At 39.4% G+C, this 139083-nt stretch overlaps 3 protein-coding genes and 1 non-coding gene across 8 annotated transcripts; 1 reads left to right on the plus strand and 3 right to left on the minus strand.

Annotated features, from left to right (window-relative positions):
* Window positions 1–7070: 7070 nt before the first annotated feature.
* Window positions 7071–60560, minus strand: KAT14 (lysine acetyltransferase 14). Its single transcript, XM_087721833.1, has 10 exons — window positions 60305–60560; window positions 55521–55639; window positions 47688–47809; window positions 43240–43421; window positions 39886–40302; window positions 37127–37668; window positions 30779–30912; window positions 23489–23664; window positions 9723–9913; window positions 7071–7347 (listed from the first exon to the last, which is right to left on the minus strand). The coding sequence occupies exons 1-10, from the start codon at window positions 60558–60560 to the stop codon at window positions 7174–7176; spliced, it is 2313 nt and encodes a 770-aa protein (XP_087577959.1). The 3' UTR covers window positions 7071–7173.
* A 134-nt stretch (window positions 60561–60694) lies between these two features.
* On the minus strand, window positions 60695–64788 carry PET117 (PET117 cytochrome c oxidase chaperone). The gene is made up of 2 exons (XM_087721834.1): window positions 64615–64788; window positions 60695–60838 (listed from the first exon to the last, which is right to left on the minus strand). Exons 1-2 carry the CDS (start codon window positions 64708–64710, stop codon window positions 60695–60697), a joined length of 240 nt encoding a protein of 79 aa, XP_087577960.1. The 5' UTR covers window positions 64711–64788.
* Window positions 64789–88647: 23859 nt separating this feature from the next.
* MGME1 (mitochondrial genome maintenance exonuclease 1) lies at window positions 88648–113489 on the minus strand. Of its 5 annotated transcripts, XR_015697545.1 has the most exons (9): window positions 113357–113489; window positions 103380–103951; window positions 99588–99810; window positions 98073–98205; window positions 97012–97176; window positions 96063–96178; window positions 95020–95228; window positions 89821–89862; window positions 88648–89078 (listed from the first exon to the last, which is right to left on the minus strand). XR_015697545.1 is itself a non-coding variant. In XM_087721836.1 (6 exons), exons 2-6 carry the CDS (start codon window positions 103879–103881, stop codon window positions 89019–89021), a joined length of 960 nt encoding a protein of 319 aa, XP_087577962.1. In that variant the 5' UTR covers window positions 103882–103951; window positions 113357–113489; the 3' UTR covers window positions 88648–89018. The 5 variants fall into 5 exon arrangements, 2 of the variants coding, with proteins under 2 accessions (XP_087577962.1, XP_087577961.1); XR_015697546.1 differs by lacking the exon at window positions 95020–95228; XR_015697544.1 differs by lacking the exons at window positions 95020–95228; window positions 96063–96178.
* Window positions 113490–126601: 13112 nt separating this feature from the next.
* Window positions 126602–126707, plus strand: LOC148044458 (U6 spliceosomal RNA). The gene has a single exon (XR_015697594.1). It is a non-coding gene; the product is annotated as a U6 spliceosomal RNA (small nuclear RNA).
* Window positions 126708–139083: the final 12376 nt, after the last annotated feature.

Raw genomic sequence — 139083 nt, forward strand, 5'->3', positions numbered from 1 at the left:
TGGTCAGAGTGAATAAACTCACTTAAAAATCTTTTTAATCTTTCAGCAATTATGAAGCAAATATTTTATAATCTGCATTCAAAAGCGAATGTCAGGTATGCCTCATTCAACATCCAAGAAAGAAAACCCCCAACTCCATTTGATTAGAAAAAAGATATTTTTACTGAATAAAACAGTGAAAGCGAAGCAAGGCAAAAAGGCACAAACTCGTACATATCAAAAGTTACCCAAAATCCTCCCAATTACCCCAATCCAATGTCCAATTTCCAACCCCCAATGTGTCATGTGGGGTGCATCTTCAGGTCCTCATTCAATTGGTATGAGAGACAGTTGGCCTTAACCAAACCCAAACACGGACCTTCAGCATGTGCAGAAGATGGTGAGAACAAAAGTCCTTTCTTCGAGACATCTCCACCAGCACGATTTACCTCTGAAATACCATGACCCCCCTTCCTCCCTGTTACTATGGCAGCCAATAGCAAGCAAGCGATATAGAGGCTGACAGCAAAATTGGTCTGTAGTTTTTAATTTATGTTGCATCTAAGTCTTCTTTGCGGATCAAAGTAATATAGGCCAGTATTCTGGCTTCATGTAGCCAGTATTTTGGCTTCTAATAAGACTTTGTTGTACACCTCTAGCATTGGCCAGTTTAAGATATCTTGCAATTCTTTATAAATTTCTGCTGATAAACCATCTGGTCCTGGAGTTTTGTTATTTATTTTTTTTGTCTTTTAATCACTTCCATTAGTTTTACAACTAATATTAAGCGTGTTTTTCACCGTTTTTAGAATTTTGGGTAGGTTAACTTTTTCTAGGTATTGTGTTATTTTTTTCCTCTGGTATTTTTCATAGTCATATAACTTCTTATAAAAATCCTTTTTTTAATAAGTCCTTTATACTCTTCTAATGTTTTTTGGTGCTGTTTCTTTTTTATTTTTCCTTGCTATGTAAGTTATTGGTAATCTTCTAATAAATGCTTTGGCTGTATCCCAAATGTTCTGTAACAACGTCTCCTCTTTTCTATTCTCTAAAAGAGAATCCCATTTCTTTTGTCATCATCTGTATTATAGATTGATTTAAAGTCCATCTTACTTTTCTTTTTTGTCCCTTCCAACTAATCCTGATTGGATTGTGGTCTGCCCACAAGTTTGTTTCTATTTCTAACTCCTGCACATTCCCACTCAATACTGGTGTCATCCAGATCGTATCAATTCTGGACCAAGATTGATATACACATTAGAATAGAATGTGTACTGCTTTTTCCCTGGATTAACTTCTCTCCAGGTGTCTTTTATTGATAGTTCTTCTGTCATTTTAATAAAGGTTCTAGATAGACTTCTTCTCATTTTTATTTATTTTGCTACTTTTGTAATTCATTTTTGTATCCATGAGTGAATTGAAATCTCCAATGATGCAGTTGTTCTCATATTCTGTTTGTTGTATCTTTTGGTGGAGTTTTCTGTAAAATCCCTTGTTCTTTATTTGGTGCATACAGCCACCAAAAGTGTCTGTTTTGGGTTCAAAGTCACCTCCAGCATCAAAATTCTCCCTTCTTCATCTTTAAATATTTGTTCAGCGTTTATTGTCTCTTTAACACATAGTACTATACCTCTTTTTTCTGTTGTGATAATGAATAAAATAGTTTCCCCAGCTTGGGGTATTCCAATAATTTGTAGTGATAGTTCTTAATGTGTACTTCTTGAAGTGAAATTATATCCAGTTTTAGTTTTTGTAATTTAGAAAATATATTTTCCTTTTGGTAAGGGAGTTCAGTCCATTTATATTAACTGAAAACATCTTTGCTTCTTCTTGCTACCATTTTATTTATATTTAGGTCTTATATTCCTGGTTGCTCTTATTTCTCCTCCTTATTCTGAGTGTTCCTTCTCGTTTTCCCTTTCATCTCATTGTAAGAGTTTCCGTTCTTTTCTTGTTATTTCTTGACTCTTGTATATTGTTGCTCCTCTTATTTCCTGCACCTCTTCTGTATTGAGATAGTTCACGTAGAAATCCATTGCCTTGTCGAATCTAATCAATATCTTTTTTCCTGTAAATTGACTAATATCCCTTTGGATGCTAACCATCTAAAGTTTACATTATGTTTGATCATCTCTGTAGTCAGAAAATATTGTTTTCTAAGCTCCCTTACTCTCTTAGGGGTCTGTTTCAGAAGTACCAATTGTTTTCCTTTATATTCTAATGGTTCGTCTCTTGCCTTATCTTGTCTCTTATTGACTTTTTCACGAACCCTACATGTGCTTCTCTAAGCAAATTATATCTTCTCGCGTAGTTTGTGTAAATCCGGAATGCTTCATCTATTTCCATTTCCATATCCTGTTTATCTATTCTTAATGTCTTTGCCAATAATTCTTCCATTATCTCTCGTAAGTTTTCTCCCTTCTCTTCTAAATTTTGAAATCTTAAATAATGGGCAGCTTTTTCTGCATCTAATATTATCACAGTATTTTCTAACTCTTTGTTTGCTTGTATCAGTTTATAGTTTATGTCATCCACTTTTTTCCTCTACTTCTTGTTTTTTCTTCCACTCTCTGGATTCTTTGCTCATTTTTTATTATCATTTGTTGAAAATTCTCGAGTTTTTCATCCATATTTTGGATTTTTCCTTTCAACTCTCCCGTATCATTTCTCACTTTCCCTATGACTTATCTCTTCATAACTTTTAGTCATGGATTCCTGTAGTGCTTGTAGCAATGCTAGTACCTCTTTTTGAGATGTGTTGGATTTTTCCAATTGTAGTAGGTTTTCAATCGATCTCTGATTAGTAGGGCTAGAGGATGCTGAGGATGGTGTAGATGCCTTATTCAAGGTTGACATCTGAGCAGCTTGTATTGATTCTTCTTTTCTCTATTTGTAATTATCACTAAATATTTCCCCCACTTCTCTTCTCCATCAAAAAGGTAAACCAACCAAAGGCTAGATACCTATATGCCAACACATACAATATCCCAAACAATATAAATAAATACATATTGCATATGAACATATTATCCACATGCCAAAGGGAGAGGTCATATAACAGCTTCAACTCTCCTTTACTTGGAGGCCAGTCAGTCTTCCCTGTCTCAGTATCTCAAAAGCTCAATTTTCCCAAACCAGACTCAAAACAGCTGAGTTGTAATCCAAAAGACCCACAAAGTCTCCAGATTATTTTCCTCCTGCTAGCCGAGTGTCTACTTTTTATATCTGTTGTGCAGTCTCATTAGTATTTGTAATTTGTCTATAATTTGTAATCCATAGGGCCTGCTGTTACCCTCAGCAGAATCTGCATTTGTCCTTTCTTTTATGTCAATTAACCCATATTATTTATAATCCATCCAGATCTCTAAAACAGTTACACTCTTACTTTGCCCATGATAACTTCCAAAAACAAGGCAAAGTTTTTCACTTGTTCCTCCACATCAGATGTAGTAGTAGATAACAATGTTGTCCCCCTTTTTATTCAATCTGGTCAGTACAGAATATCCCCTCTGGTATATGCCAATTTTGGCCCGTAGGTGTCAGCCTTGATTGTTTTTTTCTTATCCACTATAGTGTGGGAGTCTGGAAAAAGAAAAATATTATAGAGCGGGGAAAAAGAAAATAAAAGAAAGTTTTTTTCAGTAACTAACTCCAAAGGGCTTTGGGAAAATAGTTGAAAGGTATTTTACTGGATCTATATCTTCAAAAAGAAACACTGGCCAGTCCTTTTCTTCAGCTTAGGGATAATTGCCTCCTTGCTTCACTTTCAGTTCCTGTGAGTGCGCAGTCCGCTCCAAACTTTCCCTTGCTGCTTCTGGAGGGGAAGAGTGGTAATTCCCTCCCTCCTTCTCACTGGAGACCCCTTTCATCACTAAAGTATTTTAGTGAGTTTAGTCTTGATTTGGGGTAGAGATTAGACAGTTTTTACCCCGATCCATTCCACTGTTCTCTTCTGCTTTCTTTGTGCTAGTGCATTCTGGCAGTCAGAGTTTTGGCTGGGCCATTAATAGCCATCCTCTTCTCCGCCTGTTGAGAAAATTCTCCCAGATCTAACAAAGTGGACTGTCGTCCACCTGTGATCTGTGAGCGCTCTTCCTTCTTGCCGCACCTTCAAGGCAACATTTGGCCCCAAAGAGCCCGCCGACAAGCAGAAAGTAGCTGATGCGGAGCCCTGCAAGTAACAGCTATCACACTCCAGCGATCAGAACCTATTTATTTTATAATTTTTAACTGGATATTCCTTGAGCATTTTTAACTTGCTCTGGTCTCTTGACTGTAATAAACATTGACTTGAAAAAACTGGGAAGACTAAAAAAATGTATTTTAATGATAAACCTGGACCCCTGGAATAAAATCTCTCCTGGTGTGGCTCCCAGTTTATTTCTGTTCCACAAACACTTGAAGTTTATTCTCTCAGGTCTTTGAGTGAGACAGGCAGGATCCTTGGGTGTGGTTATTATTTTTGCTTTCTGAGCAGTGCCCAGAAGCCATCTTAATAAGTAAATAAAATCCCTCTGGCTATTCCCCCCCCCCCAACATTCAGCATGCCACCACTAAACTTTAGTGACCTAAAATTTAAAAAATGAAGAGACATGAGACTTGTCTTGACTATTATTGCTTCCTATGATATTTATTTGGTTTTAACATGTTCCCTCTGATCCAATGTAACACAAAAGTGATGGGGTTAGTTATAGAAGACCCTGGATGAAACAAATTATTTCAACCCCTTCTGGTCAGGTTTCAGACTGGGATATAACATTGAGACAGCAGTAATCATGCTTTTAGATGATCACTGGTGGGACCAAGGACTCCCAAGTCCACATATCATAGGACTTGATCTCTGTGGCTTTTGATATTGTGTATCCTACTTGAGATCAGCTTCAAAGTTTAGGAATGGGAGGTATGGTGTTGCATCAGTTCTACTCTTTCCTTCATGATCTTTTGTTGTTGTAGATGGAGGGGGAAGGGCAATAACATTAAGATGTATGGTCTTCAACTGCACTGTTACATTCCACAATGTTCTATTGTCTCTCAGCTGTAGATTAAACTATTGGATCAAGTATTCAGTTATAAACCTCCACTATAGGCAAAATAATATCATCAAGATTTAGTGTATTCAGTCTGTGAGTGTTTGGACAGGAATAAACAGTTTTCAGTTCAACCATAGCAAAACCAATGGCTATAGGTTTTCGAGCCCCTTGACTTTGGAGACTCCCTACCTTTGGTTATGGAGGTTACATTCCACTAGACAGAACAAGTGTACAATTGGGGGGCCCTTCTAACTCTCAACTCATGCTATGATAAATAGGTGGCAGCTGAGACCAGGAGCTCATTTGCAGAAATCTACCTTGTTCACCAATCATGCCTGTTTCTATATTGAGAGCTTCTACTTATGATCATTTGTGCCCTGATTGTATCTTGTTAAGACCACTGCTATGCATCTACACAAAACTACCTTGAAAACTAACTAGAAGATGGAGGATGCAGTTGAAGGAGTACTAACAGATGAAATACTATTACTGGTTTCTGAGTTGCGATGCTCACTAGGGTGCAATTCCCAGTGATAGTTATCAGATGTAAACCTCTTCAAGGCATAGGGCTGGCTTACTTGCAAGTTTACTCCAACTGAATGTCCCAAACAGAGCTGCTAGGTTCTGGGTTCAGAACAAAAAAAAGTTCTATTTCGCAAACTCTTTTTCTTACTGAAAGATACACAACTGTGAACTGCAGTAGGTGAGAGGAAAAATAAGTTCCTGCTTACTAAAAGTGGTAGTGTACTTGAGTCAAGTATTTATTAATTTGTATAAAAATATTTGGAAAACAGTTGCTATTACTATTCTGTCATTAGGGGACTTGGTGCTGTCTGAACTTGATAGTTTTCTTGCAGACATTTCATTACCCAAACTAGGTAACATCATCAGTGTTAGTAAGATTCTACAGAGAATCATTAAAACTGCCCAGAATATCATCGGGCTCCAGCTACCAGCCCTGGATGACATCTTCGCATCTTGCTGTTTGAAGAAGTTACATAACATTCTCAGAGACTCTTCCCATCCTGCTTACAATCTTTTTAGACTGTTGCCTTCTGGCAGAAGATTCAGAACAATTAAAACTAGGACCACACATCTTCTGAATAGCTTTTATCCCAGAGCTATAATTGCACTCAACAATGAACTAAAGGGCCACCATCAGCGAGCTATTGGACAGTACTACTTGGTCTGTTGTGTGGATGCTTGGGTGGTTTAGGGGCGGGGATTTTTTTGGTGGGGAGGGGTGTGTTTGGGGATTGTTATATGTGTTGGGTCTGGTCTCTGGGTGTTATGTGAATTTTGTTGTATGTGTATAGTGTGTATATACGTACAATGACAATAAAGTAAAGTAAAATAAGGACTGTGGTTTGCTCTCAGTTTATGGTTATGTCTGTCCATATGTTTGAATGGGAATAGTTTCATACACCATAGTTTCAACTGAAAAACAATGAGCATTCTAGACCAAGCCAAATCCAAAAATGCTAGGGAATTTTTAGAAGACTGGAACACTGACAAATTAGCCATCAAAAGATACATAAACAATAACTATCGATTATACAAAAAAGATGGTCAACAGGGTAAAAGGGGAACAAAAAAAACCCCAAAACATTTCTCCACCAGCAATCAGCACCCAGATGAACAGATTAACTCTAAGATTAACATCGATCAACAATCAAGTAAACAACACCACAATAAAGGAATTGCCAAACAAGCCAACAGTAAACAGAGAAAACAAAGAACTTCTAAGACCACCCACTCCAGCAGTAACATGGGAAGCCACTGGGAAATAAACTAAAAGCAATCCCACTCCTTACTAGCACTGATTGGTGTTACCTAGTTTTTGGATAATGAAACAACCAGACTCAGAGAGTACCAAAGATCCCTTATTTAAACCCCTAGCTATAAATATTCTCCTGTTATTATTTAGCACTTGAACAGATAAGGTTCTTCACAAAAATATTGATCCAATTTCACCTCTACAATAAATTGCATTTTTTTTATTTTGAATGGATTTTTCTTGTCAAGAATTCATCTTCTCAGAAATGTCAAAGAATTCTCAGAAAAGCTGAACAGCAGATATCCAGTTTATTACAAATGAATAAAACAGAGCATTGAGGAGCATTTTCCTTTATTGACAAGTCTTCTACAAACTTATCTACTAAGCTTATCGTCGCAATCTCAGGAAGAAGGCATGTTTGCATTCCTTACTATCTAAAGGGTAGTATTTGTCATAAAAATCTAAAATATATTCCTCAGTTTTAAATCCAAACTTCTGATATAACAGCATTGCAGAATTACTAGCAGAGACATGGAGAGTTGCATCTTTTCCCATGCAAGTCTGTAAAAAAGAAAAGAAAAAAACAATTATATTAAGACGGTTACATGATTCCTTTTCTTATGTTTTTTTTGCACTTCCATCATTTATTTTAATTGTTTCATTGGTTTGCTGCTATTACATTTACATTTTTTTTCTTTTGCCAGAACATTTTTTTATTTATTTTATACACATAAGCACATCAACAGAACACATAAACACATTAACAAAAATAACCACATAACTTAAAAACAACATAGGAACAATAAGTTCCATTGTATATCATACAGCAGTTCCGAATCGGTTTCTTTGCAGTTAGTGTTTTCCCTTCTATACATTTCTATCTTGCGTTCATAATCTCGTTATTCATTATCCATTTTTATCCATTTTTACATTTCTTTATTTATTTATACTTAGCTACTTATGATCAAGTATTATTTACCTATATTATGCTTTATATTTTTACTGTCATTCATTCTCTTACATACAGTTATAGGTATACATTCACATAGTTATTCTTTTTCTTTGCCATTCTATTATTATTATTATTCCATTTAAAAGGTTATAAGGTATAATTTGGAATGTATTGTTTACCATCCTTCACACCTGCTATGACGCCACCTTATTTTCTCTTTATTTTCTTTTCTCCCTCCCTTTCTTCTCTACTTCCTTCCTGCCTATGCCCCTCAAATGCAGCTGCCTTAAGATGCAGAGCACCATGTGCTGAAAGTGAACCTCCTTTCTGGCTGCAGCAGAGTCAGAGTCAGAGTCAAAAGTGGGCCACGTGGGGGAAAACGGCAAGGACTCTGTGAGCGGGGGGAGCAAGAGCGAAGGCAAGGAGCTGTGTGTTAACCCGGTGGGAGGTGGGAAAGGTTTCGCAGGCACTGGCGCATGACTCTGCCCTTCACCTTCCTGGCCGGGTTCCACAGCTGAGGGGCAATGGAGCAAACCGCATGCAGTTGGCAGGATGACTTTTGCTCTTCTCTTTTTGGACACGGGCTTCTGCTTATTGGGCTGCTTCCCTGAAGCCAGCAGCTCTGCAGCCAGCTGCTTTGCTTTTTCCCTCTTTTTCCTGCTTGTGTGGCAGCACTGGCAGCAGACAGAAGCATGGGGGAGGCAGGCGATCCAGACGCCTTGTGCTGGTGCTTGTTAGGCGCAGCTGCAGGCAAGACAAGGGACAGGGGGATGAAGTGTCCAGCGTGTTGGGATTGCCTCTACCTCTCCCATGCCTCTGCCTCCATCTGCTGCTGGTGCCACCATGCAAGCCTCCCATGATAAAAAAGAAGGAAAAAGCAAAGCAGCCCCCCCCACCCGGGCCTCTGCCTTCTATTGCTGCCAGTGGTGTAGTGCAGAGGAAGAGGGCAATCAGATCCAATCTCTGAGAGTTATAAAAGGGCTGGCAGTGATGTGCTCTCTTCCTTTCTCTCTCTAACACATACACACACACACACACACGTCCCTCAACCCTGGGACAGCCACATCCCTTCACTAAACTGCTTCCCAGCTTCGTTCTCTGCTGCATATGCAGGCAAGAAAAGTAGTTTGTGGGACTACGGTTGAAGAAGTAGTTCAGACCTTCCAACTTATCATGAAAAAAATCTCCCAAAGTTGGAAGGTCTGAACTACTGTATTTTTTTTTACTGTAGTCCCATAGATTACTTTAGTTGCCCTGCATGCGGTGGCGGAGAACAGAGCTGGAAAGCAGGTTAGTGAAGAGATGTAGCTGCCCTGGGGTTTGGGTGGGGTGGTGGTGAGAGTTTGGCATGGGTGGCCTCGCTGAAGGGCCTTCAGGTAAGCCGGTGTGGGGTGTGCGGGACAGCTCCGCACCCGCTGCCTTGCTTTGTCCCCCAATCCCTCCACCGCCTCCCTTCGTTCTTCACAACGTGCAGTCTCTCACAGTAATGAGAATTGCAGGCACAATTGCTTCCCACAAGTTACTGTGAGAGGTTGCATGTTGCTTCTGGGCAGAGGAGGCTTGGTCCCCTTACTTGGTTCCCCTCTGCTGTTTTTCTTTCTCTCTGTCTCTCTCTCTCACACACAGAGAGACATTTGATTGCTTGAACTGCTGCACTGGCTTATATGGGGCGGTAGGGCTTATATTGGACACATGTAAAAATCAAGCTAGGGCTGATTTTGTGGATAGGTCTTATTTTCAGGAAAATACGGTAGTTTGGGTAATTAAAAATCTGCAAGAAAAAAATCAAGCTGAGAGCACCAAAGACCCCTCATTTCAACCCTGAGCTACAAATATTCTCCTCTATCGGTATTTTTTCAGGTGCTACATCAAGGCCAAAAAGCAAAATAGAAAAATAGGTAAATAACCTCCTTAATTTTGAAAAAGCTGAACAATGAATAAATCAAGTCATATTTCTCAGGATAACAGAATCATTTCAAAGTACCTGAATAAGATGATATATCATAAAAGTTGCAATCCCTGATCGTCTCCACTCAGGATGAACGAAAAGGAAAGAGATATATGCTTCATTATATTTGACATCTGGCACCATGAAACCAAAAGCAACTATAACTTTTTTGTAAAGAACGACAACACTGAAATCTGGATACTGTAGGCATTCTGACAGATCAATCCCTATAAATAATGAAAAAAAGGAAACCGCAATGACATATTCATATTCATAATGGAAATAATTAAATGTTAGTGTGTCATATAAAAAACTATATAAAAAGATATTTTCCAGGTGGTAACTATATTGCAGCAAAGATATTTTACATATCAAAATCTAACATAAATGTGGATGACAGTCCATTTCATTAGAAGCATAGTATCGGTAGACCTCACTTATCAAAGGCCAAGTGCTAATCTTTCCTATGTCTGACTCTTTTTTCTTTCTCCACTCACAGAACACAATGGAGAGGAAGAAGCTGGGAGCATCTTAGGCAAACAGCTGGCACTAGCACATTCTTTCAACATGTATCCCCCATTGTGTGCTGCTTAATCTCTTTCGCTTAATCTAAAAAAAATGTAAATACAAACACTTAATTGCCTTCTTGCTAATTATCTTAGGGCCACAATGAACATTCCAAAGGGCAGGGGAGTAGGGAGAAAGGAAAGCTGAAATAAAACTGTAAACTCAGTTGTGGTTATGTAGTTTTCCATGATGTAGTTTTTGTGATTGTTAAACAAGGACTACCTGCATCTAATCATATAAATTGTGGTCAATATAACCTATTAAGTGTGCTAATCTTCAAGAAGCAACAAGACAGTTTTTATTTTAAAAATAGTCTGAGAGTTAATAAAAAGCATTGTTGTTGTTGTGGTTGTTAGTTGCGAAGTTGTGTCTGACCTATCGCGACCCCATGGACAATGTTCCTCCAGGACTTCCTGTCCTCTACCATCCTCTGGAATCCATTTAAGCTCACGCCTAACTGCTTCGGTGACTCAATCCAGCTACCTCATTCTCTGTCGTCCCCTTCTTCTTTTGCACTCAGTCTTTCCCAGCATTAGGCTCTTCTCCAGTGAGTCCTTCCTTCTCATTAGGTGACCAAAGTATTTAAGTTTCATCTTCTGGATCTGGCCTTCTAAAGAGCAGTCAGGGTTGATCTCCTCTAGGAGTGACAGGTTTGATCGTCTTGGTGCTCAGCCTTTCTTACAGTCCAACTTTCACAGCCATACATTGCAACTGGGAAAACCATAGCCTATAGTTATGACTATATAGTGGGACCTCAAGTCACAACCACAATTCGTTCCACAACCTTGGTTGCTACCCAATTTGGTCATGGCCTGAATCTAATTTTCCCATTGGATTGTATGTAAATACGATCAATCCGTTCCCCTACAAACTATCTATCTATCTATCTATCTATCTATCTATCTATCTATCTATCTATCTATCTATCTATCTATCTATCTATCTATCTATCTATCTATCTATCTATCTATCTATCTATCTATCTACCTACCTACCTACCTACCTACCTACCTACCTACCTACCTACCTAACCTACCTACCTACCTACCTACCTACCTACCTACCTACCTACCTACCTATATATATATATATATATATATATATATATATACACACACACACACACACACACACACATACACGCACACAATTATGCCATAGAACTCAGTTAATAGTAAAATCCTTTAATAACACTAAGAAAACCTTGAACAACAGAGAAAAGTATTCTGAGAGAGGGGAGAGGTAGGTTACTGTATTGCGGGAGAGTCTGCATCCACAATGGAAGGACGATGGAAGGATGTTCTCCTTCAGATGTTATCTCTCTTGCGAATTATTAGTCTTCTAATGTTTCATCTTCAGGAATTTCTGGATTAGGGGCTTTCTGTTTTTTTAACCGTTTAGTCACCAAAAACTGATAATGACTTGTCTTTTCCTGCGCATCAAAACTATGGAAATGAGAGATGAATGATAATTCATCATGTTCAACATTCTATTCGTGGGAGTTTTGCTGGGGTGGTGCTTTTCAAAGAAATTCTGGTACTCATTCCATTTTCCTATGATGTCTTTCAACACATCACTTTTAATCACCTCCCTTTCATCTTCTTCTTCCCCCAATGACTGCTCCTCAGTGAGCACCTTATGCTGCTAATTCTGGAGTGAAACGAGTTCGTCCGTTGTCAGTTCCTCATCATGATTTTTGACCACTTTCTCAATGTCGTCACTGTCGACTTCAAAACCCATGCTCTTACCCATGGACATGATCTCCTCCACAACAGGGGGCTCAAATCCTTCAAAATTTAATTCAGCAACGCATTCAGGCCAAAATTTGTTCCACACTGAGTTCAAGGTCCGGTATGTGATGTCTTCCCAGGCTTTGTCGATGAGGTTGATGTAATGAACAATATTTAAATGGTTCTTCTAGAACTCTTTTAGGGACAAAAACATCTCTTCAGTCACATTAAAATACTTGGTGAAGAGTCCCTTAGTGTACAGCTTCTTAAAGTTGGAAATAACTTGCTGGTCCATGGGTTACAGAATAGGAGTCGCGTTTGCGGGGAGAAATTTGACCTCAATGAAACTTGACACATTGTCCATAAGATCAACCAAACTTGGAGGGTGTGTCAGTGCATTGTCCATCAGAAGAAAGCACCTTTCAGGCAGATGATTGTCAGAAAGGTATTTCCTAGTAGTGGGAGAGAACATCTCGTGCAGCCATTCCAAAAATAAGTTCCTTGTGACCCAACCCTTCATATTAGCCTTCCACATCATGGGCAGTCTGGCCTTGTTGACACTGTGGTGTTTGAATGCATGAGGGTTCTTGAATTAGTAGATGAGTAGCAATTTAATTTTTAGATCGCCACTTGCATTCGCACACAGCAAAAGGGTCAATCTGTCCTTCATTGGCTTGTCACCGGGCATAGCCTTCTCCTCCTATGTGATGTAGGTCCTCTTCAGCATCTTTTTCCAAAACAATCCCATCTCATCACAGTTAAACAGTTGTTGCAGGACATATCCTTCAGCCTCCATTAATTTAATGAAATCTTTTGTGAACACTTCCGCAGTAACAGCGTCAGAACTAGCATCCTCTCCATGCCTTACAACACTATGAAAACCACTTCTCTTATGAAAGTTTTCAAACCACCCTTTACTGGCTTCAAATTCATCACTTTCTCCACTCGAAGAATGGTATTTCTGGTGCAAATTACCATACATCTTCCTAGACTTTTCACATATGATCGTCTTGCTTATGCTATCACCTGAAAGTTGCTTCTCATTCAACCATACTAACAATAGTTTTTCAGAGGACGGACCAGCGTCTCAACGGTATGCACACAAACTTCAGGACTCCGGAGGAGCGGCAATATCCCACCACTCTGGGAGGCTCATCTACACCTGGAACTGTCTTGTAGGGACAGTGAGGAATGAGAGCACGGGCAGAGGTGAAGGGGATCGCTGCAAACCCCCTGGAATATCTGCAATAGCTTTCAACCCAGATGGGAAGGAAGACAGCCATTGCAGAGTTGAGGCGGCTTCACAAAAGAGAGAAGGAAGAGGCTTGGAACGTCTGGGTGAGATTGTGATAATACACTGGGGCAAACTGTATTCAAAAGTTTGTTTTTTTTCTCCCTGATTGACTGACTGACAACAAAGAGAGAAGACTAAAGTGTGTGTGGGGGGAGTGGATTACCCCTCCAAAAAGTAGCGGCGGAGAAATGAATGCCAATATAAATAAAAGATTCATCAAATAGTTTTGGGAGGGTGGTTTGGAGAAATAGAGAGCAGTCTGGATAGAGTGGATTGCCAGTGAAATTTTTAAATTTTGATATTGATATTTGAAGAAATTGAACTCTGAGATTGCTCTTAGAATTTTCTCCCCCCCACCACTACTCTTTTAACTAACAACAGTGCCATCTAGTGGCAAAAGAGAGAATACAAAATGATCTTGAACAAATGCATAGTGATTTGATAAACAAAGAAGTGATAAAAACTGCTACATAAGACAAAACACCAGCTGTGGATTCATCTTCGGCGCTTTTGTTTTCTAATTTCCTGATTATAACTTTGGAGCTCTGGAATTGTTTTGGAACCATTTGGAACTGTGGAGCTTTTGCTTATATTAAGAATAGAAGTTATTTTCTTTAGGTGAATCTGTACTTGGTTCCTTTTTTTAAATCAATTTCATTCTTGATTTTTCCTTGAAACTTTCCGTTTAGTGGGTACTTACTGGGTTTTTACTTTTTCTTTCTCCTTTTTCTTTCCTCCTTTTCTCTCCTACTGTTAGAGTTGGAGGGAATAAGGGGGATTAAAGATATATATTTTTATTTTACAATTGTGGTCAATTTTTTTTACTACTTTTTCTCTCTCTGTAGGAATTTGGTTTTTTGTTGTTATTGCTTTTGTTTATGTTTTTGTCTTTCTACCTTCCACTGCAATTGGATTAAGGTAACAAGAACCTCAAGCTAAAGAACAAGAAAGAGCATTAAGAGAAGGAGCAAGAGCAAAAGCGATGAAAGAATAAATGGAGATGAGAGTGACTAGATCAACTAAAAAGACAAATAATTAAGACATGGAAGAAGAAATAAAAATAATTTCATTAAACATAAATGGACATTTAATAAATTAGAGAAATTGAAATTAAATATATACCTGCAAGAAGTACATATTAAAAAACAACACAAAAATATTTGGATTATCCAAAATTGAGAAAGCTGTATATGACACTTGCCGATCAAAGCAAAAGAGGTATGGCACTGTATATTAAAAAAAACAATACAATCAAAGCAAATATTTGAAGACGAAGAAGGAAGAATCTCAATAGTGGAAATAATGATGAATAATAAAAAAATATTGATGGTGGTGATATATGCGTCAAATGACAATCAAAAAGAATTTTATGGAAAACTCCACAAAAAGATAATATAATATGAATATGAAGAAATATGCATATTAGGGGACTTTAATGCGATAGTAAATAATGAACTGGATCATAAAACTGCAAAGCTGAATAAGAAATTAAGGAGAATACTGCCTAAAACATTCTTTACAATGATGGAAGAATTAAGTCTACAAGATGTATGGAGAAGAAGACACTTGAGAGAAAAACAATATACATTTTACTCAAATAGACACATGTCATGGTCAAGAATAGATATGATTAGGACAACAATAGATCTAATTGCAAAAAACACAAAAGATTGATATAGAAACAAGAATATGGGCAGACTACAATCCAATAATAATGACATGGAAAGGTCAGAGAAAAAAATGAGATGGACATCAAACTAAATCTATTAAATGAAAAAAGTATCTCAGCAATATATGGAAAAAGAATTGAACTTTTTTTTAAAGAGAATAAGGACACATCCCTACAGAATGTGTGGGATACCAGCAAGGCATATACTAGAGGACTAGTAATGACTTATTTAGGAAAAAGCAACAAACAAAACAGACAAACACGAAAGAAGATAGAGAAGGAACACAGGAGACTGGAAAGAGAACTACAAAGAAACCCACAAAATGTTAAAATTAAATATTTGATAGACCTAAAAAAACATATATTGAATTTAACGGAAAACGAAAAAGTGGCAGATAAAGTAAGAGTCATAAGACAAAATTTCTTTGAAAACGCAGATAAACCAGGAAGATGGTTGGTGTATAAGATGAAAAAAGAGAAAGAAAAAATGCACAAATCAACTATTAAACCAAGAAGGGAAGAAAAGGAAAAATAATAGAACAATATTATAAGGAATCATACCAGCAAGACACAGTGGCAGTGGAAAAGATAAAACAATATCTAGAGAAGGCGGAAATACCTAAGGTTCCAGAAAAATTTAAAAAGGCACTAGAAGAGAGACTAACTATGATGGAAGTAACAGAAGCAATAAAAAGACAAAAAAAGGGGGAAACACCAGGTCCGGATGGATCACCAGCGGAATTCTACAAAACACTACAAGATATACTAAGCAACATCATGCTAGAAGTATTCAATGAGCTGTTACTGAAAGCAAAAATACCGGATTCTTGGTCGGAGGCCTATATAAATCTTATCCCAAAAGAAGAAATAGACTTGCAGCAAATAAAGAACTATAGACCAATCTCTTTATTAAATGTGGTTTATAAAATCTTTGCATTGATAATGGTAGAAAGACTCAGACTGTTAAGTGAATTTATACACTCAGTTCAAAATGGCTTTTTACCCAAGAGACAAATTAGAGATAATATGCGAATTATATTGAATGCATTAGAATATTATGAAGTACACCCTGGGAAACAAATGGCATTGTTATTTTTGGATGCACAGAAAGCTTTTGATAATGTAAATTGGCAAGTTATGATAATGCAACTGCAAATGATGGATTTTGGGGAGGAATTCATAAATATGGTTAAAACTATTTATAAAGAACAACAGGCTAAAGTGATGGTAAATGGGGATTTGACAGAAAAAGTGCCTATTAGAAAAGGGACCAGGCAAGGGTGCCCGCTAGAAGTTTTGAACAGAAAGATAAGGCAAGATAAAGATATAAAAGGAAGAATATAAATTGCAAGCATTTGTAGATGACTTGGTATTATTGGAGATCCAATAGAAACAGGTCCAAAACTACTAGAACAAATAGAAAAGTATGGAGGAGTAGCAGGATTGAAAAACAGAAAAGAGAAATAATGGAGAAATTAGATATTCAAATAGTAAAACAAATCTAATATAATAGTATATTAGATATTCAAATAGAAATATTTGGAAATACAGTTGACTTCAAGATGTGTAACTATTAAGGAATATAATTATTATAAACTAAGAAATCAAATTGAAATGGATATAGAGAAATGGAAAAACGTATAGCTATCACTAACGGGAATAATAGTGGTAATTAAGATGAATATATTACCAAGAATATTATTTTTATTCCAAACAATCCTGATAAAACTGGAAAAAAAGTATTTCAAAAAATTAAATTAAATAATAGAAAAATATATTTGGCAAGGAAAGAAAGCAAGAATTAATATAAGAATACTACAAGATTCTAGGATTAGAGGTAGATTTGGTGTACCGAATTGGGAATTATACTATCAAGCAGCAGCTCTAATGTGGATAAAAGAATGGATATTCCTAAAAAATGCAAGGTTACTATCCTTGGAGGGACACGATATGCAACTGGGTCTGCACTCACTTTTGTTGAATGGGAAAAATAGAATACATGGTTATTTTCAGAGACATTATGTAAGAAAAGGTTTATACGCAGTATGGGAAAAAGTAAAAGGAAAGCACTATATGGAAGTACCAATGTGGCTTTCAATGGTGGAAACTGTGACACATCAGAATATTAGTAGTATGAAAAAGGTTATTAGGTACAAAGATATATTAACAGCGTAGGGAGAACTAAAACAGAAGAAAGAATTAGAAGAACAAGGGATTGATACAGGATGGTTTAAACAAATACAAACAAGATATGAGAAAGATGTTAAAGAGTATGGTTTTAATATGGAAAACTCAGAATTAGATAGGATACTCATGGGAACGGATGAAAAAATGATTAAAAAATTGTAGTTATCTACTTAGAATAAATTTAGAAGAGGTTAAAGAAACAATGATAAGGTGGGCAAAAAACTTTGGATATACAATAGAACTAGAAAAATGGCAACAACTATGGGAAAGGAATTATAATTTGACAATGGCGACAGCATATAAAGAGAATTTATATAAAATGTTTTATAGATGGCACATGACACCTGAAAGATTAGCAAAAATGTTTAAGGATAAATCAGCTAAATGTTGGAAATGTCAACAATTGCCAGGAACATATTATCATATGTGGTGGATGTGTAGGGATGCAAAAAGCTATTGGATTAAAATATAAACATGGTTAGAGAAAATGATATATTAACCCGTATAGTTTAAGCCATAGGTATTCTTATTGGGTATTCTACCAGAGAAATATAGTAAAGAAAATTCATATTTGATTGTACAAATAATAACAGCAGCTAGAATTGTATTTGCACAAAACTGGAAAGCAGACAAAATCCCATCGGAAAGGGAGGTAATAACGAAGATATTAGACTGTGCAGAAATGAATAGGTTGACACTGAGAATAAAGGCCAAAGAGGAATCAGTGTACTACAGGACGTGGGGGCGATTTTATGAGTGGCTTGAAAAAAGATATAAATAGAAAGAAAAAGGAACAAAACATGAAATAAATATCTCAGACAACACATGATTAAAATGGGGGGAAGAGGAGATAAGAAAATATCAAAATGTAAATATACAGACAGAAAAATGATATGAATTGACATATGTTAAACAACAATTATAAGAATGTATATTTAAGAATGAATTTGAAAATAAAATAAAAAACATTTAGCAAAAAACAACAATAATAGTTTTTCCACCTCTTCCAGCACTTGAGGCCTCTCCTTGGTTATCATTGTCACTCCCCTGGCAACACTAGCTGCTTTAATAGCCTCTTTCTGCTTCAAAATAGTTGAGATCATAGACTTTGATTTCTTGTACTATGCAGCAAGTTCAGTAACACGCAGACCACATTCATACTTCTCAATAATTTCCTTCTTCAATTCAATTTCAATTTTCTTTAAAACTTTCTCACCAACATTACCATTCTTCACTTGATTAGAGGCCATGGTTAATTGCAAAATTGATGCAATATGGGTCCCTAACACACAACAGGAAATTTAGCGTTTAAAGAAAAATGTCACGGAAGGGGAAATCAGCTGCAGCCGCGTTTGATCGCCACCCAAGTTTGTGTTCGCAACCAGAGTAAAAATAAATTATGAATTTTTTTATCAGAACCCGATTTGGTCATGGTCTGAGCTGTTCGTGACCCGAGGTCCAAATGTACACACTTTTGTTGGCAGGGTGATGTCTCTGCTTTTTAGTATGCTGTCTAGATTTGCCATAGCTTTCCTCCCCAGGAGCAAACGTCTTTTAATTTCTAGGATGCAGTCCCCTTGGCTGTGGTGATCTTGGAGCCCAGGAAAATAAAATCTGTCATTACCTCCATTTCTTCCCCATCTATTTGCCAGGAATTGAGAGGGCCAGATGCCATGATCTTACTTTTCTTAATGTTGAGTTTCAAGCCAACTTTTGCACTCTCCTTCACCCGCATCAAGAGGCTTTTTAGTTCCTCTTCACTTTCTGCCATTAGAGTGGTATCATCTGCATATCTGAGATTGCTGATATTTCTCCCGGTAATCTTAATTCCAAATTTTGATTCATCTAGCCCCGCCTTTCTCATGATGGGCTCTGTATATAAGTTAAATAGGCAGGGTGATGGTATACAGCCTTGCCTGACTCCTTTCCCAATTTTGAACCACTCAGTGGTTCCATCTCCACTTCTCACTGTTGCTTCTTGACCAGCATATATGTTTCTCAAGAGACAAATAAGATGGTTTTGTACTCCCATCTCTTTAAGAACTTGCCACAATTTGTTGTGATCCACACAATCAAAGGCTTTGACATAGTCAATGAAGCAGAAGTAGATGTTTTTCTGGAACTCCCTAACTTTCTCCATGATCCAGTGTATGTTGGCAATTTGATTTCTAGTTTCTCTGCCTCTTTGAAATCCTGCCTGTATTTCTGGTAGTTCTCGATCCATATACTGCTGGAACCTCACTTGTAGGATTTGGAGCATAACTTTACTAGCATGTGAAATGAGGGCAATGGTAAGATAGTCTGAACATTCTTTGGCATTGCCTTTCTTTGGAATTGGAATGTAAACTGACCTTTTCCAATCCTGTGGCCACTGTTGAGTTTTCCAAATTTGCTGGCAAATTGGGTGCAGCACTTTTACTGCATCATCTTTTAAGATTTTGAAAAGCTTAACTGGAATATTGTCACCTCCACTAGCTTTGTTGTTGCTCAGATTTCCAAAAGCCCATTTGACTTCACATTCTAGGAGGTCTGGCTCTAGGTCAGTGACCACCCCATCGTGGTTATCAGGGACATTAAGCTCGGCCTTCTATAATTCTTCTATGTAATTTTATCACCTCTTCTAATCTCTTCTGCCTCTGTTAGGTCCTTGCCATTTTGGTCCTTTATTATGCCCATCTTTGCATGAAATGTTCCCTTCATATCTCCAATTTTCTTGAAGAGATTTCTGGTCCTTCCATGTCTATTGTTTTCTTCTATTTCTTTGCACTGCTCATTTAAGAAGGCATTCTTATCTCTGGAATTCTGCATTCAATTGGGTGTATCTTTCTCTTTCTCCTCTGCCTTTCGCTTCCCTTCTTTCCTCAGCTATTTGCAAAGCTTCCTCAGACATTTTATTTTCTTGCATTTTTTCCCCCTTTGGGATGGTTATAGTTGTTATCTCTTGTACAATGTTGTGAACCTCCGTCCATAGTTCTTCAGGCACTCTGCCTATCAGATCTAATTCTTATCACCTCTACTGTATATTCATCAGGGATATGATTTACTTCATACCTGAGTGGTCTAGTGCTTCCCCCTACTTTCTTCAATTTAAGCCTAAATTTTGCAACGAGAAACTGAGCCACAGTCAGCTCCTCGTCTTGTTTTTACTGATTGTATAGAGCTTCTCCATCCTTGGTTGCAGAGCACATAGTCAATCTGATTTCTGTGTTGACCATCTGATGATGTCCATGTGTAGAGTTGTCTTTTGGGTTGTTGGAAAAGAGCGTTTGCTATGACCATTGTATTCTCTTGTCAAAATTCTATCAGCCTGTGTCCTGCTTTATTTTGTACTCCAAGGCCAAATGTGTCTGTTATTCCAGTTATCTTTTGGCTTCCTATTATAGCATTCCAATCCCCCATGATGATAAGGACATCATTTTTTGGTGTTAATTCTATAAGGTGCTGCAGGATTCATAGAACCAGTCAATTTCATCCTCTTCAGCACCAGTGGTTGTGGCATAGACCTGGACTACTGTGATGTTGAATAGTTTGCCTTGGATTCGAACTGAGATCATTCTGTCATTTTCGGGATTGTATCCCAATATTGCTTTTCCTACTCTTTTATTGACCATGAAGGCCTTCATAGGGATTTTTGCTCACAGTAGTATACCTGATGGTCATCTGAATTAAATTCACCCATTACTTCCATTTTAGTTCGCCGATTCCTAAGATGTCGATGTTCAGTCTTGTCATCTCTTGTTTGACCATGTCCAGCTTGCCTTTTCATGGATCTTACATTCCAGGTTCCCATGTATATATCTTTACAGCATTGGAGTTTCCTTTCACCAACAGATACATCCACAGCTGACCGTCCTTTCAGCTTTGGCCCAGCCGCTTCACTCTTTCTGGCGCTACTAGTACTAGTCCTCTGCTGTTCCCCAGTAGCATATTGGACACCTTCCAACCTGAGGGGTTCATCCTCCGGCTTCATATCTGTCCATGGGGTTTTCATGGCAAAGATGCTGGCGTAGATTGCCATTTCCTTCTCCAGTGGATCACGTTTTGTCAGCAAAAAAAGCATTACCCATATATATCTTCTATTAAATAAAATAGTTTTAAATAAAAGTACAAAATACTGCTTGAGTTTTGCCACAAGTTCATGATTTTTTTTGTACATTATCATACTCCATCAACTTTCTTTAACAGCACGTAAGCATCATACTGACTTCTGGCCCACATACAATGGATGGACTACAGGAATATTCTCAAAATTGTTTATAATATTCTCTGGCAGACAGACTCTGGAGCCAAAGGCCATACTGTGTGTTCTGAAGTGACTGGCAAGCATGGACGGTCTAATCTATGAAGCCAAGTGTCAATTAGTAAGACTTCTATTCCTAGGATGCCCATGTGTGGCTGCCCCCTGACCAAAGAGGTGGCAATAAATGCCAATGTGATGGACTTCCCTCCCACAGTGATTCACGATGAAATGTGAGACCTGCTTGATTTGGTCTCCTGGTTTGTATGCCACAAATGGGCCATTTCTCTGATTTCTATAGCAAATACATCCTAGGTGCCCCATTGTATATTGAGGTAGTGTCAGACAAAAAAGGTAAGTAGCACAAACTTTTGCAACCTATAGTAACAACCAATTGTGAATTCACTTGGAATTAAGGCATGAAGCTATTCATATGGCAACCACTTCCATATAGAACACCAGTAGATGTTCCTAACTATTCTGCTCTCTTAGTTGACATAACTGCTATTAGGAAATTTGTAGGAGTTGTCTATCAAGCTCAAAAAAAATGCAGCAATTAATGGTCAGAAGATTAGTATTGGATACCGGGTAGGAAATAATGCACAATTAATAGGGATAAAAGTCAGAAAAATATTTTTATGTGGATATAGTTAGATAAGAGAGTAATCATCTAGTAATACGGAAGGTAGCGTGGCTACTTTTTATTCAATTATGCCTATAGGAATGCCAACAACTTTGATACATTGTCAATTATTTGTTGGAATGTGCAGGTGAAGAAGTGGGGTAGGAAACTTCCAGCAACAGCACTGTAGCTTCCCAAAGAAAAAGCAACACATTCCAGGCCCAAATAAGAGACTGTGCAGTCCTAAACTGGATAGGAGAAGAGAGAAAAAGGTTCAGGGTAGTCACACAGGTATCTATCAAGGTAAATCTATTAGGTTAGAAGATTATAACTTTAGTCTGATGAGTTTCTGTCTATTAGACCAGGGGTTCCCAATCCCCAGTCCACTACAGGCAGTCCTCAACTTACAACTGTTCATTCAGTGACCGTTTGAAGTTACAATGACACTGAAAAAATGATTTGACTGTTTTTCATAGTTACGATCTTTGCAACATTTCCATGATGTGACCAAATTTAAGATGTTTGGAAATTGTGTCATACTTAGGACCATAGCAGTGTCCTGGAGTCATGTGATCACCTTTTGCAAAGTTTTGACAAGCAAAGCCAATGGGGAAGCCAGGTTACTACTTAGTAATCTGTGTTACTAAGTTAACAATCGCAGTGATTCATTTAACAACTATGGCAATAAAAGTTGTAAAATGGGGCAAAACTCACTTAACACATTTCTCACATAGCAATATAAATTTTGGGCTCAATTATGGTGGTAAGTTGAGGACTACCTGCACTGGACAATGAGCTGTTTCGCAACTGGACTGCAGAAGCGGTGCCCACCACTCGCGCAAATGGTATTGTGGGTGCATGCACATTTGCCAGCTGCTTGGGTGGAACTAACACCACCACCCCGCCCCCCCACTGCCGGCCACAAAGCTGGAAAGGTTGAAAAACTCTGTATTAGGGAAAACAAAGAACTGAACTCAACTGGATTTCACTGTTTCATCTTTGGACTTAGTGTGACAAATTAGTTCTGCATGTAAACCCTAGCATCTGTAAAAATACCCAAAGATGTTCCAGTGAAATTCAATAGAATCTCTGCCTCCCATCCCCAACATTTTGGAAGTATGATTTTTACAGTGTAAAAATAGATGCTATCAGCCATTAGAAGAGAAAATGTATTTGTTCTCATCTTTTAAATCCCTAATGGGACAAAATAAAATTACCAGTATTCAATGGCATATGGCCTAGATTTAGCAATGAGACTTGCAATTTTTTTAAAAGAGAGAAATAAGGAAGGAATGGAAGCACAAAATTATTCTGAGGCAAAAATTCTAATTTCCATTCTTATTCCATCCCCTACATCTGTCAAAACCTTTTAATTTGCTACTTCTGGTACCACTACTTAGTTAGTGGAAGACCTCAGCCCACCAAGTTATTCAGTCAATCAGATGCAGCATTTAGATCAGGAAAGATTGGCTAGCTATGATCTAGTAAAATCCTACCTGGCCAGAAGAACTCATGGCACAATGAATTAATGGTCGGGATGTGATTAGGACGCACATAGCAATAATCAATGGGGGCTTCTGGTTCAGGAGTCCAGTTTGGATCATTCTTATGATAATGAGCTCGTATTTCCATCAGCAGCTGAAGTTTTGGGGGCCTGTTCTCATAATCGCGTCTAGAGAAAACAATTGAAAAAACTGAGTTAATGTTTCCCCAAAAATAAGACCTACCCAGAAAATAAGACCTAGTCTGATTTTTTTAAAGCGTGCACCTATTAGCTCTACCTCCAAAATAAGCCCTGGTGAATGGGGGATGGACATGGCCAGTACCAGAGGAGGTGGAGGTTGACGGTTTCTGGCAGCAGCCACAGCCTGCGCAGGTGAATCCCAAGCAACAGCTGGAGGAAGAGAGAGCCAGGCGATCCGGACATATGGTGCCGGCCACAGGAAAGCTGAGTCAGTGGGCTGGAGCTGGCAGCCGACTGCAAGAGGCTCGTCTTCGCATAGCGGACAGCGGCAGAGGTGCAGGGGGGAGGAACGCAATCTGGATGTGCAGTGTGGGCCACAGGCAAGTAGAGATGTGAAGATGACTCTCCTGCAACTGCCCACCCACTCTGTCTCTCGGCTTGCCTGTGGCCTAGATATTGCGTGCCTCCTATGCACTTCTGGTTGCTGCCGGCGCCGCCACATGAAGACGAGCCTCCCGTAGCTGCCCACTTGTAAGAAAGGAAAGCCCATTCTCAATTCATTTCAGATTAAGAAGTATATGAATAGGAAAAATCCAAAGATTTTTACAAATACAAATATGCTATCCTAAGAAAGACTACAATAATACTTTCCAACTATCTCCACTGAGAAATACTTAGGGATATCCTTTTATTCCTATAAAAAATAGGAATATTTCGATCTGACTCACTGTCCTGAATTCCCCAAAAGCAGAATTTCAAGACAACACCTTTTGGGACTCCCAAAAGTGGTCTTAGTGGTCACTCTATTTCAACATTATGCACCTTGTTATTTCAATATTAACCTGAGAGCAAAAAATTAATGTTTGTCGATAATAGGTGATTCACTAGTCACAGGAACAGTCATCATATATAGCAGTGTTTTTCAACCTTTTTTGTGCAAAGGCACACTTTTTTCATGAAAAAAATCACGAGGCACACCACCATTAGAAAATGTTGAAAAAAAATAACTCTGTGCCTATATTGACTATATATAAAGTGTTTTTCCCACGGCACACCTTACACTATGTCACGGCACACTAGTGTGCCGCGGCACAGTGGTTGAAAAACACTGATATATAGATCAGCATCCTAGTGCTCCAGGATGTTTGAAAAATATAGTTCAACAGTTCTGAGATAATATCTACCAGCACCTTCAGGTTTCTGGGATGTAATCCATTTGATCCTGGTAATCTGAACTCATCTATGGTGAATTGGTGTTCTCTTACCATTTTCTTGCCTATTTTGATTTGTATTCCTTTACGGTACTGATACAGAACAGATAGTTACGGTTTTGATAGTTTGGACTTAACTTTTTTTGTGTTCTTACATGTTCAAACAAACTTTTAAAATTATTTTTGGCATTTGTTCCAACTTTTACTTCATTCTGAGCCTTAGCTTTCCTGACTTCATCCTTGCAGATTTGAGCTATTTGGTGGTATTCTTGTTTCTCTCCCAGTTTGTCAGAAACTTCTTTATGCAAATTTACTGTTTTCATCTGGGGTCTCTTGTTTTTATTTTATTTCTCTCAGGTATTGTATTAAATTGAGCTTTTATTTTTTTTTCATTTTTCCAATTTCCTCAGCATCTTGAGGCCCCCCACCCCCACACTTTAGGATTCCTATTTGTGAACTGCTTCCTAACTCTTAGGTTCATTGAAGTCAGGTCTTTTAAAGTCTAAGACAGTAGTGTTACTTTGTTGAATTACATTATGTTGCATTCCAGAATGACAGTCACCCTCCCCCAAAGTTCCTGCAACTTCAACCCCATTTCATCTTTGTTAGTAACTGATAAGTCCAGTGTTAACTGACCCTCTAGTTCCCTCCTCTATCTTTTTGGTAACAAAGTTGTCAACTAGCCTTATCAGAAACTTGTTTTCCTTGACTTTTTTTAACATATTGAAATTGTTTTGGACTTTTTTTACAAGTCTTTATTCATTGTGAGCTTAGTTTTCCTGACTTCATTTTTACAGATTCAGGCTGTATGCTAATATTCTGCTTCAGTTATGTGTCCCCTTTTCTATTTTTATATACTTGTCCTTTTGTCTTACAATTTAAGTTTTTTATGCAACCATGCTGATTTTTTCTGGGATCCCTTTAGGGGTGGGTTCTAGCCAACATTACTGCCAGTTTGCTCATGCATGGGCTGGATGTGTGAATGCCCAGTTCAATGGAAATTGTTCTGCGCATGTGCAGAACTCCCCAAAAAATGGGAGCTGCAATGGCAACAACCAGGGAACCGGTTCAGGGGCATGGCCAGCCTGGGTTGCTGCCAGTTCTGCGACTCAGGCCGGCATAACACTACTGGTTTGGCTGAACCGATAGGAACCCACCTCTTGATCTCTTGTATTTCGTTCTCTATGGTATTGTGCTAGACTAGGTTTTTATAATCTCATTTTTCAGAGTTTTCCAAACTTTTTGATTTCTTTTTTCCTTCAAGATTTCCATCCAGGAACACCTTCCAAAGATCTAAGTTACTGAAATCCACTTTCTTAAAGTCTAAGACACTAGTTTAACTTTGATCTGTTGCTTCTTGTCTGCATTATATTGACATTATATATTCCAAATATCATATAGTCATTCTCCTCCTAAATTCCCATAACTTTAACCCCCTCTTTCATCTCTGTTAGTGAGAATTAAGTCCAGTATCGCTGAACTTCTAATTTTTAATAAGACTATATTAATAGGACAATTTCTCTAGAGAGATGCATTGTTTCCCAGATGCAAAGATTAAAGATGTAGCAAGGAGATTTACTAAAATAATGAAGCCCACAGATTATTATCACTTTCTTCTGTTTCATGTTGGGCTGAATAATACAACTAAGAGCCTGAAAACAATTTCAAGGGACTATGAACAACAAGGCAGAAAAACAAAGCATCTGGGAGCACAAGTAGTAGTCTCATCTGTATTTCCAACAAAAGGTCAAGATCCAATGAGGGAATAGAGGGTTCTAGAAGTAAACTACTGGCTCAAGGGATGGTGCCACAAAGAAAATGTTGGATTTCTATACCATGTTTTACGTTACTTAGAAGAAGGACTTCTAGCAAGAGATGGGCTACACATCGCAAGGACCAGAAAGAATGTGTTTGAAAAACAACTAGCCAGGCTCACCCAAAGGGCTTTAAACTAGGGAGATCAATCTTTAAGATCAAATCCCAAGCATAACGGACAAGACAATGAGAAAGGGAGAGAAAAGTAGAAAGGGAGCCTACTACAAAACAGTGTACTACAGAAAAGCAGAAGCAGAAAAAAATAAATGAACTTTTTGCTAATCAGTTAGCAAAATGAATATTTGGAAAAAGCCTAAAAAAGATATTCAAGCAGATTTGTCAGCACCTAAAAATGAATTAAGCAATGTCTGGAAGCCAGCATAAGTTTATTAAAAAGAGATCATGGCAGACAAACCTTATTCCCTTCTTTAATAAACTGACTAAATTAGCATATCAATGAAATGCTATGGATAGTATACTTGGACATCAGTAAGCCATTTGACAAAGTAGACAGCAGCCCATTTCTTGATGTGATAGAACAATGTATGATAATACTACCATTAGATGGATTTGCAGTTGACTGACCAACTGCACTCAGTGTAGCTCTTAATGGAATTACATCTATATGGAGGGAAGCATGCAGTGAGGTACCTCAAGATTTTGTCTTGGGCTAATGCTCTTCAACATTTTCATAAATGACATAGATGATGGGACAGAAGGAGAACTTATCAAATTTGCAAACTACAACAAACTAAGGGGAATAACAGTTTGGAAGATAAATTTATAATTCAGAAGGATTTTGACAAGAGTTGAGCATTGAGTCCTATCCAACAAAATACAGTCCAGTGGTAAGAAAAGTAAGATCCTGCCCTTAGGCAGGAAAACTAAATGCATAGGTATAGAACAGGCAGTACCTGGCTCAATAGAGTAGTAACTGTGAAAGGGATCTTTGTGTCCTAGTAGGCCATTAGTTACATATGAGCTAGCAGTGTGTTCAGCTGCCAAAAAGTCAATGCAATCCTAGGCTACATCAGAGGGAACAGAGGGACAGCATCAAGATAACGAGAAGTGCCACTAAGGCCACTCTATAATGCACTACTGAGGTCACACTTGGAATACACATCCTGGTCACCATGATACAAAAAAGATGCTGAGACCCTAGAAAGGATGTAGAGAAGAACAAATAGATGATAAGCAATCTAGAAACTAAACCATATGATGAATTCTTAAGGGAACTAAACATGTCTAGCCTAACAAGAGAATTACATGATAGGGATGACATGATAACTATCTTCTGGTATTTGAGGGGCTTTCATAGGGAGGAGTTGACATTCTCCAAAAGCAAAACAAGAAGCGATGGATGGAAGTACGTTAAAAAGAGATCCAATCCGGAACAAAGGAGAAATTTCTTGAAGAATAATTAGTAAGAATAATTAATCGAATAGCTTGCCTCTTGGAGTTGTGAGAGCTCCATCACTGGAGGTCTTAAAAAAAAAAGTTGGACAGTCATTTATCTGGGATGCAGAAAGTCTCCTGTTTTGGGAAGGGAGCTGGACTAAAAGACCTCCAAGAAACTTTCCAGCCCTATGATTCTATGACTCTTTTTCTAAAAAAAACTAACAATTTTTATTTATTTTTAAACAAAGACAAAACAAACATTAAAAAAATAAAAATAAAAAACCATCTTCCATTACAAATTGTAGAAAGTATGTCAGTTGGTTACAGTATTTCCATGCATCTCTTCCATAGTTACCACCTGCTTTTAATATCAAATCATATTTTAAATTCACCTATATTCATGTATATCACAATTATTATATCTCAACCGTAATTTGACTATAATTGTTTTTACGTCCTTTTATATATAATATTCAAAATCTAGAATAGGATTATATAACATTCCATTAAATCATCCTAAAATCATCCAATCACAATACATCTTTATAACATATTCTAGATAAAGCTTTTAAACCTCCTCTCATAATCTCCATATATTGTTTATATAAAATTTCATATTATCAAACTGATATATCTATATGTATTACCGTTATTAATCATTATTTACCTATAGCTATTGTCGCTTCATTTTATACATACTACTAGGAAACTAAATTTAGCTTAATTTTTATTATACATTTTCATTGCATCAACCTGTATCCCTCCAGCAATAGTACAATCTTATATCTCTTGCCATTTGCTGTATTAATGTTCTAGTTACTTTCTTAATAAATCTTATGTAAACCTCCCTTGGCAACATGCTGTTCCTTTCGTATCTCACAAAAGCTTGAAATCCAATATCTGCTCTTTCCATCAGCTTATCTTTAGTTATCACTAGTGCTTCTATCAAGATTTCTCTCCTTATCTCCGTCAATTTTTCTTTCTTTTGTTCTTCTGTGCTTTGAAGTCTGGGGTAGAATTCCAATCCATCCATCGTCCCTTTCCATATTCCGCTCTTGCCATTACCAACCATGCTCACTTTGTGTCAGTATCCAGAGTTTTCTTATCTCTTTGCTTATTTTTTTCCTTCCATCTTTTGAACTCTGTCCTCCACTTTCTTCATTTGGTAAACATCCTCAGTTTCTCCATCCGATTTTTCTGTTTTGTATTCCATATTCTCCAAATTCTTTTCAATTCTCTGTCATAACTAATAGATTTTGAATTTCAAACAATCATTTGCTATGTTACAGTTTCTTTTTCTTGCTGGGCCATTCTCTCAATTTTGCAGATCTGCCACTATAGGGTTTAAGGCTAAACTTCAAACAGGTTCATTTATTATCTTTCAAGTCAAAATGTTTTCTTCTCTCCAAAAGCTAGTGATAAAATTTCCAAAAGGCACCTGTATAAACAACTTGTGCACTTTCCACTATCACTGTCAGTAAGCAAGCTGAAAGAACCTTGAATCTCAAATGATCAAAGAGAAAGAAGAAAAAATAATGTATCCAGCCTCCAGCCTCTAAGTGGCAGTGTAACTGCTTTTCCTCCTGTTGTTATAACCCTCTTTAATCCTTATTTTCTTCTTCATATTCCAAGCTTAAGAGAGAGAAAAAACCTTAAATGGAAATAAAAAACAATCCAATCAATCAAATCAAGCATTATAAAAAAGGAGAATTTGAACCCATAGGTATAAGCAAAAGTGAAAAAAGAAGAAAAAATTAATCCATTCAGTTTAAAAAATAGGGAGCCCCTGCAAAAGTTCCATTGTGGAAAAAAAAAAAAATTAGAAATTGGATAACACACTAAGTTCAATGCAGATCAATCTCGCCGCCTACAGTCTTTTGTCTTCAATCTTAATTTTTTTTCTTGGGTAGTCTCTTCCTCTAATAATAAAATTTCCTCACCAATTTGACACACTTTCTCTTTCTGCTTTCTTCCCATTCCGGAGCTCTCCCAACTTCAGCAGCTTCATTAGCTGTGTTGCTGTCGTTGGAAAAAAAGGCTATTCCTGGATCTTTCAGGGACTTGGCGATGTCCCTGAGATCAGCAGGAGGTATCCTTCTCAATCACCGTCTCTGCGGGACAGTTTAAGTCTGAAAGGACCGTCCAGCGGCAGGAATTCAACTGCGATCTCGGAGCATCAAGATCGCACGTCGTACTGTCACGACGTCAGCTCTCTTCCATCATGATTCTATGACATTGATGTCACCGGATGTGTGCATTAAATCTAAGTATTTAATCTCCCATTAAACTCACCAGCTCTTCCTTCAGCAAGTAAGGTATATGTTCCATTTTTTCACATAATGTTAAATTATCAAAATGTTTAGCATATGTTGCCATGTGATAAATTCTGGATTAAAGGTGAGTCCTTTATTAGCATCATAATCTTAGTATAGTCAGGGTTTTACTGTGGTAGGAAGAAGGAAACTCCACTTTCCTTTTCCTTGTCTATATGCAGAAGCCACCCATCCTGAAAGCCACCTTTTACTTGTCTTTTATCTTCTTCAGGACAATGCAATGAGAAAAAGCAATAGGAGTGCTATAGCTGACCAGTGTTATTTTCTTAATTATCAACAGTTATCAAGATCAAAGAATATAAAGGATCCAGAAGAAAAAATGTCTTCCCAATAGCATATCTATACCTGATATAAGGTTTCAAAACACGAGAAGTATAAGGACTGATAATGCTATGATCAGTCGTATCTTCAGAGCCTACAAGTCGGCACCAAAATGTTGTAGTTCTATGTTGAAACTCTTTCGCAGCAGAAACTTTAGTCTGTAAAACAAAATTAAGAAATAATTGAGTTACAGAAATAATCAGAAAATAAAATCAGCTAATCATTGGCTAGTACCAATGATTAATCAGATATGGCAGATGTATATGATGGCATCTAATGTTAAGCAGAACAAAGAAAATTTTAATATATCAAGATGATATAGATATCCAAAATAGCAAGAAGTTGCATGCATCCTAGAGAAAACATCTACTAAATAAGTGGTCATGCATATAAAATCGAATTGCTTATCTTACTTTGAAGCCCATACTGGGCATAATAAAACGATAAGTAAAAATTCTGAATTGGTGACACTGCAGGGATATGTATTTATGACAGTTGCAGTGTCCAGGGAACATGTGATCACCTTTTGCAACTTTCTGACAAGCAAAGTCAATGGCAAAGCCGTTGTTAGTAACAACCATGTTACTAACTTAACAACTGCAGTGATTCAGTAAGTGGTAAGAAACATTGTAAAATGAGCAAAACACATTTTACAATTATCTTGCTGAGCAATGGAAATTTGGGGCTTGTAGGGGTAGCTGGTGAAATATTTTAAGGGAGATTCAGGTTAATGTCAGGGTTCCAAATAATATCCAAAATTAAATCAGAGTCCAAAGCAAAGCATTACTCAAAGTTCTAATTTATTAAGAGAGTCATGTTGGCACATCTGTGAAAACCCGAATCTGAGCACGGGGGCTGGGAGGAGTGCTGACTCCTATCACTGACCTGACCCGGGTCAGCGAAAAATATCAGCAAAGATGAAGATGAGAGCCTTTGAGAATGGAAGCAGAGGACAAGTCGCTTCTCTGCAAATCTTCCGAACTGTAAAGGAATTTGTGGAGGAGTAAATTTGGAGATTTATAGCATCTGGAAATATGCGGTCACAACCGGAGGGGGTTGAAAAGGCTATTTCAACACATGTCTGGAGAGGGCAAGAACAATCACCCAGTAGCCGACCAGATGATTGGAGACTCCCAGACCAACTTGTGCAGCCAAATGTGAGTGAATACTCCCCCTCCTTCCCTAGCAAAGGCTCTGCAATGTACTGGAATGGAGACTTTTACTCCTTCCACACAGCGGCAAGTGAAATGACCCATTACCCTGCAGCTGAGCCACAGACAGATCCCCCATCAACATGGGGAAATCAATCCAGGCAGCTTCATCACTGGAGGCCTTCGCAAAGAGATTGGACTGCCATTTGGAACAATAGGAAACAAACCAGACACTTTGGCATCAGCAGATGCCAAGAGAGCATTGAAGATGACATTAGAAATCTTGAAGCCAATTTTCAACAGATAATGTAGCAAATGCAGATCTTGAGTCAACAAGGCATTCCCCTGCAACTGCAACACCTGCTCCACTAGCCCAAGCACAACTGCCGGTTCCTGCCCTGCTTTTCCCCAAGGCTCCTGTCTATTGCTGAGATTCATAGTTGAGTCTAATAAAATGAGAACATTCTTAGCACAGTATGTCGTGTTCATCAACACCAAACCTAGGAAGTTTCTGATAAGACAGATCAAGAGTCTCTTTTATCCTCATGCTTTTAATTAATTCTGCTGCCAAATGGACCCTTCCATTCATCAAAACCAATGACCCCATCCTGGATAGTTACTTAAACTTCCTCACTAGATTTAGAGAGCATTTTGGACCCTATTCAAATAGAAACTGCCAAACCACACATCTTCCAACTCCACCAAGGCAACAATTCTGTCAGAACTTATGTTGAAGGTGGGCAAGGATAATTGACGCGCAAAATATAGCCTCTCATTATCAAGACAACCCCTGCCTTCGCGAGGTGCCCACCGTTTTTCCAACAGAAGGGGCTCTGTCGACTCTTGGGCCCGGCGAGCTCAAGTAGTACTCAGCCTAGAATCATGGATCCCGTTGATTCGGGATGCATGCGACTCTACAGCGAAGGGATTGGCGATGCCGTACTGACGCTAAAGACTTAAGTCAAGTAAGTCAAAACTTATGTTGAAGATTTCAAGATCACTGCAGCGGATCTGGATTGGAATGAGAAAACCTTACAGGCACAATTCCAAAATGGGACTCAACAAATCCATAATGACACAACTGATAAAACAAGATATTCCCCAGGTTCTACAAGATCTCTACCTAGCTGCTGTTAACAGCAGAGTCTTAAAAGCATTTTTCGGCAGCCCCAGCCAACTACTTCCAAACCTGATTCCATCACTTCCCCTAGCTTCCCTGCCCTTCTGATTTGGATGCTGAAGAGCCAATGCAAATTGGAACCATCAGATAAAATTCCAGGAGCAGAACGGCAAAGGTGCAAACAACTAGCCCTTTGTTTCTATTGAGAGCCTGGCCAATCATCAAAAATAGTCCTAGCAAAACCTCCCAGGAGAGACAACAGACAGCGCAGCAATGTCTCCATTACCCACCACCTGGACAACAAGCCTCTCCTTTCATGAGCTCCTGGGGGAGCTACCCAAAGCACTGAATGGTTAATTATCTCCACTCAGGTACATTAATAAAATTTGATCCAACCCTGATACTTCCCAGTGGTCCCTGTTTCGATAGATTCTGGCTCAACCTCTGACTTCATAAGCCTAGCCACAGTTCATAAACCTATGATACCTACAGTTCCCAAAGTCTCAATTGCCAGTGATAACTATTGATGGCCAAATTTTAAAAGCAGGCTCCATTACTCATCTACAGTGCCTTTGAAGTTTAAATTAGTGTTTAAAAGAGTTAACTCTTTTCATAGCAGATTACACAGATCTTCCAATAGTGCTAGGAACCTACAACAGGACCCCACTATAAAGTGGAAAAACCAGTCTATTGCTTTGAAAATCCCGAATGCCTTTCTCACTATGATCAGCCCTCCAAAGCCTCCTACACGCCCCCCTTAACGAAAAAGATGACCAATCTATAAAGTAAATATGCAGACTTCATTGATATGTTAGGAAAGAAGGAAGCTTCGGCCTTCCCTCCACAAAGACTGTGATTGCGCCATAAACCTGGTCCCCGGTGCCAAAATTCACAAGAGACAATACCAAATGTTTACTATAGAATTAGAGACTTTAAAACAATATTTGGACTCTAATTTGAAAAAGGAATTCATAAGTCCTTCTCAGTCTCCTGCCTTGGCTCTCAATTTCTTTGTACCCAAGAAGCAAGACCCTAGTGTCGTGATGGCAAACCTATGGCACCTGTGCCAGAGGTGGCACCCAGAGCCCTCTCAGTGGGCACACGCGCCATTGCCAGTTGCTCTTCTGGTTTCCAGCATGCACATACGTGCCAGCCAGCTGGTCTTCGCAGGCACCAGAGCACCGGGAAACGGCCTGAAAACAGCCAAAACTGCCCAAAAAACGGAGTGTTTTTCAAGCCAGTTTTGAGGCTGTTTTTTGGGCCGTTTTGAGGCTGTTTTTCAGGCCATTTTTCGCAGCACCCAGCCTGTTTTTCAGCCAGCTGCTGTTCCAATTTCTGGCACATACATACGTGCCAGCCAACTGGTCTTCATTGGAAAACAGCCTGAAAAGTGGCCAAAACCAGCCAAAAAAACAGGCATGTGCACACCGGCCAGCTGGTTTTCGGGTTTCCAGCACTCCAGTGACACATGCACATGCATGCATGCGCGTTCCAGTTTGGGCACTCTGTGCCGAAAGGTTCACCAATCCTACCCTAGTGGGCCTAATAACTGTGAGAAACCTCCAGTGACAGTGGTCCATGATTACAGGGATTTAAATGCAGTCACAGTAAGAGATCATTATCTACTGTCATTAATTCCAGACCTATTAGATAGGCTACAGAAAGCAAGTATTTTTACAAGAAATACTTATCACCTTATTCTAATAAAAGAAGGCCATGAATACTTAACCACCTTTGGCACTAGATAGGGCAACTTCAAACAATCACTACACATCTACAGAAATGCATAAAATCAAGTCTCCTTGAATGTTAACATATGGGTTAATATAAAAGGAAGGGACATTGAATGGTATTGTATGATCAATTCTAATTCACTTTATTACCGTCATACATCAGGGAACAGAACAAATAAAAATACTCAGTAAATATAAAATTAAAAGTTCGAGTATAAAATAATAACTAACTAAAATATATGATAAAAGCCAGTCTGTCAATTATACATGGTCTAACTATACTAAAATTACAATCCATAAACTGTGTGGCCTATTGTCAGTTTAATACTAAAAGGGAAAGGAATAAGCAGTGCATAGGATTTGCCACATTTGTTATATAACGTAACTATGGTGGATATGTGTTTCCGATGAATCCCCAGTGCTGCTGCGCAGAACCTAGCCACCTGCACTGTAGTTAAGCAGCCACTAGAAATAAGCAATGTTGGAATGGCCAGGATACCTAGCAATTATTGTCAGAATATGTTTTTTTTCCGAATCTCTGGGTAAAAGGAACATCAAAGGAGTATGTGACCAACAATCTCCACCTCTCCTGAGCCACAGGAACAGAGTCTTTCAGTTAACACATCTTAGTACGCCAAAAAATTGGGGAAGGGAGCAGGACATAGAACATGGCCCCAGATATCAAGAGATCTGCATGAGAACCAAGGACACTTCAGCAGGTGTTTACAAAAGCCTGACAACACAACAATATCCGGAGAATGTATTGGACAATGTGACATGAGCTAATTGGGGGGTGGAAAAATGTGAACTTTAACTATGGGGCTTAGCACAGGAAAGAGCTAAATCTGATTTTGCCTTCAACCGTGCCGAAGTGATGTATTCAATAAAGTTTTGCATGAAGAGTATTGGATCATCTCGGTGTTGGTTGCTTTGGTCAGTCAGAACCTTGATATTAAACCAGATTAAACCAGCTGAAAGTTGGGACCTAAGTATATGAGGCCCTTTCCTATTGTGAGGTTGATCAACCCTGTTATGGCAGAGTTAAAGCTGCCCAAGATATTGGGGAAAGTGCACCCAGTTTTCCATTGCAGTTTGTTGAAGCCAGTCCAGGGCTGTAACTTAAGGCCTGTAGGAAAAGAAGTCCCTGGATTAACTATCATGGGAGGAGAGAAACATTACAAAGTAAAACTGATCCTGGATTCCAGATATTACAAAGGAAAATTGCAATACCTAGTGTAGTGGAAGAGGTCCATTTGACATTTGGAGACGTAGTAGACAAACATTTAAGTAACAGCCAGCAATGTGCTGCAAAAAAGCCAATGCTTTTTTTGGCTGCATTAAGATCAGAATCAGGATCATGTGAAGTGTACCGCTTTATAATGTCTTGATAAGACCACACTTGGAATATTGTGTTCAGTTTTGGTCTCCACAATATAAAAAAGATGTTGAGACTCTGGAAAGAGTACAGAGAAGAGCAACCAAGATTATAAAGGGGTTCAGAGGCTAAAACATATGAAGAAAGATTGCAGGAATTGGGTATTTCTAGTCTAGTGAAAAAAAGGACCAGGATGACATGATAGCAATAGTTCAATATTTGCCACTAAGAAGTGGGGTGGGGGGGTGTCAATCAATTTTCTAAAACACCAGAATGCAGAACAATTAATCAAGGAGAATTTGATTTAAAATTGATCAAATTGATTAAAACTAATCAAGGAGAAAACCAATCCAGAACTAAGGAGAAATTCCCTGACAATGAAAATTAACTAGTGGAATGGCTTGCCTTCAGAAGTTGTGGATGCTACATCATTGGAGATTTTTAAGAAACAGAGAGCCATTTGTCCAGAATGGTATAGGGACTCTTGCTTGTAAGGGGTGATTGGACTAGAAGACCTTTGTTATTGTTGTTAAGCATTATTGGTCCATCCTATTTATAGGGATGTTACAACAGATGATAATTTATTATTTGTTCCTTCAAGTCAGTCTTGTCTCCTGCCATTGAGTTCACAATGTTTTCTTGGCAATGTTTCCCCCCGAAATGGTAGTCCCTACTAGGACTGAGAGCGTGATTGGCTCAATCTCATTCAAATGGTTCTGTGCCTAAGATGGGACTAAATTCACCAATTCTCAGTTTGTAAGACATTGCCTTTAACCATGGCACCAAATTGTCTCCAAGTGGATTCTCATACATGTTGAATTATAGATAATAACTTAATAAAAGACAGAAATTTTGAGCCTACTGCTCAGCCCTCATAGGTTGTTGTTAAGAAACAGGGGGAGATTTCAAAAGGTAAGTTCCTAAGAGAAAAGTGAGATAAGGTATATTAGTTTATGATAACGATAGTGATAGTAACAACAGAAAAACAGGAACCTGATATCGATCCAAGATTCGGAAAACCTGGCAAGAAGTTTTGTATACTGCAGAATCTGATGGCAGATAGGCGGCAAGTCTTTCCTTAGTTCCATAAAACTGTTCAACCAAGATAAGAGCAGAATTCACAATATCGTCCAAGTTAAAAAGGGGAAGACCTCTCTCTCGTTTCATCTTTCGGACTATCAGCTTGCGCTTCAGCCGCCGAGCCTCAGGAGTCATGTCTGCTGCATTTAGACAGGCCTCCAAGTTCCTCAAAAGGAGTTTTTCTTCATATATACCAATAGAAGTGTATTTAGACTGAGAATCCTTATGAGCCTGCTGGGTCTTCCGCTTGTTTAGACCTTGCTCTTGAAAGAAGGCATGTCTACTATGATTTTCCACATCATTGACTAGCCTCTCTGCTCTTCCTTCTTCACATATCAGCTCTTGTTTAATCTGATCAGACAGCTTCATTTTCTTTTGGATCATTGTCCCTGATGCACCGGATGGAGGGATGTATTCTATTCCTGGGTCTATCATACCATCCATCTCTTCATCATCTATAAACAAAACAAAATGCCCGAGAAACACTGTAATATTGTAACCAAATACGTTTTCTGCAGATAGTAAATGTTTATACCTAGGAAATTCTGAAAATATGTCAACTTTGATTTATTTTCCTTACAAAGTGTGAGACAAAATCAATATCCCAATTTTTACAAAACAGAAAACTAAAATACAAGTCGTCCTCGACTTACTACAGTTCGTTTAGTGATGATTTGAAGTTACAACGGCACTGAAAAAGTTACTTATGACCATTTTTCATACACCATCGCAGCATGCCCATAAAGAGCCGAGTGGCGCAGTGGGTAGAGTGCAGTACTGCAGGCCACTTCAGCTGACTGTTATCTGCAGTTCAGCTGTTCAAATCTCACTGGCTCAGGGTTAACTCAGCCTTCCATCCTTCCGAGGTGGGTAAAATGAGGACCCAGACTGTGGGGGCGATATGCTGACTCTGTAAACCGCTTAGAGAGGGCTGAAAGCCCTATGAAGCGGTATATAAGTCTAACTGCTATTGCTATTGCTATCACATGATCAAAATTTAGACAGTTGGCAGCTGAGTCACCTTTTTGATGGTTGCAGTGTCCCATGATTATGTGACCTTCTGACAAGCAAAGTGAATGGGGAAATGAGATTCACTTAACAACCCTCTGACTAGCTTCACAACTGCAGTAATTCACTTAATAGGACTGGCAAGAAAGGTCACAAAATTTGGGGCTCAATTGTGTCGTTAGTCAATGATTACCTGTACAACTTTCTGTAAATCAGTAGTATTTATATTGGTTGAAAAATTAAACAACCCTACAACTAAGGATAGTTTTATTCATATCGGATTACTACTTTCTAAATATAATGAAATTTCTTCCAATTACCCTCATTTGTATAAATGTTATTCCGAATAGAAATGTGGAAAACACACACAGAGAAAATGTGTCTGTATATATGCATGAGAGAAAATGAGAAACAGAGGTCTGCCATTTCAACCTAGTCTTAATGATAATCTGTAGCATTTCCAAGGGTACTCCAATGTACATCTGTCTATCTTAATTGCTACCCATACTATTTTCCTATCTCTTTGGTATAATAGTTTACTTCTAAGTCCTATCATGCACTCATATTAAATGCTTCAAAAATGTGATTTGCTGTTTTTCATCTCAAGAGAGCAGTCAGTTTAGTGTATTTGGTCCAGGACAGATAAGCTTCTTGCAGTCCTTGGTATTGTTAGTAATTATCTACATTGCCATAATATAGAGGCATATATCTTCTTTCCTTTATTCATTCCTTGTGTTCAGCTTTCAATAGCTGAACATTTTTTCCATATTAATCCTGGAAAAGAAAATATTAGTATGATTTGTAAACCACAGAGACATTCTTCTCCTTCATGACCCTGTCTCAGTTTATTATTTTCCTATTTAAACTTACTTTACTTTACTTCCTGAGCACATGATTCAGCTTTATGTAATTTTGAAACCAAAAAGCAAAGCTATCCATGCCCTATCAACTTTGAGATGATTAAGCAGACTAGCTAACATTTGTCTCTGCTGTTTAAATATTGTTATTATATTTAATTATGCTGTTCCCCTGGATGGATAGATGATAATGTCCATTTCCACATCTCAACACAGGGAAAGTGTGCATAGGCACATCTAATGAATATTATCATAAGGTATCATTTTTCTTTTACTAATCAAATATGTACACCGAATTTTGAAGCTGTCAAACCACTTATTACTAATATTAATGCTGCTCAATCCCTTCAAAATGAGATTGGTGGCAAATAAACTTAATAAATAATAATAATAAATTACACTTCTGTCTATATAAATGTATTTCTGGGCAAAGTGTAATTATCATGTTTAACATCTTTAAATTCTTAAGTCTACCAACCTATTTAGATACATTTCCAAATTGTGGGCTTTTTAAAATTATTCAATGCCTCCTTTTGTATATTAATTGTGATTTTATTTATTTATGTGTCTTAATAAAAAAGGAAAGAAAAAAGATGAATTAATATTTGCTATGTTACACATTAAGTGTTTATTTGGATACTGTTTTATTTTCTCAAGTGCTGCAACCATGAAAATTATATATTCTTTGTCCTATACCCATTCTTAATAAATGTTACATATCTCAGTATATAACCACAGTCAAAATACGTTTGTGCAAATGAATCTAATAAAAATGATCACATAAGGAAACTTAAAAATTGCTTTTACCATGAAAAAGGGCCTGAGGTGGCATTATATCTGGAATAAGATCAGCTTCTGAAAGCAGACTAGGTGTAGCTGAATGTGACGCTGGAGTTCCCGGAGCAGAAAAATCCAGAGAGGGAGAAGGAGATGGGCTGGTCAAAGGTGTTTGATCAGAAGAACTGAGGGAGGAAAAATCAACCACCTCCCCCTTTTCAAGCATAATGTCTGAATGCCTATTTCGACTGGTGAATTTGACTGGTGTAGAGGATGTACTCCTGTCCATGAAGCCAGCTGCTTCTTTCTGAGCTCTCCTTATTTCTTTGGCTTCTTGAGTGCGAGACCGCTTCTCCTTCAGCTCCATAGCAGATTCTACTGGATTGCGGCTCACTCGCTTTCTAAGCCCCTCCACTGTAATGATTGGATCTATAGAGAGTTTTGAACCTGCCGGAAAACAAGCAATGAGTTTCCATAATCGTAATATCAGCATTACAATGCGGATTATAGCTGATTACATTACAAGTATTTTAAAAATTCACAGCAAATTTAGATACTTATACGCTTGCATATTTTAAATCAAAGTGTGCAATATTTTGTTGGTTGTAAGTCTGACATTTAATAATGTGTAGAAGAGTACCAAGAAAAGAATGGTTGCAGTGAAGGTGCAAAGTGAATGAGACCAGGTATATGTGTGAGGTTAGCCATTCCTGGATATATTTTTTATATGGTTAACTGCATTAAATCTATTTTAGGATTGCACTATATTGTTTTCCTATATGAAAATGAAGATAAAATTAATTAACTAATGCAGACAGAAGACAATCTAAAGCCGTGATGGTGAATCTATGGCATCCATGCCAGAGGTGGCACGCAGAGCCCTTTCTTTGGGTAAGCGTGCCATCACCAGCTGTTCTTCTGGTTTCTGGCATGTTGGCCAACACCGCATGTGCATTGGCCAGCTGGTCTTCGAGTTTCGCTCCAGTTTGGGCACTCGGTGCCAAAAAGGTTAACCATCACTGAAAATGTTCACAGTAAGGGGAAAAGTGGTTCTGTGGAAATGTGATTTTAGCATTACAGGTTCATCACTGTTTTACTAGTAACTTATAAGAGAAAAAACATATAGAAGATGCTAGGAAGAATTATGAAAACAGAAGAAAAACAAAGATATAAAGAAAGAAAGACAAGTGGAATCACTGAATAGGTTGTGAGATGAACCTGAAGAAATGAAATGAAGAAAGTCAGGTTCTTCTAAACAAGCAAGCACTAACTCTTCACCTCCAAAGCCTATTTTGTCTCAAGCATAAATCTAACTGATATTAAGAATGGAAAATGTATTTTAAGTATCTGGCTGACCAACCACATAGTGGGATACCACTAGGTTCTGTCTTAGGCCCAGTAATCTTCAATATCTTTATAAATGATTCAGATAAGGGGATTGAAGGGTAACTCATCAAATTTGCAAACAACAACAAACTGTGGAAATAGGCTCGAGATCCAGAAGAATCTTGACATTTGAACACTTGGAATACACCCTTGGAACTTAAAAAGCGACTAGACAGCCACTTGCCTGAAATGTTATAGGATCTCTTGCTCAAGCTCGTATGTTCTATGTTCTACTGCATCCAGCTTTGACTACAACAAAAAAGAATGTTGATTTTCTAGAATAGACTTGGGCATTTTGTAGCCTTCAATGGTTCCTGTCTGGCCTGTGTCATCGTTGGGGTATCAGCATTGGAGTGGGGGGGGGGTGTTGGCAGAGTACAGGGCATCAGCAGAGGGTAGAGTGGCAGCCCTCTGCAACAATACCAGCATCTCACATAGCCCCTTTGAAAAATTAACTGCTAATCCTTGCTCTAGAAAAAGTGCAGAGATGAGCAACAGAGATGAGTAGGAACAGGAGACTAAATCATATGAAGAACACTGGCAGGAATCTAGAATCTAGTAAGAATGAAAAGATAAGGAAACTTAAAAATAGCTTTTACCACGACAAAGGTGGCATTATATCTGGAATTATATCTGCCTACTCCAGGGGTGTCAAACTCAATTTCATTGAGGGCCACATCAGCATTATGGTTGCCCTCAAAGGGCAGTAGCCGGGTCACCGTGACTCGGTGGGTGTGACTGGGAAGGTATGGCCGGTTCAATGTCGCTCACTGGGCACGGCTGACTCAGAATGGCTGGGTCAGAATGAAACAAGACACACCGGCTAACCTGATGGGGCAATTTGGTGCCCCACAAGCTCCTCACCTCCCCAAACTGCTGGCTGCTCTGGTAACAGTGAGGGGCTGCCCCCACCGCCTCAGTTCCACCCCCTGGGCACACGCACAGGAAGTGGAGAGAGCATAGGAGTTAGCATTCCCAGTGACTGTCTTGCCCCACAGGCTGACCACATTCTGAGTGCTTCCCTTTCACCAGGATGCCAGCCCCACATGCTTGCCGCCTTCTATGCGCACACCCCTGGGGTGGGTCAGGGCCAAGGCTCTGATGTCTTGATGTCTCAAGGGCGGCCCTGCGGACCACATCTAACCACATCAGGGCCGGATCTGGTCCATGGGCCTTGTATTTGACATGTCTGTTCTAGTCTAACAAAAAGAAGGAGTGGGGTGACCTGATAGTAGTCTTTCAATATTTGAGGGGCTGTCAGAGAATAGTGGGTTGACCTCCAAAGCACCCGAGGGTAGAACAAAAAGTAATAGATGGAAGTTCATCAGAGATATCCAACTATTAATTAATTATCAGTGGAATGGCTAACCTCCAGAATTTGTGGATACTCCATCACAGGAGGTTTTTAAAAAGAGATTGGACAACAATTTGCCTGAATGATATAGGGTCTCCTGACTGAGCAGAGGGTTGGACTAATCTCCAAGGTCACTTCAAACCGCATTATTCTGTACAGGTAGTCCTCAACTTACGACCACAATTGAGCTCAAAATTTCTGCTGCTAAGGAAGACAATTGTAAAATTGCCCAATTTTACAATCTTTCTTGCCACAGGTGTTAAATGAATAACTGCAGTGTTGAGTTAGCAACACAGTTGTAAAGTGAATCTGGCTTCCCCATTGACTTTGCTTGTCATAAAGTTGCAAAAGATGATCACATGAACTTGGAACACTGCAACCATCATAAATATGAACCAGTTGCCAATTTTGATCACATGGGAAAGCTGCATAAGTGTGAAAAACAGTCATAAGTCACTTTTTTTCAGTGCCATTGTAACTTCGAATTAACTGCTATAAGTTGAGGATTACCTGTGTTTGGTTTCTTTTATTTTGTGATGCATAAAATTTATTCTCAATTAATTTTTCAAAGTTTGCACACATTCCCTTTCCATTCCCTTGAATCTTGAAATACACAGATTTATATGCAGTTCATTTAGCCCTACCTTTTGCTTTTAGAGAAGACACAGAAAGTTTCTCTCCTTCAGGCTTCATTATAGGGGGCCTATTATGAACAAGTTTCCACCATCCTGGTTCTCCGAATTCCTGAGCCCCAGAGCGAAAATACAAAGGGCTTCCCACAGAAAGGCAACCAGCAACAGTGCTCCACCATGTAGATGTCTTCTTTCTAAACAATTAATGGGAATAAGTAATTTAGCATTAGGATTTTTAGATAACACCTTTAACATCTATAACACAAAGCTATAAACTACAGGCATTATTCAATATCCTTGTTTAATGTTCATTGACCATTCAAAGTCATGACGGTACTAAACAAGTGGTATGCACAACAGGGCCTCAATGTTCCAATTGGCCCAGGATCCCCAGTCATGTCACTGCAATCTGGGTGCTTGACAACTATTTGCAGCTAAGGTTGCAAATAGTCTGCTGTCTTCCTACACAGTCAATGTGGAAGCTTGAAAGGAAGTGTGCAAGTTGTTTTTGTGAGTTGTTTGCATCCTTGTAGCTGTTTCTCTTGAGGAGTTTGGCTATAGTATGCACAAGTTCCCAGGGAATCATTCCTATGGATCTTCTACTTCACCGCATGTGTGCCCATAGAATGCTGACAATTTCTTGCTGGCTGCCAATAAGCAAAATCAGTGTGGAAACTGACAGGAAGTTGCAAGTCAAAAGCAACCCACAGGCGTCTAGTGGATAGGTAAGTGACTACTGCATTGCGATGTATGATGGGGCCAGGGGTAGCTGCTATCAGGTGAGGATGTGCAGGTGGCTGCCACTAGACGGGAATTCCCTGCTTAATGACAGCAATAGGGACTGCAGGGTATGCCATCACTAACCAACGCAGTCATGTGAGATCACACTTTATGATTGCAGTGATTAGGAAATTCCAATCCCAATAACAATCATTAATCAATTGTAATAGCTATTTCTGTTGTCTTCTAGTTCATGTGTACCTTCAGATCAAAATTGACATGTGAAGTTAACTTCTATAGCAGTGATAGCTAACCTTTTTCTCCTTGCATGCCGAAATTGTGTGCGCACGCTATCACGCATGCCCACACCCACAATGCAATGTGCTCACCCCCCACCCTTGTGTGTGAACCCCCCGCACAGTTGACTCTGCCTCCTGCACCACCAGCTGGCCGGTGGGAGACGCGCGCATGTGTGATGGAGCTGAGCTGGGTGATGGCTTACGTGCCCGCAGAGAGGGCTCCGTGTGCCACCTGTAGCATGCGTACCATAGGTTCGCCATCAAGGTTCTATAGTATAGTATTTTTAACATGTCAATTAGCTCACTGATTTCTGCTTTAAAAGATACACAAGAATCCAAAGATAGAAAAAATGTTTTTCTGAACTCTCTAATTTTCTATCTATTAAAATTCTACAGTATGTGCTTTTGAATATCTAGAGGTATTTTTCACTTAACACCACAACTGAAAAGTGCAACTCTCATTAATGCAGTTGTTATATTGAACATTACATTACTGCCACAAACCTTTTTTGTAGGTTTGTGTAAATCACCCACAGTTTTTAAACAAGACATCACATGAAATAAAATTTTACTGCTCCACTTTGCTTATTGGAAGTTGACTGAGAAGAGTGCAAATGGCAATCATGTGACCATGGGACACTGTGACCATCATAAGTACAAGGAGTTGTAAAGTTACTTTTTCAATGCTTTTGTAACTTGAATGATGTTAAGTGTACCACCTGTAATTTGTTTTATTTTAATAACTACTCCTAACTTATTATAGGCTTATTAAAATTGTTAAATTATCTAAAAGGAATTCTGGAACATTTCTAGTTGCTGATCCATGCTAGACATCGACATATCATCAATTTACTGCTATTCTACACTTTTGATCAGTGACACTTGCATTACAATTCTTCAAATAATAAAAGTTCATCATTTAATATCCTAAATAAGCAGAAAAGTGATTATCATATTCCACACAGATTCTCCAACCAAAAATTGTTTTTTAAAAAGTGTATTTAATAATGGAATGTGGCCTTGTGGTTTTTAAAATATAGTACAGTATAAACTCAGTTTAATTTAATTGGAAAACGGGTGTCAAATATTAACAAACTGATTAAATTGGAGAGTAATCCTGTGACAATTTGCATAAATACAATTTCCTGTTGCAGACTATTGATCCATTCCATGCTAAGTCCGTGGAATTGAGATCCAATATATTGAGATTTCTTGTACCATATATTTTAAGAAAGTTACAATAATTGAAAGTATAGCCAGCTGTAAGCAAGCGATTTATAACTATGAAAATATGAGAGCATTTTATTTTACCAAAATTGCTGGTGTATTAGAGATTTCCTTGAATCGTATTTGGTTAACGTTTCAACTACTACTAGATATAACACTGTTGTAAAAAAAAAAGATGACTTTATCACTATGTTTTACAAAGTTTTTTTATATGCGTTGCAAATTTCAGGGCTTGTGGCCTTTCTATCAAGAATAAAAAAATAATATTACTGAAACTAGAGGTAGGTTCCTACCAGTTTAGACCAGTTCGGCTGAACCGGTAGTGATATGCCAGCCTGGATCACAGAACCAGTAGTGATCACTGGACCACGCCCCTGAACCGGTCCACCCGCTCGGACACTCGCCCTGCCTTGCCTTTGTCAGGTGCATCCACTGCCTCCTCCTGCCTATATACAGGTAAGCATTGCGACGGGGACGGGAGGGTGCAGCCCGGCAAGCTTCACGTGCTGGGGAGGGCAGCAGGGGAAGAAGAAGGCAGAGAGAGGAGAGGGCAGTGGCGCCGGCAGGATCAGCAGCAGTCGCCGGCAGTGCCCCCATCCCAGCCGCAGCGGCAGGAGCAGCAGAAGGGCGTCCTGGAACTCCCAGGGAGTTTTCCCACACGGCTTTGGCCAAGATATGGCGAGTAGCAGCTCCAAATGCCGGCAGAGTCCCCAGCGCTGCAGAGCAGAGTTGGCACCGCCTTTGCCAAAGGCTGACTGTCCTTCAGATGAAGCGTCTGCACTGGCTGCCTCTAATCTGCAGTTTACTTGTGAGCACCATGCTCATGAGTAAATGTGCTCGAGTAAACTGCAGATTAGAGGCAGCCGGCAGATCCTGGCTTGCTCGCTTGGCTGCTCGCCCTCTGGAGCTTGCAGGCAGCGAACAAAACCATCACCTCCTGCCTCTGCGCATTGAGGAGCACAGATTTCAGGAAGTGGCTGCCAGCGCTGCCCTCAGGTGAAGATATGAACGGGGAGGCTTGATCCCACTTAGGAGCCCAAGTTTATTTGTGAGCACCATTGGCCTTGCCTCTCCCAGCCAATGATGCTCATGAGTAAACTGCAGCTAGGATCTCCCGTGTGTTGCATGGAGGGCAAGGTTAGCATACTCCCAGCCCCACCCTGCAGTGCCACCAGCTCAGGGCAGCGGATTCAACTGCAGCCAGGCTGTGGGGAGCCCCCCCTGTGTTGCATCCCCCTCCCAGCCTTTGCCTGCGCCTATGTGCCCTGAGCCAGCGGAGGCACCACAGGGTGCCTGGGAGCGTGCTAACCTTGCCCTACCCAAGCACCGGACTCCGCCGTTGCCTTCATCCCTGCCCGGCTCTCCCCCTACTGGCTCCCAAGGTAGGAGGCAGTAGCCAATTCCCCCTGCCCTCCGGATCGCCAGCATGAGCGGCGCCACGCCCCCTGGGGGTCACCCGCTTACCTGCGCTGGGAGGTACCTGGTGCCACTGGCGGATTTCCATGGTGACAGGCACACAGATATGGCACTGCCTCCTCCAGGCCGAGTACATGCCTTTGGACCAAGGCCTCGGGGCTCCCGGAGCGGCCCATGTGCAGAGTGCACTCGGCTGGCTCTGGCTGCACCAGATGCCTCAAGGCACAAGTGAGCTGCTCTTGGCCGGGGGGGAGGGGTCACGAGGCTTCGGGCCAGGAGCCGATGAGCCGTGAGCACGGCTGCCCTACCGAGAGAAGCATTTACCTCCTCCATTGGGCCGTTGCCTCTGAAGAGTTCCCGGGTCAACCTCTAGTTGGCAGAGATGCCGGGTGGGACTACCTGAATTGCTGTTTCTTTCCTCCTGGGCTCCGTCTCCTGGGCAGACGGAGTGAGAGCCCAGGGCCATCGTCCACAGTCGCCACTTCAAGAGCAGGCTGCTCAGCTCGCCCCCAGCGCTGTCTGGGAGACAGCGAAGAGCCCCAGCCTGCCCCCCCCCAGCTGTCAAAAATTTTCATCACCGGTTCGGTGGGCGCGACTTGGGGTATGCTCATGTGACAAAGTGTATGTGAGTGATGTCAAGTTGGCCACGCCCACCTAGTCACATGCCCCTCACCTAGCCACACCCACCAAACCAATAGTAAAACATTTTGAAACCCACTCCTGACTGAAAGTGTATTTTCCAAATTAACAGAGTATTTAAATGATAATACTACTGTATACATTACTAGTAATATTTACCGGTTTCCTAGTAGATAACTCCAGTGTTTTTCAATAAAAGCACAAATGTCTTCTTTCCATCGGAAATAACCTTGGCGACCAGTTCCTTCTAGAGATAGATTATACATAGCCAGCATGACAACCTATTTTACAAACAGAAATGCTAATATTAACACCTTAAACAATTCATCTCCTTATATATAATAACCTTCTAAACTTTGTGTCATAAAACTTAAAAATTCCCAAAGATGAATTACTGATGCAATTCTATGTTCAATTTCCCAATTTAATTACATCTCAAGCTACAGAAAACCCAAACATTCATCTTTCTTTATTGATTAGCTCTTGGGCGATATCAAAGTACAGAGTTCCAGAAACAAATTATTACTAAAATTTTATAAAAGCAATTTAAAATGAAATTGGCATAAAATATGATTTAAAATGAAATTGGCATAAAATATGATTTAAAATGAAATTGGCATAAAATATGATTTAAAATGAAATTGGCATAAAATACAGTCTGAAATTAAATTGGAATAAAGTACAATAATTTAAGACATAGATAAAATATGATAAAATTGTATTTCAGTGTCACTCCTGCAATCTATACCAATCAGTTCCACATATGCAGGTGCGGCGCCATTCGCCAACTCCGGCCTTCCTGGGACCTCCTCCTGCATGCTGCATGCTCTCCCTTTGCCACATGTCACCTCGTTTCCCCTCCTTCAGAGACTCTGGCCCTTACTTAATCCTCCTGTGGTTGGTGGCAGAGGGCAAGGCAATCCAGGACTAAGCTGTCTCCACTGGGCTCCCCACCAGCCCGCATCTCACCCCATTGTTGCAATACGCCTGCAGTCTCCTCCTCTTTTTTTCAGTGCCATAAGCCTGCAGCCACCACTGCTGGTTCAGTTCCAGCTGGCAAAGAGGCGGTGGTTAGGAGGCTTCTCACACTGAAAACTACCAACCTCCGCTTCTTGAACGCACCAAAAAAAAAGCTTCAGTCCTGCTGCCGTCACTGCCCTGTTCTTCTGCCACAGCAGGCATGGGGGATGCATGTGCAGCCAGCGTGAAGAACAAGGCGGTGACGGGGGCGATGGGACTAAGCTCTTTTTTGGCACGTTTGAGAAGCGGAGGTCAGTAGTTTTCGGCACAAGAAGCCTGCAGAAGCTCATCAGCTTTTTCAGAAGCTGATGAGGCCCTCCTTGAATCTGGGGCCTGGGACTAGTCTGAAGGCCCCCTTGAAGAAGACCTCTGCTGCCTGGGGGAAGGTTCAGCTGGGCTGCTGCTTGCAGGCAAGGAACGGTCCACCATTTTGAAAACAATCTGACTGTTAGTGCTTCTGAATTTTCTTACTCTAGTAGAAATTCCAATTTGGGGCAAATTCCAAGCCTGGGAACACCACCCTTAAATGTAATGCTGGTTAGTAAATCCGAAATTAAATTTGCCTGCACCTTCACAAAATGAAGGGATTGCAAAAGAACTCATTGTGAATGCCAGCAATAGAGAAAAATGGGGGTAACCGGCAACATGGGTTGCAAACACCACAGGAAAATACAAGCTGGATCAGGAACAGAAGCCTCGGTCTTGCACATTGAAGCCTTGGTCTTGAATGACGATGCACAAAGCATAGTGATGCCTGCTACCAAAGGGGCAGGCTGCAGGTGCTTAAAAACCAGATAGAGTGGAGCTTGGCTTAATAAATTGGTGCTCCTTCGCGGAACGAAAAGCAGCATCAGTGTTTCCTTCAAGCCATTTGGAAGGCTCCAAAGATACTAACACTGCAGCGATCCCTGTAAACGGTGCCACGCCTAATCTCAGTGGGGGAAAGAGCCACCAGACTAAAATAGCTCCTTTGCTGCTGTCTCAAACTTTTAAGATCACTAATTGAAAAATCCAAGCATGGAGAATGAAGAAACGTGTCTCTCTAGCCTGACTGAGAAGAAAAAACTGAGCTCAGCCAAGAGAAAGAGACTAATGGGGCTTGTGAACATGCTAACTCGATTCTAGAACAGTACCTCAGGTGTTACGTAAACTATCAGCAAGGTAACTGCCATTTGCAGAGATTGAACATAATAACTCCATACAGAGTAGCATTGGTTTTACTCCATTCAAAGTGCTTTCTGATCAGGACTTTGTTCCCATCCCGGAATTGTCCCAGGAGAATCCAAGCATGGAGAATGAAGAAACGTATCTCTCTAGCCAGACTGAGAAGTAAAAACTGTGCTCAGCCAAGAGGAAGAGGCATGGCCAAAGCTTTTACTTTTCAGTATCTGCCCAAATAGACAGAAGATAACCCATGCTTGGACTTTCCAAGCAGCGCATAGGAGAATGGCAAGATCCTTTACAGACATTTCAGCCACGTCTACTACAACAATTGTCTATGTTAACAGTTCAAGAAATACAAATAAAACTGAATTATGTGAAGCAAAGACATTTTGAGTTTGCAAATAAACCAGGAAGATGGTTGGCATATAAACTAAGAAAGGAAAGGGAAAAGAGAATGATTGAGAAAATCTGTGAAGGCAACAATGTAATAACAGATGAGCTTATTAAAGTCTTTTCTTAATTTTATTCCAATTTGTATAAAAAGCAGGTGTTAGATATGTCTAAAATAGATGAATATTTGTTAAGACTACGGTTGCCTAAACTTTCACAAACTTGGAAACAACTTATGAATGACCCAATAATTGCTTTTGAATTATCAGAACTATTTTAAAAAAATGAAATAATCTTAACTCATTAAACTTTTTTGCCAAGCTGCTCATACAAGTCTCTTTATAGTCTCTCAGGGGCTGCCACAAAGAAGATGAAGTCAAGCTACTCTCCAAAGCACCTGAGGGCAAAGCTACAAAGGAATTGGCAGCTGCAGTGAGCAAAAGCATTGTGGGTCAGAGAAAATCCCTAAGGAATATTGGGACATCAGGGAACCATTCAGCGAAAGGGCTTCAGATGAGCTCCCACCCCATCCACACCCCGGAAGTTGTCGCCCAAGCAAGTTTGCTGGTCACAACACTTTAATAGGTTCAATTTCTCTCTATGCTACCTTCCTGGGAGGAAAAAACCTTATGGCAGATGCCCTATCAAGACTGCCCCAATATAATAGCGCCCGGCAGGAAGTGATCTGCCAGGTCATCCCCTCCAAGCAATTGGCTGCTCCTGTTGTTTGCAAGAGCCGAGTTGGCGCAGTGGTTAGAGTGCAGTACTGCAGGCCACTTCAGCTGACTTTTATCTGCAGTTCAGCGGTTCTAATCTCACCGGCTCAAGGTTGACTCAGCCTTCCATCCTTCCGAGGTGGGTGAAATGAGGACCTAGACTGTGGGGGCGATATGCTGACTCTGTAAACCGCTTAGAGAGGGCTGAAATCCCTATGAAGCGGTATATAAGTCTAACTGCTATTGCTATTGCTATTGCTATTGTTACCAGAGCCCAGAGAAAGGTTGACCTGGACCTATCCACCAATCTAACCGGGCGGCTGAAGGAAGCGCTAACAACTGATGACTGGTTCATGTCTCACTCAAACTAATGTACGATTCATGATGGCCTCACATAGGTGGGGGCTACGTTGTGCGTTCCTGTGAAGCTAAGGGGAGTTACGTTACAACTGCGCCATTATTTGAAAGCTACTGGACACTTTGGGTTTGTGAAGACATTACACTTAAACGGCAGTTCTGGTGGCCATCTTTGAAAAAGGACATAGAGACCTATGTTACTAGTTGCCCATTTTGTGCTTCTGCAAAGAGGCCACCTGGGAAGCCATCTGGATTACTCCAGAATATTGCTAGACCTCATGCTCCCTGGAAAGAGATATCCATGGACTTCATCATCGAATTACCTGAGAGCAGTGGAAACACAGTCATTTGGGCGGTTACACATTTGTTCTCCAAGCAGGTGCATTTCATACCCTGCTCCAAGATCCCTTCAGCAAAAACATTAGCTAAACTATTTATTCAACATGTGTATAGGTGTTCCTGAACACATTATTTTGGACAAGGGAGTCCAGTTCACCTCCCACTTTTGGAGGGAGATCCTGAAGATGTTAGGCTCCGCCCAAGGTCTAAGCTCCGCCCACCACCTGCAGACTAATGGGGCTTGTGAACGTGCTAACTCAGTTCTAAAACAGTACCTCGGGTGCTATGTAAACTATCAACAAGATAACTGGGCCAACTTACTGCCATTTGCAGAGGTCGCATATAATAATTCCATACAGAGTAGCACGGGTTTTACCCCATTCAAAGTGGTCTCTGGTCAGGACTTTGTGCCCATCCTGGAACTGCCCCAGGAGAAGTTGCAAGACCCTTCCCTGGCAGAGTGGATTGAACAACTTCAGTACATCTGGTCCATTAATCGTAAGGCATTATGTGCTCACCAAGCACATAAGAGATAGGCTGATAAAAAAAGAGTTATGCCAAAAGAATACCAAATTGGGGATAGGGTTTTCCTCTCCACTAAGTACCTACAGACTACTCAGAAGTCTAAGAAACTGGGACTGAAGTTTGTGGGTCCATTCCCCATTGTGAGAATTGTGAACTCTTTTTGAGGGAAAAAGGTGCATACTCCGAAAAATACAGTAAATGCTTTTCTTTTTTTCCATACTTCTCTTTTATTTATTAAACTTATTGCTACCCATCTTGCCTAGAAGTAATTCTAGGTAGCTTATAACCAAAAAAAGCAACAAGAGAAAACATTAAAACAATAAATATCGATACTAAAATTGACTTAAAAATTAATAAAGATTGCAAGGTAGGGAGCAAGATGCACACAGAGAGGAAGTGTGGTCTTATCTCAGTTTGTTAACAGGCCAAATGGCAGAGCCAGGTCTTCAGGATCCTTTGGAAGGTCAAGAGCAGGTGAGGATCTCACCTTGAGAGTGTACAATGTTCCAAAGGGCAGAAGCCCTAGCAGAAAAGGCTCTTCTCTTGGACTCTGCAAGCTGGAATTACTTAACCATCACAGTCTGCATCATGCCCTTTCTGCCACCATAGGTGGGGTGGGTTAATCCCATTGGGTGGGACAGTTTCTCAGATAACTTGGAGCCATGCCATAAAAGGCTTTAAAGGGCTTTTACCAATGCTTTGAATTGGAACCAGAATCAAACTAGCCATCATTGAAGCTCACACAATAGTGGTGTACATGGGCCATCCTAGGGGTCCTAAGAATTGTTTGCACGGACACATTCCATCCAAGTTGTAGCTTCCAATTTTTTTCCCTTTACTTCCCCTTTCCGTTTTCCCATTATCTTTATTTTCATGTGTATTTATATTATAATAATCTTAATTAAAAAAATTAAAATAAAAAGATTTTACAAAAGCAGAACCAGTAGGTGTAGCAAAGACCAGGAGCCAGTGAGTAGACTGTTTCCTTGGAACTTTCTCTATTTAAAGAAAGGACAGAAGGCTGCTCACATGTACTCTGGATGGTTACTTTTTGCAAGGACACCACAGGACAGTAATTTTCTGCAGGTTTGAGGGCTGGGAGGCTATGGATTAGCCATCGTACTCACAATCACAGCAGAGATTTCTAAATAACATTAAGTTCATAAAACCTTACTTTCTAAGTTTCAGAAATTGCTCATTAACTACTTCTAGACTACTGGAGATTTTTGGACTGACAAGTCTGAAAACACTCGATGAGTAACTTCAATTCTGAGTGAAGAAAATTTTACTAATAAGCTTAAAATTTAAAGAATCTGAAATAAACAAAATACTAAACACACCCTTACGAACAATCGCAGAGGTCTGCAACATTTGTCCTAAATGTTGCCAGCTGAAATGGAGCTTCCGAGGGGCAGATCTGCCACTCTGATGCTCCGTTTGGGCTTCCAGAGGCCTAGCCTAGCACGCTGCCGGCTGAAATGGAGTTTCTAGGGGCAGACTGACCAACAGAAATCCCATTCAGGCATCCAGAGGCTTTCCCCAGCCCATTTTTGGTCAAAACGGACCCTCCGTGGACCGGATCCAGCCCTCCCAAGGATCCGTTCAGCCTTCCACGGGCCTCGCCATACTTACTGTACTTACTTTTCGAAGAGCTCCAGAAGAGGCTGACCAAAGAAGCCAAAGGCTTTTATTCAGAAGCCCATGAAGCAGTAAGAATGTCAGATGTAAGGAAAACAACTTCCCCCATCTAAATAAAAGACCGGCTTCTCTGCCATGAGGGCCTGCAAGCTTAGTTTGGGTCCAGTATGGCCAGCATCGAGCAGCCTCCTGCTTGCCGCTGACAGGCTAGTCGTGGCAGCCAATCAACAAGGAGCTTGTAGTTCAAACTAATGAGACAAAGGAAGCAAGTTTCTTGTTGATTGGCTGCCGCCGCTGCCTCAATCCCTGAAGCTGTCCTGAAGCAGGAGGCTGCTGTGGCCCTGTCCAGGTCTTTTCTACTACCAGAGGCCTGCTGGCCACATGGCCCCAAGCCGAAGTTTTTTACTCAGAAACTGGTGAAAATGTTTTCCTTAGATTTCACGTTCTTACAGCTTCACCATCAACTGAATAAAACACTTTGGCTCTGCCAGTGAGTCAGCCTCTTCTGGAGCTCTACAAAAAATAAGTAATCCATGGGAAATAAGGTGGGGAGGAATAAGTGGAATCTGGGATGCTAGTCTGTGGAGACCCAGTGGGGAAAGCAATTGTGATGTCCCCAGGGAAGCATGAGTTGTCTCAGTGGATTGGGGGATGCCTTGGGTGGCCTGCTCCAGCACTAGACCCCCATGCTCTTCCCTACTCTGGGATACCTCATTTAATGACCTGTGCATTCAATTAAGAAATGCATTGGGGAAAGCAGGAGGGATCACGTTCATTTAACAACATGATTCAATCAAGAGAGTTCTTGGGTTACAAATGTAATTGGCAGGCTCTATTACATTCATAACTTGAGGATTACCTGCATTGATAGACTATGCCCAAAACATTTACTGAGGAAATGACAGATATAGAATTTTTTTTAACAGAAATGGTTATTTACAACTCATTGGCTAAGAAAATGATTTAGAAAAGAACGTTTCACTGAATCTACAAAAGAAATTGGCTGAGGATTTAAAATTTGAAAGGAAAGTTTGGCAGTTCAAATCTCCCCGGCTGAAGGTTGACTCAGCCTTTCATCCTTCTGAGGTCAGTAAAATGAGAACCCAGATTGTTGGGGGCAATATGCTGACTCTGAAAACCAATTAGAGAGGGCTCTAAACCACTGTGAAGCGGTATATAATGTACTAAAAGCAAATGACAAGCCAAGAAAAACCTTGATAATTTTTTCCTACTGGATTTACAAAAAAGGCTTGTTAAAAGTATTGAAAAATTCTGTCTAATGGGACAAAAAGGAAATGAAGAGAAATTGAATCCTACAACAATATTTGAGTGATTTAAAAATTAAGGCTGTTAGAAGTGAAAGTAAGATATATATAAAGTTGGTTGATTTGATCAAGATTAAAACAAGATATGACATACCTTGTTTTGTAAAGAGATATGGCAACTCTTTACAGACCTGCTGACATCATGGCTGAATAAATGAAAGTTTTATGGGTTTATTTATAGACAAGAGATGGGATAAAAGTGATAGAAAAAAATGTCTGTAACCTTAGAGGTGAAGAATCACTAAATTTCATTATAGTTGCGATAAAGGCTATCTCCTTATTCTTTTTTCTTGCACTATTTACTTCTTTCTGTTCTTTGTTTAAGTACAGATTTTATTTTTACATTCAAATAATCTTTAAATAAACATATACAGAAGAAAAAGAAATATTTTAAACATTGTTTACTGAAAAGGGTGTTGAAAGAAATAATTTTACAAATTCTTCTGTTAACATTTAAAGAAATCTGAACTATTTTATTATTACATTATTTGAACTTTATTAATTAGCTTGCTACTTACTTGCTGCCATGTTAGTTTCAACCGTTCAAATTGCTCCTTCCCATCTTCTGAGCAATCAGAGCAAGTAAACTTGAAAAAGTTATCACCTTTAAGATAGGTGATCTGTTCTCTTGTGTGACCTGTAAATAAATAAAAATCAGTCCTTTTTTTCTCCAAAAAAAACAGTCACTCATTATGAATTATATTATAAAGTATTTTTTCTTCCGTTCAATCATGTCTGATTCTTGGAGGTTGCCTAGACAAGTACCTGCAATTTTCTTGGCAAAGTTTTTCAAAAGTGGTTTGCTATTGTTTCGTTTGCAGGCTTGAGAGAAAGTGACTAACTAAAAGTCACTCAATGAGCTTTGTGCCGAAGACAGGGCTAGAATTCATGGTCTCCCAGTCTCTACCTGATGCCTTAACCCCTACCTCAGACTGGCTCTTATCATATATATTACTTGATTCCGATTGTAATATTTCTCTATTTTAGCCCTGGGAAGGCAGCAAACTACTTCTGAAAATCCTTGTCAAGAAAACTCCAGGGACTGGAGGCAGTGACACATGATTGAATGGAGAAAAACAATTATTTTTAATATACTTTGTGCCTAAGGTGGGACTAGAATTCAATGTCTCTTGGGTTTAGCCTGATATCTTAACCATTATACTAAACTGGTCCTCACAAAGTAATTACCGTAAAAGATGCACCTTTTTCTCTCAAAAGAGAGACTGAAAATCTAGGTGCATCTTATACACTGAATACAACATTTTTGGCCTCCTGAAACCCCACCCCCTTCACCAAAATGGCTCTGCATAGCTTGTAGGAAGCTTTCAGAGAGCTCCTGGGGAGGGCAGAAATGGGCCATTTGTTGCTCAATTTTGCCCCCCCCAGCCCCCAGGAACACTCCATAAGCTTCCTAATGCCCCCCAGTTTTTTTTACCAAAAATGGGCCTGTTTTGTGAAAAATTGGGTTTTTTTGCTTGTTTTTGCCCCCCTGCCCCGCCCCCAGGAACACTCTACAAGCCTCCTAAAGGCTATTCATGCCCTTTTTTTGAGGTCTGCAGAGTGCAAAAACTTTCTTTTAAAAAAATTGTCTCTTCAAAACCTTGGTGCCTCTTAGACTCCGAAAAATACGGTACCTGAGAGTAAAATATAACAAATAGACATAGAATGGCCCTCAAACAGAAATCTTGGCATCTGTTACTGTCTTCTTAATAGAATACTAGAAAACATACTAGATGCTACTATGGAATATTTATGTAATATTTACATGCTAATTAAAACATTTCAAATAAAAGATTCCATCCTGAAAATAGCTATTTGATGTTACATGTTCAAAACCAAATACTTTTGTTTGGGAGTGCTACACTAAAATCAGAACAAATAATGCTACTTTCTTTCAATTTCAGAAAAAAACATAAGTATTTAAAGTGTCCAAGCATGTGACTGAGCTGTTATTCCTTGGCTTGTACTTTTTTCAAACTTTTGCCCACTTAAGCTAGAATTAATTGATCATGTTCTTGCTGTTCCTGATTTAACTTTTTGAAATCCTGGTATGAAGCATGAAGATAGAAAGAGTTAACCATACGGTCAGACAGAAGGCAATTCTTAATAGTGCTTAACTGTTTCTCTCCCAATTACATGAGTCAGCCTTTCTGCAAAATTATAGATATTCTAAAATAATGTACTAGGCAGAAATGTACACCAGTGGATGCAATTAAATTATAGATGGGTGAGAGGAATGTACGCAATTTGTACTTTGTATTTCCAGCAGCTAATTTAAAGATTAATATGTGCGGTGGTTTTTTGTGCTCACAGTAAGTGTTGTTAATGATGTGGTTCCCATCTTCAAAAAAGGTGGGGGGTGGGGAACAGATTCAGAAAACTACCGGCCAATCAGCCTAACATCAATACCTGGGAAGATAACTGGAAAAAATAATTTCAAAACAGAGCTGCAAACATCTAGAAACAAATAAAGTTATAATTAGAACAGGTTTGTTAAAAGCAGATTATGCCAAACCAATCTTATTTAATTCTTTCACAAAGTGACTAAATTAGTAGACCAGCGAAATGCTGTGGAGGTAGTATACTTAGACTTCAGCAAGGGATTTGATAAAGTAGACCACAATCAACTTCTTGATAAACTAGAAAAATGTGGTAAAGACAGCATCACCACCAGATGGATATATAACTGGCTGACAAACTGTACTCAGAGTTGTCCCTAATGGTACTACAACTACATGGAAGTAAGCAGTGAGGTGCCACAAGGTTCTTAGGCCCAGTACTCTTCAATATCTTCATAAATGATTTAGATGAGGGAATTGAAGGGGAACTAATCAAATTTGCCAATAAAACTAAGCTGGAAGGAATACCGACATCCCAGAAAACAAGCTCAGGATTCAAAGATTTTGACAGACTTGAACAATGGACCCCATCAAACAACATGAAATTAAATGTGGAGAAGAAAATACCTAGGCAGGAAAAACCAAAGATACAAATACAGATTAGGCAAAACCTGGCTCAAAAACAGTAACTGTGAGGACCTTGGAGCCCTAGTGGACGATCACTTAAACATGAGCCAGAAGTGTGCGGCAGCAGCCAAAAAAGCTAATGCAATCCTTTGTAGTATAAACAGAGGCATAGAATCAAAATCATTAATACCACTTTATAAATCCTTCATAAGATCATATCTGGAATACTACATTCAATTTTGGTCACCACATTACAAAAAATGTTGAGACTTTGGGGGGAAAAAATGCAAAGAAGAGCAACTAAGATGATTAAAGGCCTGGAGACTAAAACATATGAAGAACAATTGCAGGAAATGGATATGGATAGCCTAGAGAAAAGGACTAGGGCGACATGATAGCAGTATTCCGGTATTTTGAGGGACTGACACAAAGAGGAGGGAAGGTTAACTTATTTTCCAAAGCACAAGAAGGCAAGACAAAAAACAATGGATGGAAACTAATGAAGGAGAAAAGCAATCTGGAATTAAGGAGACAGTTCCTAACAGTGAGAACAATTAATAAGTGGAACAGCTTGCCTTTATAAGTTGTAGGTGCTTCATCATTGGACATTTTTAAGAAAAGACTGACAGCCACCTGTCTGAAATGGTCCCCTCCTTGAGCAGGGGCTTGGACTAGAAGACCCCCAAAGTCCCTTCCAGCTCTATTCTGATTGAAATTGAAATGCTGTAGTAAATGCCTAGTACAAAGTATGGCTTCCTGAACCATAAGATTATTAATGGCGAAAACGGCCTCCCCCAGCGGCCCTCTGGAAGCCAGAAATGGATCGTTTCTGAACTTCCAGTAGGCCCGTTGGGCCCATTTTTCACCCTCCCCAGGCTCCAGAGGCTTTCCTGGAGCCTGGGGAGGGCAAAAACTGCCTCCCCTGGGGAAATACCAAACTCAGCTTGGAGGTGAGCAGTGTGGTGCGCGTGGGGGGTAGCGTGAGGGGATGTTGTGTGCACATACACATGTGGGGCACGCTTTGCATTATGGGTGCCAGCACACACACGTGCTATCGCGTGTGCTCGCTCACATTTTTGGCACCCAACAACAAAAATGTTAGCCATCAGTGTTCTGTTCTATCAGTATTAAGTTTCAGGGTACATTTAAAAATACAAAGGCTCTATGTTAGTTTGGGTCATTTTTTTTCTAGGTGGGATGTGTGCATTTTGTACATACCGTTTTGCTGTAATGTGAATGCTATTTATACAGTTAAAACTACAGCAGCCTTTTTTCTAGTCAACAATCATCACTTACCGTATTTTTCGGAGTATACGACCAAGATTTTGAAGAAGCAAATTTTTAAAAAAAGGTTTTGCACTCTGCAGACCTAACGAAAACACGCCCGTCCCCCGTCCCCCCCACACACACCAAAAAGACCATAAATAGCCTTTAGGAGGCTTATAGAGTGCTCCTGGGGGCTGGGGGCAATTTTTTTTTTCTCATTTCTGCCCTCACCAGCTCCCAGGAGCACTCTATAAGCCTCCTGAATAGAAAGCATTATGTTTGATTTTGCTTGATAATGCATATAAAAATTATTAAATTGGGAAAAGAAGTTGTCTGTCTGAAAAGTTGTCTGTCTTCCAACTTTGTTTACCTTGAGGCTGGGAGAGATACTAATTATTAATTAAGGTATTGTACCTGATTCAAGTTTTCCTCAACTGTGTAAACTCATTTGGGTAACTTTGGGCATAGGATTGTTGTGATAAGAATTAAGGGAAATGCAAGCCAATTTAAACACCTGAAGGAAACTGCATGTCTACATAAAAATTAACAAATAAATATTAAATGATTATTTTGAAGGCCCTGACTTCATAGAATATTCTTAATACAGGAAAGGAATGGTTTGTGATTGCTGCTTTTCTGAATCTTTCTGAACATCTAAACACTGTAGTCCTTGAATTTTTCAACGGCTTTTCATAGAATGCAGGTATTTTCTCAGCCATGCAACAAAGAATTGTTGATTAAAATAAGTTCAAATAGCTAATATATGTTTAAGGCTTTTTAAAATGAATTTGCTATGCAACAATTTATTTGTGTCTTAAGAGGATCGGGAACTGTGTCATTTATTTTGAAGCAAGCATAAGCGATTTCAATGTTGTTTACTTCAAGAAGTATTATATCTCCAGGTTTCTAGAGTTCATAGAAAGCTAATTGATCATTTCTAAAAAACACCAAGTGGGTAGAACTGAATACTACATGGACAAGTGTGCTTATGTGTAAAACAGAGTAATAACTGCGAGTTTGAGAAACTCAAATTCACAAAGGACACAATATAAATAATTAAGAAGTCTTACTTGCTGGCAACCATTTTTGACATCTTTCACAGTAATAAGATATCTCCTCTGCCCAGGATGTTTCTCCTTCATCACTATTCATAGAGTCCCCGCTTTGATCATGGCTCAAATCCACTGATGCCTGATCTTCAGATTCTACTATAAGAAGAGTCTCTCCTTCTACTTCCCCCTCTTCCAGTCCTTCTGAAGGAGATGTTCTTGTAGCTTCATCATCATGACAAGTCATCATGTCACTCATGTATGCATTTTTATCCATTATGCCTATGGAGAATTATTTTCACTATATAAAAATGTTTTCTTCTTTAAAAAGCATGATCAGAATAACGATTGATTTGGTAAATATGATAATTAAATTATGTTAACAGAAAATTACGGCGAATCTCTTTCTTTTCACGCTTGGGATTTTCTTGCCATTAGCATTTTGCTATTCTCTGCTTCAAGTTGTATGGACAAAGTGGTATGTTTATCTAAAAGATTAAAATGTTCCTTGTATTTCTGTCTCTCAAGGTCTCTGTACACGCCTTCATGTAACCTCTGAAAAAAGATATATTATTATTAAAAGATTGGAAAAGATCCATCATGCTTGCTATAAAATTAAGAATTCTTCAAAACTAATATATATTGCAATGTATGTTTTTATCAGATACATTTATTATTATTATTATTATTATTATTATTATTATCATCATTATCATCATCATTATACAATATTAATTAGATTACAGATCCATAAAGATACTTATAAAAATATATACAATAAGCAAAAAATACAATAACCCTTGACTTGGGACTATAATTGGGACCAAACTTCCATCTCTAAGCAACATGGTCATAAACAAGATGTCATGCAGCTCTAGATGAGGTCCTTTCAGTAAGAAGCACAGGAGTACAGGAGGCCAGGGGGAGGCCCAGCACAAGTTATGTGCAAAATGGGGGTGCTGCAGTATGCCACAAGCACAAATAGGCTGGGAAAGAATATGCTTGGCTCAAGGGCTTCTTGATATGGTACAGTGCAAGATGCCCAAGTTGTAGTGCTGCACAAAGCTGCAGCCATCTCTGGAAGCCTCAGCCATCTCAGCCCAGGTCAGCAGCATGGAGTAACTCTCAGGCACATCAGCTACCTGACTGGCCCAGCAGTGCAGTGTGCTCCAACCCAGCTGCCCTGCCACAACCAGCAGGTCTTTGCTATTTTCCTCTCACTATTAAGATGTACCAGGCCTGACCCTACTGCATGTGAAGCAGTTGCTGGCTACACCAAGCCTTCTTCCTGAGACCTGGCAGAGCTATCAGCTGACTCACATACAGTAGGGTCAACCACCTCATCATATTGGGAAGAAAATTGAGGTCACAGGTTATAAGCTTCTTCATTCAGGCCCATCATAATTTTGAATGGTTATTGAACAAGTGGCCATACATTGAGGACTACCTCTACTAATATACAGTTAGTCCTTGACTTACAGCTTTCTATGTCCATTGCTAAGTAAGGTGGTTTTTAAGTGATTTGCGTGTTATTTTATGATCTGTTTTTGCCCCAGTTGTTAGCTGATTCATTGAAGTTAAGTTAATCCCATGATCATTAAATGAATTCCTCTATTGACTTTGTCAGAAGCCAGCTGTGAAGGTCACAAATGATGATCACATAACTCTGAGACACTGGAATAGATGCTAATTTCCAAGCATTCAAATTTTGATCACATGACTATGGGGATGCTGCAAACAGTTGTAAATACAAGGACTGATCATAACTTACTTTTTTCAGTGGCACTGAAACTTCGAAAGATTGTTAAACAAATGGTTATAAGTCAAGAACTACTGGTAGTCAACTTAAGACCAATCATTTAGTGATTGCTCAAAATTACAGTGGACCCCCCAAAAGCTGACTTAGTTCCAAAATCATGACTCCTGCAGCACCCCAGCAGTCCTTTGCCCTTATGATTGACTGCAAGGACCCGTCTGCGCCTTCCTGTCTATCTCCCCGTCAGGTTCCACAGCCCTTGGGCCTGCAACCGCCCCTCCAGGCCCACACCCTCCTCACTTACCTTTTGAAGCTCTCTGGAGCTCATGTTAGGAAAGCAAAGCAGGCTTCATTGTGTCTAGGCTGCATGGCACAATTCCAGAAGCAGCCACCATTTTCCAAGTGTCCACTATTCAAGGCAGCTTACCTGAAAATGGCAGCCACTTCCAGGATTGCACCATGTAGCCCAGAAACAATGAGACCTGCTTTGCTTCCCTAACACAAATTCTAGAGATGTTCGAAAGGTAACTATGCAATGGGTTATTTGGGTAAGGAGAATATGGGTCTGTGGGTGGGAAACAGATCCAAGGGCAGGAAGCAGAGCACAGGATGCCTCGGGGTGGGGAAGGCCTTGGGAGGCTCGGAGAAGGATCTGCATTATGTCTCCCAAGGCCTCCTTCGAGGCCCCCAGGTCCACTTATTGACCGCACTGGGAAGAGCACAGAAGGAGAATTGTAAGGCTCCATTTCAATTGTTGTTTGAGAAATATCTGTTAGGTGAAACATCACGTGCCCACACTATTTAGCAACAGTAGTTTTGGTAGTCCTAGTTGGAGTTTTTAGCCCAAGACTATGCTATCATTAGGTAAGGACCTCATGCTTATTCTTTCCTGGCATGCTCCCTTTCACTTCAACTTCCCCAACCCATTTCTTCTCATCTCTGCCTTTTGGGTCATTCTGAATTCCACTGCTCCTGCTGTTCCACCACTCTGTACTCCATCCTGCAGCCCTCACAACCCCCAGATTACCTTTGCCATTTTCTTCCTCCCACTGAGATGTGGGTAGGTTTCAGGGCAGTAAGGACAAAAGACAGCAGTGGAGGAAAGCAGAGTTGGAAGGGGAAATTACACAGGTGAGGAGAGTTGAAGGGCACCCTGCGGTCATAAACACAGACAAACTTCCAAATGTCTAAATTTTTATCACATGACCATAGGGGCTATAACTCTGAGGATCAGTCATAAATATCAGATTTCTTGTTGGGAAGCTGTTCCATAGAATTTGGTGCAGCTATTGGTCCTGAACAATATCCCTGATCTTCCCCTCATTTCTTGTCAGTCCAATATCTGCCTAGTGGAGAACAGTTAACAGTTTCTCTAGGTTAAAATATAATATCTATGCAAAAAAAAATTTTTCCCTATTCAATCATGGTGGAAACTGTTTGGACAAGTCCCTGCAGCTTTTTTGGGAAGGCTTTTCAGAATTGTTTTGCCATTGTCTCCTTCCTAGGGCTGAGACAAAATGAAAACCAGACTGTGGGATGCATGTGGGATTTGCCTAACAGGCAAAACTGTGTCATAAATTGGCACATGAAAGTCAGGACCATGAAAAGTAGAGATGGTATTGCTGGTCCCAGCTGCCATCAATTAGTGAGAATTACTGGTATCTGTAATTCTTGGGATATGCACAAAATAGAACATAAAAGCTTCAGCTACACTTTTAATCAGAGATTAAAAGACTTAACAGAAAAATGAAACTTGTACTATTACTGTTAAAAATAAAAAAAAATGAAACTAGTTGTAATGCTATTGTGTATGGTACATTGTTTTAACAAGAAACCAGAAAAAAAGTTAGCAAAAAAAGATGCAGTAAAAATAAGTTGCACATATCCAGTTGTTGAGCAACAGAAACCAACTTTCCAGGAAATTTTTCAATTTCTTATAAACTTTTACTCCATTTAACAATCATTGACTTAAACTTCTCTTTATCTAACACTGTTTAATTTTCAAAATGTTTAAGAGGAATTAACTTTGCTATTTTAATGTTACTTTCTTCTTTCACTCTCTGCATAGAACTGAGGTTAAGCTATTGTAAATTGTAAACTCTACCCAAAAACAAAAAATATAATACAAAGATACACGTTATTGCTTGCTTTCCCCCTCCCCCTTAATTAGGAAAATGATAAAGGCTTATTTAGATTTTTAGGAAGAAAACAAAAACCTTACAACACAGTCTTCAAGATGAGCAAAAGTAAAATTGTCCCTCGCATTTTCTTCCAGTCCAAATTCAGTATAAGTGTTAGAATGTACTAACATACATTTAGAAACTCTCTTACTTTTCTACATAGAAGAGGTAAGAAGAAAAAATCATTAAATGCCGTTTTTTCTTAAAAGAGAAACGACGGAATTGCATATGCTTCTTAAAACTTTTTTGCAACTTCCCTAGTACAGCAATATAAAATCGCAGATTCCTCCATAGCTTTTCTATGGAATAGAAATAGAAACTCGAGGGAAAAAATGGCTCCCAAATTCAACGAGGAAGCAGGAGCTTATAATGTGTGAGAAATCTTTTGACATTACCTCTCTGAGACGTCTCTGTTGGACGTGGACACCAATAATGACTCCGCCCGAAACCAGGACAGAAACCCCCAAGGCTGCCTTAGAAACCGCTGACATGACACGACGTAGCACCACAAGTTCCCACAACTGCAAGCGTGAAAAAGATCCACACCATTGCAGATAAGGTGCTAAGAGCATGCGCGTCTGCGCGGACGTCACAATGTGTTCTATCTTCCACGCATGCTTAACGGGTTTGACTGACGTGCGTGGTTGGGATCGTTTCTTTCTGGAAAGTGCTTTCTTTCAAGAGACAGAACGTTGACCCTAATTCTTCGAGTAGTTTGGGAACTCTATTTTTACTCCAATAGAAGGAAAAGACGTAGCACATTTTTTGGCAAGTTGAATTAGCATTTTTAAAATGGAGGAATATGAGTGTAGCAAAAATATTTAATTTAATTTGTGGGTTTAATTTTCTGCTAAGAAATCTAAAAGCAAAAATAATACATCTGGTGGAATTATAAAATTACTTCAAATATTCTGCATTAAAATCTTCATGCATGAGAACAGAAGACCTAGTGTTTATATGTGCAGTGATGTTGTGATCTTCGTATTGTATAAAGTTACCACCCGCCCCTCCTAGAAGAATGAAATATTTTGAGAAATAAAAAAAGGCAGAATATTATATTTCCCTGGATGAGAAATGGAGAAACATGTTTTAAAGCAGCCCCCACCTTTCTTAGAAGCTCTCAGCAGATGCCAGCACCTAAGAGATAAAGATCTTATTGAAAAAAGCCAAGTATCTAACTCTATTCATAGGCAAAAATTCCCTGCAGCAAGGTCAGAAAAAATGGTAGGATTAGCCCTCAGCCACAATGAACTCTCCTTCATTGCATCAGCAGTCCCAACTTCAAGCAAACCTGGGAGCTCAGACAACCTACAGAGCCAGCTATGTCCCCTACAACAGCCAATAGAATACATTTTCTTGCACAGGAGCAGGAAGTTCAAGTACAAAGCCCAAGAGAAGGTGTAGCACCCCTCGCCTCAACTCCATTTGGTCAGCTGCACCAGAATCATGTGCTTGGTGCTTTTGTTCATCGCTAAACCATCTTTCTAATCAACCTTCATGTTTACAGTGTCTTTGGCTTGGAATTGAATCAGATGGATATTTCTTGCAACAGTATCTCAAATGGACTTCCTATATCTGACCACAGCTGGTAGGATCAAGGACAGTGCATATTATTGTAATTAATCATCTGTTCACTCCAGACAGTTCATCAGTAAAAAGATTTCTAGGCAGCTTTTGCTAAAGGCAGCACACTATGATTTTTTTAAATTAACTATGCTTTATTCAATTGATACCATTGTTGGAAGAAATGTCCTTCTGAGTTCGGTTCCAAGTGGGGAAAAAGACACTGGAGACATGGAGGCTGCTTGGAAATATGGTTTAATGGAGGACAGGACCACCTGGCTTGAGTCCTGAACAGAAAAGGTGATCACATGCTTCAATGTTGGTGGAGAAGAGAAGAGAGGAAGAGAAACTGAGTCCCTTGTTTTATGCCCTCTCTGGCCTTTGATCTTGAGCTTGTATTCTGATTGGTTGTCAGACTCCCATGGGGCCATGCAGGGGCAACTCTCTAGGCTGCGTTTTGAATCCAGGTTTGGTTGAGTTCTCAGATGCCATGTGGTGAGTTGGGTAAAGGGCCAATATTATCATGCCTTAATCCCATCCCCCTGGATCTGAAGTGGAGAACTCTTTATTATGCAAAGGGACTAGCTTGGCCTTCTTAATGACCCATTGACAAAGTGGGGATGGGCAGGAAGCTACAGGCAGCTATTCTGTCTTTTAAAACATGTTTCTTTCTTTTCACATCCAGAGAAATAGTCTGCCTTTTCAATATTTCCTAGGATATTTCATTTTTTTGGGAGAGGGCTGGGTGATAACTTCCTACACCTTTAAGTAACATACTAAACCCCTAAGCAAATTAACCAACCATATTTTAGCTATTTCATATTTACTTTGTTTATCCTTTTAGTTGCACTTTAAAGATGCAATTCTTTAATTGCCCAGCCTGGAAATTATGATTTGTTTTCCCTGTATTTACAACTTCTGGAAGCAAGTTGTTCCACTGATTAATTGTTCTGTCGGGAAATTTCTCCTTAGTTCTAAGTTGCTTCTCTCCTTGATTAGTTTCCACCCATTGCTTCCTCTTCTATCCTCAGGTAGTTTAGTGTTGTGGCCCAGCAGTGTATAAAAAAGTGAGAGAAGAAGAGATAACATACAAAGGAAGGGAAATACAAATTTTGAGACAAATACCAAGGAGAGTGAGAGATCAGAGAAAGCATTACCAATTCCTCAGCACACGATTAATAAGATACAATGTGATGTTCAGATGGCTTATTCCAGAGGGAATCGTGATCACTTGGCAGGAGAAAAAGTTTAAGATAGAAACATTAGATAAGGCACACAAGGACTTCCTGTGGTGACATCATCGTGCTGGAACGGGAGCTCTCCTAACCTCTAACTCTAACTTCTTCATTTGGGCTCATTTCTGAGCTCTGTGGATCCCGAAGGGACCAGCAAATTAAGGGGGAAACTGAAGACGCTGGAGTGATAAGGCAAATCTCCTAGCGGGTAGGAGAAACCCACTAAACGGATGAGGATCTATCCTGCCATTTGATTAGGACCGGAGCGATGGCGACCGCATAAAAAGGAAACAGAGAGAGAAAGCAGTTGAAATTGAGACATCTGTTACTATTATTGACAACCCAAAGAAGAGGAGGACAATGCAAAATTGGCAGAGAGGGTGAGCTGGAAAGAAAGAGGCTCTGGGAAGGAGACTGTTTTTGCAGTTCAGATTTTTTGCCGAAAAGAAGTGAGAGCATAGACACTGAGTTGGAACTGACAACCTGAATAACTTGAAGGAATTGGCCACAGTGAGAACGAAAACCCGCATGGACAACAGGAGTAGAACATAGTAACTACTGAGAAGACTTGGAAGGCACAGAAAGGATTGTTTAACAGTCGGGTTGGTAGTTGACTTTTTTCTTCTTGCTCTTCCTTCTACTGTTTTGTTTTTCCCAAAGAATAGTTGAACTTACAAGTATTTGGTATTTATTCGCCTCGGAACTTGGAACGGTACCAGAGACAGTAGAGAGAGGACTGTTTTGGAACTATTAGAGGGCCCACCCCCCCTTTATTTCCCTTTGCCGCTGGACTTGTATTAACTGATTGACACTAAGTGATACTGAGAAGAGGATGACACCTAGTGGATTATAAATTTGAACCATAAAATCTGATGCAAGAAAACCAACGGTGGCATAGGCTGATATATAGCCATAGAGAGAAATTAATTACTAGAATTGAATACCTGTATAACTGATACAATTGAGAGACATCTGTTTGTATAAGATAACAGTGTGATATATAACTATGATATATAATAATTAATCAAAAACAGAATAGAATAATACATAGGAATGTTTAGATATTGAAACGTGATATTAAAGAAGGTTAATTATTGTTAAATATTGAGATATATAATTATTGATACAATTGATATTGCTGATAAAGTAGAAGTAAAGTAGAATTTATATGCAATTGTGGGCAAGGATATATAGGGGGATAAAAATAGCAACTTCAGTAAAGTTAGTGAAAAAAACTACACCTAATATGATTTCAGCAACACCCCCCTCCTCAAATCAAAGATCAATTGAGAGCGCATGGGGACTGGAGAAAGGTGGAACGATGGCAGGAAGAAAGGGGCCAGCACCAACAATGCAGAGTATGCAATTGATGCTCCAGATGATACAAGAGACATTGACGAAAAGCCAAGAAGTTACGGCTACAAATCATGAAGAGACAAGGAGGAATCATGAAGAAATGAAAAATGAAATGGGAGAATTGAAAGGAAATATCAAAAACGTGGATGACAAAATTGAAAGGATACAGAATGCCTTAGCAATCAATGAACAGAAAATCCAGAACATCAAAACAAAAATAGAACAAACAGATCAGAAGATTGAAAAAATGGAGCTGGAATATAGACAAGTTAATAAAAAATTAGAGTTATCAATAATCCAACTTGAAAATGAAAGAGCTGCATTCTACCTAAGATTCCAAAACATACCGGAAGAGAAGGAGGAAGACCTGAAAGGAAAAATGATTGAAATCTTCACCGAAATTTTACAGAGAAAAGAACAAGAATTGAGAGGGTTCATCAATGACGCTTACCGTGTGCATACTAATTATGCCAGAAGACATAGGCTACCGAGAGAAGTGCACGTAAGATTTGCTAAAAAAACAACTAGAGATGAAGTATACAAAAAAACCAGAGAAGAGACGATTACATTACCAGGAAAAGAGTTGATCACGCTTAAACAGATTCCACGGAGAATTTGTGAACAACGTAGACAATACCAATTTTTAACAAATCAGTTAAATAAAAACAGAATAATGTACAGATGGTTGGTACCAGAAGGGGTACTGGTATCGTGGCAAGGAAAAAGATATAAGATTGAGAATACAGAAGAAGTACAGAAATTCTATGAAGAATACTGCAAAGTGGAAGAAGAACAAGGAAGTAAAGAGGACCTAGAAAGTAGAAGTCAAGAGGAAGAAACATCAGAAGACAAGGAAAGAAACAGGAGAGAAGAACAAAGGCAAGAAAGAGAGAGAGCAGTAAAGAAAGATGCGAGAAGGAAAAGTCAGATACAAACCAGAAGCAACCAAAAAAACCCTCTAAAGATGGACCAGGAAATAACAATTATTTCGATAAATTTGAATGGACTGAATGCACCAAAAAAAAAGAGCGCAGATGTTTAATAAACTTAAGAAACTGAAGGTAGATATAACCTGTATACAGGAAGTGCTTATTAAAAGGGAACATAGGAACTTATTGAAAAACAAAAAACTAGGGAAATTATATACAGCACTGGCAGATAAAAAAGAAAGAGGGATAGCAACCTATATAAAGGAAAAAATAAACTCCAAAGAAGTCTACTTTGATGAAGAAGGCAGGATGCTAATGATTGAATTAGAGACAACAGAAAAACCGATATTATTAATAGTCATATATGCACCTAATCAGAAACAAGAGGAATTCTATAGGAAATTACACAACAAAATAAATGAATTAGAATATGAAAATATTTGTTTAATTGGGGATTATAATGCAATAGTGGATTAAAAAATGAACTATGAAAGAAAAAAGAAAAATAAAACAAAAAAAATACATTACCCAAATCCTTTTTTGAGATGGCAATGGAATATAAACCACATGATATTTGGAGAGAAAGGCACAAAACAAGAAAGCAATATACCTTTTATTTGAACCCCCATCAGTCCCTATCAAGAATTGACATGGCTTTGATCTCATCTGGTCTATGTAATCAGTTAGATGAAATTGAAATAGAAGCAGATGAATGAGCAGATCATAATCCAATAAAATTAAGATGGAAAGGTCAAAGAAGAAGAAAAAGATGGATGATGAATTCAAATATTGTAAATGAAATAGAATACACTCAAATGCTGGAGAAAGAATTAAAACTATTCTTTAGAATAAATAAAAAAGAAGGCACCTCAATTCAAAATCTCTGGGACACCATGAAAGCATACACAAGAGGCCTTACAATTGCCTACATGGAAGAAAACTAGAAAAGAAAAAGAGCAACAAGAATGTATACAAAAAGAACTTAGGGAAGCTGAAGATGAACTACAGAAAGACCCAAAGAATAAAATTAAAAAAGAAAAAAGAGAGATTATAAAACATAAGATCAACTTAATAACTCAAAAGGAATTAAGACAGAAAATTAAAGCAGCCAGACAAAATTACTTTGAACAAGCCAACAAACCTGGACGATGGCTGGCATACAGACTGAAGAATGAAAGAGAAAACAGGATGATATATCAATTAAAAGATGATGAGGGAAGAATTCAATACAAAGTGGAAGAAAAGAAGCATATTATTCATAAATACTTCGCAAAACTATACATGCAAGATAATATGGAGGAAATCAAAATAAAACATTATTTAAACACAGAAAAGATAACACCAATCTCAAAAGAACAAAGGGAGGCAATAAACAGGCCAATAACGTTAGCTGAAGTGGAATTAGTCCTGAAAAACCAGAAAAATAATAAAACCCCAGGACCAGACGGAATACCGGTGGAGCTATATAAATATAATAAAATAATATTGGAAGAGCTAGGAGTGGAAATGTTTAACAAAGTTTTAGGAAAAACCTGAATCATGGACAGAAGCAATAATATCGCTAATTCCAAAAGAAGAAACCAACCTACAAGAAATTCAAAATTACAGGCCAATTTTATTACTAAACTTCATTTATAAAATATTTGCAGCAATTATGGCAGAAAGAATTAAATAGGTTTTAAATGAACGAATACACCTGGACCAAAATGGATTTTTACTTCACAGACACATTAAAAATAATACGAGAGTCATCCTAGACATAATAAGAGCATTACGAGGCGCATCCAGAAAAACAAATGGTACTGGTTTTCCTTGATGCACAAAAAGCATTTGACAAAGCAATCTGGAAATTTATAATAATGCTATTGGACGAGATGAAATTCGGAGAAAAATTTATAAAAATGATAGAAGGATTTTATAAGAGTCAGACAGCCAAAGTTCTGATGAATGGAGATCTAACAGAGAAGATTGAAATAAAAAAGGAGTCAGACAGGGATGCCCCCTCTCTCCTTTGCTGTTTATATTGATTTTGGAAATTTTATTAAATGAAATTCGGAAGGACCAGGGAATAAAAGGTTTAAGACTCAAAAATGAAGAATATAAGCCCCAAGCCTATGCCAATGACTTAGTATTCGCTCTAGAGGATCCATTAGAATCCAGCCTGAAATTAATTCAAAAATTAGAAGAATATGGTGACGTGGCAGGAATAAAAATCAATAAAGACAAAAAAAATGATAACCAAGAACATGACAAAAAAGCAAGAAGAGGAACTGGAAGTAGCAACCAGAATGCAAATAACTAAGAAAGTGAAATACTTGAGGATCTGGGTGTCGGCAAAATGTTCCACAATTAAAGATGATAATTATAATAAATTAGTGATACAAATAAAGAAAGATTTAGAAAATTGGAAAAATATTCAGTTATTACTCATGGGACATATAGTGACAATTAAAATGAATATTTTACCAAGAATCTTATTCCTGTTGCAAGCCGCGCCTATTAATCCGGGTAAAAAATTCTTTCAAGAATTAAGCAAAATAGCCGCTAGGTTCATTTGGCAGGGATGAAAAGCGAGGATTAAACTAAAGTCAATGCAAGACAGCAAGGAGAGGGGAGACTTAGCATTACCAAATTGGGATTTATACGCATCAGCAGTAACAATAACATTGGTGAAGGATTGGATAGAGCTAAAGAATAAAAGAATTTTGACCTTAGACGGCCATTATTTGCAAGCAGGCTGGCATACATTCCTATGGGATAATAAAAATAAAACCCACAAATACATTCAAAATCATTTAATCAGAAGAGCGTTATTGCAAAAATGGCTCAAAATTAAAAAAAAAAAATCCACTATGTGAAAATCCTGAATTGGCTATCACCGACAGAAAGGACGACTCACCCAAATTTTATAGATTTGAACAAAATGCTAAGATACAGAAACTTAATTGATAGATAGGGAAATTTAAAAGCAATTGAAGAATTGGCAGATCAGAACATGAAAGTTGACTGGCTAACTTACCTCCAAATCAAAACTAAATACAATAAAGATACTAAACTGTTCTGACCCCCCTCGTTCCACACCAAAGTGCACTCCGAGCCAAAGATACTTTATGCAATTTATTAACAGACAGACAGGTCCTTGGCAGCAAACCGGCACAGACAAGCTTGGGCAGCAGTCCAGCACAGATAAGCCGTGGCAGCAATCCAGCCTGCCAAGCTCACACTAATGTTCACTAATGTTCCTGCATTGACTTCTGGAAAAGGGGTGTGTGCACAAGCAGTCCTTTTATAGTCTGGAGAGGAGCCTAATGACCACCAGCTGAGTGCAATTACCTCCTGTAACTGTGCAACTGTTCTTGACGCCTATTAGCTCTTCAGTGCCGGGCATCCAGGAACAACTCACTGCTGACGTCTGGATCATACTCCCTTGTCTCCTCCCCACTGGTCCAAGGCTCAGGCACCTCCTGGTGGCCAACCAGCCTCTCTGCGCCCTGCTCGGAGTCGGAACCCTGTCCAGGGTCCTCCACATCCTCCAGAGCCGACTCATAAGGCCCCTCGCTGTCGGAGTCTGGTGGCAGCTCCAACGGCTCCTGCTGGGCCACAACACTAAACTATATGTCATCGAAACAGAACCGCACGAATTAGATAAAATTATTCAAAGCTCAGATAGAAAGATGATAGGGAGAATATATAAATTCCTCCTGAAGTATAAAATGGAAGAGGAAATTGTGAAAGAACAAATGATGAAATGGGTGCAGAACTTTGGCTATAATATTGAATTAGACAAATTGGAAAAATTTTGGGGAACAAACTTAAAAATGACACTATCAGTTGCATACAAGGAAAATCAGTACAAAATGTTTTACAGATGGCACTTGGCACCAACAGGGTTAGTTAAAATCTTAACAAATACCTCCCCAAAATGTTGGAAATGCGAATCAATACACGGAACATATTACCATTTATTGTGGACCTATGAGGAAATTAAAATTTTTTGGAAAGGGATCAAAAATTGGCTGGAGACAATAACGGGGGTTAAAATAGAATGGAAACCTGGAGTTTTTTTATTAGGAATAATGTCTGTGAAATACAAAAAAGAAATCTAGTATTTAATACTATATATAATTACGGCGGCAAAGAATTGCCTTTGCCCAGAAATGGAAAAACAAATTAATTCACCCATTGCTTCTTGTTCTATCCTCAGGTAGAGAAGTACACGTAGGATTAAAAAAAAATCAGTGTATAAAAAAGTGAGCGAAGAACAGATAACATACAAAGGGACGGAAATTTTGAGACAAATACTAAGGAGAGTGAGAGATCAGAGAAAGCATTACCAATTCCTCAGCACACGACTAATAAGATACAATGTGATGTTCAGATGGCTTATTCCAGATGGAATCGTGATCACTTGGCAGGAGAAAAAGTTTGAGGTAGACACATTAGATAAGGCACACAAGTTCTTCAAACACCACTTCACAAATGAGGAAGAACAGGAGAGTAGGAAGAAGGCAGAAAGTAGAAGTCAAGAAAAGCAGCTAATAGAGGATAAGGAGGTAGAATTAGAAGAAGGAAAGAAATAGGAAAGAACAAGCAGAACGAGTGGGTGCAAGAACAAGAATAGAGACAAGGACTATGAGAAAACAGGACTGTAATTAAATATCGAAATGGAAGAAGAAATTAAGATGCTTTCAATAAATATAAATGGACTAAACTCACCCGAGAAAAGACAAACCTTGACAAAACTACAAAAATTGAATATGGATATTGTGTGCCTTCAAGAGGTACACATTAAAAGTTAGTACAGTAAACTACTAGAAAATTCAAAAATAGGAAAACTTTATGCAGCATTAACACAATAAAGAAAAGGGGAATTACAATATATATTAAGGAATGGCTAAAACCCAACCAAATTTATGCAGATGAGGAGGGGAGAATCTTGATGATGGAGATAGAAACAGAGCAAAAAAGAATATTTCTCACGGCAATATATGCACCAAACAAAAACCAAAAAGAATTTTACAGAAATAATGGAAATAGAATATGAAAATATATGTTTAATAGGTGACTTCAATGACAGATATTTAAAAAGATTACTAAAGCAATAAAAGAAACAAGAAAAAAGAACATTACCAACTACATTCTTTGAAATGGTGCAGGAACTGAGTTTACAAGATGCATGGAGAGAAAGAAATACAGAGAACAAATAATATACTTCCTACTCCAACCCATATAAATCATGATCAAGGATAGACATGGTCTGGATGAGACAGGGATTGAGAAGAAATACAGAAGAGATTGAAATAATGATTAATACCTGAGCAGATCATAATCCAAAAAAAGTGATATGGAAAGGATGGGGGAAAAAAGAGATGGACAATGAACCAAAATATATTGAAAGAATACATGACAATGGTAGAAAAAGAAATGAAACTTTTCTATAAAGTAAATAAAAAAGAAGAAACATCACTACAAAATTTGTGGGATACAACAAAGGCATACATTAGAGGACTGACAATAGAATATTTGGCAAGAAAAACAAAAACAAGAACTATTAGAGGAAGAACTTAAAAAATTGGAAGCGGATTTGCAAAAAGATCCACAAAAAACCAAAGCAAAAGAAAAGAGGGAGTTGATAAAGCATAAACTGAATTTGATGACACATCCATAATTGTAGAACAATTTTTAAAAATACTAAACGAAATTATTCACACAGACCAAAATTGATTTCTACCTAAATGACAAATGAAAAATAATGTGAGAATAATTTTGAACACACTAGAATATTGTGAAGCACATCCCAGGAAACAAGTTGCATTGATTTTTTGGACGCCCAAAAGGCCTTTGACAATTTGAATTGGCAATTCATTATTACACAATTAAAAACCATGCAATTCCAAGAGAAATTTGAGAAGATAATAGAAACAATTTATTCAATTCAAATGGCAAAAGTACTAATAAATGAAGACATGACATAGAGGTTTAATATTTTGAAAGGAGTAAGACAAGGATGTCCCCTATCACCTTTATTATTTATTTTAACATTAGAGGTACTACTAATGGAAATTAGAAGGGAACAAGAAATAAAGGCACTAAAAATTAAAAAAAGACTCCCTCTTCTTTCTGGCAACCCTTGAGATATCGAAACACTGCTATCATGTCACCCCCTAGTCCAGTTCCTTTGTATGTTTTATCCTCAAGACCCCTAATAATCTTTGTTGCTCTTTTCTGCACTCTTTCTAGAGTCTCAACATCTTTTTTTACATCATGGCAACAAAAATTGGATGCATTATTCCAAGTGTGGCCTTACCAAGGCATTAAAATGTTGTATTAACACTTCATGTGATCTTGATTCTATCCCTCTGTTTATGTAGGCTAGAACTGTGTTGGCTCTTTTGGCAGCTGCAGCACATTGCTAGCTCATATTTGTCCATTAGGAATCCCTCTCACACTATTGAGCAAGGTACCACACTGTACCTGTGCATTTTGTTTTTCTTGCCTAGATGTAGAACATTTAGAATGAAGCAATTTCACGGGTTATAGCGATCACTCCCCTTCCATAGAGAAAATAGCTTTCAAACCAACTTGCAAGCTTTCCAAATAATGTTGCTGTTCTAACAGTTCAAGGACAGGTTTTTTGCCAGCACTGATGTTTTGCAAAGCACCTCTTTCAGATATTTTGCATAGTCCTAAATATTAGACTACAAAATCTATATTAAAACACTTATTTGTCATATTTAGGAGAAATTAGAAAGGGGGTTTGGGTCAAAGTCAATTCCTTATAGATCCTTAAGGGCGCTTAATGATCTCCCAATCACAATCAAACCAGGAATCACATCAATTTCCACAGAACAAGACATAATCACAAGCCCAACATTCTGGAATTGCCATAAAACATTGACTAAAAACATGAATCCTTCTGGTTCCTCATTATTTTCTCAGACATAGCTGAAAATATTTAAAAAGCACATGTCACAAAATAAGCATAATTCCTCAATCCTACACTTTGTACAGTAATGTAAAACGTCCTTATAAATCTCCTCAATTTGACATTTCCCACAAAACAATAAACCAAAAGAGTATAGATCAGTCAGCATAAAATAAACCTTTGCAGTCATGGATCTCACCATATTTGACGACCGTGTTTCCCCGAAAATAAGACTGAGTGTTGGTGTTATGGCCCAGCAGCACAGCTGGCAGCAGATTCAGAAAGTGAGGAGGTTGGGGAGAAACATAGCTCAATTCTGGAGTCTGGGGAAGGCTCCTTTTTTTTTGTAGAATTTGTTTATTTTTAGACAAACAAACAAACAAGACATAAAATGTAAAACCATTGGAGCAGCAGCTGGAACAAACCTTCCTCCTCAGATTTGAAAGAGGCCCCTAGAGCTGCAAAAAGCAGCAACCAAGCCAGGAGGGGCACTAAGCTGCCAATTGATTCTCCAAGCCTGTCCCAAAATCGACCTCGGCTGGAGGAAAGAGAGCCGAGAAGCAACCAGTAAAAAATTGCAAAATGGCCCTGAAAGGTGTGGAATTCATTGAGTTCACCCCTCCAGGCCTGGAGGAACTGGGAACCCCAGGGGAAAATGAAACTGACTCTGAGGATGACCCCTGGTAAGTCAGCATGTGGACCCCATGACCATTCCAGTAGTTAAGGGTGCTTTCAACTGGCGTCCAAGGGAAGATGCTAGCCCTCTTAGACTCTAGTTGCACCAGGTGCGTCATTATTCCAGAGGTGGTGGAGAAAATGGGACTAAGTCTAAGGACAATGAAAGTGCCCATAGCCTTTTGCCAGCTAGATGGGTCAGTAGCTTGCAGGGAGGCAGTCCATTTTGTAACTGAACCGGTTGAAATGTGGATGGGGGACCACCAAGAGTCTTTAAGCTTTATCGTAGCCCCTCATACTTGGATTATCTTGGCTATGGAAGTGGAAATCTCAAATGAATTGGAGCAAGGGACTACAGCACATCCATTCCACTCAGCCGGGAAGGGGGGCTGGGAAAACCTCCTGCATAGCCAAAGCTACGAAGGAACTGGCAGCTGCCTTACATGAAAGCACTGAGGGGAAGGAGAAAATCCCTAAGGACTATTGGGACATCAGGGAGACATTCAGCAAAAGGGCTTTAGGTGAGCTCCCACCCCATCGCCCTATGGGCTGCAGTATAGAAATCCTCCCAGGAGTAAGCCAAAGATTTACTCGATGACACCATGCGAGCTGGAGGAATTATGAAACTTTATTGCTAAAAACTTAAAGCAAGGGTTCATCCAACCAGCTAGACTACAGGTAGCTTCCCCATGTTGTTTCAGGGGGAAAAGATGACTCTCTCTCTGCTTGGACTACAAAAATCTGAATTCCATTTGCATAGAAAATGTTTGCCCATTTCCCCTCATGAAGAACATGTTAGCTCATCTGGCTAAGGCGAAAATCTTCACTAAGTTGGACTTAAAGGAAGCTTACTACAGATTTGAATTAAGGAAGGAGATGAGTGGAAGACCACCTTCAATTGCCCTTTGGGCTGTTTCCAGTTTAGGGTGCTCCCATTTGGACTGCAGGGGGCACCAGCAGTATTTATGCAGCTGATAAATGAGATGCTGCATGAACATCTGTACAAGGGGTGTTAGTTTATCGTGATGACATCCTCATCTACAGAAACCTTAGAGCGAACCTCTTTTGGCTCACGTACCAAAAGTGGGGAGAGGGCAAGGGGTCATGCGTGGGTGTGTCACACCCATAATGCTATGCACGTGACCCAGCATGCATGCATGTGCAACCAGAACTCCCCCTGTTTTTGGTGCACTTTTTCGCCCTCCCCAGGCTCCAGAGGCTTTCTAGAGGCCCTCCGGAGGCCTCTAGAGGCCTCCCCCAGAGGCCCTCCGGTGCTTCCCTGAAGGCTCCGGAGGAGAAAAAACAGCCCTACGAGCAAACCAGAAGTTGTTCCCGAACTTCCAGTTTGCCCAAAGGGCTGGTTTTTCACATTCTGGAGGCTTCAAGGACAAAGGACCACAAAAGAAGTCTGAAGTCAGCTGGCCAGCGCACGCATGCACGCTGGAGCTGACAGGGCAAAGCCTCATATGCCCTAACAAATGGCTCTGTGTGCCACCTGTGACAAGCATGCCATAGGTTCACCATCACGGTCTTAGAGGAACATGGGAGACTCGTGGGCTCAATCCTGAAAAAACTCAGAGCTGCTGAACTGTATGCCAAATTGTCTAAATGCGAATTTCACCAGGAAAAATTGACTATTTGGGTTACTGTATACAGTATTGAAATGGAACTGGAGAATTCCAAGCAGTCATGGAGTGGGCAGCCCCCCACCCCCACCCATAAGCAGCTACAAAGCTTCCTAGGGTTTGCCAACTTTTACTGACAATTCATCCCCTCATTCGCTAGGATTGCATTGCCCATTATAAATCTCCTAAAGACAAATGGAGAAACAAAGCCAAAACCTAATCAGCCACTGGAGTGGACTATGGAGTGCCAGGCTGCATTTGAGAGACTGAAATGATTGATTGCAGCTGAATCCATCCTAAAACATTCCATCATGGATGTCCCTTTCGTAGTCCAAGCTGATGCCAGTGATATGGCTGCTGGGGGAGGTATTATTTCAAGCTAATGCTGCTGGAACCTTACAACCTTGTGACTACACCTCACAGAAACTGACTGAAACCGAAAGGAGGTGGACAATTTGGGAGAATGAAGCATTTGCAGTCCGGTGGGCCCTGTTAACCTGAAGGCACTTCCTTGAAGGAGTATAGCACCCTTTTGAATGGTGGACGGATCATAAGAACCTCAAGGCCTTGAAAACAACCCAGAAACTGTCATCCAAGCAGGTTCGCTGGGCACAACACTTTAATTAGTTCAATTTCTCTCTGTGGGACTTTCCGGGGGGGGGGGGGGACGACACTTTATGGCAGGTGCCCTATCCAGACTGCCCCAATATAGCAATTGGAGGAAAAGAATACATGGAGTAAGAATTGACCTTTATCTTTAAGGAAAACAGAAAATAGGATACGTCATTACAGAATGTGTGGAACATGAGTAAAGTATATATTAGAGGATAGTAATGACATATCTAGGAAAAAAGAATAGGCAGAATAGACAAGTGCAAAGGAATTGGAGCAGGAATATAAGGTTGGAGATAGAATTACAGAAAAATCCACAAAACAAAAAGGTTAAGAACTTGATGGATCTGTAAAAACACAAACTGAATTTAATGAAAAATGAAGACTTGGCAAACAAAATAAAATTAACAAGACAATTTTTTTTCAAAAAGGTCAATAAACCATGACGATGGTTAGCATATAAAATGAAAAAGGAGAAAGAAAAAATAATAATAAATCAATTGACAGATCAAGAAGGGAACATACAACACCAAAATGCGAAAAAGAAAAAAAATAATTGAGAACTACTGCAAAAAATTATAGCATGAGAGGGTTGCTGAGGAAAAGATAAGACAATACTTAGAAAAAGATAAAATACCTAAGGTTCCAGAAAAATTCAAAAAGGTGTTAGAAGAAAGAATAAAAAAGATGGAGGGAATGGAGGGAATTAAAAGACAAAAGAAGGGGAAAACACCAGGACCAGACGTACTACCAGCAGAGTCATATAAAACATCACAAGATATATTAAATAACGTAAAGCTGGAAGTATTTAATGAGTTGTTATTAGAAGCAAGGATCCCAGACTCATGGATGGAAGTGTATATAACCCTTATACCAAAAGAAGACTTACAGCAAATAAAGAATTATAGACCAATTTCCTTATTAAACGTGGATTATAAAATTTTTGCATCGATAATGGCGGAAAGAATGAAGATACTTTTAAATGAATTCATACATACAGACCAAAATGGGTTTTTACCCAAGAGACAGATTAAAGACAATATGTGGGTTGTATTGAACAGCTTAGAATATTATGAAGTTCACCCAGAGAAGCAAATGGTGTTATTATTTTTGGATGCACAGAAGGCCTTTGATAACGTGACGTGGCAATTTATGATATTGCAGCTACAAATGATGGACTTTGGTGAGGGGTTTACAAATATTGTTAAAACTATCTATAATGGTCGGCAAAGATGATTGTAAATGGTGATATGACAGAAAAAGTGGCTATCAGGAAGGGAACTAGACAAGGGTGCCCATTATCTCCACTACTATTTATATTGACGACAGAGATTTTGAATAGAGAGATAAGACAGAACAAAGAAATAAAAGAAATGAGAATTTTAAAAGTATACAAATTACAATCATTTGCAGATGATAAGGTGTTTATTATGGAGTATCCGATAGAAACACCCCCCCCAAAAAAAAAATTAATTGAACAAATAGAGGAATATGGAGATGCAGCAGGATTGAAAATTAATGATAAAACAAAAATCCTAATGAAAAACGTAACAGATAAACAGAAAAGAAAAATAATGGGGAAACTGGATATTCAAATAGTGAAAAAAGTGAAATATTTGGGCATCCAACTGACTCCAGATGTGTAACTATTAAGGAAGATAATTACTATAAGCTGAGAAAACAAATTGAAATAGATGTGGAAAAATGAAGAAATTTATAATTATCATTAATGGGAAGAATAGTGGTAATAAAGATGAATATATTACCAATTGTTTCTATTTCAAACAATACCAATAAAACTTGAGAAAAAATATTTTGAAAATTTGAATAAAATAATATGGAAATATATATGGCAAGGGGAAAAAAGCAAGAATTAACATTAAAAATGTTACAAGATTCAAGAACTAGAGGTGGGTTTGGATTACCAAACTGGGAATTATATTACCAGGTGGCAGCATTAACTTGGATGAAAGAATGGATTCTATTGAAAAATACAAAGTTATTGACTTTGGAGGGACATGATTTGCAATTAGGTTGGCATGCATTCCTATGGTATGGGAAAAATAAGATACACTGTTACTTTCAGAGACATTATATAAGAAATGGATTATTAACAGCTTGGGAAAAAGTGAAAGAAAAACACTACTTGAAAATACCAATGTGGCTTTCAACAATGGAAGCAGTGACACACCTGAATATTAGCAGCATGAAAAATATTATTACATATAAAGATATTTTATCAGAAAGGGAAGAATTAAAACAAAAACAAGAATTAGAAGAACAAGGGATTGATATAGGTTGGTTTACAAAATGCAAATACAATCAAGATATGAAAAATATATTAGAGAGTATGGTTTCAATCTGGGAAGTTCAGAACTGGATAAGATATTCATGGGAATAGAAGAAAAAAGATTAAGAAATTATATAGCGACCTATTATGAATCAGATTAAAGGAAGAAGAGGCTAAAGAAATAATGATAGCGTGGGCAAAAAAAATGGTTATATGATTCAGTTAGAAAAATGGCAACAATTATGGGAAAGGAATTATAAATTAACAATGGCAACAGTGTATAAAGAAAATTTATATAAAATATTTTATAGGTGCCACATGCCACCTGAAAGATTAGCAAAGATGTTTAAAGATAAATCAGTGAAATGTTGGAAATTTCATCAACTTCTGGGATTGTATTATCATATGTCGTGGACATGCCTAGAAGCAAGGAATTATTGGGTTAAAATAAGAACATGGTTAGAGAAAATGTCACATCGAAGTATAGACTTAAGACCAGAGACATTCTTATTAGGTACCCTATCAGAGAAATATAACAAAGAAGATACTTGATTATAGATATAATAATGGCGGCTAGAATTGTATTTGCACAAAATCGGAAAGTAGACAAGATCCCATCAGAAAATCTTGGATTGTGCAGAAATGAATAGGTTAACATTGAGAATAAAGGATAAAGAGGAATTGGTGTATGACAAGATGTGGGGAAGATTTTATGATTGGTTAGAAGAAGAAAATGAATAAGAACATAGAAAAAAGAGGGAAACAGAAACCTAGATGACACACTATTAAATGAAAAGGGGGGTGAGGGGGAAATAGAGAAGTATTAATATACAAATATATGTTCAAAGGATGAGGTATGTGTAAATAATAGATTGGAAAATATAATGAGGAAAAGGGAATGTAAAATGGTAAATGTAAAGACAGAACCAGGTTTGTTGGAATATCATCCTGAAAATACGCCAGATGGAACAGGAAAATATGCAATCACAACAATAGAAATAAAAGGAAGAGAGGAAAGGTAGGAGGAGGAGAGGAGAAGAGAGGAAAGGAGAAGGAAAGAAGAAAGAGGAAAGGAGAGGAAGACAGGGAGGAGCAATAAGAGTAGAGAGAGGGTAGGAAGAGGAAGAAGAGGAGAAGAGTGAAGGAGAGGAAAGGGAAGAAGAAAAGGGAATGGAGAGGAGGAAAGAAGAAAGCAGAGAAGAAGGGAGGGAGGGAGAAAAGGAAAGGAAAGCAGGATTGTCGTAAAATAAAATAGGTGTATGGGATGGTAAGCAAAGCAATTCCAATTATATATTTTAACTGTTATATGGAAAAATGAATTTTTAAAATTGTTAATACACAGTTAATAATAACCATGAGAATGTATATTTGTAAATGTATGTATGAGATTAAAAATTAAAAAAACTTTTTTTTTTAAAAAAAGAACCACTGCACCACATCTTTTAAAAATCCTGGAGCACTGGGTGGGGGGAGGGGCTGAAGTCACGACGAGATGACGTGCGATCTCAAAGCTCTGAAATCGCAGATGACACTTTTATTACTGGGAGGTCCCAATGGACCTAAACCATCCCAAAGAGATGGTGAATAGGAAGATTATGTCTTGCTGATCTCAGGGATATCGCAAAATCTCTGAAAGAAGCAAGAAAAGATCTTTGAGACGGTAATAAGAATTCTAGTCATAAGACTGATGAAGTTGGGGCGCCCTCAGAACGGAAAGAGAGTGTTTCCAGCTGGTGAGAAACTTTTATTGTTTTAAAAAAACAGACTGCCTATAAAACCTAAAAAACAACTTAAATCAAAGAATAGAAGAACTTAGTGGCAAATTTGATCTTTGTAATGGTTCTGGACAGAACCATCTGGTTATCTTACTTTTTAAATGCTATTTACATGGATTGAATCTAAGCAAACTTTTTTCAAATGGATGGATTAAGCTTTCTTCTTCTAACATTTCTTTGTGACTTTCTGTAAGATACAGATTAATTTTCTCCTCTTTTATTGGTGTGGGTATTTTATTTTTAAACTCATTTAAAGAGTGGATTCTTTGTCTAAATTGATATACAAAAGAGATAAAGAAAAAAGTAAAATCCCCACTCCAGAGGTTGATTGGAGAGTTCGCTGTATTTGAAGAGAATATGCCTCTTTTTCTCTCTCATGGATTGTTTTGACTTCGGCATTGCAAGGTTTAACTGCCTGGCTGTTTGGCTTAAGATCTGATAAGACTCCACAGCTGTCCTTTTGAAGTTTGTTTTCCCTTACAGAGAGCTTGTGAATGTATGTTTTAATGTTGCTGACCTTCTAAGAGAAAGCAACTATGTATGAATATGGCACATGTAGAGTCTCTGAATTTGCAAGGAATACTTTCAGAACTGCAAAAATTATTAAATACAGAGGAAAAAATTGAGAGAAAATTGGAATATTTGGAGCATTTAACATCCCAGGGGTGGGGGAGTGGCAGTCATCATCCGAGAGTCATTAGTTCCTCGTGGGATCCCTGCTCCAGAGACTGTTGGGTGTGAGTCCCTGCTGGTGAAGTTGGTCCTAGGGTGTCAAGTGGGCCTGTTTCTAACGTACCTACCTCCCAACTACGTTACAACAGCCCTGCCTGTGCTCCTTGACTCAGTAGCCGGACTGGCGGTTGCGTTCCCCAGACTGATAGTGCTGGGGGATTTCAACCTGCCATCACTCGGCGAACGCTCGGATGGAGCACAGGAGTTCATGGCTTCCATGACAGCCATGGACTTGACCCAGGTAATTCAGGGTCCGACTCATACAGCGGGTCACACGCTCGACCTCGTGTTTCTCTCGGAGCAGTGGAGACGTGATCTAGAATTGAAGGGCATTGAGATCTTGCCCTTGTCATGGTCAGATCACTTCCTACTGAGGCTCGACTTTCGGAAACCACTCCCCCACTATAGGGAGGGGTAACCGATTAGGTGGTTCCGCCCCAGGTGCCTGATGGACCCTCTGGGATTTCAGACGGCGCTTGGTGAGATACCTGACTCCCTTGCCCACAGTCCAGCAGAGTCCTTGGTCGCTACCTGGAATACAGCGGCGGCTGAGGCTCTGAACCGGATATCGCCTTTATGGCCTCTCCACAGCAGTGGATCCAGGAGAGCTCCTTGGTTTACCGAGGAACTCCGGGAGATGAAGCGCCAAAAGAGACGCCTAAAGTGACGTTGGAGGGCTAGTAACTTTGAATCCAACACAATTAAGAACCTTCATCAGGACTTATCTAGTGGCGATACGGGGCAAAATGTGCTCATTTTTCCGCTCTTATTGCATCCGCAGAATCTCACCCAGCTGCCCTGTTTAGGATAACCTGCTCCCTCCTGAAAGGGAGGGATGCGGGCGAGCCCTTGCATGGTAGAGCTGAGGAATTTGTTCAGTTTCTGTCGGATAAAGTCGCTCGGATTCGGACGGACCTGGACTCCACTTGGACAGTACCAACCGAGATGCCGGGGGAGGACCTTGATCAGATTTCTTGGAGCGAGTTCCAACTTGTCGCTCCTGAGGAAGTGGACAAGGCCATGGGAGTGGTAAGTACCTCCACCTGTTTACTGGACCCGTGTCCCTCATGGCTGGTCTCGACCAGCAGGGAGGTGACATGAGGCTGGCTCCAGAGGATTGTTAACACCTCTCTTCAGGAGGGATCCTTCCCCCACCCTCTAAAGGATGAGGTGGTGAGACCCCTCCTTAAGAAACCTTCCCTGGATCCAGCTATTCTTAATAACTATCGTCCAGTCTCCAACCTCCCTTTTGTAGGGAAGGTTGTTGAGAAGGTGGTGGCCTTTCAACTCCGACGGACCTTGGATGAAGCGGATTATCTGGATCCCTTTCTGTCGGGTTTCAGGCCTGGTTACTGCACCGAAACTGCTTTGGTCGTGCTGACTGGTAATCTCTATCCTGGTGCTTCTTGACCTCTCAGCGGCCTTCAATACCATCGACCACGGTATCCTTATTTGTAGACCATAAATTGAGTTTAAACTCTTGCAGAAGATAAGATCAAGGCAGTTGTTGAGTCCAATGTTGTTATTTACTAGTTAATCCAGTCTCAGATTAGTAACAATATTGTACAGGGTTGAATGTATGGGTTCAGATGTACATTTGTTTATGGTCCAATTAATAAGAGGTAGATTGAGGTCTCCAAGAAAGATAAGAGGGTGTGGCCAGGAGCCTGCCCATGTTAGTAGTGAAGTTAGTTTGTTTGCATGTTGGAGGTCATAATCAGGGGCTCTGTAACATAATAAGAAGTGAAATGTGGTATTTAAGGACAGCTCATAGACGATGGTCTCAGGAACAGGGAATTCCTGTGTAACTTGAATATTTTTTAGATTTAGGGACTTTTTATAGAAGATAGCAACACCACCCTCTCTATGATTTTCATGATCAGACCGATAAACATGATAGTCTTTTACTGTGGTAATGGAGTCTGGGAGTGATGTATTCAGCCAAGTATTGCAGACAAAAATAATGTCGAATATAGCCATATTTAGTAAGAGGAGGAATTCAGGCATTTTGTTTGTGAGGCTTCTTTCGTTAAATAGCTTGCATTTAAGGTCTATAGTGGTGGGTCTTGAGGAAGTAAGCGGTGTGCATGCCTAGTTTTGGATGGTGGTGGTGATGGTGGTTGTTGAAACATGGGCTGTAGAACTCATTTTTGATACAGTCAACACAGTTGTCAATGTAGAAGTTAGTCTCTCCTAGGTCTTGGCATCTTTTAAGTTCTCAGCAGAGTTCACGGGAGCAGGCATGTTGCAGTATGGATAGGTCAGGCTGTGAACAAAGTTTGTTAAGGTTGATGTTGATTCTAGCGATTGAGTTTATTGTATAAATGAATTTGTGTTTGCTAGACTCATTCTTGCAAATGACTCTGCAAAAGCGTGGGCCCAATGAGCCATCACCGTTCTTGAAGTCAGGGCCATCTTGAGAAATGTTGATGATTTCATCAGGGGAGATGGATGAAGTTTGAAAGTTGCTGATAATGTTGCAAACCTTAATGATATCATCAGATTTGTTGTTGTCCTCTAGACCAAATAAAATAACATTTGGACATTTCTGTTCACATTTAATGACGTCTTTGATGAGTATGGAGATATTATTTGCTGGGTTGGTGGTTGTAGTTGTGGTAATGGTGGTTAGATTGGGATAGGATTTTGAGCTGTTGGATGTTCGCTTTTGGTGTTGTATTTTTTTCCCAATAGATGATAAATGTGCTTTTAAACATGCTTCAATTGAGTCAATGAATGTTAGTCGTGTTTCTATAGAGTCTACCCTATCAAGCAGGACAAAAAATTTCTCATGTTGCAGCATAGTAAAGTAGAATTTTCTTTGTTATTCAGCAAAAGTGATCCACAGCATAAAAATAATTACTTTTCAATTTATCATATTGCGCCTCTATTAGATTCCAGATGAAGTCAGTTCAGAGCACCACAGTTCAAAAAGGACAGGGACAAATTGGATCAAGTTCAGAGAATGGATACCAGAATAGTAATACATCTGGAAATCAAGCCTTATGGTGAGTGTCAGTCATCCAGGTCATAGTTGTCTCAAAGGTGCTTTTTCAAAAGGCAAGTGGGCTGTTTTGTTTTTTTCCTAGAGGAAGAACAAAACATTCAGTTTCTCAAACTTCATCAGTTGTGATTGTGGGGGAAATGGAGGGATAGGTACTGATAGTTGAGACTGGATGGTGGGGAATGGAAAGATACAGTACATTCAGAAAGTATTCAGTTCTTCACTTTTGTCAAATTTGTTCTACTGCAGCCTGATTTTACAGTTGTTGAAGTTCATTTTTTCCCCTCATTCATCTACACTTTGTACCCCATAATGACAAAGTGAAAACAGAATTTTAAGAAATGTCTTGTAAATTTATTAAAAAGAAAAAAACTGAAATATCACATTAGCATAAGTATTCAGACCCTTCGCAACAACAGGTGCAAAATACCTCCCATTTGTGTTGATTACTGCTGACATGTTTCTACACCTTGATTGGAGTTGACCTGTGGTAAATTAAATTGATTGGACAGGATTTGGAAAGCAACACACCTCTCTATAGAAGGCCTCACAACTGACAATGCATATTGTAGCAGAGCAAAAGCCATGCGGTCAAAAGAACTGCCTGCAGAGCTCAGAGACAGGATTATTACAGGGCACAGATCTGCGGGAGGTTACAATAAAATTTCTGCTGCACTGAAGATTCCTAAGAGCACAGTGACCTCCGTAATTCTCAAATGTAAACGTTTGGCACAACCAGGACTCTTCCAAGAGCTGGCCACTTGGTCAAACTGAACAATCAGGGGAGAAGGGCCTCAGTAAGAGAGGTGACCAAGAATCCAATGGTCACTCTGACTGGGCTCCAGAGATCCTGTGTGGAGATGGGACAGAGTTTCAGAAGGACAACCATCACTGCAATCACTACCAATCCGGGCTTTATGGCAGAGTGGCTAGATGGGAGCCTCTCTTCAGTGCAAAACATGTGAAAACTCCACTTGCAAAAAAGCACCTGGAGGACTCTGACTGTGAGGAACAAGATTCTCTGGTCAGATGCAACCAAGATTGAATTCTTGGCCTCCATTCTAAATGATATGTCTGGAGAAAACCAGCCACTGCTCATCTACCCAATACCAACCCAACAGTAAAGCATGGTGGCAGCATCATGCTGTGGAGGTGTTTTTCAGCAGCAGGGACTGGAAAACTGGTCAGGGTTAAGTTGAATGGAACAAAGTATAGGGATATCGTCAATGAAAACCTGTTCCACAGTGCTCAGGACCTCAGATGAGCCAAAGATTCACTTTCCAATAGGGCAACGATCCTAAGCATACAGCCAAGACAACACAGGAGTGACTTGGGGAGAACTCTGTGAATATCCTAGTATGGCCCAACCATATTGACTTCTACTTGTCTCTTGGTTTCTATCCAAGAGTGTTTTTAAATTTAAATCCCTAAATGACTTGGCCAAATGTACCTTCTCCATTCCTGTGTCCTTTGTGATTATCTCAAACCATTTCACCAGAGTCTTGAAGATCAATATTAAAGTAAATATTACAAGAGGTGGGCTGAGTATTTCCAAGTGATTTTAAACTTGTTTAAATGTTAAATGTTCTAGAAACATTCACTGTACATTATTAAACAAGCAGTTGATAGCCTAGAACTAAACTGGAAAAATTAACACAAATTGTAGCTTATTCAATGTCTTTGGGATTGCACAAATAAGAAATTCAGTTAAATGTAAACAATCAAATTCTTTTTATTCAGGAAAAGATTATATAATTTTGTAAATCTTGTAATTTCAATTCTAGGTGAAATAAAATGTGTACTCCTGAATTATCGTAGTGAAGACAGCTGTAGTTTGGAGAGTTGTAGCAGCGAGGATGCAGAGACTACCAATGATTCAGTCCCTGAGTCCATAGAAGAAAAGCTTCTGGACTTGACAGAGTCATCATACAGTCAGATCTAAAAATATTTTTTATTTGTAATTAGGAATATTTCTTCTATATTGCTCAGATCTGATTCAAATAACTATTTTGGCATATCAGATTTACTTCAATGATTTTGTTGAAGAGGTGTTGATAGTTGTTATTTCCTGAATATAATTATTTGTGATACCACCACTGTATGGGCCTCACGCAGTGCTCCAAGAAATTTTCTGTGATCTGCAACAATAGCAATTTTGGGTCAAATTTACTATAGACAGGTAAACTATAACTCTGAAATATATTATTCAAAAATAATATAAGTTACTTCAGTAGATAATTGCTGAACAGGTTTTTGAGCATTAAGTTTTACAAAAAACAGACAACTTAATAAAATACTTCAATTAGTTATTTGAAGATCATTCATTATTCCTATGCCAAGTTTCAAAACATGCTTCATCAGTAATGGTTCATACAAAATATCTTTCACACTGTTTCATAAAGTAACATAGTCCCTGTAGTTCTGATAGAGAAGTGAATTAACTGTATTGCTTTGCTTTGTCTCATTTCTGAGGTCTTCTCTAGAAGATCTATAGTAATTGAAAGAATAGGTGATGCAAAACATTTTTGTGAAATTAACCCTTAGAGGTTAACCCTTTAAGTGTGAAATTACCAAGAGACAGCTGAACAATAATTAGAGCTTTATTGAACTTTTGCAAAAGGGACCTCCATGCTCATATGGTGAAATCACAAGAGGACATCTTCCATAGAAATATATGATAGTTATATACATTTTCCGAAGCTCAGCCTTGTTACTGCCCACTCATCCTATTGGCTAAATTCTGGTTGAAAGGGTCCTCTTCCATCCCATCTGTTTACCAATTTCCAGTAATTTCCATCTCTTTTGGTGTATTCTCCATCCTGTTTGGCAGCTACTATAGTCAGCATTATTACTTTTAGCATGACAACTAGACAGCCTCACCTGCCAGCTATCTTCTGTGACCAGCCAACTATTTTCTTTGACCTGCCAACAGAATGTGCAAAACAGTCGTTTTATTATAACTACAGAGAACATTCTTACACAATGTCTTACTTAATATTCCAGTAAAGTGTCTTAGGTTACTTGGGGGCTAAATATGGTGTTACCATTGCTGTCTCTTATAGGAATAATTTGTATTTTTCACAATTTTGGTAATGAAAATCATATCCTCTCCCAAACTTAATGAATTGTTGCAATGCCTCACAGAAAAAAATCAGGTTATCTATGTGCTGATTGATTTCAGAATTGTCACTCTTTTGTCCTTTACTTAATATTTACTGTACAGATGGTACCACTTAATATACGGTCTTCACATGCATGTGAAAAATATGAAGTTGACAGGTTTTTAACATAAATGTACATACCATATTTTTCAAAGTATAAGATGCACTTTTTTCCCCTCAAAAAAGAGGCTGAAATCTGGGTGCATCTTATACACTGAATACAGCATTTTTTGCTTCCAAATCTCCCCCCTTCACTAAAATGGCCCTACATAGCTTGTAAGAGGCTTTCAGAGAGCTCCTGGGGGGCTGGGGAGGGCAGAAATGAGTGAAAAACAGGCCATTGTTTGCTCAATTTTGCCCCCCCCCCCAGCCCCTAGGATCAATCCTCCTAAAGGCTATGCATGTTCTTTCTTTGACAAAAAAGGGCTCCTTTTCATGAAAAATGGGCCATTGTTTGCTTGTTCTGGGCCCCCCAATTCAATTCAATTTATTAGATTTATAGGCTGCCCAATCCCGGAGGACTCAGGAGCACTCTACAACCCCCAGGAGCACTCTACAAGCCTCCTAAAGGTTATGCAGAGTACAAAAACTTTTTTTTTTATTTGCCTCTTCAAAATTTTGGTGCGTTTTGTGGTCGACAGGAAATTCTCCAGCTGAACAGACGTGGGGTATGTGGGCTCTTAAGAGTCTCACATGAACCCCGTCTGACAAACCATCTCCAAGATTCTTTTGAATCAGAACCCTCACTGGAGGTGGAGGTGAAGAAGGGCAGTGTCTCATCGGACCCTGAGGCAAGCAGATCCCTCGTGGGTTAGAGATTTGACTATGAATCGGAGTCGGTGTGGTAGCCATCAACATGGCTGACAACATGCTGGCTTTTTGTCAAGCAAATGGAACAGGAGTGGAAGAGATGAAAGGACCGGGTAAGAAAATTTATCTAACCCACAACTATAAATCAAACCTGGAAAAGGCAAAGAAATTTTGAGAATATAAATAATATTGATGGTCAGGTTGGGACTTTCTTTCTCTAAAAGAAAAGGAAAAAAGGAAGGTGGAGGGTTGTAACACCCCCCCCCCCACCCCAGAAGCTCTTTGTTTGTAAAGCTTTCAGACAGAAGGATAGAAAGCAGAGAAGTGACAAACCCACGCAATTATAAACTCTAAATCTGGTTTTGGATCCAGAAGAATTTATTTTTACTTTGCTAGAATTCCTCCAGGCTAATATAAACAAGAAAAAAGCACATCTTACTGATAATGGATAACTTAATCTTGACTGTGCAGGAAGTTTTAATTAACCAATTGCCATAAATTAGGAGGCAAAAAACTCTTGGCTGATTACAAACTTGCTACAAGTGATTTATTTTGAGCAGTTATTAAAGGAAAGAATAAAGCATCGCACTCAAGAACTGGGAAATACGAAGGTTTCTTTTTTCTTCTCCTCCTCCTTCTTTTTTTCTCTCGTCTGCAAAAGATTAAGATGGTGTCAGCTTCTCTTCCAATTTCAAATTACTTGGATTAACTAAATTTAAGGTGGACCAGAATTTTTGAAATAAGACTTGTATAACTAACTGCAATCTTGGAACTGGATATTGGGGAAAAACAAAAGACTAAGATGGCTCCCATTGCATTTCTCCATAGCAGTTGAAGTAGATAAACTTAAGGTGGATTAGAACTCTGAAACAAGAATTGTATAACTAACTATAACTTTGGAACTGGACATGGTGGAAAGCTGGGAATTAGAAGAACTATGTGAAATTATAAAAAAATGTGCATAAATCAGTAAAATCAAGCCTAAATGGAGTTCTGAACCCAGGGAAGCAGAGATTTAAAGAAGAAGGGGGGGCAAGGCAACAAAGGGGTAGAAACTGAGGGAAATCAAAAGCAGACAAAAAGATTCATCAGCCTTGGCAGTAGTATAGGGAAAACGGTAAAAAGAGGAGGTGTCCCAACAAAAGGGAATAAATAGCAAACAAAAGTGGTTTTGAAGGTTCTTAGTGGTATGAGGAAAATTGAACTAGGAGACTATGCCCCAACAGAGAAAAATAAAATACGCTTGTGAGGGTGGCTGGGGGAAAATTGATGGGAGTGGAGTTGTTAAAATAAAGAAAAAAGAGAAGACAGGAATAGAGAAGTGGGGCAAAAGACTTACTAGGAAAAAATCAGATACCTAGATATGAGAAAATATAAAGCAAGATGATTTTATCCCTTAATATGATAATAAATGGAGTTGTTAACTGGTTGAACATAATGGGAAGATAACAAAAAAAGACCAAAATATACAGAATATGGATAAATATGAAACTGATATGGGGAGGTTGTAAAGCAGAGGTTTGTGTCTCACTCTTATACATGATAATTAAATTAATTAAATTGAGTTAAAAATTGATAGAAAATGACAACAGAGGGATAACTAAACATGGGTTAAAATATATGAAACATGGATATATATAGAACTTTTAAAATGATGAATAAAGTAAGATGTTTACTGCTTGTCATTCTACATAATAGTGTAATGGCTCCTCTCCTAACTTGAGAAAGTAAAGACTCTTGAAATGGATTATTTCAAAAGGAACCTTTAATCAAGCAGGATGGAAACCATTAGAAGCAAAACAGCATCTGAAAACCTTTAGGCCATGCAAATGGGACTAAGCTGATAATGACCCCTCCCCTTTCTCCAAATGCAGATACTGACCAATACACAAGTGTGAAGATGCTTCCTTAATTCTTCTGTTCTGTGAGTCAATGAAGCACATGTTCCAGTGCTGGGTTTCTGCCGGTTCGCACCGGTTCAGGTGAACCGGTTTGTGAAATCCAGCGAGCCGGTGAGAGGAGGTTTGACCAGTGGACCAGGAAGTAACTTCTGGAACACTTGCACCGGCCCTGTCGCTCACTCACCCTTGCCGTCCCATCGCAGCTTGCTCACTCCCCTGCCCGTTCGCACTAAACTAGGCTAGCCCAGCCGGCTGTTCACTGATTGGCTGTGATTGGCTGGAGTCCAGCCAATCAGTGAGCGGGCTGGACGCAACCTGTTTACAAGCGTGACGCCAATGGCCAACATTCCTCTTTTGAAAAGAGTTTTTCTCTTTTGGAGACTTCTCTTTTGAAAAGAGTCTTTCATTCCTGAGAGCTGTCACATTGTGCTTGCTGACCGGGTCCTCCCTTCATTTAGTTTTGTTTCCCTTCGCCTTCCAGAAGCTTGCTGCTTCCCTCAGGTGAGCAGCTAAGTGCAAGGGGGGGGGCAGGACTCGGGAGGCTTGCTTATGCCAGATCGCGAAAGCCGCGAGCTGGTGTACGCCGTGGTCGAAAGCGGGTGGGAGGCGGTGGAGGCGGCTTAGCTTTCATGCGAGGGAAGGCCTTGCAAATGTTTTCTTTGTGATGCAATATGTTGCTTTTAAGTGTTCAGATCAGGCTGATGTGTCTCAAAGTGGCTGCTTTTCTATGGGCAGGCCAGGTTGGTGCAAGGCAGCTTTGCCAGATTTAGTGTGTTTCACCCTCGTTGTTTCTGATAATTCTGAGGTGGTTGCTGGTTCTGTGAGCTTCCTGGCACTGTCCTTTATAATCTCCCACAATGCCTTGATGGTTTTTATTCCAGTGGCTTTGTCTTTCCTGTCCTTAGGGTTAGGGAAAAAACTGGTTTCATTTGCAGTCTTTTTTGGGGGGGAGGGAATTCTTATTTTTGGGTGTTTTCCTGGCACTGTCATAGTGTGTGTGTGTGTGTGTGTGTGTGTGTGTGTGTGTGTGTGTGTGTGTAATGTCCCGCAGTTATTTACGCATTAATAATGATCTAGTAAGTAAATGTATATCTAGTAAGTAAAGTAAATGTATATTTCCTTATACATTTTAGGGACCTTTCCTTACATAATTGGTGTTTTCTTTCATACTTTTGGATTTCTAATTTCTGTTTCTGTTAGTTAGCAATTGCTAAAACAAATCCCACATGAAAAAGTATTCAAAGCCTTCTTGATTTTCATTGTCAATTTATTTATTCCTGCACATTGTAATATTTATTCATTTTCATATCTCTGTTTTTCCACTGTTGTGCAAACACAATTCCAGAAGTTTCTAACATGTGTAAAATTAAATATATATTGTACTCTCTTTCAAATAGCCAACAAAATATTTCTGGTTTTTATTCCATATCTTGCTTTACCATTGCTTCTAACCACTAACTTTTGAATAGCTACTTGGACCGACCTAAGTACTGAACCTAATTCATATATTCCTGTTCTTTTGGACCTGAGAACTACATTTCAGAAAAAAGGAAATCTGTATTGCTCTGGGAATATAACATTCATTCTTGAACTATCTTCTTGGATGAAAGACTATATCTTTCCTGTTTGTTTATATCTTTCCTGTTTCTCATCCTTCCTGAAAAGACTGTACATTGTTGGTTGAAAGCAGAGGTCCCTTCTGTTACCTGTAGTCCTTAGCTTACAACCACAATTGAGTCCAATATTGTTTTATTTCTTTGGCAGGCAGTTAGTATTAATTAGTATAATGAAGAAGAGGCAACAGAGTATGACCGCTTTCTTCTCCAAAAAAACCAAGAGTTGAGTAATCAGCTGATCCACAACAGTCACCAGCACCAGCACCACCAGCACCACAAGCACGACCACTACCACCACTTGAGGTCGGAGAAAGCAGCAAGTCCATCAACTCCACTGAAGTTCCACAACTTCCTGACTGCTGGAATTTGTAGCAATACAGACACTTCAAGGACAAGTATGATGGACTGGCAGTATCCGACAAGAAGGTGGGTTGTGAGTACTGTGCAAAACTCATGTTCTCGTTAGAGAAAGTTATTCATGTTTCTAGGGAGTGAAAACATTTCCAGGTTGTGCCAGCAGGGAAAACCAAGGATATATAACAAGCATCGCTCAGAAAAAAATTAAGGGAACATTTTCAATCAAAAGCACACCTTATTTGCGTGGAGAGCAGTAAGCAACGGGAGCAGGAAGCTTTAACCAAATCCCTGGACTGAGAAATATTTATCCAGTACTTGCACAATATTTTCTACTGTTTACGATCTGGCGCAAAGATGTAATCCATTCTCAGACATCGAAGCGCAAGTAAATTTGCTAAATACGATTGGAGTGGATGTGGGAGTTGGCTTGCATTCATGGAGATCTGCAGTGAAAATAGTTGAATTCATTGCGAACCAAATCAAGACCACTGTGTTTTCAAGGATTATTGCAAATAATCAAAAGGTGTGCCTAATAATCGATGAAGCCTCAACACTTTCAATGAAAGCAGTGCTGATAGTTTTTGTTAGAGTTGAGGATCCAGAATGCCCAGCAACCGTCTTCGTTGAGCTTCTGGAGTTAGAGAAACAAGATGTGGAGACCACATATTCCGCATCGATGGGAAGCTTGCATAAAGTTGGATTTACCACCGAATATTTACGGAAGAATTTAATCACTTTCTGCTCCGATGGTGCCAACGTTATGCTTGGAAGAAAATCTGGAGTCAGCGCCAGAATAGCTCAAACATCATTATCTGGCACTGCTTGAACCACCGCCTGCAACTTGTGCTGGATGATGCAATAAGAGAAGTGAAGCAGATCAATCACTTCAAGATCTTCCTTGATAAAGTACACACCATCTTCCACAAATCCTGTAAGAGCCAGAATGACCTCTTCCAAATCTCCGAACAATTGGGCATAGAAATTGTGAAGATTGGCAGAGTTTTGGGACCAAGATGGGCTTCCTGTAATTTAAGGGCAACCATAGCTGTGTGGCATGCTTATCCAGCGCTACATCAGTTTTTTCAGGGCAATGAAAAATCCAGACAAGTACAAAATTCCTGACAGTATCAGAAAAGCTAGATATATTGTCAGGATAATTGCTGTCAGGACAATTGCTGTTAGTTCAGCAGAGGCGGTGCTCATATGTTCAGAGCAAAGAACACGCCTAATTGTTCCAAACATAAGTAATCTGATGGTGATAAGTGTTGTTGGCATACCTGTTGAGAGATGGGACCCAATTCCTGCAGTGAAAGTTTGGCTCAGAGCACACCATCACACAGCTGATGATCCACGAGTAAAGACCAGGAAAGCTGCAACAGAGGAATCTGGAAGCCTAAGAACAGCATGGAAATATCAACAACCAGGAAAGCAATAACACAAGTAAGTACTTGAGTGTATCTCTTTCATTGTGTTATTCTTATGTAAGGTGTAAGTGCAAGCAATTAAAGTCTTGCTTTCTGTGTTTGTCCTTTGTACAGGTTGTTTGAGCAAAGTGATAAGGTGGTGTGCAGAAGATCGGCAAGCCAGTGATCCTTCCTCTGTAAGTAGCTGTCTTTATTGCTGGGTGTGATCTGTGCTGTGTTCATCCTTGAGATAGTGAAGTGCAAGCAATAAAAGGCTTGCTTTCTGTGTCTGTCCTTTGTGCAGGTTATTGGAGCAAGGTGGTGAAGTGGTGGTACAGAAGACGCAAAAAAGGACAGTAATTTTCCTTTTTTATTATTTTGTGTCCTGGTTTCATCCTAATGCAGTGCATGCAATTAAAGTCTTGCTTTCTGTCTCTCTCCTTTGTGCAGGTTATTGGAGCAAGGTGGTGAGGTGGTGGTGCAGAAGACGCAAAAAAGGACAGTAACCAATATGACAGACAAGAACTGCTTTCAATCAAGCTAAAATGGACATTGAAAATGGAAATAATTTTAAAAATACTCTAAAAACATGATTATTATTCCAGAGGCAATAATAGCAATAACAACAATAACAATAATAAAAAAACCAAAACCAAAGAGTACTTGCAGTGGAGAATCCCCAAGGAGGGAATGGCAAAGCTTCACCCAACTTGTTCATTTTCCCTCCAAGAACATTTGTCTACCAGCTAGTTAAAATTCCTCCTTACCACCCCGGCTCCCAAAACAGAAGGAAAGAAAAGCAATGGAATTAAATATAATTTACCACAAACTACTTGCTTTACATAGTATTATCATTCCCTTTCTTTTTAAACTCTTCCAAGCGAAGCAGCCACTTGTTCCAGTACTGGGAGCACAGCTCAGAGCTCATAAAATGTGAATGTGCAGGAGAACCATCTTTATAGGCAACCACAAGTAAGCCACAATTAACCTAGGAAACAAAGCAAATCAATTGCTCATCAAACCATATGCAAATTTAGTCAATGTTCATTAGGGATATATAGTTGAAATGCTTACTAAATAGTAGAAATGGGTAAAGATGAACAGCATTTCACTCAGCTCCAAAATATTTTTGTCCTTTTTGTCACAGGAGCTGACAAAATATAGATTATATAAATCTGAGATGAGATCATGGTTTACTATAAAAATGCAATGTTTCCACTAACCAAGGCATTTTGTAGACGATAAGAGTTTCTGGATTTTTTGTGCAAAATACCACTGTCTCCAGAATTCCCTTCATAGAAGCATGAGCCTTGTGCACTACTTCCCATAATATCAAAAGCTATTACCAGGTACCTACTAAATTTAGTCAACCACCTACTTTATCTGAAAGATCATAATCTGCTTTTAAAAAACTTGACAACTGTATTCAAAATGTTGTCTGCAATTTCTCTAGGGAAGCTCAGTTGTTGATAATGTTGAGACTGCAATATTTTTGGTCTAGCATGCTACATTTTACAGAATGAAATAATTAATATTTTACTTGCACGTCTCCACAACTGTTCATAGATTGATTCCTACTATGACAATTCTGATAGGACATCTTTTCATAATGGATTAGTATAAATAAAGATGCCACAAGATGTCAAAAGAGCTAAAGCTGATTACTTTTTTCTATTTGAAGTTTTTTCTTCATCCTGACATTGCTACTAGAGTGATAGAGCGCAATCAACCTACATCACTTATAGGTACTGGCTACTATTTAGTAAGACTGGAATATTGGAACTGGAATATTATGCAGGGAAATAAATTCAACTGCAGTTAAAATGTGTGAACAAGAAATCAGGAAGTGCTGAACCGAGATATTTCTCTACAGCTGTCACTTACCTGGAAGTCATAGTTGCTGTCATGGTTAATTGCTCCTATGTATGCTGCAATTTGTAATGGATTATCATATGTATTCTTAAGAAATGGCTTTGGTTTCTCTGAAGTCTTCCAGTCAATTACACATAATGTTCCGCTGTGACATCAAATGTAAAAGATAACTTAATAATGTATAGTCAACTAAAATTTGTGCTTACCACTGACCACCAAGAATGTAAAATCTTAGATATCACCAGACTAAATTTGAGGCCTAATGCAACTGTACAATAAGCCTTCACTTTTCCTCCAGCTGTAAACAAAATGGATGTGGATCTTGAGGATACTTGGAAAGCAGAAACATTTATTTTCATTTCCTTAGAAGTCAGCAAAAATTTAGAGAGAGAAGTATGGAAATTGGCACTAAACTGAAGGCTCATCAAATAAAAAACACCTTAATAAAAATGGGAATATGTATAAAACCTTGTTTAGAATTAAATATAATTAGCATAAAATTACAATATGGAACTATAATAATACCAGATAGTAACTATCCTTTACAAATTTTATACTTGTTATTTGGTGACTACTTCATTTAGTAACTGTTTGCAAATATAATAGTAATAAACTAATAAAAAGTTCATTTTCCAATCAATGTGCACATTTATGAACAAATTTGAAGTTTCAAATAATTTTAGCCTGACTTCAGCATTACTTCCCCTCAAAAAGCCCTTTTGTGTTGACTGCACATTTTATCCACATGCCTTTTATTCCATTATCTAAGTCAATTATGAAGACGCCACAGTAAAGTCCAAATAGATGTTAACTCTGAGAAGTAGTCCAGACAAGAAGCACAACCAGGAGTACTAACTCTGCCTTTATTGTAGGGTTACATTAACAGAATATTGCAAGACTGAAAGTATTTCTCCCTAACTTTCTGTCTATTCTTTTAAAACTAGTCCCTTCTGAAACATTTCCCATGCCTTTCTCCTTTGGTGGGCTGAAATACCTCTTACATGTTGATTGCCCAGGCTGCGGCTTTTTATCTCTCACACACCTCATTACAGTATACTACATCCACAGCATTTCCTTGGTTCACTAATTCAGTCACAACTAATCTACAATTATAACACTCCACCTCCCCAGTTTTTTTGCTATTTTTATGCAAGCCAATGAGGATCTTTTCTATTACGATTTCTCAGGGTTTTCTTTTAACTGTGAATATAATGTTAAATATGTAACTCTGTAGTTCTTGATTTTGAACATGCGTTTCTTCAATTTTTTTCTTCAAATGGAAAGAATGATACATAGTTTACAATGATGAGAAAAGAACAAGTTTTATAACATGCTTTATCTTATTTTTGAGTGTAAGGGAAATATAAACCTACAATTGAATTTAGAAACATTGGGTATGAGGCAGATGAAGTTAAGCATTGAAGTCATTGTTTTGAATGAGAAAGTGAAACATGACCTCAATATATTTTAGTCCCCAAAAATGTTTAACAAGGTCACAAACAATAGTATCTAAATTTAACCTCTCACCGATATTCTGCTATGCAATCTATTAGGCCTTGGTAATAAAGGACCTCATGCTGTACTGCACTTTCAAGAGCTGTCACTCTAGTAATATCTTGCAGCACATGCTTTACACTCATCACATAGCCTGAAATGCTGGTATCTTCTTTCTGTTCCTTTATAACATTTTCTTTAGTTAATAGTAAGGCTTCCATGGCTGCATGAAAGTTCTTGCCTTTTTGAAAAGTATCTACAAAACAAGAAAAAATGATATATAAAGTTGTTATTCAGGATTAAAATTGAATCTTCAGATTGAATCAGATTATTTTATAGAATGATAATAGAGACTCAGCATCACACTTAGTAAATGATTTTATAGGAGATAGCAGCCCAATTGCCCTTTTTAAAGTGACTCAAGCCTGGCTGGTAGAGGAATGGATTATAGGACTGTCTGCAGGAATGAGGACTATTTAGCCACCTGGCAAATAAATTCCTTTGGATTCACTCAAAGGGATAGTGCAGCCCTTTTAGCAGCATTCAATATCATTGACCATGGTATCAATTCAATATCATTGACCATAGTATCTTTCTAGTGTGCCTGTGGGGATTAGGAGTGGGGGACATAGTGAGACAGTGATTCTCCTTCTCTCTCTGTGGTTAGGTACAGTCTATATTGATAGGAAGAAGCAATCAGGCCCAAAGTCTCCTTCTCTCTCTGTGGTTAGGTACAGTCCATATTGATAGGAAGAAGCAATCAGGCCCAAAGTCTCTAGTGTGTTTGCAGTACTTCAGGCTCAGCCCCATTTCCTCTCCTGTTTAATATCTACATAAGGCTGCTGGATAAATAGATTATCTGTTGGTTTATGCTCAGGCATCCTCAATATGCAGATAATATACAGTTGTCCCAGCCTCTTAATCCCAGACAGACCAGATGATGCTATCATACCTCACATGATCTTGAATATACAGAAAAAAGTGTGAAATGTAGTGAAATACTATCAGAAATGAACATGAAAAATAATGTAATTTCTCTACTGTGAGATGTTACATGAATTTAGAAAGGAAGGATGCTTTCAACTGTGGTGAAAAGCATCAGAAGAATCTGACAAAATAGATAAGGATAAAAAATAATGCATGTTATGGGAAGTTAAATATCCTAAGAAAGAAAATCAACACAAGGAGGGTTAAGAACTTAGTAACAATAAGTAGGTAAAAAAGTGACAGATTTGATATTATATTTTCAAAATAATTAGACACTTTCTTTTAATTTAGGATACCATGAAAACATGAACAATGTCATACAATCTTTCTTCATCATTTGTTTAGAGCATCACTAGAATGGCCCATCACTCTTGTGCTAGGCTCTGCATATTGTGTTTCCATACTGCAGAGAATCAATCACTTAGAAAAGAAAAGAAAAGTCAGGATAATTCATTAATTTACCAGACATTCTTTCTTTTCTGGAGTCCATCCTCAGGGAAGCTGGCTGAAAAACAACCTCCCCTCATGATATCATGCATCAGGTGAAAGCAATGCAAAACAAGTACAGGTACTCCTCAACTTATGACCACAATAGAACCCAAAATTTATGTTGCTAAGTAAGACATTTGTGAGTTTTGCCTCATTTTACAATTTCACTTGTGTCATTTGTTAAGTGAATCACCGCAGTTGTGAAGTTTACAACATGATTGTTAAGTAAATCTGGATTCCCCATTGACTTTGCTTGTCAGAAAGTCACAAAGGCTAATCAAATGATCTTGAGAAACAGCAACCATCATAAATATGAACAAGTTGCCAAGCATCTGAATTTTGACCACATGATCATGGAAATGCTGCGATGGTCTTAAGTGTGAAAAACAATCATGTCACTTTTTTCAGTACCATTGTAACTTTCAACTGTCCCTAAACAAACTGTTGTAAGTCAAGGACAACCTGCATACTCTGAAAATGTGAGATAAATACTGAGAAAAAAATAGTCAAAATTGTTTAGCTTTTTTCTAAGATGCAAACATTTCTTGGTAGGTGAAAAACAGAGGATCAAATAAGCAAGGAAGACATTCTATACATTGCTGGATTTATATCCTGCCTTTCACATAGAAACTCAAAGCAGGATGTGTAGTGGATACATCTTCATATTTTTCAGCATTCCCAATGAAGTAGGTTGGGCTGAGAGAGAGAGAGAGACTGATCCAAAATCACATAGTAGTCAGGTCTCCCCATTCCTAAAGTAACACCTTCTCTACAGGACTTTTAACAAAGATTGTTAACAAATATTAACAAAAATGAAGATAATATAAGCTACTTTATTAAGTAACATAAATCAGTGAAAAAAAATCAAAAAGATTACTGATTAGTTAGAAAGAACACAACAAATAATATACTCCTATAATATTTTCTATGTAAAATCTTGATATTTATTAACGGAATAAAATTAAATATTTTCCAAGTCTCATAAAAATTAAAAGTAGACATAATAAAGATGAGGGGGGGAAATCACAACAAAATGTTTAATTCCTTTTTGTGTATCCAATTAGACACTATTGGAGTGAGGTGCTAAATTTATCAAATTTAACATCATTTCAATCTAATTGAACTCTAAGTTTTTACTACATATATAAAACTACCGTATTTTTCAGAGTATAAGATGCACCTTTTTTCCTCAAAAAAGAGGCTGAAAATCTGTGTGCGTCTTATATATCAACTACAGTATATTTTTTGCCTCCCGAAGCCCTGCCCCTTCATCAAAATGGCCGTGCATAGCCTTATGAAGGCTTTCAGAGAGCTTCTGGGGCTGGGGAGGGCAGAAATGAGCAAAAAATGCACCGTTTTTGTCCCCAGCAGCACTCTATAAGCCTCCATAAGGCTATGCATGCAATTTTTTGACAAAAAACAAGCCCGTTTTTGTGAAAAACTGGCCATTTTTTGCTCTTTTTTTGTCCCCGCATCCGAGCACCCTGCAAGCCCCTCCAAGGCTATTCATGCCTTTTATTTTAAAAAAATGGGCCCGTTTTTGCAAAAAACAGGTTGTTTTTCGGTAGTTTGCAGAGTGCAAAAACTTTTTTTTCCTTTTGGAAAGCTCTTTAACTGATGAAAATTACATTGATCAAGTGCTGTGCCAGCAGAAACAAAGCTTTAAGCTTTGTCAGCGATTTTCTGCTCCAGCACATGGATAAATACACCTGGAAACATCTACCAACCTACCTACTCTCTCTCTCCCTACCTATCTACTGTATTTCTCTCTCTATTTCTCTCTCTCTATCCCTCTCCCTACCTACCTACTTACACACTCTCCCTACCTACCTACCTACTGTATCTATCTATCTATCTATCTATCTATCTATCTATCTATCTATATTTCTCTCTCTCTCTATCCCTTTATCTACCTACCTACCTACCTACCTACCTACCTACCTACCTACCTACCTACCTACCTACTCTCTCTACCTACCTACCTACTGTATTTCCCTTTCTTTCTCTCCCTCTCTATCCCTATCTACCTACCTACTCTTTTTTTTAATTTGCCTCTTCAAAACCTTGGTGCATCCTATACTCTGAAAAGTATGGTACTTTTTATAGATATAATAAAAATTAAAATATATAATGAATACATCTATATAAAAACTAAAAAAGTGGAAATTGTACATGCTTTGTCTAGAAGCCTGCATCTAGACTGCTTTTTTTAATGAAAATGGCAAAATATTGTTACAGAGGCAAAGATTTGAATTATGAGCAATTAAATGTATAATATAAAGTATTACATTTATTATAAATAAATGTATTTAGAATTATTATAACATCTAAATGCATTTGTTTACCTACTTTTAACATATTCTTCAAAACCTTCTTTCCCAAGTTGTAGAATCATTCGCTGTTTCCACTTCTCCAGGTTAGCAGCCTGTTCCACAGGCATTGTCTGGTGCAGAACAGAGGTCACGCTGGCCCAGTTGTTCTTTTGCAAAGCAATTTGCAAAGGCAGCCCCTGGTGAAATTTCTGATGCTGAGAGGTCTTCCTGGGATTCATTAAGGGAATCCAGTGCTTAAGAAGTTTTGTTTCTGTTTTATGAGCTGGACGTTTGTGTTGACACCCTGCATTGTCTTCTTCAAACAGTTTGGATCTGTCAGATCTATCTTTGCCTGAAGTGAGGTAATGGATCAAATTTCCATATTTTGGGCGGTCAATATTTTCATACTCTGTTTTTCTCTTCTTATAAAAAGGCAAAGAAATAGTGAAGGATCTATGAAAAATATTTTTCTCACTGAACAGTGTTGAAAATGCTGTCAAACTTCCAGTTTTCCTAATCACCAGATGGAATGACTCCATACTCCAACTTTGCAGATAGTGCAATCCCAATTCCTTTTTGCCTTTAGGAAACACTTCTACTTCCTATTTCCTAGTGTAAAAGATAACATGTTATAGTTATTTACTCTGATTTGCCACTGCATTTTGGTAGGAAAGGCTTCATCGTTAGAAGTCCTTCAAACTGCAGATTATGAAGTATTAGTTAAAGAAAAATATTAGGGTATGATTAATAGTATCAATATGTATTTAGTTGTCTTTGATTAGTTTAAGATTTTACGCTATATAGAACAAATGTACACTTTTAATTCTTATAGTTTATTTTCTCAGAAGTAAATATCAATAAATCTCTCAGAACTGCCACCTCAATCCTGTGCTGTGTATTTGCTTGATACCAGTCTGTCATGTACTTTGGGGAGAGGGAGCCGGAGAGGAGGTGGAAAAGGTCTCTACTCTTTGTACCTTCTGGAGATACAACTTTACAGTCAGACATTTGCGAATGGCATGCAACTGCATCCTGGCCAGTCCATGGTTGAAGTGACAATTCCCAAAAAACTTCATTTGAATATGTGGAGAATGAGAGACCAACTATGGAAAGGGGGATGGGAGGAAGTTAAACTAGGGATTTTTGCATACGAATTTCAGTTTTGCCTTTGCTTTATTGTATTCTGCTTAACCTTTAGTAAACTATACCTTTCTCATTAAATGAAGTCAAGGGTCATTCTTACTTAAAAGCTCGAGCTGAGGCACGACTGACTTTATCAGTCAAACCTATTCATTATTGCCTGGTTTATTGCCATACTTAGTTGAATCAACCTAGTAAATGTTGGATTTATCCTGAAGCAATTCTATGTTTGTTTAAGGTTAAATTAAGTAATGTAAGTCCCTTCTTTATTACACAATCTCCATATTATGGAATTACTGTAACTGCTTCAGGATTGAGATCATGCCTTAATTTCTTTTCGGTGATTTGTTGCGACCGATAAAACACATTGTTTTGAAAGATAATCAGCAATTCTGCCTCCAAAATCACTAAGGACAAATAACATTGAATAACAGGGTTAGAAGGGACCTTGGAGGTCTTCAAGTCCAACCTCCTGCTCGAGCAGTAGACCCTAACCATTTCAAAAATGGCTGTCCAATCTCTTCTTTAAAAAACTCCAGTGTTGGAGTATCCCCAATTTCTGGAGGTAAACCGAGAGTTTCTGTGATGACGTCACAGTGGGACAGTTGTGGCTAGCAGGGCTCAGTGAAGCTCAGCTGATTTCTACCTCCCTGGAGGTTCCTTGGGGCCAAAATCTCCCTATAGGGGTGATGAAGATAGGAACGGCTCTCCATAGACCGCAAGTGGACACAGGTCCCTTTGCTTGATCTGGAGAAATCTTCCTGACAGGCAGAGAACAAGACAGCCATAATGGCTGAACCAAAGCTGTGAAAGCCGAAACGAAAAAAGCATGAAAAAGAAGCGGAAAGAGAAACAGTGTATAGGATCTGGGTAAGGATTGCCTAATTTCTACCCAGAAATAAGTTCCCCAGAAGTAATCTTAATAAAAAGAAAGTGGCACTCCAGAGAGGATGGAATTGTTTCTCCTCCCTCCAAAGGAAAGTGGCAAGTGAAAGTTTAGAGCTGATTACAAATCCATGCAAAAAGAGAAAGAAGTGAATGGAAAATTAACTTTAAAATACAAAGAGAAAGACTGCACTGGCTATTTTAATAGATAAGTACTATCTAAGATATGAATATGGACAATCTTCCTTCTTTTTGAGCTCTCTTTTCTTTTTTACCTTTAGTTACAGTCAGGGGTGGTATGGTTTGGGCGAACTGGTAGCAGCGATTTGAATTGGTTCAGATAAACAGATAAATACTATCTCTGACTGACCCCGTCCACATTTGCCCGGTCTCCTGGTTGCTGCTCGCCCTTTCTGGCCACACACTGCTCCCCGCGCCCAATATATATGTTTCTTTCACCACACGCAGCCAATTGCCTTGCCACCTCTGCTCAGCTCACCAAAAGTAAGTAGTGCATGCCTCCCACTCATCCTTGGGTCAGGGCCCAGGGATGCACCATTCCCCAAGGCCCCGGAGCCGCTGCTCACCTTCGCCAGGGAATGCACCATTTCCCGGCTCCCGCCTTGCTCCGGAGCCACCATCCGCTTGCCTCCCATCTCACTCATCTACCTTCACACCTTGGGGGGGGGGGGGGAGACATGATGAGGCTCAGCTGCTTTTTGCCCTGAGAAGCCTGAAACCGCTACTGGTAATTTTTGGCTACCTTCTGAGCAGCTATACTGCGACACCGTCCTTCTGGCTACTGCCTTTCTCCTGGCATGTGCACCCCAATGTCTGCCGGTACCAGGAGAATGGCAGCAGATGGAGGGACAGTCACAGCAGAGCTGCTCAGAAGGCAGCCGCTGGCCACAGTCTTTAAGGTATGATCCTGGGAGAGAGGGGATGGACCATAAAGGGACAGACTGGCCGGCAGTTGCCTTCTGAATAGCTCTGCTGTGAAGTGAGGGAGAAAGGTTTGGCTTCTCTCTGCTGTAGCATTCAGCTGCTTTTCTACTCTTTCTCAGGCTCATACACACAGAGCAAACACGAGGAGGTGAGAAGCAGCCAGGTTGAATGCTAGAAGACTTAGCAGGCCGAACGTCTCTGTCAGTTCTGCGGGCATGGGTTGGTGGGCATGGCTTGGTGGTTTGCCATGAGTGATGTCAAGTTGGTCACACCCAGTCACATGACCCCACCACCACCAAGCACACCCACAGAACCGGTAGTGGGGGGAAGTGAATTTCACCACTGGTTACAGTGAGCGGAAGTTTTCCTCCCTCTTTTTTTACTTTTAAAACTTGCAGTAGAAATTGAGAAATACAACAAGAGCAACATCTACTGGCTAAAGTTAGTATGGAGGTGGGGAGTCTAGGATAAAGGAAATCCTTTGGAAGTGACTAAACTAGATCAAAGACTGACCTTGAATACTTTGTTTTGGCAACTGTGGCACCTTGTATATAGAGACTGACTGAAGTTAGTTTTGGAAACTAACATGGGAGGAATGAGATAGATGGTGGCTATAGCAAAGAATTTCTCTTGAATTTCTATGGATTATAAATATCCCTGACTGACTGATTGACTGAAATAGTGGAATAAGATAAAGCTGTTTTTGAGAACCTGGGAAAAAACATTGGAACTAATCCAAGATTTTTGATTATTAAAGTATCAAAGGCTGGGAGACTCAGCAGGCCTTGTGAATTACAAATACTGACAGAAGACAAGAAAAAACAACGGGTGTCCTTAAATACAAATATTTTTCTTTCTTCGCATCTTTCCTTTTGATTTCTTTTACAAAGGACTGTTTGAATGGATTGACTCTGGATTATAAATTTAACTGATTGAGACACTGAAGACTCGTTGAAACTGAGTGAACTGGACTTGTGACTTGGTCTTTTCTCATTGGCTATGTGGGGTATTGAAGTATTGGGGGGCTGCCTGTGGATAGCCGTTGGGCTGTTAGTAGGGCTGATGGGTGCATTTCTATTTAAAGGGAAATAAGAAAAATAAGGAATTAATATTAGCTACTGAGATATCAAGTATTCCAAACTTAACCAAAATAGGAAAGAAAGCATCTTCTACACCATCAAGTCCATCCAATCAGAGGTCAATAGAAAGCATGTTACAGCAAGATAAATCAAATACATTTCAAAAGGAAATTCAAGCAATGTTTCAGTCGCTATAGGAGGCCATGACAAAAAACACAATGAGATTAGAAGGAGATAGGGAAAGTGAGAAATGATATGGGAGAGATGAAAGAAAAAATACAAAATATGGATGAAAAATTTGAAACTTTCAGCAAATGATAACAAAAAATGAGCAAAGAATTCAGAAAATGGAAAAAAATCAGAACAAGCAGAGAAAAAAGTTGATGAAATTGATCAGATTGACACAAGAAAATAAAGACCTAGAAAATACAGTGATAATGCTAGAAACGGAAAAAGCAGCTCACTATTTAAGATTCCAGAATATCGAGAAAAAAGGGGAAGATCTACCAGACATAATTAATGAGCTGTTGGCAAATGTGTTAGGGATTGTTAAGCAGGAGATGGAGGAAGAGATAGATGAAACTTAGAATACATACGAGCTAAACGAGGAGAAACAAACTTCCAAGAGAAGTGCATATGAGATTTGTGAAAAAAATGACGAGAGAAAATACTTAACAAGGCAAGAGACAAACCATTACAATATAAGGGAAAACAGTTGGTGGTCTTGAAACAGGTCCCTAAGAGGGTAAGAGACCTATGGAAACGATACCAATTTTTTACTACAATGTTGATTAAATATCAGTGCCATTTTTTCTTCTTCTTCCTGACTGCCACATATTTTAGCCTGGGAAATTGGGAGATTTTTTTTTGTGGGAGCGGTAGAAACACAGCCACAACAAAATATCTAGCCTCAGAGTTTTATTTCATTGGGGGTGTTTTCTGGAACCCTGACATTCAGGTAAATTTCAGATGGCTGATACCTGAGGAATACTAGTTACCTGGTGTGATAAGAAATATAGACTGGATTTACTGGATAAAGCAATGGAATTTTATAATCACCATTTTAACATGGATGAGGGACAGGAAGTGAGGGGAGAAATCAGGAAGGTGGTTAGCCTATAACCTGAAGAAGGAGAAAGAGAAGAAAGTGGTAAGCAAACTTCAGGAAGAGGAATGTACCACCAAATGGAAAATAAAAAGAAGATAAGTCAGGAGTTTTACAAGAAGTTATATGTCTATGAAAAAATTTCAGAGGAAAAAATAATACAATACTTGGGAAAAAGCTAACTTACCAAGAGTGTCTGAAACAGTGAAGAATATGCTAAATGAAAGAATAACAATGGTAGAGGCTAGTAGAGGCGATTAAAAGAGAAAAGAATATAAAACACCAGGTCCAGACAGCCTATCAGCAGAGATCTACAAAAAACTACAAGATACATTAAGCTTGTCAATGTTAGAGGTATATAATGAAGTTTTGTTAGAAGCTAAGATATCACATACATGGGCAGAAGCTAATATTACTCTAATCCCGAAAGAAGATTCAGATTTAACACAAATAAAGAATTATAGGCCAATATCCTTATTAAATGCAGACTACAAAATATTTGCTACACTAATAGCTGAAAGACTTAAGAGATTTTTGAATGAGTTCATAGACCCTGATCAAAATGAGTTTTTACCTAAAAGGCAAATTAAAAATGTGAGAATTATCTTAGATACGTTGGAGTATTATGAAGTACACTGTGAAAAGCAATTGGCATTGATCTTTCTAGATGCCCAGAAAGTCTTTGATAATGTAAACTGGCAATTTATGATGCAACAATTAAAGTGCATGGATTTTGGTGAAAAATTTATAAATACAATTAAGGCAATTTACACAACACAGAGAGCAAAAGTGATTGTGAATGGAGACTTGATAGATAATTTTTATATTTAAAAAAACATAAGACAAGGATGCCCATTGTCTCCACTGCTATTTATACTAACATTGGAAGTGTTAATTAGAAATATTAGGCAAGATCCAGAAATAAAAGGAATGGAAATAAAAAAAGAAAATTATAAATTACAAGCGTTTGCAGATGACCTGGTTTTTATATTAGAGGAACCATTAGAAACCAGACTAATAGGTAAAATAGAGGAGTATGGAGAAGTTGCAGGACTGAAAATAAGTAAAGAAAAAATTAAAATATTAGTCAAGAACCTTACAGTTAAGCAGAAAAACAAATTAACAAAGAAGATCTTCAGATAGTAAAGCAAGTGAAATATTTGGGAATTCATTTAACAGCAAGATGTGCAACAATTAAAGATGACAATTATACAAAGTTAATGCAACAAATTAAATTGGACTTGGAGAAATGGAAGAATCTATAACTTTCTTTTTTAAACTTTTAATAAATTTTATTTTGTTTGTACAAACTTCACATCTTTGCAACACATTACATTTTGTTACCTATCTGTTGTGTCCGTTTTATCTATACCAATAAATCTTTTTTAACTATGACTTCATATATTTGTGCATTTACATTATTTCATACATTTTTTTCATTCTATATATAAGTCTATATGTTCTATGTATAGCAGTTTATACTATGTTTATGTCATTTTGTAAAATATATATTTGCTATAGTCTATCTCAAATTTCAGTCTTTTAATCCTTTTCCAGTTTTGTAGTTGTCTATTGTAACCCTTTTCCGGTTTTGTAGTTGTCTATTGTTTTGTTGATCTTTCTTCCTTTCTTTTTTGCTTTCCTGGTTTTCCCCTCCTTTCCTCTAGCCAATTGTACAATAAATCCCATACGGAGTAGTATTCAGATTCGTCTTTCTATTTTAGTTCTTTCGTGAGCTTATCCATCTCTGCACATTCCAATATTTTTTTAATTACATTTTCTTCTGTTGGTATATAATTATTTTTCCAGTTTTGTGCAAATATAATTCTCGCTGCCGTAAACAATGTGTAAAATTAAGTATCTATTTTTTTTTCATAATTTCCTTTTATAATCCCTAACAAAAATGATTCGGGTTTTAGTGCAATTTGGTGTGTAGTAATCTCCTCTAGCCAATCTTTTATTTTTTTCCAATACTGGGATGGGAAAGACAAGATCCATAGCTATTTCCAAAAACATTTAATTAGAAAAGCTCTACTACAAACATGGTTAAAAATCAAAACAAAACATTATAACATAATCCCAACCTGGCTAACCTGGAAGAACTGATATACCCGAACGTATTGGACACAAACAAGATAATAAGATATAAAGACATATTAGACAACCAAGAAAGGCTAAAAACAAGGCAAGAATTGAAAGACGAGGGAATAGATATTGGCTGGTGGCCCTATTTACAAATACAGGCAAGGTATAAAAAAGACAGGGAAAGGGACGGATTCTATAAGGCGCCGCAAAAGCTGGATAAAATTTTACAGGGAACCAAAGAAAAATTGATTAAAAAATATATCACAACTTATTAAAATTTAAAATGGAAAAAGAAACTGTGAAAGAAATGATGATAAACATGGGTGATAAATTTTGGGTATGGAATAGAATTGATGGAATGGGGAAAAATTTGGGAAATAAACTACAAATAAACGATGGCAACGGCTTATAGAGAGAACATGTACAAGATGTTCTACAGATGGCACCTTCCACCAGCGAGAATTGCAAAAATGTTCCCGGAGTGTTCACCTATCTGCTGGAAATGCAACAAACAACATGGAACATACTACCATATGTGGTGGATGTGCACAGCTGCAAAAAAGTATAACTTTCAATGATAGGGAGAACAGCTACTATAAAAATGAATATATTACCGAAACTACTTTTCTTATTCCAAATAATACCGATAAAACTAGAGAAAAAATATTTTGAGGAACTAAATAAAATAATTTTGAAATACATCTGTCAAGGGAAAAAAGCAAGAATAAGATTGGAAATGCTACAGGTGTCTAAATGCAATGGGGGTTTCGGGCTACTGGACTGGAAGTTGTATTACCAGTGCTTACCATGTGCTTACATGGGTGAAAGACAGAATAAACTTGAGACATAGAAGATTGTTGTTACTAGAGAACCATGATCTTCAATTAAGGTGGCATGCTTTTCTGTGGCATGGAAGGAATAAAGCATATAGATATTTTCAAAGACACTATATGAGGAATGCTTTATTTTTAATATGGGAAAATCTCAAATAAAAAAACTATAGGAAAATACCAATCTGGCTTTCTACAATAGAAGCATTGATATATCCAAATATTGTCAATTTGGAAAAAAATGTATCTTAAACGAGGAAGGGGAACTTAAAATTAGACAGGAATAACAGAACCAAGGGGTGGATCTAGCATGGTGGCTGCACTTGCAAATACAATCAAGATATGAGAAAGACGTGAAAATATGGTTTTTTAAAATAAATAACCAACAATACTTGATCAAATACTTTTAGGGACAGATGAAAAATTGATAAGGAAACTACTGTATTTTTCGGACTGTAAGATGTTCCAGATTATAAGACGCACATTAGCTTTACAGGAGGAAAACAAGAAAAAAAATCTTCCTCTGCCTCCCAGAACCCCTGCGATATTCATCATGCTAGCGTCCTTGCAGCAAACAGCAAACAGCCTGGTCAGCTTCAGCACATTATCGCAGCCCCAGCACATGGATTGTCAGGGCTCTGCTCTGTTGAGCCCACCACTGGTCAATTGAGTTGAGCCGCTGCACCGCCAGGGAATACTGGAGCCTTCTCTGCCAAGCATTGGCGATTGGATTTTCCTCCCAGAATACCGCCAATCAGCTGTTCTAGGCAATGGGGATCGTTGCAGCCCGTTCGCCGCAACCCATTCACCGCGATTGGGGGCAAACGAGCAGCGGTGGTGGTGATGGCTGCCACTTAGAACAGCTGATCAGTGCCGCACCAACCTCCTTCTGCATCGCAACATTCACTCTATAAAACACACAGACATTTCTTCCCATTTTGCAGAGTGTGCATCTTATACGGTATATAGTTACTTACTAAGCTTTAAAATGCAAGATGAACAAGTTAAAAAAACATTGATAGCATGGACGAAAATTTTTGGCTATGGTATAGAATTAGATACATGGCAAAAGCTTTGGGATAGAAATTATAAGCTGAAAATGGCCACTGCATATAAGGAAAACATATATAAAATGTTCTATAAGTGACATTTGCCACCAGCAAGATTAGCAAAGGTGTCTAGAAATATGTCCACCAAATGTTGGAAATGCAATCAGATACCAAGTACTTATCATATGTGGTGGACATATATGAGGGCAAGTAAATATTGGACTAAAATACATATGTAGTTAGAAAAGATGATAAGCAGCACATAGATTTAAAGTCAGAAATATTTTTGCTAGGTAGAATACCAGAAACCTATGATAAAGGAACTATATACTTAATACTTCATGTATTGACAGCAGCGAGAATTGTATTTGCACAATTTTACAAAAATTAGAACATCACACCAGACGAAAACATAATTTGGAAAATATTGACTGTGTAGAGATGGATAGACTGATATTACAAATAAAAGATAAAGGAGTATTATTCAACATGGGATAGATTTTATCAGTGGTTAGATATGAGAGGTAGAACTTAGAAGAAAGATTATTGTTATGTGTATGTAAAAGATGAATACTATCTGCGACTATAAGTTATTAATAGAAGCACAAATAAGTTAATGCAACTATAATTATTATAATTACTACATATATTATTACCGTTACTATATTTGGTGTTTTCTCACTAAAATGAAATACCTAGACAACACACTGTTTTCAAAATATTTCAATATAAATAAATAAAAATATTACAAAAAAACCCCCAAACTTCTGGAGGTAAACCGTTCCACCGATTAAAAGTTCTCACGTCAACTATCTTTTCGAAAAAGGACGCCTGTGGAATCTGCTTTCTTGAGCTGCCTAGTAAATCTGAAGAAGCTCTCGGGACCAATACTGTACCTTGTTCTTTAGGAATAAGACACGTTTTCAGCCACGATATCCCGCCAGATATAGTAAGCCGCTTCTCTTTTCCGGGGAGAAAGTCGTCCCTTCTCTGACATTTTTTAATTTCTATGGTGAAAGAGAAATGGGCGGAGTTCGAAATTGCGTTGAGGAGCATTTACCCAATAAGAAAACGAACGAAAGCCGTAGCGGCTGAATTATGCCTGTGATTACGAGTAAGGGGAACAGGACGGGTGAAAGTAAGAGCCCCGGAACTGAGAGGCCGGTCGGCATTCGGATGCGTATAATTGTTAAAAGATTTATAAATATAAATCCTTCTAATATATACATGCATATATTTGTATTCGGTGATTTGAAGCTGTTATTACTTGAATAAGGTAATACGTCACTAATATCAAGTCATGCCTTCTCTCTCCGGCGTCTCAAGTTAGTCTAATTCAGTTGAGGCATGTTATTGGGGTTGGTGAAAGAAGATAATGTGGAACCTTAGCATTGCGGTGAAACGGAAGCAGCTCTGCTGGCTGGAGAATTCTGGGAGTTGAAGTCCACAAGTCTTAAAGTTACCAAGTTTGGGAACCACTGCAGTAAGCCATGGGCAATGTATGGATTCTTTTCCCTCCACATTTCTACGAGAGTGTATTTATTTAAATAACGCCGAACTATCAGCCTTTTCAGCTGTGTTTCAGTGTTTTTATTCATTTAGTGAATAAAAGTGATATATAATTATTGTATGTACATTGAGAGCTACCGCACCGGAAACAAATTCCTTATTGTGTGTCTGATCACTTGAGCAATTAAAAAATTCTATTTGTCCACGGGTCTTGGCCTAAGAATTTCCTGTGAGTTTGTATGAATACATGCTGTATTCTAGAAAGGTGAATGAGAGGTCTGTTCCATTAGACTGCAAATTTGCTTTTTTTTAAAAAAAACTCAGGACATATGAATTGTTCAGGGTTAGTGGAAAGAGCTACTTTAGATAATAAAGGGCGGCAATACTTAGATTTATATACCACTTTAGAGTGTTTTACATCAGAGGTCCCCAACCCCTGGGCTGTGGCTGAGTACTGGGCTGTGATCTGTTTGGAATCAGGCTGTGGAAGCTGCAAATAAGTGTGCAGCTCCATTTGCGTGAGCGATGGTGGGTGAGTGTGCACATTCTTGCAGGTTCATTTGTGCAAATGGCTGGCAAGCACACGTGGACACAGATCTATTTGTGAGCAGCGGGCATGCATGCCCGCCACTCATGCAAATGGAGCTACGCACATGTGCATGAATGTTGCTTATACAAAACCATACCCTCCTCCCTTTCCCCGCCAGTCTGCCAAGCCAGAAAGGGCTTTACAGCACTCTCTCAGCAGTTTACAGTCAGCATATTGCCCCCAACAATCTGGGTCCTTATTTTACAGACCTGGAAGGCTGAGTCAACCTTGAGCCAGTCAGGATCAAGCTCTTGTTAGCGGGCAGAGTTAACCTACAATACTGTATTCTAACCACTGCACAACCACAGGATTTTTTTAAAAAAGATTTTTATTTTTTGTTCTCTATACAATTATAGGTATACATTCACACAGTTATTATTCTTTTTTACATTCATTTTTCTTGTACATTTGTCGTTCCATTTACAGGGTTATAAGTTATAACTTAGCACGTGCCTTGTGGTGCCTCTGCCAGCTCAGGGCAGCGGGCTCAGCTGCAGCCCGGATGAACCGAGGAACTGCGGGTAGCCTCCTGCATTTTGCACCCCCTCCTAACCCCAACCAGTTTTCGCCTGTGCCTCTCTGCCATTTTGGGGCAGCCACCTCCTTGGCCAGCTGGCTGGTCTTGCCGGAGAATGGCCATCTTAGCATGAGATCGGCAACTCAAGTTTCAATAATACAAAGGAATGCTAAAAGACCGCAAATTGTTCACATTTTTGAGAATGAGGATGCTATCTATTCTGTGATGGAAAAATTAGCCAATAATGTCTCCTTGTACAAATATGCTATTATTATATAACTTGTACCACAGGATCTTTAAAACAAATGCTAAGATAGCCCTCAGCCTTTAACAACTCATGGGTGTGGCAGGAAAGGTTGGCGGCAGAAGAAGAGAGCAGTGGCAGAAGAAAGCAGTGGCGGTGGGAGGAGAGGGCAGTGGCAGTGGGAAGGGCAAGATTAGCATGCTCCCAGCCACATCCTGCGGCGCCTCCGACTGCCAGCTCAGGGTAGCACACTGAGCTGCAGCCTGGACAAGCCGAGGAACTGCGGAGAGTCTCCCATGTGTTGCACCCCCCTCCCAGCCTTCTCTTGCACTTCTGTGCCATTTTCGGGTGCCCAGCTTGCTAGGCTGCCCCTGTCCCCACCACGGCTGCAACAGTGGTGGCTTCGGGAGATGCTGGCCAGTGGAAAGGCGGCTGCCCAGCCTGGCAAGATTCGTAGCCACATTGCTACGAAGCTTGCTGGGCCGGGAGGCCCACTTCCCACCAGCCAGTGTCTCCTGAAGTCTGCAGCGGGAATGGGGGCAGCCTGGCAAGCTTCACAGCCACCATTGCAGCCACAAGGGGGACAGGGGCAGCCTCGACTGTCAGCATTCCAAATATCATCCAAAATTAAATCAGAGTCCAAGGCAAAGTATTGCTCTAAGTTCCAATTTATTAAGAGAGACATGTTGGCACATCTGTGGAAAACCCGAATCTGAAAGCTTCCCGGTTATCCCCACCCAGTCGAAAGTTCATGATCTTGCCCCCACACCCACAAGTCTATCACATGGTCCAATCTTCCACTGCCATGCTGGCAGTTCCACCCATCCAGTTCCGGTCAGGCTCAAAGGTAAAGAGAACAAAAAGGAATTTGGTTTCTAGAAAGGAATTTTTTATTTTGACAACAACACATTCTACTCCTTACTATTCCCCCTCCCAATTACCCACTAATGAAACAGCATAGTAAAATAAGAGAGAGTGTGCCAGGCCAAAGATTCCAGCTTTTCACCCAAGTAGCTTCAGACAAGGTATACCCCTTCCAATGCACTAAATACTGTAAGCGACCCCTATACAGCCTGGAGTCTAAGATTTTTTTCACCTCATAATGTGTTTCCCCTTCTACCACTACAGGAGGAGGGAGAGCTTGGGTGGATGGTCTTATGCTGTATCCAATTATTGGCTTCAACAAGCTACAATGAAATACTGGGTAAATTTTCCCTAGAATTCTGGGTAGACTGAGTTGAACTGTAACTGGGTTAATTATCTTCACTATGGGGAATGGACCAGTGGTGGGTTTCAAAAATTTTTCGAACCTACTCTGTGGGTGTGGCCTCCTTTGGGGAGTGGCTTGCTGGCCATGTGACCTGGTGGGAGTGGCTTGCCGGCCATGTGTTCTCTCTCTCTCTCTCTCTCTCTCTCCTTCCTTTTGTCTCTCTGTCCTTTTTTCTTTTTTTCTTTCATCTCTCACTTTTTCTTTTTTATTTCTTTCTTCCTTTCTCTTTCTCTCTCTGTGTGAGTTTCTCTCTGTGTGTGTGTGTGTGTGTGGCTCTTTGCCTCTCCCTCCCTCCCTCCCTCCCTCTGTGTCTCTCTATGTGATTCTCTCTGTGTGTCTGTCTGTCTCTCTCTCTGTGTATCTCTCTCCTCCCTCCCTCTGTTTTTGTGTCTGTCTCTCATTCCCTCTATCTCTCTGTGCATCTGTCTGTCTTGTCTGTCTCTATCACACACACACACACACACACACACACACATAGAAACAGACACACGGACACATACTGTGGTCACCTTGTTGAGTGTTCCAATCACATTTGAAACACTCAACAACTGGCCTGTATTCATGGTTTTTTGCAGCATTCTGCAGACATGGGGGCAAAATATATGGTTAAAAGTACCTGGCAACAGCATTCTTCCCTGGGGGGCTTCACAGAACATCCCAAGACCAATGGCTCCGGGATGAGGGACGGAATCTTTGCCGGGGGCCAATAAAGCTTCATCTACCAGAGGCAGCAGGACCAAAGCCCCTCTCCCAACTGGCCCTTCCTCTGAGGGCGAGGGACCCAGCTGCCCCGCTGCCTCTGGCTTCCTTCCGAGAGTCTCCACTCTCTGGGGCTGTAATTGTGCAGGCTGTGCGTACGTGCTTATGTTTTCCATGGGGGCTCCGGAATCACTCCATGCCTTGGAAAACAAAGGCGCGCGCGGGCAGCGGAGCAGCCAGGACAAGGGAGTGCAACCCACATGGCTTGTTCAAACAGCAAAAGAAGGGACAGGAGAGGAGTTCGGCTGTTTGAAAAGCCCCGCTTGGAACTCCTCTCCTGTTCCTTCTTTTGCTGTCTGTATATGCAGTGTGGGTTGTGCTCCCTTCTCTTTCACAGCCACCTCGTTTCCAATTGGGGAAGGGGGGAATAAATCAATTTTTCCGTCCCTCTCCATGGATCCCCACCCCAATTGGAAACGAGCTGGCTATGAAAGACGGGAGTACAACCCGCACGGCTTGTTCAAACAGCAAAAGAAGGGACAGGAGAGGAGTTCGGCTGTTTGAAAAGCCCCGCTTGGAACTCCTCTCCTGTTCCTTCTTTTGCTGTTTCTACATGCTGAGCGGGTCATGCTGCATTGTCGGCAAGGGCACTTTGCAGAGACAGGGGCCAGGAGCGGTACCAGCGTTCCTGGAAGTTAATTACTTCCGGGTTCACCAACCAACTGGTCCACACGAACTGGGGTGATCCGGGAGGAACCCACCCCTGGAATGGACCTAGAAATTTTGGACCTAATTTCTTGCTAGGCATTCTTAATCTTATGTATTTGGTAGATACAAAAACTTTGTCCCCCACACGAAAGGGAGGTTGGAGCGAGCGACAAAGCATCCACCAACAAGTTCCTCCCTGCAGGGATGTGTTTAAGTTTGAATTGGAACCTTTGAAAGTATTGTGCCCAGCGAACCTGTTTGGGGGATAGTCTTCGATGGGCTTGGAGAGCTTCAAGGTTTTTATGATCAGTCCAGACCTCAAATGGCATATTCCCCCACTCTAGGAGATGTCTCCACGTGAGCAGGCACCACCTGATCGCCAATGCTTCTTTCTTTCAAATGGCCCACCTCCTTTCAGTAGTGGTGAGTTTTTGGGAGATGTAAGCGCACGGCAAGAGGTGGCCTTTATTCTTTTGCAGTAGCACTGCAGCTACCACTACATCACTGGCATCCATCTGGATTATGAATGGTCGCTCTGGGTCGGGGTGGACAAATAGCCGTTTTACTTTCTCAAAGACTTTTTGACAGTCCTTTGTCCACTTTAGGGGTTGGTTTGCTTTTGGCTTTGTTGGAAAAGGCCCTCTTTTTAATAGTTTTTTCAGGACTTGCCGTACCAGCTTTACATGTTCTTCTAGGGTTTCAAGATGTCATCAAGATAAACAAGCACGCCGCAGTACAGGTGCTCATATAGCACCTCATTTATGTACTGCATGAAGACTGAGGGGTGCTCCTTGTAGTCCAAATGGAATGACTCTGTATTGAAAACTGCCAAGGGGGGTGTTAAAAGCGGTCTTCCATTCATCTCCCTCTCTGATTCGTATGCAGTAATATACCTCTTTCAAGTCCAGCTTGGTGAAAATCTTGCCTTTAGCAAGTTCAACATATCTTTCATGAAGGGAAGGGGATAGGTGTTCTTTTTGCATACCGCATTCAAGGCTCACAGATCAACACAGAGATGAACCCCGCATCTTTCTTTTCTCTGAAGAGCATTGGGGCCGCTACTTTCAACTTCGCTGGTTCAATAAAGCCCCGTTTCAAATTGGTGTCAATGTACTTCCTCAATTCAACCATCTCTTGGGAGTAATGGAGTACCTTTTTGGCTTTGATAAGGTAGGTTTGAAGTCTATTGCACAATCTGTGGGCTGGTGAGGGGGAAGATAGTTGACATCTTCCTCACACCTCTGCCAAGTCCCAGTAGTCTTTTGGCACTTGTTGGACCCTTGGGGGTTTGGTGTCTGTTGCTGATGTTGCAGGTTCTGGACGGTCTGGGCTGTTGGGTTCAATCGTTCCTGGGTGACCTTTTGGCTCCACCGGTGGTAATGACCCAAAATTGATAATCAATTTCCTAATGCTGTTCTCCCACTTTATTTGGTAATTTTTGAAGCTCCCCCCCCCAATTAGTGTTCCATCCACTTGCTCAAACCGAATGGGATGAGTTAGGGGTCTTGTCTGTATGCCTAGCTGTTCCACAATCAACATGCTGATTAAGCATCGGGTGCAGCCGGTGTCCACAATTGCCCCAACTTCCCCCTTCCCCCGCTGGGCTGGGCGAGGCTGGTTGGGGGAGATGGTGCCGGGGCTATTGGCCTCAAGGAAGTTGTTGAGCATCTCGGAGGAGGAGCTGCGCTCGGGCTCCCCCAAGTCTGTGGCCCAGGAGAGTGAGATGTCTAGGATCTCAGAAGAGAAGTCCTCGGTGTGCCACCTCACGGGGCACCCAGGGGCCGCCCCAGCCCCCCTGCACCTCAGACTGACACCGCCACTGCCGCCCCATTGAACCCACTTTGGCGAGGCCGTAGCTGGCTCACTGTGAGGGCGGGTGGAGAGCGCACATGGCTGGCCAGGCTGAGGAGATGCTCTGCCTCCACTGCAGCTCCACTGGGCTGGCTTAAGGGTGGGGGGAGGCGGCTGAGGGATGGTGCAGGTGGCACCCCGCCGCAGACAGCAAAGGCCCAGCAGGAGGGGAGGGGGAGGCCAAAGGGCTTTGGCTCCCCTTGGCAGAAATGGCCGAAGCTCATCAGAGGAGGGGCGGAAAGGGGAAAAGGTGCGGCCGCAGCCCAGCCACACATATAAAGGGACCATCGGGACAAAGCTGGAGAGAGACCGAACTGTTCCGAATATACTATATTCACTAAGTGAACGCTATGGTAAACGACGCAGCTCAATTCCAATACAATGTCACACGAAATAATTAAATCAAAATGAAAATAAATTTAACTCTATGAAAATTCAATATAACAATGCAATCGGAAACATTGAAATGGAATCATGAAATATTTAGTATAGCATGTGTTGCTTTTATGTCCACCAGATGGCGCTGGAAATATTGAAATGGAATCATGAAATATTTAGTATAGCGTGTGTTGCTTTTATGTCCACCAGATGGCGCTGGTTTTCAAAAAAGCATGTTTTTACAAAAAATCATGTTTTTATCTGTCACAGGTGTGGCATCTATGTAATATACATATATAAAAACATTCACGTATTTGAATGCAATGTTGTGTCAAAATTTCAAAGCAATCGGTGAAGAACTTTCGGAGATTCGCAATTTTGAACAAACAACCATTACATTTTTATTTATATAGATATGCAAGAAGTTTTTATTTTTATTAAACAACACAAAAAATCATCATCTTACATTACATCTTGTAGAAAGTGTGTCAATTGGTTACAATTAGCTTTCGTGCATCTCTTCCAAGTCATTACTTATATTCATATCAGATGTCAAAGATTCTTAATGAATCTTATTATCAACATAGCATAATTCTCATTTGACTGAAATTGTTTTAGTGTCCTTTTGCCTAAAATAATCCATAGTTAAAAACACAAGCACCTGATGGCATTTCATTATTTATTACAAAAATCATCCAATAACCTTAAGCCTTTATAACATATTCTAAGTAAAGATTAGTTGACAAAGTTTCTAACCCTTTTTTTTTCCCAAGTCACTGTTTACAATTTGTGTCCAGGTTCCTTTTGTTATGGAACTGTAACTGTATCCCTTATCATTGTCATTCCATTATTAGTTGTTATAGTTAATATTAACAGAAGATCCTTTACTGTTTATATCCATTTTCTTCTCATCAAACCAACACTTATTGCCATTATTGATTATTTATTTAACATAACAATCTAAAAGTTACTAAATTACTACTTACTAATTATAAAACTTAGTTAATTTTTTGTTATCAACTTTCATATATCCAAGAACATTACACCTTTATAACATATTCAAAATAAAGATTAATAAACAAAATTTCTAAGCCTTTTTTCCCAAGTCACTGTTTGCAATTTATTCCTTATGTTAAACCAATATATATATGTGTGTGTGTGTGTGTATGTGTGTGTGTGTGTGTGTGTATAAAATTAACTATATTATCATTTCATTATTATTGTTATCATTAATATTTGTTAACAAAATCATTTACTACCTTATTACCATTATCAACTATTTATTTAACAAAGCAATCTAAAAAATGCTAAATTCCTACTTACTAAGCACCAAACCTAGCTACTTTTTTATTATCAACTTTCATATATCAATCTGTATCCTTCCAGAAGTCATATAGTTTTATTTCTTTTGCCATTTGTGGAATTAATATTCTGTTTATTGCCTTAGTAAAGTTTTTATGGACATCTCTCTGCACTTTGTTACTTGTTGCATTTCTCAGATAATCTTGGTGGCCTCCATTTGCTACTTTAATTAATTTATCTTTGGTTGTCGATCGTGCTTCTGGTAAGGTTTCTCTCCTTAAAACCATCATTTTCCCCTTTTTTCTTCTTCTGTGCCTTGAAATTCGGGGTAGAGCTCCAGTCCATCAAATTCCCTTTTCCATACTCCCATTATTTCAGTTTCAATCACTTTCACTCCACAAATCAAATCATTAATTTTCTTATCTTTATATTCATTTTTCTCTTTAATTTTTGGGGCTCCATCTCCATCATTTTTTTTCTAGTATAAACTCCATCTTCTTTTCAATTCTCCGAGTTACCTCCAATAAATTTTGAATTCCATCCCAAATCTTTTGCAAAATTAAAGTTTCCTCTTCTGAAAATTGATCCATATTTCCAAATTGTAAATTACTGCCACTTTAGCTCAGAGGTGTAGAGAACAAAAGATGACCTTGGTTTCTAGAAAGGAATTTTTTATTTTGACAACACATTCTACTCCTTACTATTCCCCCTCCCAATTACCCACTAATGAAACAGCATAGTAAAATAAGAGGGGGTGTGGCAGGCCAAAGATCCTTAAAGGAACCAGCTGCAGGCCTGACACTGACAAGTGTTCACCTCTGGCTGCATGCCATTTTCAGGCGCCCAGCTTGCCGGGCTGGTTGGCCCCTTCCCACTGGTCAGCATCTCCCAAAGCTGCCATCATTGCAACCGTGGCGGAGACGGGGGCAGCCCGGCAAGCTGGTCACCCAAAAATAGCACGGAGGTGCGGCTGAAGGCTGGAAGGTGGGTGTAAAATGCCCCTGCCCCTGCCATGGGTGCAATGACGGTGGCTTCGGGAGATGCTGGCCAGTGGGGGGGTGTGGGGGGTAGGCTAGCATGAATCTTACCTGTGTGTAGGCAGGAGGACCAGCAAGAGATGATCCCTCTAATATCCTGTCCCAAGCCATGAGGGGCTTTAAAGGTGACAACCAGCATCTTGAATTGCACCTGTAAGCAAATTAGCAACCAATGCAACTCCTGCAGGAAAGGTGATACAAGTGTACACCGAGGTATGAACAAAATGATGTGGGATGCTGCATTTTGCACCAACTGAAGCTTCCAGATGTTCTTCAAGTCCAACCATATGTAGATCGCTCTGCAATAGTCAAGACGGAAAGTGACTTGGGCATGAATGACCGTGAGTAGGGATTGTTGGTCCAGGAAAGAGTATGTCTCTCAATCTACAGAATCCATTAGATTTGCGGGAAATGTGGAGAACTGCATAATTTCTCTTCTCTGTCCCATTTAATAATTAGAAATAGAAAGTAGATTATACCCCAGTTAATAAGAAAAATAATTAACCCTTGCAGGATGCAGTTTCCAAAGTACCTACCCAACTAAATAACTCCCAGGACATCCAAATGTTCATTTTGTGTATTTTTTTTCCAGATGCTTGGCCAAAACAGAATAATGTTCTTGCCAGGGATAGAAACTAGAACAGCCTGATCACATCACTCTCTGGGTGCTAGCACCTGATCAGCATTTTTATTAGACCCTTGAGGGCTCACTAGCCACAAATAAAATATTTATCCCATTAACATTGCAACACTCTTCCTATAGGTGCTGGCACAAGTGAAGAACTATTTGGGGCAAAGGTGATATTCACTAATTTGTTAATGTTTGTGATTATTACAACAGAAAACACCTAGTGACACTACATTAGGGGCAAATCAGAGTAGATGGAGGTAAAAAAATATTCAGAAATATTTTTCTCAGTTTCAACCTAGATTCCATTTCCCCATAAATTTTTCATCCAAGGACCTTCATAGCCAAGACTTTAGATAGATGAACTGTCAAGGTTCCGCGTAATGAACCCAACCAATTTACAAATTCTGAGACTTTTAACTTTCTCAAATAACTGTTTTATTGAGTACATCATTTCGGTAAGTTGTTGATGACTGATCTGACATTCCAAAGCTCCCCCCCCCCCAAAAAAAAGTATGTCAGCTGAGAAATGGAAAAAAAATGCCTGCGACAGTCCCAATCCATTTCAAAATTGACATGAATAGTCATGGGTTCCACTCTTGACATGGATGGGCATGCAAGCATAGATTCACCAATTGTAAATATCCAGATTATTCACATAGCAAAATATGCTGTATTATGCTAGAGCAATACAAAATTAACAGGAGGCCAGCATTTATTTACTTGTATATTATATATTCAGTACATATATTTGCAAGGGTTTGAAGTACATACATCAAGAGAGTAAAGAAAGAATCTTCAAGTCCAAACTCAGAGGAAATACAATCTTTAACCATACTCTTATTTTAGTCCAATATTTCCTTGCTTCTGCACATGTCCACCACATGATAGTATAAACCTATTGCTTGTTGACACTTCCAACATTTTGCTGACTTGTCTTTAAACATATTTGCTAATTTTTCCGGCGACATGCACCATCTGTAAAATATTTTGTATGTTTTCTTTGTAAGCTGTTGACATAGTTAATTTATAATTCCTTTCCCATAGTTGTTGCCACTTTTCTAGCTCAATTGTGTGGCCAAAATTCTTTGCCCAAGTTAACATTGTATCTTTAACCACTTCTTTTTCTAGCATAGTTCTTAATAGGTAGCTACCACATTTTTCGGAGTATAAGTTGCACCTTTTTCCCCGCAAAAAAGAGGCTGAAAATCTGGGTGCATCTTATATACTGTATACAGCATATTTTGCCTCCCAAAATTCCACCCCTTCACCAAAATGGCCATACATAGCTTTGTAGGAGGTTTTCAGAGAGCTGGGGAGAGCAGAAATGAGTGAAAAATGGGCCATTTATTGCTCAATTCCCCCCCCCAGCCCCCAGGAGCACTCCATAAGTCTCCTAAAGGCTATCCATGCCCTTTTTTTGAAAACAAATGGGCCATTTTTGGGAGGTTTGCAGAGTGCAATATATATATATATATTTTAATTTGCCTCTTCAAAACCTTGCTGCGTCTTATACTCCGGCACGTCTTATACTCCTAAAAATAGGGTATAGTGTTTCTTAATTGTTCTTCTTCTTCCATTCCCATAAGTATCTTATCCAACTCCCAACTTCCTAAGTTAAAACCGTACTCCCTTTTATCTTTTTCATATCTTGATTGTATTTGCAATTGTGAAACCCATCCTATATCAATCCCTTGTTTTTCTAATTGTTTTTGTTTTACTTTCCCCCTTTCTGTTAAGAGATCTTTGTATATAATAATATTTTTCATACTACTAATATTTTGATGTGTCAATGCTTCCATTGTTGAAAGCCACATTGGTATTTCTAAGTAATGTTTCCCTTTCACTCTTTCCCGTATTGTTAATAATCCATTCCTTACATAATGTCTTTGAAAATAGCCATGTGCCTTATTTTTGTTATACCACAAAAAAGCATGCCAGCCCAGTTGCAAATTGTGATCCTCCAATGTCAATAATCTTGTATTTCTCAATAAAATCCATTCTTTCATCCAAGCTAGCCCCACTGCTTGATAGTACAATTCCCAGTTTGGAATCCAAATCCACTTCGAACTCTTGCATCTTGCAACATTTTTATATTAATTCCTGCTATATATATTTCCCCACTATTTTATTCATACTTTCAAAGTATTTTTTCTCTAATTTTATTGGTTTTGTTTGGAATAGGTATAGCAATCTTGGTAATATATTCATCACCGGGGGAGGGCCTTCTCTGTTGCTGCTCTGGCCCTCTGGAACGATCTCCCCATTGAGATCCGGACCCTCCCTACCCTTCCAAATATTTCACTTTTTTCCCCACCTGTATGTCCAGGTTCCCCATCAACTCTCTTTTCTGTTTTTCTGTCATGTTTTCCACCAAAATTTTAGTTTTGTCTTTATTATTCTTCAAGCCTGCTACTTCTCCATATTCTTCTATTATTTCAACTAGTTTTAGCCCTGTTTCTATTGGATCCTCCATGATAAACACCAAATCATCCGCAAATGCTTGTAATTTATATTCTTCTTTTTTAACCCTCATAAGGTAACCCTTCTACCTCTTTATTTTGTCGTATTTCTCTATTCAAAATCTCTAGTGTCAGTATAAATAATAATTATGATAGTGGACATCCTTGTCTAGTTCCCTTCGTAATTGCTATCTTTCCTGTCATATCACCATTTACCATTACCTTTGCTGATTGGTTATTGTATATCGTTTTAATCATAATCAACTTTTATAATCCAAAGAGTAGATTAGTAGATTGATTGTAGTCCTGGAGTCAACCACATCTGCCCAAGCACTAGCCTCCAATAAACCAAGCCCTGTTCTTGGACCCCATCTTCAGGTTCTTGGTACCTTAATCCATTCACTTTATAATGCCAACGAGAAGTAAAAAAGGAAAAAAGATAGGAAGCAAAAGAAAAAAAAAGATTGGTGAAAAGGCACTCACCCCCCCAAAAAAAAATGGGGCAGGGGCACAAAATTAATTCCACAATGGTAAGCCACACCTCATTGCAAAGAGGCAAAAAAAGAGAGACAGAGAAAAAAAGAAGGAAAAAGATAAAAATTGCATAAGTAAAGGATGAGCCAAATGGACAAAAGGAGTGGGGAAAATAAGAATCTTTAGTATAAATTGTCTGGATTATCCAAAGTTCTTCTCCAAGTAAAAAAAAGGGGGGAAACACATTGTCAGAAAGACTTTCTCAGGAGCCCATTATAATGTAGAAAGAGAGGGCAAGTTAGTGTTCACACAGCTGGTCTTATTTTCTTTCTTCTAGAGGGACTTTATCATCAATTCGTTGTTGTCAGCAATAGTTCAAGGTCAACCCTTCTTAAGCAGCTTTTATTCAGGCAACATTTACTGCTAGATAGCAATGCAGACAATTAATTCATCATATTTATCTTTTAAGTTCCTTCCTTTGAAAGCAGCACATATACTAAAATTGGAACGATACAGAGAAGATTAGCATGGCCCCTGTGCAAGGATGACACGCAAATTCGTGAAGCGTTCCATATTTTTAGCCGAGAATAAAACTTAAAATAATGCAAGATGTACGTGAGAGAGGAGGCTTGAAAATGCCAAATTTAAAACTATACTATGAAGCAGTAGTTGTATCACTATTCAGTTACTGGATCAATTCAACAGACAATAGAACACTTAACATTGAAGGGCATGATTTGGTATACAGTTGGCATGCTTATCTGATATATGACAAGAAGGTGGATAAGAATTTTAAAAGTCATATTTTAAGGAATGCTCTATTGCATGTCTGGAAAAAATATCAATATAAACTAAACGACAAGATACCTATGTGGGCAATTCCCTGACATGCAATAGAGAACATAAGTATAGCACAAAAACAGGATGTAACTACATACAGACAGCTTCTTACTATAGAAAGAGGTGTATTACAGCTAAAACCCTTGAATGTACTAAAAGAGGAAAAGGCAATCCAAACATGGTGTCAGTATGGACAGTTACAGGCCAGATGGAAAAAAAGATCAGAAAATTGGTATTACGCAAAATGAGGACAATTTACTAAAACAAATTAGGGATCAAAGTCAAATGCATATAAAAAGGTTATATAATGTATTAATAGAAATGGATTCGGAAACAGAACTAGTTAAAGATTGCATGATAAAGTGGGCACAAAATTTTGAAGAACCAATAATGCTGGATACATGGGAAAAGATATGGGTAAGGAATGTAAAATTCACGCAAGCCCAAAATCTGAGAGACAATTTTTATAAGATGTTTTATAGATGGCATTTAGATCCTAAAAAACTGGCTTGTATGTATCTGAATTTACAACCTAAATGCTGGAGATGTGATTGTGTTGATGCTACATATTACCATATATGGTGGACTTGTAAGAAGGTTAAAGCATTCTGGATAAAATATGGTGGATTATGCAAAATATTTTTAAAAAGAGGATAAAGTTTACCCCTTAGTTATCCCTGTTAGGTATAACTACTGATTGTACTGTCATAGAGACTAACTTGATTTTGTACTTAATAACGGCAGCAAGACTGTTGGTGGCGCAATACTGGAAGAAGGAAGATTTGCCTACTATTCAAGAATGGACATTAAAAGTAACAAACTTAGCAGAGATGGCTAAAATATCAGCATATCTTAAGGATCACTCAGATGAGAAATATAAACTGGAGTGGAGAAGATGGATTGACTATATTAAATAAATACAGGACTAAGAAATTCCAGATAGTTTATGACTGAAAAAGCAAGGAATGATATAATCTGTTTAGAGTTAGCCTAACAAAAGAGGAGTTAAAACACAAATGAAAGAGGATACTAACTTTCTTTTAGTCTATTTTAGAATATGTTTGTTAAAGATTTATACCCTGTATTTTCTCTGGGAAGTCGGGGGGGGGGGGAAGGTTGGGAGGGGGTTGTGTTCGGGTGGGGAGGGTGGGGGAGGGAAGGTAAATATTTGTAAAAGCTTTTTTTAAAATTTTCAATTAAAAAAAAGAAAGCAAATCTCAAAGGTTATCAAAAGATACTGAGAAAATCAAAGGCATACAGTGAAAGTCAAAAACCAAAAGATTCCAATTTGTTTTCTAACCCTTATGCAGTTCTCGAGATCTATCGCTTCCTTTGTTCTGCTAATGGCTCTGTCTGTTCGCTGCTGGTCCGAGGGCAGGAGAGCTTAGTAATGTGCGCACACCCCACTCTGTCTCCTGCCTCTTTCTTTAAAACGTTTTCAACCGGAGGTTAAAAGTTAATTTACAGGAATGTTGCACTTTCGAGCAATCTTATTATCTTACCCAGACAATCACCACGCTGATTCCCAAGTTTTGTTGCAGTCCCTCAGCTGTGGTAGCTCTCAATGGCTGCCTTCCCTGCTTTGGGCCTGGTGGCAATTGCAGGCATTTTAGGGGAATTGTGAGTTCCCCAACCACACCCACTTGCACCTCCCCCTCTTCACTGTCCCCCCAGGACAGCTATGGTTAACCAACCCACAACACAGCAGGGAATCTGACGGTTTGTTGGCACACATTTTAAAGGAGCAACTAATGTTCCCCTTTTATCCCCATTTGTCTAGTCCAACTCCTTAAGCAGGAGGTTGGACTAGAAGACCTCCAAGGTTCTTTCCAACCCTGTTTTCTATGATTCTCCCATCGTATAAATTGTTTATGAAGCTATTGAACAGTACTGAGAGAACCTTGAGGTATCCCATTGTATATTTCCCTCCATTTGGATGCAGTTCCATTAAGGACTACATGTTGAGTGCAGTTGATCAGCCAGTTATTAATCCATCTGGTGGTGATGCTGTCCAATCCACATTTTTCTATCAATTAGCTCCAAAGGATTTTTTTTCTTTGAAGACATTTTGGTTCTCAACCAAGAACTTTCTTCATCTGAGAGGATAGTGGGAAATGGAAGGATTTACAGTATATTCCTTGCAGACAGATGGTCATTTGCATCATTTTAGAGGGTTGTTGAAGCACTAGGATATTTATCTGTGTCCTCCAGGTCACCTGAGTAGTGTTCCTGGTTCCTGTAATCTGCATTTCCCCTCTTTTTTCCTCTGGAAATCCATTCCTACTCCTACACCATTCAAAGGGTGTTCATTCCAAATCGTATAGCTAAAGGTCTGTAGAGATTCTCAGTCATTCAGATCATGGTTGTCTCAAAGCAGGTTGTGCTGCTTTTTCAGGAGGCAACTGGACTTTCTTGTTTTTTCTTTGAAGACATTTTGCTTCTCATCCAAGAAGCTTCTTCAGCCCTGACAGGTTAGTAGGGAATGGAAGGATTTATATTCCTTCCATAAATATATAGTCTTCAATGAGTTAACACTGGCTAACTCAATATGTGGACAGTTCAGTGCTACACAACTCCTTGCCTCCCCAGACTGCTGGCAGCCAAGGGCGTGCATTCACACACACACACACACACACACACACACACACACACACACACACACACACACACTCCATGTTTGCAGAGTTTTAGCCACAGAGGAAGGTGATGGCCTTCCCCCTAATCCCAGGCATGATTGGCAGTTTGTAAGCTCAGATGTGAATAAAAGTCTCCAAGTTTGGAATGGTGTGTGTGTGAGTGCGTGTGCAGAACACGCCAAAGGAGAAATTCTTCTCCCTATCCCAGACATCATTGGCATTTCCCTGTCTGGTGTCCCTGTCCAGCAAATCAGGAGGTGGAGGAGAATGCTGCTGGACATGGAAGCATGGAAGAGAAAGTTTGCAGGAAGGAGGAGCTGATGTCGTGATGACACAACATGCGATCTTGAAGCTCCAAGATCGCAGTCGATACTTTTGCCACTGGATGATCCTCTTGGACCTAAACCGTCCCGAAGAGACGGTGACAGAGGAGAATATGTCCTGCTGATCTCAGGGACTCCGCAAAGTCCCTGATTTACAGGAGAATCTCTTTTTGCGCAGCCATTGAAGCTGCTGAAGTTGGGACAGCTCCGGAATGGGAGGAAAATGAAAAGAGAAAGTGTGTCCATCTGGTGAGGAAATATTATTATTATAAAAGAGACTATCCCCCCAAAATTAAAGCTAAATTAAATTTGAAAACAGAAGAGAACAAGCGGCGAAATTAAGCTACATTAGACAGTGTGTTATCCTTTTTATAAAATTTTCTTTTACGGATGGAACTTTTGCCAATGTTTCCTATTCTTTAAATTGAATGGATTAGTTTTTCTTCTACTACTTTTTATATTCTTTTTTTTATACTTAGGGATTAAAATCTTTTTCCTTATTTTTATAATGCTGGACTGGATGTTTTTTTTTGCTCCATTTAAGAATTTTGTTTTCTTTAAGCCTGGAATATAAAGAAGATATAAAAGGAATATAAAGAGGGCTGTAATAACAGAGGGAAAGGAAGTAACACTGCCACTTGGAGGCTGGAGGCTTGGAAGGCTTGGAAATATAGTCTTTGCTTTTTTCTCTTTGATCATTTGACTTTGCATTTCAAGGTACTTCAGCTTGTTTACAGAGAGCAATAGTGAGAAGAGCATGGATTATTTATACAGGTGCTCTTCAGGAGCTTTATTGGCAGCTGGAGTGGAGCGAAAATAAAGCCTTGTCTTGAAAGATTATAAATGAACTTGCTTTAAATTTAATAAAAAGTTTTGATGCCAGAGTGGCAGTGTTTACAAGTTGGAAGAATGGCACAACATGAAAAAGAAATCTAAACATTGCAAAAGATTATGTTTGAGATTCAAAAATTATTCGAAGTAACAGAGAAAATTAAGAAGAGATTGGAGAGATCGTAGAACAGTAAAATTTGATGGAAAAATAGAGGATGTTCATCAAATGAAGAAAGTGGAGATCAGAGTTCTAAAAACTGAAGGAAAAAATAAACAAAGAGACAAGAAAATTGTTGATACTAACAGTGAACTGAGCGTGGTTGGAAATGGAAAGAGTGGAATATGGAAAGGGGAGATAGATGGACTGGAGCGCTACCCTAGATTTCAAAGTATAGAAGAAGAAAAGAGAGAAGAATTGATGGAACTAAGGAGAGAAATCTTGTCAGAAGCACTAGTGATAACCAAAGATAAGCTGATCAAAGAAGCAGATGGAGGGTTTTGAGCTTATACAAGAAATGCAATAACCAATAAGTTGCAACGAGAAGTCCATACAAAACCTACTAAGGAAATAACCAGAATACTAATGCCACAAATGGCAAGAGACATAAGACTGCATTATTACTGGAAATACACAGGTTGATATAATGAAAGCTTATAATAAAAAATTAAGTCAAATTTAGTTAAATTTAGAGCATTATGTATGAAATGAAGTGATGAAGTTAAATAATTGCTTGACAATGACAATTCATATATGTATTGGTTTGATAAGAGGAAATTTGATATAAATTGCTAATGGTGACTATGAAAGGAGGTTTAGAAACTCTGTTATTAAATATAACCAATTTTTATTTAGAACATGTTATAAAGATGTAATGTTACTGGATGATATTGGGAAGATGCCATTATGCCATTATGTGATTTTGCTTTAAATCTGGAATATTTGATATAAAAGGACGTAGAAACAATTATAGTCAAATGAAGGCTGAGGTATGATGATAGTAATATATATATATATATATATATATATAGATAGATAGATAGATAGATAGATAGATAGATAGATAGATAGATAGATAGATGATAGATAGATAGATAGATAGATAGATAGATAGATAGATAGATAGATAGATAGATAGATATGAATTGATATGAATTGTAGGTGATGACTGTGGAAGGGATGCACGGAAGTTTTTGTAACCAATTGACACACTTTCTACAATTTGTAATGGAAGATGGTTTTGTGGTTTTTGTGTGTGTTTTGTCTGTTTGTGTTTATTCAAAAATAAAAAAAATCTTTATAAAAAAAAGAAAGTTTGCAGGAAGCAGTTCCCTTCGAATCCAACTTCTGCCTTGACAGATCTCTAGAGAGCAAGAGGAGGCTGCAGGGGAACAGTTCTCAAAAGGGAATCCCTGCTTCATGTGTGGTAAGGATGCTGGCTTGTTGGGGCAGCCTTCCCTCATGCAGCTCCCCCACTACCCCTTCCTCCTCTCTGTCAAGATGGAAGTTGGACTCAGAGGAAACAGCTTCCTGCAAACTTTCTCCTCCTTGCTTCCATACATAGCAGTGTCATCCTCCACCTCCTGTGGGAGGCAGGCAAGGCTGGAAGGGTGGATCCAGGGGTCTCCAGCAGAGGAAGGCAAGACCAAGGTGAGCACCAGAGACTTTGTAATCAAAGCAGCAATAGGATGGAGAATACCAGGAGAGACCAAAATGAGGGGGCAAGGGAATGGCGAAAGGGCAACAGGGCTGCTGGTGGCCAAGTGCTAAGGCAGGATTTCCCTCAGATCCTCCTTCCCTCTCATTCCAATCTCCCTCCTTCCCAGCATTCCTCCTTCTCATTCCCATCTCCCTCCCTTCTGCATTTCTCTAGGTTAAAGAGAAGCTCCTCTTCCCTATTACCCACTCCTCCCTTCTTGCTGCGATATCAGCTGGTTAATCTACCTGCATATTCTCACATACACAGCTGTGAGAGATTGAATCTGTGAATTCCCATCTCCTTCCTTCCCTCCCTCCCTTTCTGATTCCCATCTCGTTCCTTCCTTCATGCTCAGAAAGAGACAAGGGGGAGAGATTGCCAGCACTGCTGGTGGCCTTGCTGCAGGCAGCCGTGGCTTTCCCACATGGGGACAAGGGTGGTCCTGGGGAAAGGGAAGTGCTTATGTGCTGTGAAGACTGGCTGATGAGCAGGCCATGGAAGCGCTGGTGCCGGGTGCTGCACTGATGTACAACTTGGTAGCAGCCATCTGGGCTAGAACACAGTCAGATTTAGATCTGTGTGGCCATCCTGGAGGCAGTGGGCCCATGCACGTACACAGGAGACAGCGAGGTGGGGCAGTGTCCTGGGTGAAAGGGAAGTGCTCAGAACGCAGTCAGACAGGCACACCTACCCCACACATTTGTTGCCTCCTATACCCATGGGGTGGGGACGCCTTTCCGGTGGCTCCAGGACAGCCCCGCAGATATAAGACTGATCACATTCTGGCCCAGATGGCTGCTACCAAGTTGTAGATCAGCGTCCAGCCAGTGCCGTGGGCCGGTCCTTCGCTGTCTCCAGGAAGGCAGAAGTGAACCAGATCTAACCACATCAAGGGCCGGATCTGGCCCACAGCTCTTGAGTTTGACGGTTCCACCACAAAAACGCGAAGCCCTTATCCGCACCGACATAAGTGCAGAGGCAAATCCGCGCCTACTGAAGCACCCTAAACCTAACCCTAAACCTAACCCTAAATCTAACCCTAAACCTAACCCTGACCCTAACCCTGACCCTAACCCTGACCCTAACCCTGACCCTAACCCTGACCCTAACCCTAACCCTAACCCTAACCCTAACCCTAAACCTAACCCTAACCCTAACCCTAACCCTAACCCTAAACCTAACCCTAAACCTAACCCTAAACCTAACCCTAAACCTAACCCTAAACCTAACCCTAAACCTAACCCTAAACCTAGGGGATCGCAAGCGGGGCGGCAACGCACGGCGGAGGCAGGCCGCCCTCTTCTTCCTCAACAACATCTCCTTGGACGGGTGGCGGCCGCTGCGGGGCAAGCCCGCTTCGCCAGCCCCGGGAGAGCCTCAGCCGCCGCCGCTGCCGCGTCCTCGTCCGCCGGCAGCGCCTCCCCCGGAGGAAGAGGCAGGGCAGGCGGTGTCGGCGGCTGAGGCTCTCCCGGGGCCGGTGAAGTGGGCTTGCCCGGCGGCGGCGGCCGCCCGTCCAAAGAGGAAGGAGGAAGAAGAGGGCAGCCCACTTTGCCCCGTGCCCGCTGCCGCTGTCAGCCCGCAGGATCAGCTGGAGGAGGAGGGCTACCTTTGGAGGTACAGAGGCAAAGAACGCCCTTCTGTCGCCGCGCTGTTGTTGCAGCGGTGATGACGCGCGGTGATGATGTTGCGGCTTTAGCGACGCGGTTTAATCACTGCTATTTTGATGAGCGCGGTTTTGTCGTGCCACGGAGTTTGACACCCCTCTGGTAAAGGATTCGTGCTTGTAATTTCACAACTCTTTGTAACCCAATTTCTAAATTTCACTATGTACATCTTCCCATGTCAATTGATTTTGGTACTGCAAAGCAAAGAGTAAAAAAGAGATACCTGTTGCTGAAACCCATTGTGGCCTAAATTAGAGAACATCCCTGCTGCTGTTGTCAATTATATGAATATTGTCCTGTGCCATTGTACTCAGATGTAAATAGCAACTGGGAACTGTTCTCATGTTGTTTGTAATTGGTTTTCAGATTCAAACACTACAAGAACAGCTGCCGAATGGCACTAATGCCCAGCTAGCTCGTTTGCAGCAAGAAAATTGCATTCTCGGAGATGCTTTAAACCAAGCAACAAGCCAGACTAAAAGCAAGTAAATGGGAAGTATTACTTTGAATTTTTGAGCTGTCAAAGGAGATAAATTGAACTTTATAAATGTCTTTTTAAATATGACTTTGTAAGAAAACTTCATAACAACCTAAAAATCATTTTAATTAACTAAATGCATGTAAGAGTGCAGGGAAAAATAGGAACGGTAATTCTGTTTTTCCGGAGAGCACAGGATGGCTTCCTGTGTAAGGTAATTAATTTTTTTTGACTCATGTAGAACTATGTGATTTAGGTGAATTATGTAGTTTATACATGCTGCTTATTGTGAAGTGGATTGTGTTAATATTAAGCATTAATTTCTCTTATTGAATTTTGCCCTAAAATATTCAGATAATATAATTTAAATATTTATTCCTGATTTAGTGATGCATGAATAATCTGGGATCAAAACTGCATGTTTCAAGTAATATTACTAAATCTTCAGGCAGTACTTGGCCTATAATCATTCCATCTGAAGTTACAATGGTGCTGAATGTTTAGTAGTTACAACCAGTCTGGAATTCCAGCCATCCCAGTTTCCCAGAGGCTATGAGATTGCAGTTTGGGTGCTTGACAACCATTTCATACTTACATCTGGTTGCAGAGTGCTGAAATCATGTGATCCTTTTCTACTGGCTTCCTCAGAAAGTCAATAATAGAGAAGCTGTCAGGGAAGGTTGCAAGTTGCTGGGCTAAGTCTCCTGCACGCTGTCCACCCCCACCAGCCCTTTTGTGCTCATGCTGTGCCAGCCACTCATACACTTTCATGCACTTTCTCCAACCCACAGTGTAACTCCATACATGCTGACTCACAGCCCACCCTCCCCTACCTATGCCACTTCTCACACAGTCCTTTGCGTACTTGTGCAATTACACGACACCATTCCTGTCAGCCTTCCAAGGCAGGAAACAAACCAAATAAGCTAATTCTACTTTATTATAAGGATACATTAAAAGAATTTGCAAGTTGGAAAGTACTAATCTTCTACCTTTACAGTCTATGAATCTAGGAAGGGTTCTTTTCTGAGTCTTTTTCTCACACATTATGAAGCTGCAGGTTATTTCCTCCTTGTCTGACCAATCCCTAGACATCATTTCTTTGCCCCCCCTCCTTTTTTTCAGGTCTTTCTCACATATCATTACACTCTGTGATCTTATTGCATATTTCCCAATTTATTTATTTATTTATTTTAGAAAATTTATATTACTGCCTATTTGCAAATGATGACTCAAGGCAGCTTACAGGAATATAAAAACCTCATATAAAACAATAAAACTAATAAAAGAAAATAATCACATAAAATAATGTAACCCCCCCAAAAAGAGACAACACATCATACAAGACATTTAATGGGTTCCATCCCAATCTATGCTGCATACTGCACCCTCACATACCCACCCTAACCTTGCTGTACTGTAAATCCAAGGTCCAAATATAATGTTGAGTAACAAGGTATGGGTCTGGAAGCAGGAGTTCACAAAGTTGGAGCACACACATGGCAGAAAACAGATGGTTGTCTCCAACACTGCTTTGCTCCACATGTCAGTATAAGCAGGCACCAGCCAGTGCAATCCATTAGGAGGGGTGAGGCTGCCTCCTCATGAGTAGCCTCACTGATCTTCATTGCGCCTCCCTCGGTTCAGTTTTTTAAAATATTCTTTTTATTTTTTCATTTTCATAACACATAATCACATGTATACTATTACATAGCCAGCATCGTTTTGTATTATTAAATGTTTACATCAATTCATCTTACCATCAACTCCCAAAAGACAATTATTAGCTCTTCTGCTCTCCATACACCATATTTGTCCTTATCCATCACTTTTTTCTCCCTTTCTCCTCCCCCTCCCTACCTCCTTTCTTCCCTCTGTCATCCTTCCCTACTCTACTTCCCCTTTCTCTCTCCTTCTCCTCTCCCCCCTTTTCACTCCTCATTTTTCTCCTCCTCTTCCCCCCTCCTTGCCCTCTCTCCTCTTCCTCTCTTCTTCCCTTACCTCTCTCATTTTCTTCCCACTCTTCATCTCATTTGCTTGGTGTATTCAGCTTCTGAGCAAGTTCCATTTTATGTTGATGGTATTTATAGTTCCTTTTCAATATACATATTTAATTTTAACATATATTCTCCTCCTTTCTTAAAAAATAATAGAACAAAAAAGTATACATATATAGTCATTGTACTTTTAAATATACCCCACCTCCCCGCAGCCTAATTTTGGTCTAGAAGTAGACTTGGCTACAATTCCCAGCTATTCTCATTATCTTTATATAATTATACATCCTTACATGCCCCCAATTTTTGATTTTGTCTTTAAATCTCAGTAATTTCCGATTGTAGATATATTCCATGTTCCCTCTCCATTTTTCCATATCTTAGATTACCCTTAAATATAAATGACAAACTTCACTGTTCAATGTTCATTACATTTCCCTTAATCTATTATGTAAAATGACAAGCAGTAAACATCTCACTTTATTCATCATCTTAAAAATTATATATATATATATATATATATATATATATATATATATATATATATATATATATATATATATATATATATATATATATATATATATATCCATGTTTCATATATTTTAACCCATTTTTACTTATCCTTCTGTTGTCATTTTCAATCAATTCGCAACTCAGTTTAATTATCATATGTAAAAGTGAAACAGAAACCTCTGCTTTACAACCTCCCCATATCAGTTTCATATTTATCCATATTCCACATAGTTTGGCCTTTTTTAGTTATCTTTCCATTATTATGTTCAACCAGTTAGCAATTCCATTTTATTGTCATATTTAGGAATAAAACCTTTATCTTGCTTTATATTGTGTGCAAAGCTTGGACTCTTGAGCCTCTTGGCTGGAGAACTGGTTTGAGGCGGTGCCTGGTGCCCAGCTGTAGCCTTTCCTGGCCTATCTCCTTAGCCCAAAAGAGAAACAGTGGGAGGAAGCCTTTGGGCCAGAAGGGGAGCCAGGCCAGGAAGTCACATCCCTCATCAGAGACCCCTGAATGTACCTTGCAAGGTCGTCTTTTGGAACAATCTATTGCAGTTTGGATCCACAGTAAGGTCCTCTGGTACTTGCTTGTCCTCCTGAGCTTCTGGCAACATGACCAGACTGGCAGCAGGCCAGAGAGCCATGTGGCCGAGGTCTAGCTAGAAACTTATGGTTGTGGGTTGAAGCCTCCTTAGGATCCTGGGGAGCTTTGAGCCAGACCCACTTCACGGGATCATTGGGGTGGGGGAAAAGGAAGAGGTGGGAGTGTTGGCATCTACATCCCATTACGTTGATCAGCAGGAAAGGCAAGGTAAAAATCAAATCCATTTGCTACCATTTACTTTGAAATAAATACACAAAATTTCCTTCTTCTTGGCTCCGCTCTTCTGCACTTTCCAGCTGGGGGGAAGGGCTCACCAAGCAGGCTCCCAAGAGGCAGTTCTGCCCCCCCAAACATGACGAGTCATGTTCCCTGTTTCCCTTCCTACAATGGCAGCGGCACGGAGCTCGGAGCGTTCACGCTGTGCTGAGCCCCAAACATGGGATCTGTCTCCCACCTCCAGCTCCTTCCTCTAGGCTGCACCTCCTCCTTCCCATCAATGCTGGGAACTGCGCTTGCAGCTCCGGCGACTTTCCCACAAGGGAGAGGCCGAGAACTGGAGCAGGAAGGCTGGTGTCTGGTGGCAATACTTTGGCCGTGCCCAAGGAGGCAGTGATGACAGAGGAGACACACCAAGCTGGCACGGACCTAGAAATCTCTCCGCGTGGGCTTGAAGGGCGGAGACAAGGCAGGGCTAGACAGTTGTGAGAAAAGCTGCTCTAAGAGCCGGGCCTGATTTCTCAGTTTAGAGGAGTCCGGAAAGCTGAGGCTCTCTGTAAGCTGGGGATTGTTCTTGGCAGGCAGCCGAGGGATACGGAGGAAGGGCCATGATAGCACCAATGCCTCAATTATCACCTGGGGCTGATGTGAGGGTTTGCTTAGCGGTGTCTTGGTTCCTAAGATAATCGAAAATAAGTGTTTTCCGACGGTGTTAGGCGACCCCTGTGAAAGGGTCGTTCGACCCCCAAGGGGGTTGTAGCATTTAGGGTCCCGAGGCTGAAGATGGAAAAATAATCCAATCCACGGATAGCTGAACCAACAGAAGTTTATTGAGCAACCAGAATTGACATGAGAATCAACAGCAAAATTATTAATCATGAAACATCATTTTTTTTTTTTTTGCTGTATAATTGTTTTATTTTCTGCATCATCATTCTTATAGTGTTTTCAGCTTCTTTGAACTCTACCTACTTTACGTGTTATATCATTATTGGCTAACAAGTCTCCAAGGCACAATAATTGGTTAGTCCTTACATCGTTAGTGTTCGTGAGAACTTTCACGTTGTTATAGCTGAATAAATCAAGTGTTATCAAATGAGTGAATAAAATGATGCAGGTTATACTTTGTTTCATCCCGTGTCCTCAAATCATG

The sequence above is a fragment of the Thamnophis sirtalis genome, unplaced genomic scaffold (genome assembly GCF_051295495.1).
Source record: "Thamnophis sirtalis isolate CommonGarterSnake01/CBP01778 unplaced genomic scaffold, rThaSir2_p1.2 scaffold_8, whole genome shotgun sequence".
Lineage (NCBI taxonomy): Eukaryota > Metazoa > Chordata > Lepidosauria > Squamata > Natricidae > Thamnophis > Thamnophis sirtalis.

What these genes read in the sequence shown, in the direction of transcription:
- KAT14 (XM_087721833.1), bottom strand. Translation starts at nt 60,560, where the DNA reads ATGGATAAAAATGCATACATGAGTGACATGATGACTTGTCATGATGAT. An exon ending in TCAAAAATGGTTGCCAGCAA is followed by an intron (nt 55,640 to 60,304) that starts GTAAGACTTCTT and finishes ATTTATTTACAG; the next exon opens with GTCACACAAGAGAACAGATC. An exon ending in TGATATATCATCTTATTCAG is followed by an intron (nt 7,348 to 9,722) that starts GTACTTTGAAAT and finishes TCTTTTTTACAG; the next exon opens with ACTTGCATGGGAAAAGATGC.
- PET117 (XM_087721834.1), bottom strand. Translation starts at nt 64,710, where the DNA reads ATGTCAGCGGTTTCTAAGGCAGCCTTGGGGGTTTCTGTCCTGGTTTCG. An exon ending in AACAGAGACGTCTCAGAGAG is followed by an intron (nt 60,839 to 64,614) that starts GTAATGTCAAAA and finishes ATCTTTTTTCAG; the next exon opens with AGGTTACATGAAGGCGTGTA.
- MGME1 (XM_087721835.1), bottom strand. Translation starts at nt 103,881, where the DNA reads ATGGAGTCATTCCATCTGGTGATTAGGAAAACTGGAAGTTTGACAGCA. An exon ending in TTTTGAAGAATATGTTAAAA is followed by an intron (nt 99,811 to 103,379) that starts GTAGGTAAACAA and finishes CTTGTTTTGTAG; the next exon opens with ATACTTTTCAAAAAGGCAAG. An exon ending in GATTGCATAGCAGAATATCG is followed by an intron (nt 98,206 to 99,587) that starts GTGAGAGGTTAA and finishes TTGATGTCACAG; the next exon opens with CGGAACATTATGTGTAATTG.